At 47.4% G+C, this 144,179-nt stretch overlaps 1 protein-coding gene across 1 annotated transcript; it reads right to left on the bottom strand.

Annotated features, from left to right (window-relative positions):
- Positions 1–28,845: 28,845 nt before the first annotated feature.
- LOC144767420 (uncharacterized) lies at positions 28,846–105,537 on the bottom strand. Its single transcript, XM_078650863.1, has 3 exons — positions 105,266–105,537; positions 81,467–82,950; positions 28,846–31,359 (listed from the first exon to the last, which is right to left on the bottom strand). Exons 2-3 carry the CDS (start codon positions 82,917–82,919, stop codon positions 30,092–30,094), a joined length of 2,721 nt encoding a protein of 906 aa, XP_078506989.1. The 5' UTR covers positions 82,920–82,950; positions 105,266–105,537; the 3' UTR covers positions 28,846–30,091.
- Positions 105,538–144,179: the final 38,642 nt, after the last annotated feature.

A 144,179-nucleotide genomic window follows, 5' to 3' on the forward strand; every position in this document is an offset into this window, starting at 1 on the left:
CTTGCTGTCCACTGAACTTTCTTTGGCATCTTTTTGCTTGTCAGGTCATTAAGAGGGGTCACTATGGACCCATAATTTCTGACAAACTTCCTATAGTACCCAGTCAGGCCCAAGAAAGCTCGAACCTGAGTCTGGGTGATTGGAGGAGTCCAGTCCTTGATGGCCTGTATCTTACTCTCCAGGGGCTGAACCTGGCCTCCACCTACAAGGTGGCCCAGGTATACAACCTGTGTCTGCCCTATCTGGCACTTTGTGGCCTTGATAGTGAGGCCTGCCTTTTGCAGAGCCTCTAACACTTTCCTCAGGTGGACCAGGTGATCCTCCCAGGTGGAGCTAAAGACAGCAATATCGTCCAGATATGCTGCACAGAAGTCATCCAGCCCAGTGAGGACTTGATTCACCAACCTTTGGAAGGTGGCAGGTGCATTTTTCAGTCCAAAGGGCATTACCACAAATTGATAATGCCCTCCAGGGGTAGAAAATGCTGTCTTGGGTTTGGCTTCCTCAGCTAACCTGATTTGCCAATACCCAGCTGTCAAATCAAATGTGCTTAAGAAGTTGGCAGAAGCCAATCTATCTATAAGCTCATCTGCTCTTGGTATTGGGTGGGCATCAGTCTTAGTGACTGCATTGAGGCCTCTGTAGTCTACGCAAAACCTCATCTCTCTCTTACCACCCTGGGTGTGAGGCTTTGGCACTAGAACTACTGGGCTAGCCCAAGGGCTATCTGAGGGCTCAATGACTCCCAGCTCCAACATTTTCTGCACTTCAGTTTTGATGCAGTCTCTAACATGATCAGGCTGTCTGTAGATTTTACTCTTGACAGGCAGACTGTCTCCAGTGTCAACATCATGGGTACACCAATCAGTTTGGCTGGGTGTCAGAGAGAACATATGTCTGTAGGATTGCAGAACTTGCCTGCAATCCTGTTGCTGATGTTCAGTGAGGCTGCCACAAAAGACAACACCATCAACTGATCCATCATCAGGATTCTGAGTGAGCAGGTCTGGGAGAGGGTCACTCTCTTCCTCCTGTCCCTCATCTGTGGCCATGAGCAAGCTCATGTCCTTCCTGTCAACATATGCCTTGAGCCTGTTAACATGGAGCACTCTGAGAGGGCTCCTGGGAGTTCCAAGGTCCACCAAGTAGGTAACCTCTCCCTTTTGCTCAATGATGGTGTGGGGCCCAGACCATTTGTCTTTCAGAGCTGCTGGGGCCACTGGCTCCAGCACCCACACCTTCTGTCCTGGCTGGTACACAGTCAGAACAGCCTTTTGGTCATGCCAAGCTTTTTGAAGTTCTTGGCTTGTGGTAAATAAATAAATAATACCCTATTTTTGAATGAATAAATGAATAACAGATAGCTCAATAAATAAGAGTCAAGATTCGAGGTAGTAGGAGTTTTGCAGGTTTAATACAGCATAAGGACAGGAATAGGACCACCTGCACAGGAATAGGATGGCAGCGCTGCCGGGGACAGGATCGGGAATGACGGCGTAACTTTTAATAACAGTACATGAGCATATATACATAACGCAAACACATAGCATTACATTGCAATAGGCGTAGCGGTGGGTGGAGCAACAGGCGTGACGCGTAGCAGTCGCGAAAGATAAGGGTGAAAAGAGGTGTAACAGGGCGTATACATAGACATGTGATGCAAACGTAACAGAATATGTCATGAATGGGGCGGAAACCATGGAGGGGGCTACCTGAGGAGCCGGGACCTCTAACCTGATGGTGCGCGCAAACTGGCAATGACGTATCACTAGGAGAAGCTGGGGGCTTCGAACTCTGTGCTAGGAGCAGAGACTGAAGTCTGGAGAGTCAGGGCGACATGTACCTAAGCAGTATCTAGTATCTGATGTTTAGGGAACATGTTGATATAAACTAGAAGTCAGGAGGGGAAAGGCTAACAGACACTAAGACTGGACCATGCATTATTCTACATGTAGTGCGTGATGAAGAATATTAAATGACCATTAATACAGTATTTCTCTAACATGGGGCCGTAAAGGCTAGACAATGACGGAAACTATTGATGCAGTTCAGTAGCTTTAGGAATGCAGAGGAAGAGGACTGAACTGATAATCTGGAATCATAACATACTCTTGGCAGACTCAGAGGCAGGGCCAAGCTGAACCGGGCACTGCGAGGCAGGCAGTAGGTGAAGGGTCGAGGATACAGGTGGGGGTTGTATCACTCCTCCGCGGGGCTTCAGGAGACAGGAGACAGGAGCTGAATCTGGTGTCCGGGCCCTTTTGAGGCCTAGAAACGGGGACTTTACAATGGAATAACGTGCACACTGAGAAACGTGGCAACGTAGCTTTACATAGGCCTGATATTCGTAGTATTCACGAGAACTGGAAACTGCCATACTAGAGGTGGACACAACTGTAATTGCGTCTTTAATCAAACATGGGGAATAACATATGCATATTAATCATGCACATATAACATATGATGGAGGACGCGTAGGGACACAGAACATGGCAAAATTTACTTTTCCACATTCCCTCCTTGTCACTACGTTTCATCAGGAAACATCAATATTCATGATACCATCTATCATTTCATACAGTATCATTTGCTCGTCTCGAATTTTCTTGGAACGGGATTTAGAACGGGGCTTGGGACTAGGAATACAAGAGGTAGCACAAATGCCGCAAAGTGCAGGGCCACATTGTATACAGAGGCAGCAGCTAAATATGATCGCTACTGCAATACCTAGAAAGGACAAGACTTTCCATCCCCAGGCGGAAATTATATTCCAGAACCAACCGGACCATGTCCAGGTGCCTGGATCTTGGTGTAACAGATGGGCAATTTTATGGAGTCTGGTTATAGCTGAATAAACAGACGGCGCGTTATTTGGAATGAAAATGCAGCAACTAGATCCGATGACTCTACAGGCCCCGCCCCTATCGGCCAGTATGACGTCAAGGACGAGACGATTCTGCAAAACTACAAATCTCATAGCAGATTGCTCTTCGGTTAAGTTACCTAGAGCAGAGGCAGTCTCATTTACTACAGCTTCAAGGGTTCTGGTTAACCTGCGGATTAGTTTACTATTCTGGATAGGTCCTATAAAGAAAAAGAAACCTCTATTGAAATCTGTATACTGTTCTAGAGCAGTTTCAGTATAATCGACAATTGGGGACTCCCTTCTATGTCTAATGTGTACTAGATGTGTGTTTCTATGATAATCAGATGGGGCTAGGAAAACTGGTGGCAGTAGGAAGGCAATGTAACAGGTTCCCTCCCAATCGAGGGGCAGACGAACATATGCAGTTTGACCACAAATAAAATAAGAATGACGTGAAGCTTTGAAGATAGATTTCCCACTGTCACTATACTTGACAATAGTAGTACAATCACTATGTCCTACGTGTATGGAACCATTATTTCGGACACATAATTCGCCTTTGACTGGTAGTACTGAAATTGCAGGTAAATCTGGAGTGGAATCAGACTGAACATTCAGGACCATGAAATTCGAAGAATAATTACCTAAATTGTAAACTTCATTTTCTAGATCTAACCCGGTTCTGTGGGGAAGACCTTGCTTGTCTGGAAAACATGTACTGTTAAGAAAAGACATATCTGTTGAGGATGACGTTAACGTGGACCATGCTCCACACGAACCATTATGTGAAAAAGGATAAGGAAAGAGTGGCAGAACTCCCTTCGGTGTCTGGAAAGGGGGGAGTCGACCACACACCCAACAATTAGTGGCATTGCTGGTTTGGTGTGAATAATGTAACATGCGGATGAAAGAATTATTTCGCATAGCGAGGCGGTAAGAGAGTTCATGAGGAGGCAGATCACTAAACGTGTGTTCTACTGTAGCATTAGAAGACGTATTTACATGAGAAACTGGGAAACACAGGTAAAATGCATAACTGGTGCAGGAAATCATAATGCTGAGAAATAATATGAAACATAGAAAAATGATACATCGGATTGAGTTTTGACTAACTCTCTCACTATGGGGGTCTATTTTATACATGTCAGAAACAGTCTAACCGTTTCACCTAGGGGAGGACTTAGACAATCAAACTGGCTGACTTATTTTACTAGACCGGAGTTTCAACTTATACTCCTGCTGCGGAGTTTTCTCTAACAGGGGAGGGTTTGTAGCAATGTCTTTTGCGGGACAGTCCTTGAGAACAATATTTTGGCAATCCTTCAAATCCTGGGAAATGTTCTTTGAGACGGGTTTCAGTCCATAAAACTTCTTCACGTGCGAAAGGTGCACCCAGCCTTTGCGACCCTCCAACTTCACGGCCGTACGGGTGGCGAGGAGGACCTGTCGGGGCTCCTTCCAGCGTGGCTCCAGCGGACTTGAGCGGTCAAAATTCCGGACAAGGACCATGGATCCTGGAACGATTTCATGCGGTGCCACCTCGGTATTGTCTGGAAATGCGGCGGCAACCTGTGAACGACAAGAGTTGAGGGCAGACATCAAGGAAGCTAGGTAATCTGTCAGCATATTACTTGAAACATCGGTAATACTTTGGGGTCTAGGAGTACCCCACATGTTAGGGGGGCGGCCGAAAACGACCTCATACGGGGACAGACCTGATCTGGAATGTGCGACCATGCGCATATAGAACAAGGCAACTGGCAGAGCTACTAGCCAGTCCACACCTTTCTCTTTACAAATTTTTGCGATGCGAATTTTCAGGGTCTGGTTATGTCTCTCTACGAGACCGGCTGCTTCAGGATGGCGTACACAATGGAACTTCCACTGGTACCCTAACAATAGGGAAACGTGTTTCATTAACTCTGATGAGAATGGCTGGCCGTTATCAGAATATACGACCCTAGGGAGTCCATAACGGGGGAAGAACTCACGAACCAACTGCTTGGCAGTGGTCGCAGCTGTGTAATCTGGGACTGGATATGCTTCTGTCCACCTGGACAAAGCGCATACAACTACAAGGACATACTTGAAACCTCGACATCGCTCCATCTGAATATAATCCATCTGGAGGACTTCAAAAGGGTGGTCAGGAGGCTGGAATCCCCCTTGTTCCACCGGGACACTTTTACCTGGATTAAACTGACAACATATCATACAGGTACGGACTTTCTGCTTGGCTGCAGCTCGTAAATGCTTGTTGAACCAAATGTTCTGGATACTGTCTAACATAGCTTTTTCTCCTAAATGTGCTGGACTATGTGCGGTATTGATAATGACTTGAACCATAGAGTCGGGGAGAAACCATGTGGCTCTACCCTTCGTTAACCATCCTTGATCTGTCTGGACCCCTCCTTGTTCGGACCATTTCTTGATTTCTTCAGGAGTAGCATGTAACTGGATATCTATGACATCTTGTGTAGGGTCCTTAACTGTCATGCATGTAGTCGGATCTGGAGTGTGTGTCATGTTAACTGGAATGTCTGGAGTCTGTGCTGTAAGCTTGGCTGTGCGATCTGCTAGATCGTTACCCTGGGAAATAATGTCAGTAACTTTCGTATGTGCTTTGCACTTCATGATAGCAATGGATGTCGGTAAATGTATGGCATCTAACAGAGCTTGAATAAGGAGACCATGCTGAATCTTGGTTCCATGAGAAGTCATGAAACCTCTCTCCTGCCAGAGCACTCCAAAGTCGTGTACAACTCCGAATGCGTAGCGTGAATCTGTGTACACATTAACTTTCCGGTTCTTAGCGTGTATGCAGGCTTGTGTCAGAGCAACTAGCTCTGCTGCTTGAGCGGACAGGGTGTCAATACGGTGTGTTTCAATAACCTCGGTATCGGTAGTCACTGCATATGCGGCGACTAGTTCTCCTGTACTTGTTCTCATACATGAACCATCCACATAAAGTGTCAGGTCGGGATCTGGTAACGGAATATCTGTCAGATCTTGTCTTGGCTTTGTCGTAATGTTAACTACTTCCACACAGTCATGTGTGTCCGGACTTAAAGTAACTGATGGTAACAATGTAGCAGGATTTAAAACGTTGCAGCGTCTGATTTCTATGTGTGGCTGGAACAGTGTCAATTCATAACCTGTTAAACGTGCAATTGTCAAATGCTGAGTCTGTGTTCGGTTTAAAAGAACTTCCACGGAGTGTGGAACTTGTACTGTCAGGGAGTGTCCTAAGACTATGGAATCACTTTGTCTGATAGCTAGTGCTGTGGCTGCAACTGACTTGAGGCACGCAGGCAGAGCCTGGGCTACAGGATCTAATGTGCTCGAAAAATAAGCACATGGCTTGTATTGTCCTGCTTGATCTTGTGTGAGAACAGATAATGCTGTACCTTCACGTTCAGTGACGAAAAGTGTAAAAGGCTTACTGTAGTTTGGTGTAGCTAGAACTGGAGCTTGACATAGGGCTTTCTTTAACTCATTGAAACTGAGTGTATGTTCAGATGTCCAAGGGAGGACAGTCGATACGGCTGCCTCCTGTGTCGTTAACTGTATCAGTGGCTTGGCTAGGAATGCATACTGAGGAATCCATTGTCGGCAATAAGAAGTGAGGCCGATAAAAGCACGTACCTCCTTCTGGGTCTTGGGCTGAGGAAGACTCGCTATTAACTGGATACGGTCTGGTGTCAACTGCCTACCCCTCTTGGACAGTAAGTGTCCCAAGTAGACCACTTGCTGGACACAGAATTGAAGCTTAGAAGGGGACACCTTGTGCCCCATCTCGGCTAGGAAATACAAGACTGTAAGGGATGCTCGCTCGCAATCACGTTCAGAACGGGCTGTGATCAGTAGATCATCGACATACTGGAGCAGGGCAGTGTCAGTTGGCATGTGAATGTTGTCTAGTTGTCTCTTGAGTGCTTGACTGTAAATACTAGGACTTTCTGTGAAACCTTGAGGAGCTCGTGTGAACATATAGCTCCTTCCATTTAAACAAAATCCGAAAAGGAACTGGCTGTCTGGATGAATGGGGACACTGAAAAATGCATTCTTGAGGTCTATGACAGTGAAAAATGAAGCTTCGGAATCAATGGTTGTTAATAGGGAAGAGATATCTGGGACTACTGGATACTGGGGAATAATACATTTATTAAGTTCTCGTAGGTCAATCACTAATCGATATACTGGGGTTGCATTTGGATCAGTACGTTTCATGACTGGAATGATCGGAGAATTGCATACATTGGAGTCAGTTTCTACAACTACTCCTTGAGCGATGAGCTCGTCAATAATTTTGGATAAGGCTGCTACAGCCTCAGGTGGCAATCTGTACTGTCTGATTCGTGGTAACACTACACCTGGCTTGAGAGTCACACGATGGGGTGTGATTTGCATGTAACCTACATCAGTTGGACCTTGCGCCCATAAATGCTGCGGAACATTAGACAATCTGGGATCAAAATCTCGTAATACATAGTGACCCTTGAAGTCACGTAGGAACAGACGTATTCCCTCTGGGGAACAGCATATAACTGCACCTAATTCTTTCAGTGTTTTAATGCCTAATAGGTTTTCTGGACATGACTTAGTAAGTAACAGATCAGTAGTACGGGACAATGGACCTACTTCTAGAGTAACTGGCTTTGATATTTCATTTACGATAGGTTTTCCTGAAAATCCAAGGGAAACATTTCTTGAGCCTGAGAGCGGAGCCCCTGGAACTTCGGCGTGACTAATTGTGGTCCTACTTGCCCCTGTATCAATCAAAAACTTTCTATCTTTCCCTAGTACTTGACTGTGAACATAGGGACCTTCTTGATCTACAGGTATCTCGATGAGAGGCAAGCCTACCTCCCTCTCTAGGCTGTGTCATGAATACTGCTGGTACTCTGGATACTCAGACTGTGCATACTGGTACATCTGCTGTGTAACATGCTGTGTTGCAGCGATGGGCTGCGGTGCTGTAACTGTCTGTGGTGCATTCTGTGGCTGAGGAGTCTGTGAAACTTGTTCTTGTCTAGGCGGACGTGGTCTTTCTTTAGTCTTACCGGTAGCTATGTTATGTTTCAGAACTGCACACTCGTTTATAAAATGACCTGGCTGTTTACAATAATTGCAGTTCCCTTTAACGGGAGCTGCAGGATGACTGGCTTGATTTGGACCCCTCTTCTGACTGTCTTGAGGAACAGATTGTGCAACTAGTACTTTCATTTTCGTGTCTTTCATACGTTTCCTTTCGTGGTCTTGCTCTTCCCTGATTCTATTCTGGTGGTATTGGAGCATCTGTAACATCTGGGACGGGGTATTAGCTTGCCAGGTACTTTCGACTTTCAAAACTCGATTTTTAATTTGTGGACTTGAATTCTCGACTAATTTAGTAACAAAAAGATGAGGGTATGACTCACTACTTGTCTTGAGGCCACTGTTGATGCTAAAACATTTCTCAAATCTAGAATAAAAATCACTAATGTCTTCATCTTGTTTCTGTTTACAGGCTGAGATTGCATCCCAGTCTTCTTTTCTAGTTGTCAATAATCTGGGTAAGACTTGTATTAATAATTCTGGTAATTCTTTACATTTCGCTCCAAGACCGGTACCTGGTACTCGTGCCTTATCTTCAGCTTCTAGAACTGCCCAATCGATCTTTTTCTCTCCCACCTCCCATTCTTTTTCCTTGAGCTTTTCATACACCCCTGCGGGCAGCAGAACCTTTAACATTTTAATTATATCTGGATACGTGTATTCTCCCATACGGAGCATGTCTTTTAATTCTCGGTGGAACCCTGCTGGATCTTTATCATGACAGGGAATTAATTTCTTCATCTCTAGGAGTTCCATCTTTGTAATCGGAGTGTAAACAAACACTCGTTCTAGTTCGCCACCCGTTCCTCTAACTGGGTGGACTTCTCGTAACGGATTCTGTCTCTCCATGTAAAATGGTTTACTTTCTGGGGGTGAGACATGAACAAAATGCGGGTTCAAAAACGTTCTATATTTGTGACGTTGTTCTAGAACGACACTAATTAAATCGGTACCTAAACCTTTCCATCTATACTGGAGTAACTCGTTCAGGATATCATGTAACGGGCCTGGATCAGAGTGCTGACCCTCATACAATGTAATGAGGTGCTGAATCATATACATACCCGCCAGTCGTTGCTCGGCTGGGGGCAATTTCAGAAACATTTGTGCCACTATTTCGTCTGGAAAAGTGGTAGAATCAGTAATCCATCGGACTGCTGATCGGACTAGTTCTTGTTCATGCATGGTACTCAACTCACTGTAACCGATTCGTGATTTCAGAATGTGATCGGTAGCTTGGAATACTTGTTCTAGAGAACCTTGTTCTGGTGCTGGATGATGGAAAGTAGACTTGTGTTCTAGGCGTAAATGGCGATCTGGAAATCTAGATTTTCCTACATACGCTATTCTGTCGGGATTCTCGTCCTCTACCTCTTCAGTATCAGAGTTACTTTCTTTCTCGCTTACTTGTGCTGCTTTACGTTGATCGTGTAACCTTATTATTTCTTTACGAATTTTCTTGTACATACTGTCCATAGCACTCATGGTTCTGTGCTTACCCTCGGCTATATTATCACTCCACTTTGTCAGGGTTCTCATTTCGACTTGATCTTTGGACGGGTAATCTTGTTCTCTTATTAGACAATTGATCAGAAACTTTAATATCATGAGCTGGGTCTCAGCTTTCCTTTGAGACATGGCCTCGCCAATGCTTTCTGGATCATCCCCTGTACGGATGAAACGATATATTCTGTCTAGGTCTTCTTTCATATTCGGTAGGGTGACTAGATACTCGGCCACCCTTCTTACACGTAATGAATATAAAACCATATTATCCTCGCCTGGGACTGGATCATAGCCGCATTCATTAAGGGCTTTTCTTATTTCTCCTACAGACTGATGTCTGGGCGTACGCTGTGACGCTTGCATATGTAATTCGGCTGTTGTTAAACGCTTGTGTGGCGGCGGGGTCTGAGGAGGACCTCCTCCTGTGGCCCCTAAACTAGAGTCGTCTACTGATGCTCTTCGTCCTGGCAGAGTGGGAAATGGAAATGTAGGCTGAACTTGTATGGCGGGCTGGACCGGGGGTACCGTAACAGGTACTCCGGTGTCTGGAGGAGCGGGAAGTGCCTGATCTACAGGGACTGGCGGAGCGCGAACAGGATTTGCATATTCTGGGACTGTGTCGTCCAAATAGGACGAAATAAAAATATCAGCTGCGGTCGGTTTGTGACGTAGCTTGGTCGGAACTAATGGTGGCGGAAAGTTACTGGATGCCTCCGGGGTCGCTTTTGGCAAGCCCTCGGCAAGAAGAGGATACATACCCTTAATAAGAGCATTCCTCTGTCTCTCTGATTGTTCAGTTCTAATTCGTTCACCTATCTCGATTAACTCTTTTTCTTGTGCTCGTTCTGAGGATTCTCTACTTAATTCTGACTTTCTGATTTCTTTTTCGGTTCTTTTATGAGCTTCTTTGCGCCATAACTCGATGGCATCTTTCTGTGACTGTCTGGCTTTCTTTTTCCATAATGCTTCTTCTACTCGCATGATGCACTCGGCATCCCATGTGCCCGATACGGGCCATCTATACTTTTCTTCTAACTGTTTGGTATACTCTACCCATAAATCTAGATACAATATGGCGCTTATGCCATGCTTCTGATACATAAAATGACCTGGACTGTCCCTAGGCGGAACTGGAACTGCTGCTTCCAGCAGACCCTTTCTAGTTTTTAACTGACGTAACTTAGAAAACAAGGGCATGACTGGACTGTAATCTAGACACAATACAATACACAATGAACACGATACTTATTCCCCATTCATACCACGACATTAAAATACATGAAGAACATCATAACATAACAGTTCGAACAGAATATTACCTGGAATACTGAGAACAGAAACACAAGAATTTCTCGAGAACGGAACAGACTAGAGTTACTGGATGCACTGCTGAAACAGTACGGAACATACCGGTCCCATAAAGGGACGCATCAAGACCCGTATCCACCTAGGTGAACACTTCGTTTGTGGGTCTGTGTACCACCAACCCACGGACCAGAGTCAATTTAGATTGACCCTGTCTAGATACTACCCCAGCGACGGTACTCACCGGGCAGCAAGAACGGAAGGCCTCGGATCGGACTGGACTGCTACGACGACGGACGACGAACTTCGGACTTCAGTTACGGGTGGACCTCCGGATACCTCGGACCTTGGACTCTCGGCTTGGGCTCTGGTCGGGACTCGCCGCGTTCCTCCACCGTCTCGTCTGGATGCTGGACCGCCTCCTCCGTCTCCTCCGTGGGCCTGAGGGATACTTGAAGCAGAAATATCTGCCGGTGCGCAGAAGAGTTCCGTCACGACTGCAGAGGGTCAGGGGGTCGGCGTGGCTTCACCGACGCGTGGGGAAAGGGCAAGTCCCTATTCGGGCGCCATTATGTGGTAAATAAATAAATAATACCCTATTTTTGAATGAATAAATGAATAACAGATAGCTCAATAAATAGGAGTCAAGATTCGAGGTAGTAGGAGTTTTGCAGGTTTAATACAGCATAAGGACAGGAATAGGACCACCTGCACAGGAATAGGATGGCAGCGCTGCCGGGGACAGGATCGGGAATGACGGCGTAACTTTTAATAACAGTACATGAGCATATATACATAACGCAAACACATAGCATTACATTGCAATAGGCGTAGCGGTGGGTGGAGCAACAGGCGTGACGCGTAGCAGTCGCGAAAGATAAGGGTGAAAAGAGGTGTAACAGGGCGTATACATAGACATGTGATGCAAACGTAACAGAATATGTCATGAATGGGGCGGAAACCATGGAGGGGGCTACCTGAGGAGCCGGGACCTCTAACCTGATGGTGCACGCAAACTGGCAATGACGTATCACTAGGAGAAGCTGGGGGCTTCGAACTCTGTGCTAGGAGCAGAGACTGAAGTCTGGAGAGTCAGGGCGACATGTACCTAAGCAGTATCTAGTATCTGATGTTTAGGGAACATGTTGATATAAACTAGAAGTCAGGAGGGGAAAGGCTAACAGACACTAAGACTGGACCATGCATTATTCTACATGTAGTGCGTGATGAAGAATATTAAATGACCATTAATACAGTATTTCTCTAACATGGGGCCGTAAAGGCTAGACAATGACGGAAACTATTGATGCAGTTCAGTAGCTTTAGGAATGCAGAGGAAGAGGACTGAACTGATAATCTGGAATCATAACATACTCTTGGCAGACTCAGAGGCAGGGCCAAGCTGAACCGGGCACTGCGAGGCAGGCAGTAGGTGAAGGGTCGAGGATACAGGTGGGGGTTGTATCACTCCTCCGCGGGGCTTCAGGAGACAGGAGACAGGAGCTGAATCTGGTGTCCGGGCCCTTTTGAGGCCTAGAAACGGGGACTTTACAATGGAATAACGTGCACACTGAGAAACGTGGCAACGTAGCTTTACATAGGCCTGATATTCGTAGTATTCACGAGAACTGGAAACTGCCATACTAGAGGTGGACACAACTGTAATTGCGTCTTTAATCAAACATGGGGAATAACATATGCATATTAATCATGCACATATAACATATGATGGAGGACGCGTAGGGACACAGAACATGGCAAAATTTACTTTTCCACAGGCTGGCCTCAAGGTTTTTGGATGCCTTTTCCATGTACTCAGCCATCCTGGAGCGGAGACCAAGTACATAGTCCACTATGTTGGTTGCAGGCTTTTTGAGAGGTCTCTCCCATCCTTCCTTCACCAAACACAGGGGTCCTCTTACAGGATGCCCATACAGAAGCTCAAAAGGGCTGTAGCCAACCCCCTTCTGTGGGACCTCTCTGTAAGCAAACAAGAGGCAGGGGATCAGGACATCCCATCTTCTCCTAAGAGGTTCAGGTAGTCCATGAATCATCCCTTTCAGGGTCCTGTTGAATCTCTCAACAAGCCCATTGCATTGTGGATGATAGGGTGTGGTGAACTTGTAGTTCACACCACACTCTTTCCACATGGCAGTCAGATATCCTGACATGAAGTTTGTACCTCTGTCAGAAACGACCTCCTTAGGGAAACCCACTCTGGAGAATACTCCAACTAGGGCTCTTGCCACTACAGGGGCTGTAGTGGTCCTAAGGGGAATAGCTTCAGGATACCTGGTGGCATGGTCCACCACCACCAGTATAAACTTGTGCCCTGATGCTGTCTGGGGTTCCATTGGACCAACAATGTCAATCCCCACTCTTTCAAAGGGAACCCCCACCACAGGTAGTGGTATGAGGGTTCCTTTGTTGTGCCACCTGACTTACCACTGGCTTGGCAAGTGACACAGGAGCGACAAAACTCCTTGGTATTCTCATTCATATGGGGCCAGTGAAAGTGTGAGACAAGCCTGTCCCAAGTCTTTGTCTGACCTAAATGACCTGCAAGGGGAATTTCATGGGCCAAGGTGAGAAGGAAACCTCTCAGAGACAAGGGGATGACCAGCCTCCTGGTTGCACCAGGCTTGGGGTCTCTTGACTCAGAGTACAGGAGTCCATCTTCCCAGTATACCCTGTGGGCACCTGTGGCATTCCCTGCAGCCTCAGCAGCAGCCTGCTGTCTGAGGGGTTCAAGGGAAGGGCAGCTCAACTGTTCCTTCCCCAGGTCTGCTCTGGAGGGTCCCCCTGAGCCCAGAAACTCAACTTGATCAAGTTCAAGTTCTTTAGGCTCAGTTTCCCTCAGTTCTTCTAGATCAGCCTCCTCAGAGACTTGATCCTCAACCTGGGGCAAGGGGGAAGGCAAAGCCTTACCCTTACTGCTCTTCTTCTTGGAAGGTGTCTGGTCCATAATTTCAGGATCCAGCACCTGTTCAGTGGGGCATCTTCTGGCATGTGACCTAGTCACAGCAAGCACATGTGCTGGCAAGCCTAACATCTCCATGTGAGTCCTCTGCTCCACTTCTGACCATTGTGATGACTCCAAATCATTGCCCAACAAACAATCAACTGGGAGGTCTGAACTGACTACAACTTTCTTTTGTCCCTTCACTCCACCCCAGGAGAAAGCCACAATTGCCACACTATGACTAGTAGTGACATTGCTGGCATTGGTCACCAGGAAATCAGTACCTGGCATGATCTGTCCAGGGTCCACAAAGTTAGGTGTCACCATGGTGACACTGGCACAAGTGTCCCTATAGGCCTGAGCCATTTTGCCATTTATCAAAGGTGTCTGCCTGTATTTGCCCAAAGTATTGGGACTTATTTCAGGGGACATATCCATATCCCCTGTACAGACAAGGACAGCCTGAGTGAGTGTGCCAACTAAGTTGTCAGACCCCTCAGTACCCAAGGTTAACCCAACTAATGCCTTGGGAGGTACACTACCACTACTGACTGTACTAGGGGGTGCAGTTGCTTTAGGAGCTGTAGTGGCAGGAGTTTGTCCTCCTCTTTTGGTGCACTCACTAAACCAGTGAGATTTACTTTTGCAGTACTGGCACCACCTTTTTGACTGGCCTTCTTGAGTCTTCTTCTTCTGGGAAGCCTGACCCCCACCCTCTTTGGTTTGTTGGGGACCTGGTGAAGACTTCTGGTCATTTTGCTCATTCTTAACATTACCCTTCTGGTCTGCTTTCTTCTGACCACCCTGGTTCTGGTTCTGGTTCTGGTTCTGCTTGATCCTTGTCCTGACCCATTTGTCTGCCTTCTTTCCCAATTCTTGGGGAGAGGTCAGATCTGAATCAACAAGGTGCTGGTGCAGCAACTGGTTCTGACAATTGTTTAAAATTTGTTCTCTCATCATTAGATTATACAATCCTGTGTAATCTGTAACCTTGCTACCCAGCAACCAGCCCTCCAAAGCCTTAGTGGCACAATCCACAAAATCAGACCAGTCCTGAGACTGAGTTTTCTGGGTATCTCTGAACAGCAACCTGTACTGTTCAGTGGTTAAACCAAACCCATCAACCAGTGTATTCTTCAGGACCTGGTAATTGTTAGCATCCTCCACTCTTGTAGTGAGGAGCTTATCTCTACCTTTACCATCAAAGGAGAGCCACAGTATAGCTGCCCACTGACTCTGGGGAATGCACTGCACAGTGCAGGCCCTCTCCAGAGCAGCCATCCATTTCTGGATATCATCCCCTTGCTTAAAGGGGGGCACTATTTTAGTCAGGTGTTTAGTGTCTAAACCCTTCTCTCTATCTCTTGGGAGATTGCTGCCACCAGTGGGAGCTAGCCCACTCATCTGCTGCTCTCTAGCAAAGGCAAGCTTTTCTTTGGCCAGGGCAAGTTCTTCCCTTTCAATCCTCAGTTCAGCTTGTCTCATTCTAGCTTCATGCTCTTTTCTCTGAGGGGAAGTAAATCTCCTCTGTGGAGGATTCCTTCTCCCCTGAGAAGAGGCATTAGAGTGCAGAGATCTATTGGAGTCCCTAGAAAGAGATCTATCTCTCCTAACTCCAAGGTTAGGCCCACTTCGGGTTAGTACTGGGGGGCCCCCAGATCCTAGCCCAAGTAAGTCTAAGTTGGTCCTGGTTAGCCTTCTGACTACCTCAAGACCTTTGTCTACCTCATCCCCAGAGAGTTCCTCCTGATCCTCCTCCTCCTCAACTGCTGAATCAGTGTTGGGGAGGTCTGGATCCCCAGAGGTTCCCTCTAAGGCTGGCATGTTCTCATGTAACTGAGAAAGCTTTCTGGCATCATATGTCTCTAAGAGACCTATCAGAAAGGGAATGGTGGGGTTAGACCCCTGCTTCAGTTTCCTGGAGACACAGATTTGTCTCATCTCCTGAAAACTGAGAGCTGCATATCTTGAAGTGACCTGTGGAGGGTCAACACTGACCAGGGGAGTCTCAGTAGATTCTCCCTGGGTAGACATGCTTTTCTAGTGAGGTGTAAGTGGTGCACTTACCTACACTATATGTTTGCCTACTGATCCCTTGCTAGAGTTGTAGTTTAGGGTGTGCTAGGCCCTAGGAGCTACAACAGCTGGTTCAGTAGAACTCAGAGTATTCTAAGCTAAGTTATATGTACCTTTAGTACTTATGTGATCTTTCGCAAGATATTCTTAGGGCATGTGTGGTAAAACAACAGCAAGCTCAAATCCCAACCGCTGCTCACCAATGTGAGAAGTTGGCCTGATGTGCAGTGTTCACTATTCTAGTGATCACTATATATCAGTCCAAACAACCCTTATTGATGATTGGTTGTAAGTCAACCTTATAGACCAGCTATCCTAGTAGCATGGATACGAGCAGTCTAAGGCTAAGACTCTAGAGGGCGTGTTAAGCCAGCTGTTTTACCATCACATTACCCCTTGAACACCCAGTGAAAGGACACCACACAAGTGTTATGAAAATAAACAGTGTATTTATTAGAATCACAACAACCCTGTACTCTTTATGAGGACAGGGTGCTAGGCACACAACAAAACTCTTACGAAAATACTTAAGTTAGCACGTTATACACAAATGCCCGAGGGGCACGAAAAACCATATACTCTAAAAGTGGAATGCGAATTACTAGCAGGTAAGTAACAGTTCTAATAGGCTTTGGAATCGCTAGGACTGGACTAGGGAATCGTTAGATTACTACTAGGAGGCCCAGGGGACTCGGGTGCAGAGTGTGCACTCTCACGCGGGATGCGGGACAAAGTCTATGGAGGCTAGTAAAGGCAAAGTTAGTGTTCACGGGCGAACCCGACCTGGTAGGAAGAAAACGACAGTGGATCCTGACCCTAGGGTAGTGAGGCTATGCTGGGACACCGAAGTGCCGAAGTTACCTAGCCCAGGGGCTGCAGCTGCATAGGTCTGAAAAGACGTCGGGGATCTCGTTGCCGGACCAGGAGCCTGGAAGAAGGAAGTTGCTGGCAGGCGACCAGTGAAGGAAAGTTCGATGGATCCAAGCCTGGATCGAGGAAGAAGAAACCTGAAAGCAGAGGGGACCAAGTTCTTGAATCACTAGCCAGTGATTAAGTGGGCACCAGGATGGCACCGGGCGAAGTCACCGCAGTCAGGTGAGTGGGCGCTGCTGGGCTCTGCAGTCTCTCGGACCAGGAGGCGTTGTCGGCGACCAGGATGGAGGTGCGAGCTGTCCCACGAAGGTTCTTGCTGTCGACGTCGCTGGACCCAGGATTGGGCAACAAGTCTTGGCAAATGCAAGGCCCACGCGGTGGACCTAAAATGGCGTCTTGGGCGGACCAGGAGGGTCCAGGGTACTTCTCCGATGGAGGGAAGCAAGGGCCAGTCTGGAGCAACCAGACCAGCAGCAGAAATGTCGTCGGGAAGGCCACAAGCCAGCGGGCTAGTAGCCAAACAACGCGGTGAGCAGCAAAAAGCAGAAGGGCCCCACGCAGATCGTGGAGATGCTGGGAGGCTGCACTTCGGTGCTGGAGCTGCTCAGGGTCGGGGCTTCTCGGACCCCAAAGCACTCACCAGGAAATTACTCGGCGGGCTTGCTGGAAAGAAGTCGTGCAGTCTTGAAGATGGCCGGTCCCTCGAGGTCTCGTCACACCCACGAATCTCAGCGTGACTGATGATGCAGGTAGAGGTCAGAGGTGCCAGGGAAGCCGGTTCTCGTCGAGCTGGGCAGTCTTGATCCGGAGGAGAGACTTGCAGCAGACCGCAGTGTTCTTAAGATGGTGCCTGCGGATGCAGGGTGACTACTCCTTAGTCACAAGGGAGAAATCTTAGGAAGAAGTCTTGAGTTCCTTTCGTGGAAAGTAGTTTCAGGATTCAAAGATGATCTGATTTGGAAGGGGGCCAGTTCCTACCTTTATCCTGTAAAAAGGGGCTGGCACGCGACTAAGTCCTGCCCTAGGGGTGGGACTAGGAGGGGGGTGGTTACACCCACTTCCTTGGCGGGCTTTTCCCCAGCACAGGGTCTGGAGTGACCCTGGAACTGGTTCCAGCCAGCCTATGCACAGTGAGCACCGGGGTGCCACGTGCAGTCACCTTCCTCTAAAGCCCTGCCTACCTACAATACACAAAACCCTGTCTGGGACGGTGCTGGCACCGCCCCTGGCAGGAAACCCTTTGTCCTTATCTCCTGCTCTGGGAGGACTCCCAGCAGCAGGAGGGCAGACTTGTGTCTCGGTGGCAGCATCCATTTTGTGGATGCTAAGGCTCTGTCTGACTTTAACCGGGGTTAGGGGTTACATACATGTCGTGTCCCTCTAGAAGGGTGGAATGCTAACCCCGTCGCCAGAATTGGCGAGGGGTTAGTATTCCAATTCGTATGACACCTTACTCGACATGTTTTGATAAAGCGATACCAGAGTTGGCATATAACCGCGAGGATTATAATGCATTTAAGAGTATATGGTATGCGATATCATGGAAACGGCTAAGGGATAGATCCCGAAAGCCGCAGACAGGCTCAGCTCATGCCAGAGCACCATCTCACACGATTCCCAGCACTCTGCCTTCAGGATTGTTAAGGCCTGCCATAGGAGTGACTGATAGGAGATCTGTGTGTCCATTTTAGGGTTAGATATAGGTATACTACATCTAAAGCAAAGGGTGAGTACACCACCTTGCCCCAGCTGTCGTGCAGCCAGTTGTGTCAGTTTAGTTAGTCAGCCCAGGGGTGGCATAATACATGCTTCAGCCCCTGGGAGACTTCTGGGTGCACCTCAGCCCTGGGTACAGGGACTTGGAGAGGGCCCAGTGCCAATTCAGTACCTGAGTACAATTTGGATAGAGAGAACAGCTAGGCTGTGGGTCTGATTAGCAGGCCCACAGCCAGGGAAAGTCGTAAACCAGTGCAGCAAAAAGCAAAAATCTGGGTGATCATAGGATTGCAGACCCTACTCTCCTACAACTACTTTCTGTATCATGCAAGAACTATGTTGTGCAGTGGGACTACGAGGTGGTCAAATGTGCATGTGTGATCTTTAAAATGTTAATAAAAAAGAATTTTTAAAAAACCACCAGCGAGGGAGTTCAACAAGAAAAGAAAGGAAGGTCCTGAGAGTGTGAAAGATTTTTATTTCTGATATTTCAGGAACTGCCTTAAATAAATGGAAGCGCCAAACGACCTGCTTGTGGAACGTGGATGATGAGTGGAGCCTGCAACCTGCAACCTGCAACCAATCCTCAATTGGAATACTGTTCATTCTACTTTCCCAACATTAGTATGAACAGAGAGTTTGAATGCACGTGTATGTGTGGAGGAGCTGAAAAGATGTGTAAGCACTTTGATCTTGGCCCTTCGGTGAGGCTACAGACATCATGCGGTACCATTCTCAGCCGTGACAGTATTTCAACGGACTGAAATTGGTGCACAGCCAAATAAGCGTAGATAAGAATCCTTTAAAAAGGTGCAGCTGAAAACATGTGAACAAGAATCCTGTTCTTCACTGAGAACCCTGCCAGTATTTGGGCACCTCTGAGTTTTCTGTTACTACATCTGAACATAACAACAATAGACCAATGCCTAAACAAGCCAGACCTATTGGCTTTGTCAATGCTTGTAATCTGTATCAAATAGATGAGTAACAACGATTTTGCTCTGATAACAATAACTGAAAAGTTCTGCCATTCACACCACATTTCTCTGCTGTCTCTCACTCTGTTAGAGACACCTTGACCCCTCTTTTCCCACACTTCTTTTTGAAATCCTCCATATACTTATCGCAGAGCATCATCTCCTTCCTCCTCTTCAGCACCATCCTTTCATCTGATTTACAGCAACATTCCCCCAATTAAACACCAGCGGCTGCAGTAAGCACTGCATTTTGTTACCCTGTGGCACTGTTGTGTAACTCCTCCAAACACTTTCCCACAGGTACAATTTGCACACGTGTGACCATCACTCACTGTGGTGTGTGGAGAGGACAAAGAGTGGAGGTGCGTGCAGTCTGAACCCCAAAAGGAGCCACTGACGTGCACTGTGAGAAGCCGACACTGCACTCTAGCTTAAACCCAGAGCTGTCAATCACATCCCATCATAATCACACCCCCACAATTTCTACTCAATAACACACCTGGATGCAACACAGTTACAGTATACACTGCACAAGTGCCATGTGTTGCATACTAAACTACTACATAACATTTGGAAACACAAATCCTCTTAGATGAAGCAGGATGAAATAACGTGTCACGCATCCATTGTATTTAGTTTTTGGTGGACTGGTAATGGTGAGCCGCAGCACAGTGAACATGAAATGCAAAGTGCTAAAGAAAGAAAGTGCTTGTAGCTACAAAATAAAAAGGTTTAGGTGACCCTCTAAACCAAAACGTTTGTTGATTCTCAGTTGCAATTGGCACACATAAACCGTTGTTCCTGTGTCGTAGTAAGCATGTAAGGTAGCGCAGATGGTTAACGCACCCACTGTGGACATCTGCAGCACCCAGAGCACAGTCTTGAAGTCTTTTAAGATGCAATACATCCTCGACCATTCTTTTGTGAAGGCGTCGCCTCCCTATGAAGGGGATCGCTATACAACACATGGAGTGGAGTGTAATGCATATAAGGCGTGGATATTCTTAAAAAAGGTTGATGCGTGTGTGTCTGTTTTGTATTTCCAAAATGCTTGCAGGTATAATCCGATGTTCTGTTCATCCCACTAAAATCTAACTTTGCCATTGCATTTAGGAAGCAAAGCGCAAGTTACTTACCTCCGGAAAGTTTTCGTCAGCAGTACCCTTGCGCGTCGGTAGGCGTCGTCTGTGGCTCCACGTCCGTCGTCGGTGTTGTGATCGCCGGGATGACGTCGCTGGAGTACTCAGACGCCGCCCTTGTGCAGTGACGTCAGTTCTGTACATAGCTTTTCGCACCAGGAACGCAGAGCCATGCAAGAAACCGACACTGGTGACATGAAACTAGGGCCCTAAAATTCAATGACCTTAACCCTAGATATCGGTTCACAGAATGGGGAGGATGGGTGGGGCGGTAAGGAATCTAACACTAACTAATTTTCTGACAGATATATCTTTATCAAAGGTAAGTAACTTGTGCAGCTGAAAGAAACACGTTAGTGTTACATTCCTTACCTTAGAATAGATACCCCAGCAATACCAACCCCGGTGGTGGGTAGGCAAACCAAAATCACACCAGAAAGTCCTGGAGAACAGAACGGCCCAAGAAGTCGTCTCTCCGGACTTGGCTTTCCAGGCAGTAATGCTTGGTAAATGTGTGCAGCAAGGCCCACGTAGCTGCCTGACCCAGGGCAGTAGTAGCCGCCGTGGCCCGAGTGGAATGGGCGCGCAGCCCTACAGAAGGCTCCTTCCTAGCCAAGGGATAACAGACCTTGATGCACAAAACGACGCACCGAGAGATGGTCGGCTTGTGCACCACCCGTCCCTTCTTAGCACCCACGTAGCTTAAGAAGAGTTGGTCATCCACCCGGAACTGTAGTGTTCGGTTCAGGTAAAAGGATAGGATAGCGCACATTGTGGGTCCAGACGGTGGAGCCTCTCCTCCTCTTTCGAGGGATGCAGAGGCGGAAAGAAGGTGGGCAAGGTGATGGACTGGCCGATGTAAAAGGCAGTAACAACCTTGGGTAGAAAGGAAGAACGAGTCCTCAGAACAACTTTGTCCGGATGGACTGAGAGGAAAGGAGGCTTAGAGGAAAGGGCCTGGAGCTCACTCACTCTTCTGGCAGAGGTGATGGCTACTAGGAAAGCAGTTTTAAGAGTCAGAGGACGAAGAGGGCAATTATGAAGTGGCTCGAAAGGAGCGCACATCCGATAAGTTAGAACAAGATTCAAGTCCCACAGAGGCCTTTCAAGAATCTATTTACAAAAGGGGACTTGAAAACAGAAGGCTAATCAGGAAGCCTTAAGAAGGCTGAAATGGCAGAGAGATAGCCCTTGATAGTGCCCACAGCAGAGCCATGCTGGGCAAGAGAAAGAAGGAAGAGGAGAACCTCTAAAAGAGGGGCAGAAAGGGGATCCACAGCTTTGCTGTGCACCATGCCACAAATTTGTTCCACCTGCAGGCGTATACCGTTTTTGTGGAGGGACGCCTGGCTGCCAGAATTACATCACAGACTTCATGAGGCACGTCAAATGGCATCAACTGCCGCCGCTCAATCTCCACGCATGGAGGTGGAGGCTGGGCAGGTTCGGGTGGAGGACCGTCCCCTGCTGCCGTGACCGCAGGTTCTCCAGAAGAGGCAGTCGAATCGGGGGATCGATTGACATACTGAGTAGCTCGGGATACCACTATCTTCGTGCCCAGTCCGGAGCCACAAGGATGACTTGGGCCGGTCCCGCTTGATCTTCTTCAGCACTCTGAGCAGAAGTGGTATAGACAGAAAGGCGTACAACAGACCGCAACTACACTCGCAATGAAAAGCGTCGCCTAGCGAGTCCCGACTTGGAAATTCCAACGCGCAGAACTGATGACATTGCGCGTTCTCTTCGGTGGCGGATAGATCTAACCAAGGCTCTCCCCACTGTAGAAAGAGACCCTGCGCCACGTCCAAGTTCAGACGCTATTCATGATCCATCATGCACTGATGGCTGAGTCTCCTGACATAGGGTCCATGACCTGTTTGTTGCAATACCACAACACGGTGGTGTTGTCCGTGAACACCTGCACTATACTTCCCCGGACAGAGGGAAGGAATGCCTTCAGTGCAAGTCGGATCGCCCGCAGCTCCAGAAGGTTGATATAGAGCTGGGACTCCGCCAGAGACCAGAGGCCTCTGTTCTCCGCCTCTCCCATGTGAACCCTCCATCCCAGCAGGGACCCATCGTCACCACTGTGTGCTCCGGTTGGGGAAGGGAGAGGGATCTGCCATTGATCCAATCGCGATTCGTGAGCCACCACTGCAGCAGTAACGCAGTGCCCACCGAGATCAAGAAGTGGTCGGACAGGTTGCCCTGATGCTGTGCCCACTGGAACTTCAGGTTCCACTGCAAGATCCCGCATCCGCCACCTGGTGTGATGCACCAACAGGATGCAGGAGGCCATCTGCCCCAGGAGCCGTAGGGTCATCCTGACCAAAATTTGGGATAAAGGCTGAAAGATCGGATTGGAACCTGAATATCCCGAACCCGGTGCTCGGGAGGATAAACCCAAGACTGCGCCGAGTCCAGAACCGCTCAGATGAAGAGGAGCTTCTGAGAGGGAATCAGGTGTGACTTCGGCACGTTGATGGAGAACCCCAGCAAATGCAGGAGGTTGGCCGTAGTCTGGAGGTGGTTGACGACTGTCTGGGGCGAGCCCGCCTTCAACAACCAGTCGTCGAAATAGGGGAAGACTGGAACCCCTGATCTGCGCAGATGAGCTGCGACCACCACCATCACCCTCATGAACAGCCGAGGGGCGCTGGTAAGGGGAGCACGGTAAACTGAAAGTGCTTGTGGCCTACCGTGAACTGCAGGTAGCGCCGGTGGGCCGGCAGGACAGGGATGTGGAAATATACGTTCTGCAAGTCCAACGCTACCATCCAGTCTCCAGGGTCTATAGCAGCTAGGACCTGAGCCAAAGTCAGCATCTTGAACTTCTCCTTCCGGAGGAAGCCGTTGACGCTCCTGAGATCCAAGATGGGACGCAGGCCCCCTTTGTCCTTCTTGGGAACCAGAAAGTAGTGGGAATAACAACCACGTCCCACATCTGGTCCAGGAACGCGCTCAATGGCCCCCTTGGCCAAGAGGGCCGTAACTTCCTCCTGCAGAAGTTGCAAGTGATCCCCGGAAAGCGGTGGCATGGCTGGAGGGGTCGTCTCTAAGGGGAGGGTGTAGCCCCTTCGGACGATTTGCAGCACCCACCTGTCCGAAGTGATGGTACGCCAGTGGAGCAGGTGATGGCGAACCCTGCCTCCTACTGGCATCGAAAGGGTCTGAAACCTCGGATTAGGAAGGCTTTGAGGCGGATGCTGCGGGAGCGGATGTGGACTGACCTGGCCGTTCTCCCCCTGCACCGCCATGGCGGTTACCACGTCCGCAACCCCATTGAGGTTGGTTCTGCAGCCTGTGGCTGAACGAACGTATGGGGGCGCCCCTTCCCTGGCCACGAAAGGGGCGAAAAGCAGAAGTCTGCTGGCGCTGGCCCGACAGGCCCAAGGACTTGGCCGTAGCCCTGGAGTCCTTGAAATGCTCAAGCGCACTGTCTACTGTGTCGCCGAACAGGCGACGGCCATCAAAGGGCATGTCCATGAGTATGTTCTGGACATCCCCTGAAAAATTAACGGATCGCCACCACTGTGGAAATCGCTCTGCCTAGTGAGTCCATGGTATGGAGTCCACATCGGATGGAATATCGCGCTGCGTCCCGCCCCTCAGTAAGAGCCTGGGCGAGCCGTGTCTGGGCCTCCTCCGGACACTGGGGCAGGACGTCCACCACCGTATCCCACAAAGAGTGGGTGTAACGGCCCAAAAGGCATGCGGTGTTGATGGACCGCAATCCCAGGCTAACTGAGGAGAGCAGTTTCTTGCCAAACTGATCTAGCCTTTTGGATTCCCGATCCGGGGAGCGGTCGGCAATGAGGTCTGGGACGTGGAGGCCTGGATCACCAGACTCTTGGAGGTGGGGTGCACTGACAGAAAGCAGGGGTCGCCTGGAGCTGGGCAGTGGCATCGGGCCACATTCCGATCCATAGGGGGCACTGTGGAAGGCTTGAACTTGAACCAAGTGCCCATCAGAACGTCCGTGAGGGCCTCATTAAGCTCCGAAGAGCTTACTGGCGGTTGAAGCACCTCAGTGAGGAGATTAGTCTTCACGGCCGCAGCAGGGAGCTCAAGAGCCAAGGCCTTGACTGCCCCGCGCAACAACACACCATATGTAGTACCCTCCTCCGTAGCCACGGAGGGAGGAGAGATGAAACCAGTGTCAGGCGATGTGTCAAGACCACTGGCATCATCCAGCTCGTCTGGCCAGTCCTGGCTTAACTGGCACTGCTGTGCCAGAGGGTCCTCAGACCCCTCCCAGTTCTCCCCTTCATCCATGTTCTGATAAACAGGCATAAACGATGGAGCCGGGTCATAGGTAAAGTGCTCACCCATCGACACCAGAGACGGCGTCGAGCGGCGCCATACCGACGCCAGACCCGGACCATGGCTGAAACCAGGGACGGCGTCATCCGAGGACGGCACCGGGAGCGGAACCGAGGGGGTCGGCGCCAGGGGAGGAGTCGTGTGGTCAACTGGCATTGACCAGAATCCAGGCCTGGATCCCACGGGGTCCTGCGGCATCGGAACCGATGTCGACGACGGCGCCGAAGCCACTGGCACGCTAGGACCCCCAGTCGGGCCTGCGGGGTCCGAAGTCACGCCGGCAGGCTCAGACGACAGAAAGTGAGTGATCATGGCCACGAGGAAATCACGAATCTCGCCCGGCGTCGCATTAAGTCATGGGACCAGAGGGTATGGGACCGGATGCGGCGCCTGCGGTTCCGGCGGAGCCGCGCGGTTGGTGCCACCCGAACCCTCGGCCGAGTCGCGCGTAACCCTGGGCATAATGCTACGCTAACAGAGCATGCAAAGTTTGTACCAATTCACACTTCATAAATTGTACGTAGTACAGTACCAAAACTGTGCTTAATCACGTAGCTTAGCAGCTAAATCAACAACATTCTCAGATGCTTTGAAAAAGCAATCTTACATGCTTAAAAGCATATAGGTGAACTTTTACAATGAAAACATTAGGCAATAAGAGAGCTCATGATTTTGGGGTCCCTCCTAACCTAGGGGGAGGACCAAGCAGATGCCTTTAACAGAAGAAGCATAAACAAAAAGCACATTTTGTTGAACTTCAGTGGTGGTCCCATCCTCTTAGGACCACCCCAAGCACAGTTATTGGCTAACAAATAATCCCAACCAAAGGCCCTGCAAAGCATTATGGGTCGAGATTAGCAGTGGGCAGCGAATATTATAGTATCCAATATCAAAATAATTCTACTAAGAGCTGAAGTTCACCTAGTCGTTACTAGATGTCCCTCTCAAGTCAAATGCAAAGTATTGAAATTATTCTTACATCAAGCTGCAGTTCCACTAGTCGTTACTAGATGTCCCTCACTAGTCAAATGCAAAACCATTGAAACCCTTTCATCAAGCATTTGCATTTGACTCGTGAGGGACATCTAGTAACCACCAGTTGAACTGCAGCTCTTTGTAGAATTATTTTGATATTGGATACTATATAATATTCACTGCTCACTGCTAATCTCATCCCATAATGCTTTGCAGGGCCTTTGGTTGGGAATGTTTTTTTGTCAATAACTGTGCTTGGGGTGGTCCTAAGAGGATGGGACCACCACCAAATCGTTCAATAAGATGGGCTTTTTTGTTTTCAAGGCATCTGTTTGGTACTCCCCCGAGGTTAGGAAGGATCCCAAAATCATCACCTCTCTCACTGCTTGCTAATTTTTCTGTTTAGCTTTTGTGAAAGTACTATATGCACTTTAGCATATAAAGATAGAGATGCTTATTTTTATCATAACTGGCACTGTGCAAGATACCATTTGCAATTTTTTTTGCGATGTTTTCACAGTGCAGACAAGTACACAGTGTCATCAGCTACGCTACGCAGACTACATGTACTATGTGAAGTTCAAAGTATACTACAAGAAGCTACGTGTAGTGCTGCTATGCAAACTACGCCCAGGCCTAGTCGCGCGACCGGCAAGGGGAGTCAGAAGAGCGATGTCGCTTCTTTGACTCCTTCTTGGAGTGCCTCGACTTACCTGAGTGCAAGGACTTTGATCCCGAGGAGCGGTGATAGCTGTGGCTCCACGACCGGTCCCTCGACTTCCTCCTCGACCGGGACCTCGAGCGGCGCAGAGCCGAATGTCGGATCTCAAGAAGCTTGCGGGACCGCGCCCGTCTAGCTTTTGAAGTCAAGGCCCGACAGTCGGGCATGACTTGTCGTCGTGGTCTGCCCCTAGACAGTAGCGACACTGGCGGCGGTGGTCGGTAACCGTCATCAGTCAGTGACACGGCTTGAAACGGGTCATCCCTACCGGCACCAGGAGTCGAAGTCGACTAAAAAGTTAGTAAAAAGATGATTAAGGCTACTAGCTCTTCCAGGATCTTTGCTTGCTGGCGCGGAAAAAAGAACTGACGTCAGCACGCGAGGGCGGCGTCTCGTACTCCAGCGACGTCATCCCGGGGATCACGACGCCGACGACAGACGTGGAGCCGCAGACAACGCCTACTGACGCGCAGGGGTACTTCTGACGAAAACTTTCCGGATCCAGTCTGACACCTGGGGGTAATTCTAAGGTACGGAATCTAACACTAACGTGTTTCTTTTAGATCTCTATTGTAAATTAAACATACAGGAAACTTATTTTAGGTCGAAAGAAGTCCACCATGAACCAAGAAGAGGTAGACGAAGGGTTCGCTGCTGCTCAGGCGTCGGCACTGCAGTGACTCGTAATAATGATCATCTTATCTGAGCATGGTCCTGAGAAATCGATTCTACTTCCAAAAAGTACAGCCCCCCCATCAGTACTAGCAGGAACACCCAGCTCGGGCTTATGCATATTTTTGGAAAGACCTGGATGCCATGAGCTCAGGTGCAAGAAAAAAAAATCACCAATTTGACTGTTGTTGGGCTGCTAATATACAGTCATTTACAGGGTCAACGGGCCCCTCAAAGTCCTGGGCCCCAGTGCCACTGCACCTGCTGTACCAATGGTAAAGTGCACAGAAGCATGAAGAGTCAACAAGCACAAGCAGGAGTGTGTGATGAATGGCCCAAGAACAGCAGGGGCATCTGCCGTCCGCTGGGAAAACACAAACATGGACTTCAAACAAAATATTATCTCCAAACCCAAGGCTGAAAGAGATATCTTCAATCATGAGGAGCACAAATAAATGAATGCTTGCAGTGATTAATTTGTTTGTTTTAAAAATCCTAAGTGCCTGTGCTCATGCCACTGCTGTTGCTGCACACGTGGAAAGCTGGCACTGCACCATTAGTGTAGTGCCCTATTGGCTAGTTCTCCAGCTGGGGGAGTAAATCATTAGGGGCCACTTGTACAAAGCATTTTTGCAGTCGGAAACGCCCAACCACAAAAATGCTTTTACAAATGCACCAAATACAAATTGTGATTCAGTAACACGCTACATACTTGCAATTAGTGTTTGCGATTTGGTATTTAAAAGGGGCGTGTTTACGGCATTTCTTCCAATTACTGAATCTGAATGGGCTGTATGAAAGTTTTGCGACCAAATTAAGGTCAAATTTTACTGACTCCCTGAAGGAGGTGGTAACCCATTTGCAAATAGGTAGAGTGCCTTTGAAGAATGGAAAACAAATATTTTTAAGGGCAGGCGGCTGTCCCACGGACCCCACTGTCTACTCTTAAAAAATTAAAAGAAAATGCTTTTTTTTTTCTTTTTAAATGCATCCTATTATCCTTTAAGGAAAATGGGCTGCATTTAAAAAACAAAACAAAAAACAGACTGCTTTATTAAAAACCAATAATAGACATGGTGGTCTGCTGACCTCAGCAGGCTGCCATCTCTGTGATGGTTGTGATTCCTAATGGGTCTCAAATTGCGACCTACCTCACTTGCGACCTACCTCACTAATATGCATGAGGTAGGTCTATTTGTCACTCACTAGCAATCGCTAATGAAACTCAAAAGAGTTTCATACATTAGGAATTCCGATTTCCAAATTGCGACTCATAGAGAATCACAAATAGGAAATCGTTATTCCTGATGCTAGTACATCCTGCCCTAAGTCTTTTTATATTTTGCATTCTTCAAATGAGGAAAGCAAAAAAGGGCTGGGATGAAAAAAATAAATTAAAAAATCAGTCTGGAGACAATACTTACTCCTTAGAAGAGGTAAATCAAGTTATACCTGGCCGCACTCATAGATAAGGGGCTGCTCAGTGGGTTAGCTGCTTTCCAGTTAGTTGCGGCAGCACTCTTCAATACCGAAGTCTGAGCGCTGTAGAGCTTACAGAGTAACATAAAAATAAATGTGCGCCTTTGGAGAAGATCTTAAATGCACAGAATGCTGACTCGAACCCATTGCAATGCAAGATACAGCAGGATTTATTTAGGAAAAGAGGTCCATACATCTGCAATAAACACAGTTCAACAATTAACTCTTAAACATATGTGGTAAAAGGTATGATGGGAAGGTAAAAGAGCCCACGTTTCTTTCTGCAGCTCTAACGGTGATCACGCACCACAAAGAGAGAGCGGAACCTGGGCTGAAGAGGGAAGCAAGTCCGTTCCGAGAGGAGAGTACCTCTGTGCGCTGCAGAGGGGCAATAGGTTTCGGTTTGTTGGGACTTTGGCATCTGCAAATCGGGGGCTGTACTGAGAGCCCTAGCTGTGAGCTAAAAGTTGTTGTGACGTGTAAGTAGTAGTTTAGTGTGTGTTTTGTAAGACGGTGTGAGAGCGTTGAGGCTGTGCCCTCATGTAATGCGTTAGAGAGGTGGTAAATGAATCCTATATTCTGTTGGTACAAGAGAATCAACTAGTAGTGAGAAAGACCCAGCACATGTATAAAGAAAGTACACGAGGATGTGATTGGTTACCGATCATATCCCCTTACATTCTTGTATGGCTGCTTACAATCACGCTTCACAGGTGACCAGAGCTGCAATTACAGAGCCCAGGTCTAGGCGGGGAAAATGACTCATCTTAATGATGCTGCCTCACTGGGGGCACATATGACTAAGCATGCTTGCGGCAGGGTCAGAAATGACTTTTCTAAATAAGTTTACTACAGGCATACCATTATGCACTGAGCCCTTTGAACACTTTTAGCTGGGACTTAAACATCAGTATGCCGTACATCATGCCCTTAAATACCGAACAATGCTAATTAGACCATGGCCTTTTAAAATAAATTAATCTGCAAGGCACAGATCACGCCCAGAGAGCCACAGCTGCCTGTAAAGCCCTGCAGCCTCTCTCTCCGAAACATGGAGAAGCGTGGCTCAATGGTTAGAGCAGCAGACCCTGATGCAGAAGTCGGGCCCGGGACCAGGGTTCAATTTCCGCCTCGGCGGGTCTTGGGCTCAATTTCCTCGGACCTGATGAATCTCGCCTCGGTGCCTATTCTAATCATGAGTCCCACTCTGCAACTCTGGGCAATAGCTTGCTTAATCTCCACAACGGCCCCAACAACGCTAGAATGCCTGGCTTTACCATGGGGGTGCCCAGGAATGGGCACTTCACAGGGAAAGGCCAGGAAGGGTTCCTCAGCGGTATTCGTACAAGTGCCGAGAGGCCTTTGGGTAGTTGTGCGCTATACAGTGCAGTGAAAAGGCTTCTCTCATGTGTGTACGCTTTGATGCCGTACAAGGCCTCCATTCTGGGAAAAGCGCTTTGAGCACACAGTGCAGTGATAAGGTCTCTCTCCGGTGTGTATTAGTTGGTGCGTTCGTAGATTTGACTTTTGAATGAAGCTCTTCTCGCGCACAGTGCAGCAAAAAGGCTTTTCTCCTGTGTGTATGTGTTGATGCTCCTGAAGGATTTTCTTTCGAGTGAAACTCTTGGCACATACAGAGCAGTGATAAGGCCTCTCTTCACTGTGTGTTCTTTGATGATGTACAAGGCTTCCCTTATAAGCAAAGCGCTTTGAACACACAGTGCAGTGATACGGCTTCTCTCCTGTGTGTGTTCTTTGATGCAGCACAAGGGTCGCCTTACGAGAAAAGCGCTTTGAACACACAGTGCAGTGATAAGGTCTATCTCGGGTGTGTGTTCTTTGATGCAGTACAAGGTTTCCCTTCTGAGAAAAGCACTTTGAACACACAGTGCAGTGATATGGTCTCTCTCCGGTGTGTGTTCTTTGATGCAGTACAAGGGTCGCCTTCTGAGAAAAGCGCTTTGAACACACAGTGCAGTGATAAGGTGCCTCTCTGGTGTGTGTTCTTTGATGCCGAACAAGGTTTGCCTTCTGAGAAAAGCACTTTGAACACACATTGCAATGATAAGGTTTCTCCCCTGTGTGTTTTCTTTGGTGCCGAAGTAGATTTGCCTTTTGATTGAAGCTCTTCTCACACATGGTGCAGGAATAAGGCTTTTCTCCTGTGTGTATGCTTTGATGCTGAAGAAGAATTTTCTTTCGAGTGAAGCTCTTTGCACATACAGTACAGTGATAAGGCCTCTCTCCAGTGTGTACGCTTTGATGAGGCCTCTCTCTTGTGAGTACGCTTTGATGAGGCATCTCTTCTGTGTGTACACTTTGATGCCGTACAAGAACTTTCTTATAAGCAAAGCGCTTGGAACACACAGTGCAGTGATACGGCCTCTCTCCAGTGTGTGTTCTTTGATGCTGTAAAAAAGTTGCCTTTTGAGTGAAACACTTTTTACATGTTTCGCAGGGATAGGGCCCGAGGCTGGTGTGTCCTTTTTTGTGCCTCACAAGAAGTGTCTCATTGATAAATCCTTTGTCACACACATTACAAGAAAAGCGTCTCTCCCTCATGTGCATTCTGCGCCGTTTTTTTAAGTAGATATTTTGAGTAAAATTCATCTTTCCTCCGGAACCTTTATGGCTTTCTTTCCCATTCATACTTTCTAGATGTGATTGTTGTGCTGCAAAATAGAAAAAACATTGAAAATTACATGAAGAAAATATTTTTTGAAAAAGCTGCATTGATATAATATGGAGAAGTGAAGTTACAATTCAGGGAAAAACATGTATGTTCTAGGAAAAAGAGTCACACTTCCCTTTGAGACACAAATGGTGGCTAGTCCTCCATTATAAAGTGTGTTGACCTGGTCCTGCAGCAGGAGCATGCTGGGAAATCAAGTGATTCACAAGAACCACTGTTGGACATGGGGTTTCTGGTTGGCTAGGGTAGGCACCTAAGCCAGGCAGAATCCACCACTCTTTTCAGGGTAAGCCAGATACACACCCGAGATAACCTGCACTCACCCTCTGGTAGTTTGGCGCAGAGCAGTCAGGATAGTTTAAAGAGGCAATGTGCAGAGCATTTGTGTAACACACTAGCGCAGCACACAGTGAGTAAACCACAAAAGGGAATCCACGCAGGATTATGTAAAAATAGATTCTATATTGTACATCAAACAAGACCAAAAGGACTTAAATCACACCGTTCGTGCAAATAATGCAGGTTTGACAGAGAAAAACACAAATTAATATGAAAACATAGGTCACTGCGCACCTGCGCTCCGATTACACTTCATAAGGTAACTGTAGTGAACGTGTTTGAAGTGATTGCATTTAGAAGCCAAACGTACGGCGCAGGAGTACCTACTAAACGCTAAACAGTAATTGAGCTTGAGTCTTCCAGCAGTTCTCCTCTATGGACAGCCTTGCACCATTCTTGCGGTCATCTCCAGAGCAGAGACAATGCAGAACAAGAAATGCCCCTCACGCTCTTGCGAGTGTGGAGCCCGCCAGAGCCGCTTGAATCGCGTCTCTTTGCCCAAGGGAAACCAAGCAACCCGTGAAGGAGTGCAGGGCGGCTTTACCACTCTTTTGGACCCAACCCGCCTCACAGTACCTTTGTGGGTGCAGGGTCACTGTCCTCAGGGCATCTGTAACTTGCTAACAACGTTGTCATGTCTCGGGAGTGGGACCAGACGTTGAGAGCTTTGTGCAGTATATGCGTTAAAATCAGAGGGTGAGGCTGGCTGGAATGAGCCTCAGAATGCTGGCCCGCCACATGTTACAGAACAACATGTCGTCAAAAGGCCTGCCTTGAAGGCTTTGTGCAGCTCCTGTAGCTCTGCAGCCTTAGACGCTCCACTGTACTACCTCAGAGCAGTACAAGTCTTCAGGGGGCTGTTCCTCGAGTCTCACCGCCAGAGGGACCGCACTAGTTTGTTCTTGGTGGTATCTGGCGGTGGTGATATCTTGCCAGACTCCGGGGTGAGGTTCACAATCCAATGCAGCTGCAGTGAGCACGCTGGCTCAAGGACGTGTTTGTTTCACTGGTAACGCCTCCAGGTGAAACAACACTGTTCTCACTGCAGAAAAAACGCTCACCACGTGCTGGTTTGTAAAACATGGAGCACTTCCCTAGAATGCACAAAGGCACTCCCCTGGTCAGAGGCTGCACTGTAGGCCCATGGTGCACTGTCCTGTAATGCACAAAGTTTTACCTTGGTGCAAAAGGGAGCACTGGCGACATGCTAGCCCTTGTAAAATGGGCTCACCCAGCAGAAGTCTTGGAGAAAAGAGGCAACAAGGTCTTTGATGGCCCTGAGATCTCGAGAGAACAGGGGGCAAGCAAACAACCACTTGGAAAGCACTTAGGGGCACAAAAGGAGGTGGCAGGCAGCAGACAGCACATACAGTTAGGTTGCAAATTGGCAGTCCCTCCTGCAGCCCAGCAGCAGCAGGTCAACACAACAAGGCAGTTAGTCAAAATGGAGGTTGCTCCTGGCTGCACAGCAGTTCTCATGGCAATGAGCAGTTTGTAGAGCCAACAGTGTCTGGCCTCAAGTCCCAAGCAGCGTCTAAAAACATGGGATCAGAGCTCCAGTACATATACTCAAAAATGTCTTTCATGAACAGGTGACTTCAAAGGAACCCTCAGAAGTGTGCAACAGTCCCTTGCAGCCCATTCCTGGCTCCAGACGATCAGTAGGGGGGAAATCAGCCTTTTGAGTGCGGGCAGGACACAACCTATTCAAATGTAAGTGTGAATCACCTCTCTCCCAGCCCAAGAAGACTATCAGCGTGCAGGTGAATGCAGATGTATCCCCTGTCACACCCAGCCCCCCCCCATTGGGAAAGCTTGGTTGTCATAACTCTTCCAAACATGATAGTTGCAGGGGTTTCCTCTGTGGTTGAGTGAGGGGGTCAAACGCTAACCTCAAAGAATAGTGTTCAAAACACCTTCGAGGTCGAGCTTCCCCAATAGAGAATGCTGAACAGCTTTCTTTAGAGTACTCATGAGGCGTTCTACCAGACCGTTGGCCTGGGGTCAAAGGGGAGTGCTTTTTTGATGCTTTATATTGAGGTGATTTAGAACTTTGTGAATTCTCGACTATTAAGGTGGGTCGTTGTCAGATTTTAAGATTGCAGCTACAAGTCATTTCGCAAAGATGCCATCTAGGTTTTGAATAACCCTGCTCATGTGTAGTGGATGAAAGGTCTTCTACCAATGGAAAATGGGTGTATTGATCAACAATAACTAGAAGATGATGGCCATTATCCAGAGGGCCATAAAAAAATCAATAGCAATTCTCTCCCAAGCATGATGTGGCAATTCTGACATAATCAAAGGTTGCTGACTAACTTGAGATGAAAGACAGTTGAATATGTGACAAGTCTTCAAATCTTTTTTGACCCTTTTGTCAAGATACGGAAACCAGACTTGATCACGGACAGCTCTCTTAGTGGCAACTATTCCTCGATCTCCCTCTTGGGCAAATTCAACTACTTGATGTCAGAGACTTTGGTGAATAACAATCTGTGTACCTTGCAGAATGAGGCCTTCCTGCGTTACTGAAAGTTCATCTCACATTTCTGAACTTCATATACTCGCTGTCATTAGTGAGAGGTCTAGAATACTGGTTTCACAAGTTTTAATCTTGACATGCCACTACCTTGGCTTGTGGCAGTGGCAATTTGCTCTAAAGACATGGTAGTTGGTGTGCTCGATTTCACAATAAATTTGATGTAATCCTCCACTGTCTTAGATGGGGTACCAGGGCATAATCAGCAAGTTTCTGATCTTTCCCTGGACGATAAAGAATCGTTTCGTTGTAATTCTTGTGACCTCAAACCCCGGCGCTCAATTCTAGGAGGCATTTTTGCTGTGGGATTGCCAAATACCATCAACAATGCTTGGTGATCAGCCACTAATGTGAAGGGCTTTCCATACACAAACACATGGAAATTATTCACAAGCCCAAACCAGTGCCAAACTTTCTTTCTCAGGGTGCCAGTATGCACGTTCAGTTTGTTGCAGACTCTTATTGGCATGTACCACAATATGACTCGGGGAATTTCGAGGTCCCTTGTGCTGTGCAAGGATCGCGCCTAACCCGACAGGGCTAGCATCAACTACAACCTCTGTATGGAGTTTGAGATCAAAGTCCGGCATTTCAATGGCGCTCTCAATGGCTAGCTTGATTTTTTGGATGCTCTGTTGGCCTTCCGCAAGCTCCTGAAAACCCATCTCTTCAAGGGATCGCTCTAACATTGCTGTTCCTCTGCCGCTCGGTCCATAAGCGCTAGGAGGCCTCAGGGTAGCTACACGCTATATAAACTTAAATTCATCCATTCTTCTAACACTCATGTGACCGATGAAAGGACACATACTTTTTGGTTAGTTCTGGTGCAATGACCATAGCAAAGTCTTGCATGTACCTAGAACAGTAATTGACCGTTCCAAGAAATAATGGTAAGATAGAAAAGCCTTGTGGGGGATTGGCAGTAGACAATGCTTGTACTCTAGATGGATCAGGTTTCATACCCCCATCACAAAAGACATGGCTGAAAAATGTAAAGCTTTTCTGGTGGAATTCACATTTGTCAGCATTCAGAGTTAAGGCTGGATCATTCAGCAAATGACATACTTGCATGAGAGTTTTGTAATGCTCTTACTGTGCAAGCCCACAATACCAATATATCACTATGGTTAAATGCATTTACTACAGGCTATATGATAAGTCAAATGACGTCTTGGAAAAGTTCTGCAGCAGAGGATATACCACAACTCAATCGCTTTTAGCAAAACAAACCAATATGCGCAGAAAAGGTTGCAACGTATTTGGATTTTTCTTCAAGTTCCAATTGGTAAGATCCTTTATTTAGGTTGAGTCGAGAGAAGAACTCTGCGCCATTCAATGGAGTTATTATATCACCAATGTGCGGACTGTGAGGTTTCTCTCGCTCAGTTGCCTTGTTGGCCTGACGCATGTCAACACTTATGCGTACAGGTCCTTCCCTGTCTCTTTTAGGCACTGTTACAATGGGAGAAAGCCATGGTGTCGGACCACTGGAGAGTTCAATGATGCCACGTATCAGTAAAAAATGAAGTTCCTTTTCAACAGCTTCTTGCAAGAAACGCAACTCGTCTGTGTCTTTGATGAAAATTCTCATTTATGTGTAACCTTACTTTCATTGTTTGACTTTTCCCGACCCATTAAATAATGAAGGAAATTGACTTACAATTTCACGATGAGCATTCATAGTGTAGTTCACTAATTTCAGTCCCATATCAGCAGCACTATGGAAACTCAGCAAACACTAAGCTGTTCCTTGAATTACATGAATCGGCGCATTCACCACAGTTTTCTTATGTTTCATCGTGGCTACAAATTTTTTTTTGACTTTTGAAGGGCGTTGAGGCAGCCCATGAGTATACTTTAGTCTTTGAATTCGTAAGTTGTGGTACCGGAGATAATTTGAGATTAATCTCCAGCGGCATAATATTTATTGACGCACAGCTGTCTTCATGTTGAATTGTCTTCACTTTGGATTTTTTCTCACATTCGACTAGCCCCATATGTGCATGCCTTTTTGAAGTAAACATCAATATTGCACAATTGTCATTGTCCCTTTCATTGTAAACAGACATAGAGGAATTCTTTCTCAATGATTTAGACGATGATCAATTTCATTAGGCGTTGATTTGCTTCAATTGGTGTGACCGCTTAGCCTTAGTACGTCGAATGTCACTGATGTAGCGTTTGGTCGGCCATTTTATCTTCACGCTGCAACACACTTACTTTTCTCTTCGCGTTGCAAGTCGTCACAAAATGATTCGCATTACCACTGTCTATGCATATCTGTCCAATGGCGGGACATTTACCTTTGTGTGGAAATGACAGTCCATATCTGTAACACGTTTTCTTTTTCTGTGGAGACAGGACATTGTGTCCCTCGGCCTTGTTCCGTGGCTTACTTTTCGTGCTCATGACCGACGCACTTTGGGCGCCTACGGCTTACATGTCAGTCACTTGGCGATAGGCACGCTTGTCAGCGCAAGCAGCCTTGAGGACTTGATACAAGCTCAGTTTCCATCAGCATTCGTCGTTGAAATGCATACGACAGACATCCATTGATTACTCCTTGGAGGGTAGTCTCCTCATCATAAATTAATTCAATTTACAGTGCGTTACCAAACATCCAGTCTTTCAACAAACTCATCAATGGTCTTACCTGGTCTCTGGCAATCTTGGCTGAATATGTATCTTTTATAATTCACATTTGGCACTGGCTTAAACTTGACATAAAATGCCTTTTCGATTTGATCAAATGTCTTTTCACCTTCTTGTTAATTCTTTTTCATGGTTTCTTTCACTCCTTCACCGGCCATGTTTCTCAAGATACTTCATACTCTTTTTCATCTATTGCATCTATGAAATCTTCAAAAGTCTATATCCATCCATCTATCGCCAATATTCAGTTTTTTTGCAATATCAAACACAGTTGGTGGTTTTAAGAATGCAGCAGCCGTGTATACATTGGAGGACAGTAGTGCTCTCTCAGGCACTTCCTGTGGAACTTGATCAGAGAGAGCTTCTCTAGCGCCTCGTGATGTGCTGGCTTCGGGGTCAGCCTTAATGACTTTTGGAGCTTGGATCTCGTCCTGGCTCTCCATCGGAGCTCTGTATGGTATGGCTGTCTAAGGAGTTGTTCTGGGCCCCTTATGCAGCAGCTTTGGTGGTGGGCTGCTTTGTCTGGGGAAACTCAGCAAACCCAACCCAACCCGCTTTCTGGGACTGCTCTCCAGCATGTTGTGACAATGATTTGTTGATGGTTTAGAGAAGGAGATACATCTTTGTACACTACAAGTACATGAAAGCAGATAACACTGGTCGATTTTGTGCTTAAATGTTTCTTCACAAACACCTGGTTAATCTCTGCTTCATAGCATGTGAATTTCAGTGTAATGTAAACTGAACTATTTCTGCGTGCTTTCCTTGTCCACCTTTAGTTTTCTTACTCCACATAGCGTAAATGTATTAATTTGCGTAATATAGCCATATATTTTATTAGAAGCTGTTTCGTTCAGTTCATGTCCAGCGACATGTAGACTTTCAGTATCGCTGTCTTTATCTTTAAGCATTTTATGCAGGCTGGCACTGTGCTGAGACTCTACCAGTGCCAGCATCGATTCTGCACTTCAACTGAGGCACAAGTGGCACGCACGAGCAGTGTGCTTGACCACGGCAAACTCTGGAAGAGCGCTTTTAGTGTACGGGCTTCGTATCCCCTATCTTGTCACCAGTTATAGCTTCCTTCCAGCCCAGGTACTCACCAATAACCAAGCCACACATGGAGAGTAGTTGAACACATCTTGATTACACTGCGTGTACGTCAGAACTCAACGTTCTACACTGGCCTTTAACTCATCTCTCCAGCGCTTACGTCCTTACCGATGATATACCTTGGATGTCACTCATGAAGGATCGATGCTACTACTGCAAGAAAAAGCTTGTTAGTTGCACTGAAGAAAACAGCTATTGAATTTGTTAGACATTGCCCTCTCTACAGGGTCACCCCCAAACTGGTGCCTTCACCCTTCCTATTATTGCTGAATTTGTTTCTGTTGGCCTTAGGACACCCTCCTGTTCTACGCCACTGTGAACCCATGTGGTACCCTTTGTAAAAGCTCTCAGGACCAACTAGGCTACCCCACTGGTACTTCCTAGCTGTCCGTGCCAGGAGCAGGCCCTAGGCCACCCAGATGCCACTGGTCCTTGCCCATCCACAGAGTGGGGGTAGTTACCCATGGCATATAGTACCCATGCTCCACTCTTCCCCTCATAAGGGCAGTTCTAGACTGCCACTGATCCTCCAGACTAGGGTCCGCATCCTCAGGTTGACCAGAAGTCATGGGCGAGGCTCTCTTCCCCCATATCTCTCCTCCTAGGGTTCAGCACTCTCCTCCTTTGAGAGGCCCCTCCAGAACACAACTCTCCCACCAGTTCAGGACCTCTCTCCAGCAACTGGTCTCCCAACCTAGGGTCTAAACCCTCAGGTTGCACCACGGTCAGAGACGAGGGCTCCCTCCCTCTGCACCTCCTTCCAGAGTTCTGCATCCTCCCAACTGGAGCGGTACCCCTGAAAGCCAAACTGGTCAAGACACTGGTTACAGATGTCCCTCTCTCCAGGTCAGGCAGATCCTGAACCTGTCCTCCCAACCAAGAGACCAACCCCTGCCATTGAATACTTGCCTGGTACGCCAGGACTTCTGGGGGCGCACACAGCCTCAACCCATGAGGGTAACACATGACTCATGTGTCGTGTGAAAGTCTGCCTGGCGCAGATCTCCGACCCCTGTTCATCTGACAGCACGCAAAGATCCCCCAGGACAGAAGTGGTGTCACCATTGCCGTTCAATGGTGACTCAGTCCTTCTGGCTGGCCCCTGACCCACTGGTTCTTTCACTGGGGAACACATGCCCCTCTCACCCCTCAATCCGGACTGGAGCGGTACTACCAGACACCAGAACCACTGGTGCTCCATTTACAGATGCTCCAGGGTCTCCTAACACTAGGAGATCCCCCTCAAATGGCTTCCTAGTACAGCCTAGGCCCTCAAACTGGTGTTCCCTTAGGGAACCCTCCAGTCCCTGAGACTGGGTTTCGGGCACCTGGGGACACACAGTCCCACACTCACTCCTACTCCACTGAGACAGGACGTGAGCCCCTACTCCCCTCCCACTACACTGGGACCTAGCTGGGCTACACTGAACCTCTTCCCCCACACAGGACGGGAAGATACCCAAGCCGCTACTTTTGGAATCACTCTCCAATGCTTTGGCATAACTTCGGGCACTTACCCAGAAGGGTGCCTCCTGTGCAAGTTCCCAGGGATTAAAGGATTCACACTCCAACAGGTGTTGGCACAACCCCGACAAACAATGACTGAGCATGTGCTCTTGGATAACCATATTGATCAGTCCCTAAAAATCATGTTCCGGGTTAACCGTCACCCAATCAACCAGTGCATCATAACATTCATCCGCAAACTCCCCACAAGACTGGTGAGAAAGTTTCTTCCTGCCCCTGAACTTCAACCTGTACTCCTCTTCTTGGGAACAAGGTACCATACTTTGGGGACTGGGAATGGGACTTCCTGCACTGGACTCCATATTTCTGCCACCACTGGACCCCACCCTCACTGGTGAATCCAGACAACCACAACTGCACTTAGGGGATAATCTACCCTCCAGAGCTAATTTCTCCCTGGCAAAGGCCCTCTCAGCCTCCGCCATCTTCTCCTGCGCTAAGACCCTTTTGAGCTTCTCCACAGCCAGCTGATGCTCCCGTTCTTCCCTCTTATCTAGCCATTCCTCTGGGGATAGGGAAAGGGATGGGGCACTGCCCCTGACACTGGACCCAGCTAGAGACTCCCTATCTATGGGGTCCTCACTATCTACTTGCGTCCCGGTCCTGTCATTTTCTTCCTCCCCTTCAAACTCCACAGGGCCCCCCTCAGACCCACCATCCTCTTGGGTGCGGCCAGGGCCCTCATCTCTTCATTGTGCTCACGTTCCCATTCGTCCTTTTTCCATTGGATCAGGTTTTTCTGAAGTTTTGACGTGGTGTCTGACCCACTCACTGCTATGTCTCTCTCCTCACAGAACCCCACAAACTTCCACATACAGTATCTAAACAGACCATAGAAATTAAAGGCAGACTCCATTTTGGCAGGACGCTCAGAGACACGAGCAACACAGGAGACCTAGGTGCAAGAGCTGCAACAGGGGTACGTAATTCAAAAACGACACGTTTAGGAGAAAAAAATAAAATAAAACTCGGAAACAATAATTCCCAAACACGTGATTATGTAAATGCAGGGTTTGTAGTGCAACCAGTTGTCGCTGTGGTACTGTGCAAACACAAGTCCTATCCTCACCGCTGACCACCAATGTAAGAAATGGGATCTCTGGTTGGCTAAGGCTTGCGCCAAAGCCAGGCAGAGACCACCACTCTAGTCAGGGCAAGGGAGTTACACGCCAAAGATAACCCCTGTTCACCCCCTTGGTAGCTTGGCACGAGCAGTCAGGCTTATCCCGGAGGCAATCTGTAAAGCGTTTGCTCAACACACACATACACAGCAGCAACACCCTAGGCACACCACAAAAGGAACTCCAAACAAGGTTATATAAAAATAGCCTTTGTATTGTCATAAACACATTCGAAACATAATCACATAATATACACTGTGCCAACTGGCACTAGGCAATATTCACAGGGGATTATATACAGGACCAGGCCAATCGGGCCCTGGGGCCCTGGTCATAACCATCAGAACAGGTAAGTAAAACACAAGTAATGAAACAACCAATAACTACTGGTACCATAATGACCTCAGCATTGTCACCTGTAATAAACACATTATCTCTGCATCACTTTGGGCAAACACACTTTACACTATCTCCTTAGGCATAAACACATTAGGATAGACCTCATACTCATAAATCACCTTAGGGCCTGGCGCCCTACAAACCTATTAGTCCCCCTGGCCAACTGGCCTTCTCAGGGGCTCTAATGCCCTATGTTTCAAATGTCAGGTTGCTACCAATGCAGCGGAATTCGCAGTGTGCAATTGCGCTGGGCAGAGGAGTGCATCTCACTCCTGCCTTATTCAGAGATGCCCTCAAAGGAGTGCTGGCCTAAACCTGGCAGCTGCCCTCTACTTGCTGGGCAGCTGTGAAATCCAAAAAGATGGGCACTGGCACCCTCTGTCCCCCACTGGGACTCTAACAAAATAAATGGGCCCAAACATTGCAGCTGCCTGCGCTTCGCAGGGGAGCTGTGGGAATGCACCGGCAGTCCTGGCACTCACTGTGCCTCTGGCGCCCAAAACAATGCCCCACAAGCAATGAGGACGGGCACTGTGCACATGGTAGTCCCGCCCTCGGACTCTGAAAATAAACTCTGCCCCAAATGTTGCAGTTGACCACTGTCACGCGGGACAACTGTAACAAAATCTTGCCAACACGGGGAAGAGCACAGGAATCTCCTTGGAGATTAGACTGGAGAAGGGTCCAAAACGTTGCAGCTGACCGCTTCTGCAGTGCAGCGGAGAAAATGCCACTAGCACCGACGGCGGCAGCCTCATGCGGGGGGCCAGAACCGGCGGCGTGGGCTCCCGCTTCGTTTTAAAAAAAGTACTAATCCGTGGAAACAGCGGCAGTGCGAGGTGGGCACCCACTCTTTCAATAAAGATGATTGCGGGGTGGGCACCTGCCGGCAGCACACACAAATGCAAGGTGGGCTCCTGCTTCAATAAGGAGCTCAGGGGGAATCCCACACACCGGGATTCCCTAACAGCCTCACACAGCAGCAGAGCCTAGTCCTCTTCCCTTAGGCAATCAAAATACAGCACTCACGAGGCGCAAGGCCTCAAAAGTCCTCAAAAAGGCAGGAATAAGAGAGTCCTTGGTGCAGGGGAGACCCCAGCAAAGTGCAGCGAGGCAGGCCAGCACGCAGCGGCGGTTCCTCCTGGCAGAGTGTCCTCCCAGAACAAGCATAACACGTCATGGGGTCACAGCCCCTACATTTATTGGAAAATTTCCTTTGTGTTAAAAGCATTGGACATGGGAAACCAGATGCAATTGGTTTTGGAGCACTCTGTTTACCAGGCTCCTCTTCCCTATTGTTAGGTGGGGGTCCAGTGATCAGACGCACCACAGGAGGCGGAGCCAGCATTGTGGAGGGAAGGCACAGCCCTATTCAGGTCCCAGGTGCAACTCCTACCTCCCATCTGCATGCAGATCTCTCTATTCATTACTGGGCTGACTCACCCTGTCTCCTGGAGCCACTCGCACCATCCAGCGTATGCCACTCACAAGCCAGACATGCAATTCAAATCAGGCAGGCAGACACACAGCAATGCCAACTTCTAAAAGTGGCATTTCTCCACCACTCACCATAAATCTGTGCACACCATTGCGCAGCATTTATTCTCACAAGTTCATACCTAATAAACTCGACCCTGCACTCCTCTCATACCAGGAATTACCATGGACACACACATCCCCCACGCATTCCTGTGGGAGGGCAGGCCAATCTCACCACAGCAGTCAGAGAGCGCAGGCACTCTACACTGGGCCACAGTGCTAAAGTGCACAGAGGTCTAAAATCAATACCACCATGTCAGAGCTTAAGGCAAAAAGTTCGGGGGCGAACCTGCCAAAAGGGCCAAGTCCAACACAGATGAAAAGTGGGTGGAGTCTAGGAAAGAGCGAGTGCTGCACTCAGCTTTAAAGTTACAAAATAAACCTTAAGCAGCACGGCTGAAGCGGCGAAAGGAGAGGGGGTTGTTTGTAGTGTTGCTTCTGGTGTATGCAGCAGAAAGGGGGTAGGGTTGAAGAAGCAATGAGAAAAAAATGTGAGTAGACTGACAGAAACATACTGGTTACCTTGGACTTCTGTGTATTATATACTAGTATCTCCAAGTCTGGGGGTATTGCCGCCAAACAGCATTTTTTTTAAATCGGAGACGCCACTCTACTTGAGCATTCTGGAATGCTAATAGATTTGATTACTGTTGTTTTGGCTAACAATGACTTTATCCGGGGAGTAGTATGATTTTACAGCAAGTTGCAAAAACCAGCTCTTGGCTCTTCACAGGGTATCCTTCAGGATCACAACGGTGTTCTTCTTGTTCTATCTGGTGGTGGTGACTTAATAGCTGCATTTCTTATCCCTGAGTCATTGTTACAATTGTGTAAGATACTTTCCATATCCTCTTGCAGCCTTGAAAAAGTCTCTATGACAAAACACGTGACAGCTGCCTGTCTGTAATGGATTTTACGTCTCAGACGCAAGAAAGGTGAATAATTGTGGAAACAATAAATCACAACAAACATCTCTGATCCTGCAGTACTTCTTTACGGGCCACAAGGCATGGCCATTGGACTTCGCTGAGTGCTTCGGTATTCCTCTGGTCATTTAGAAGCGAGGTGTTGGCAGGATAGGCCTCTTTAAATTAACGAGGGGGACCAGCTGTCACTTATCACAATTGCACATTACAAAGGCTCTGCATGAGCACTCTCACAAAAGAGTTATCACTGGTCTTTTGTGACTCCAGACAAGCCGGACCCAGGGCAAGGAGGAATCAGATGCCTGGCTTGTCATGGCGGTGGAAGCCTCTAGAAACTCCTACTAGTGGGCGCCAGGTATAAATATTGGACTCCAGACCGCAAAAGAATAAAAAAGGTCTCAGTGCCACCCACTGTCCCTTCTAATACTTCATGCCAATAAAAACAACTCTCAACAAAGTCCCACAAAATTATAGTGTCTGAGCCAATTTACATCAATGACACCTATTGATCCCTCCCAACATATCTCACCATTAAAATGAACTCTCAACGGAGTTCTACAATGCTAAAGTGCAAGATGTTCTCTTGCGAGTATACTGTGTCTTTATATCGACACTGTTATTCTTAGCCTACATGGTCATTGTTTTGCCCATCTTATTCCAATATTATCTTGTGCATATACTGTTATCTCAAGTTGATGCTGCTTCCTATCCTACCATGTGCCTATAGCAGTGACCCATCCCTTGTGAGGTCTACGAGTCTATGCTGATATTGATATACTACCTATGATGTGGGTGTATAACTTGTATATTTGCCCTCGAATATAAAGGACGTTTCTGCAGACTGACCAATAAACTCCATCACAACCTCTAGCTCCAAGATACCATGACCACAAAGAACCCAGTGACATCAACAGGCCCACAGGTGCTTTTCGGCATTCAAGGCCCCCTTTTCCTCAAAGGGATCCTACCAGATCGCCTTGGTGACCTTTTTCACACGCCTCTGACACTCGCATCCCACTCTTCCAAAGAAGTGCCCACCAACCGTTTCTGGGGATTACCAAAGTCTAACTTTGGTAATCCCCAGAAACAACTTCTGAGTATCACTTCAACTTCGGGAGCGTGGAACGATACGCCCCCAACTCATTTCTGCAAAACCTCTCCAAACATGCTGCTAAAAAGTACAAACACAAAATGCTTAAAGAACACCCAGAGACACTAATAACAGACATCTTGTACAATCCAACACACGGAAGTCTTAAATTGGACTTCATCTTCTACACTACGAAACCCGCCAAAAGGAGAGAAAACATCATTCAACACCTTCATGTAACTAATGCTACCAATGTCCGTTATGGATCTAAATAAACTATATCCCTATCCCAGAACTTTAGCGGAGATCGGTTCATAACTATATACAGAAATGGGAACATCCTAATCCAAGCCACTGAACAAAATGATCTATTTACCACTTTCCAGCTCTCTGCGCCGCCATGCCATTTGCTCCCACCACCACCCCTCCACCCTCTCCCATTAACGCCCTCATCTACTAGCTGAACCTTCTACTCCCAAACCCCCTTGCACTGCCCCCACCTCTACCTCCCCTACAGCATCTCTGATCCCCAGAAGCCCTGAAGCTTCTGTTTCGATACCAAAACTACTTGCCCCCTCTGCATGGCACACCTCCACTGCCCAGCTTGACTTATCTATCCCACCGGAATTCTCTCAGTCCTCCAACCACAGCAGGGTGGATACTACATTAGCCCAGGAGTGGCCTGTGCAGGTAAGAGCAGTGGGGGGCAGGGGGAATGCGACAGACGACGACAAGGGAAAATTAAATAAATCATTTCCCCCTCCTTTTCGTCTATTGAATCCCCCCACCTGGCCCCACCGCTCCTGCATTAGCCTCCGCCCGAACTCAGCCGAGCTCCATCGCACTCCACTTCCTACCACTGACCCAAACGCCACTCAACTGATCCCTACAACAGCCCAGCTTGAACTCACAATCAACACTATTCTGAATGAAATCTCATAAGAACGCAAAGATTACCTACTTCCTGCCCCAGCTTCGCGCATCTATAGCGAACACTGATCCTTCCACAAACATACACTCTGATCCCCTATCCTTTACCCCTAGATAAACTCTCCCCTATATCCATCACCAACTCAAACATAGATGCACCACGACTGAAATCACGCTACGGGAAGCTGAAATGCTGAGCAACACGTATGACAATGCCCCGAGCAAGCCTTGTCGCCGCCAGATCCCGGTCATCCTTGGCACGAGTAGAACCCTGAACACCACTCGCCCTGCCAGGCGGCCTACCCAAATAACAACCATCCAACCCTGTCAGCCTGGTCCAAGATCACTACCTACGCGTTGCTGCATGTTACTAAACTGTCAGTCAGCAGTTAATCATGCCACTCAAATAGCCTAAACCATCCTAGGACACAAAATTGAATTCTGCTTTCCAACTGAAACCCGGCTGAATGACCACTCATCCTCTTTAATCAATTTCCTCAACCCACAGGGCTTCTCAATCATCCGTACGAACGCTAAGATCGTATTGGCGGTGGATTAACCATTATACACAAAAACTATCTGCGCTTAACTCCATTCCTCAACACGAAATACCCTACCTTTGAATATGTAGGAGTTCAACTCTCGTCCAAAGGCCCCAACTCTATCAAAATTCATGTCATCTATCACCCTCATGGTGAAAAATGGCAAATCTTTGAGGACTAAACAAACCTATTAACGCAAAACTACCTTAAAGGCAGCGCAGACGTTCTACTAGGAGACCTGAATCTGCACTTGAACAATGCCGATGATCCAACAGTACAAGCCCTATCCACCCTCCTGGAAGCGAACGATCTCACCCAACACTGCAATAAACAAACTCATACCAAGGGATCTATTCTTGTGTTGTATATGACTCTAGAACCCTACTGTAATTTTCCCGATTCATGCCCATATATAGGCATAAATTACCCTATCCTTATAAAAGGCATAGAAATCATAACCATATTTAGACTTAGCCTATGCAGCCCAAATACGGCATGGCTACGTCCACTAGTTCCGAGAATCCACAACGATTTCTTGGAAAAACCCGCCTTCAGCAGCTAGGGACTTCCCCTTGCTTAAATACTAATTTATCTAAGAAATCATGGAGTTTTCAAAGAACTGAGTCTTTGATGACTTTATTATGTCCAACTGTACGTCAAACTCGGCACCTTCAAGGTAAAGGGTAAACTGACAACCTGTTGACTGAACAGCCTGTGTTGAAACCTTTCAAGTATGAAACACAAGTATGAAAGGCATCAGCCTGTCAGGGACATTAGCTAACCCTACATCTGCAACGTGGTTCGACATATAGAGATAAAAATAGCACAGCCTCACACACACACACACACACACACAATCACATTAGAACCATTTACCCAAATAATGGTACTGCTAGGAAACAAAGGCTGGCATGGGCTGGGCTATGGACATTGACCCTAGAGCTCAATGAAAAATGTTGAACTCTTTTGGCGCACCTAAACACATGCGTAAAACACAATAAAATGCTTGCATAGGAAGGACCAAACACATTTTACTTTCATATTAAACAGCAAAAACATTATATCACTAAATAAAACGATTACCAAATCTAACCATACTCAACCAAAACAGCTCGATGGAAATGCCAAAACATACACAAAGGGCACCCAGACTAAGAAAGAACTATGAAACCAACGTAGTAATATTTTATGATAGATATTTTCAAAGTGATAAAACGCCACGATGATGTCTCCTTGCTGCGCCACGGTCACAGGAAGCCGGGGCCAGGGGTGAAATGTGGCCTGCTGTGGGATAACGGTTAGCCTAATGCCTGCTTTGGGATTACAGTCTTGCAAAATAATTGGAGCCTTCGACAGCACACACACAACTTGTTCCCTCGTAACCAGGCCGCATCCTGCTGCTTAGGAAAACATAATAACCAGCCATTTCCCATTTGCTCACAAGGAAAGTACGAGAGGAGTTGCGAAGGGGCAAGATGGCTGCCGACAGGCTGTGGTGAACAGTCGCTACTCAACCTCTCCCATCTGTATCTCCCAGGTTTTTTTTTTTGATGGCTCTTACCTGAGGTCGTGAATCCCCCATTGATGTTTAAGCACCTGGTTACAGAGAGCCTTCGCTGCTATGAGGTTCTGACGAAAGCCATCTTCAAGAGATTTAATTTTAGGCTTCTTTGTATAGGAGCTGAGAAGAGACTTGGATTCTCCCGTGTTCTTGCCATCGTCCGGAGGGCGAGGGTTCATAGCATGCCTCCGCGTCCTCAGCGATCAGAGAAGGACAAAGAGAAGACGAACCCCTCGCCGGATAGTAATGCCATCGACAACTTTGGCAACACCAGCAAGCAGCATCCAGAAGCCACAAGGAAGGAGGCTACACCAGCGGAAAGCTACTGCTCCGGTCCCTGTGATGAAAGGGAAAAAGGTAGAAGTCCGAGGCAAGGCGCCGGCAAAGAGCGAGCTGCCCGCGGACAAAGTACCGGCAGCGGCATCGCCCGCAGTAAAACAGAAGGCGGGGGGCAGCCGCGAGGCAAGGATGTAGCCGCCCTCGTCGCCCTCCGTCAGCCCACTCTTACCGAGGCATTCACACCGAAAAGCGGGCAGAGCCTCTCCCGCACGGAGGGCGCCCGCGAGGACGCTGTTGTGGAACCCGACGTGGACGCAAACACAGATCCGGACGTTGCTAGGCAACGCATGCACACGGCTCCAGAATTGCTTGGAGGCGAGGGAGGCAGCGGTGATGGCGGCTACGGCTGCGGCGCTGGAGGTGAAGAGCTCCCAGGCACACCATTGGGGTTAAGCAAGACTGTGCTGCTTCCTGAAACATCCAAGACTCTCAGAAACTCCGGTAAGACTCCTGGCTTATCCAGTGAAGGAGTACTCGTGAACAGCACAAGTGAGGATGTGGGGGCCAGCAAACCAGGGAACATGGACATGCTGGATGCCCTCATGCAGGTTGAAGCTGAGCTGAAGGCCGGGGGCTCATGGGGCAGCAAAACTAGTCTGAATAGCAAAGAGTCTTTGGTCCCCAGGTACGGAGAAGTGGAGGGGGGCGCAGAGGGTGGCGCAGAGGGAGGCTCAGTAGAGGGGGAGTGCTTCTACTCTGTAGAAGAGGACATGGATTTCACGGCCACAAGTGAGTCTGGGACAGAGGAGGAGGAGGTTGGCTCAATATCGGACTCTAGTCTTTCCGGTAAAGAAAGTACGCAGAAGAAAAGATGGACTAAAGGGAAACATCAGAACCCGGGCTTAGGATCTCCTACTACTGGGGGTAAAAAACTGGCTTGGGACTACTCGGCCACATCACAGACCTACGAGGAGTCTGTTCCATCTCAACTACAGGCCCCTCTGGATGCAATAACTAATACGCTAAAACAGATTCAGGGGGAGGCCAGGGCCGAAAGCCGAAGAGCCAGACATGCCACCAAAAAGATCCATAACACGCTGAAGAAAGTAAATAAAATGTATGAGGGTATGGCAAATAGGGTCACTGAAGTTGAAGAGAGAACAGGAAGGCTGGAGGATGATATGGGAGCATGGCAAGAGTTTAAAGTTAACCAGGAAAAAATGTCCGATGATATGCTTTGGAAGATGGAGGAGTTTGAAAACCGCCAGCGGCGGAATAACATTCGTCTCTTGGGAGTGGAAGAAGGGACAGAGGGCCAGAATACTTTAAAATTTGTCGTACATTTGCTCCGCGGGGCCTTCCCAGAATCAGATTGGCAATGTGAAAGGGAGATACAGCGGGCGCATAGGTTTCCCTTCAATCTTAGGAAAGGGCAGAGAGGAGGTGGTCAGACAGGCAAACCACCTCTTCCGAGAGCAATCCTAATATACGTTGGAAATTATCTTCTTAGAGAAGAGATTATGGAAAAGGCAAGGCCAGAGAACAGACGATCATTTGAGGGCACCACTTTTTTTGCCAGGCCAGACTTTTGTCATGCTACCGTGGAGAGGAGGTGGAGGCTCAGGCAGCTTATAAAGCCACTTCAAGAAATAGGATCTTGGGCTTACCTCTTATTCCCAGCAAGATTAAAAGTGGTGACAAGGGAAAATGTAGAAATGTTCTGGTCAGAAATTAAAGCTCAAAAGTTTCTGGAGCAACTCAAGTCACAGAAAGGAGGTTAAAAATGAAAAGCCTATCTGGCCATAGTGACTAAGGGCCAAGGGATAAGAAACAGGATGTCAGGATACGAGTATTAAGACCACAGGGAGAGCACAGGGATTTTAAGGTTCTTTAATTTTTGGGGGGGAGCAGAGGGGGATGTTAGCGACTTCCACACACTGTAGCAACCACACATAGGTCTACTTGACCTATTTGCCTGTAAGGGGGGGGAGGAGGGCGGGTCAGGAAGGGGGGGCAGAGGGGGACATGGGATGTTAGGGGGTCAAGGAGGGGAGAAACTGTTGACTGGAATTGGGTCATACTGGTTGGCTCAGCACAAGAAAGGTCAGAGTAGTCTACAAGTGGAGCAGCAAATACAGCATTGGGTCATGAGGACACAATATGCGCAATCAAGAGATGGCCACAAGTCGGGCAATAACATGTGGGGTTGGACATTATTTGAAATTGAAGGGAATGCAGCCCGGGGAGGAATGATTATAAAAACTTAATGTGTTGTAGGATTGCTACTATAAATATCTGCGGATTAAATGATGTAAATAAAAGGATTAGGGTGGCGGCACTGTTGAAAACTCTTCGTCTGGATTTAGTATGTTTGCAAGAGACCCATATTGAGGTATCTAAAAGTTATTTGTTGGGACAATTGGGATTTGTTCTTCTTGCAAACTCTAAGCAAGACTCTAGGAATAAGGGGGTGGCCATACTGGGGAGGACTGGAGATGTTGTGGTGACCAGGAAAAAGGAGGATGAAGGTGGTCGATGGGTGATTTTAGAGTTAACCTTTAAGGGGGAGAAATTTACCCTTGCTACGGTCTACGGATCTACGGAAGATGATCCAGAGATCCCTCAATACCTGGATTTAGAATTGGCACACTGGGTAGAGCCAATAGTTATATGTGGGGATTTCAACATACACAATACTAAAAGTACATTCACACAGGTGGGAGGACATTATACAGGAAGGAAAAGGAGAGTGCATAGAGCTTTATCCGATCTGGTTACCCATAACTCTCTGGTTGATCCCTGGGTTAAGATCCATCCAAACAGAGATGGTAGCACATTTTACTCTGCTCCCCACAGAGTATTGGTCAGACTAGACTACTTTTTGGTATCAGGGTCGTTGCTGAAAGGGGCAAAGATGGAAAAGCATCCCCGTGTGGTATCTGATCATAGTCCTTTAGTTCTAACTGTTGTAATAGGCCAAGCTCAGAGGAAGGAAAGACAATGGACTTTCGAGAGGGCTCTTCTTAAGGATGAGGGATATAGGGAGTATATGGAAGGCTGGATTAGGGATTTCCTGGATATTAACAGAGGATCAGCTACCCCCGGGGTGGTCTGGGATACATTCAAGGCCAGTAACCGAGGGGAAACGATGAGTTATGTATTCTCAGCACAAAAAAAAGAGAAGGCTAGGATAGAGGGAATAAACCAGAAACTGATGGAAGCTGAGGAGGAGTTGGGGATAGCTATTCGACAACGGCTGTCATTAGAAACACATCTACTCAGAATTGTCTCCCTTAAAGCGGCAGCTACAGAGCATATATCTAAGAAGGCAGCAGAGAACTTTTTAATTAAAAAGGAAGGGGTATATGAGCTCAGTGAAAAGGTTGGGCATTTGCTGGCGGTACGAACTAGGCAGAAGCTCGCAGCAGCAGATATCTCAGAGATCATGGATAACCATGGACATAGGGTGGTAGGGGTTGAGGGGGTAAGAGAAGTCTTTAGGCAGTTTTATGTATCCCTGTATCAGGCGGACAGGCGGGGAGGCCACACAGAGATCGAGGGATATTTAAGGGGTGTCACACCATCGCGTATTACTCCGGAATGTAAAGAGGAACTAGAAGCACCGTTTAAGGAGGAGAAATTTTTATGGGCCTTAAGCACCTTACCATCAGGTAAAGCCGCAGGTCCAGACCAACTGCCGGTGGAATTTTATAAAAACATTTCAGGGAGTAATAGGTGCAGATATGTTTAATATGATGAGGCAAGCACAACTTGGAGAGGCAATTCCTGACTCATGGGGGGGGGCAGATATAGTTGTGATTCTTAAAAAAGGGAAGCCACCAAATCAGCCTGGCTCTTGTAGACCAATCACCCTTATGAATGCCGATGTTAAAATTTACTCGAAAATACTAGCCAAGAGACTTGCAGGGGTAATTGAGGGGTTAGTAATCGGTTCACAACATGGGTTTATACCGGGTAAAGGGACAACACAGCACATCAGGCAGGTGATCACAATGTTTGATGCAGCCGGTATCCTGGGGGAACCTATGGCGGCACTATTTCTAGATGCCGAGAAGGCATTCAATAGGGTCTCCTGGGAGTATCTGTGGGGTAACCTGAGGTGGAGTGGAATAGGGGAAGGGTTTATTACAGCAACGCAAACCCTATATAAAAATCCATCGGCTAGAATAAGGGTTAACAGAGGGCATTCAGCAGTTGTTAAAATAGAAAGAGGAACCAGACAGGGCTGCCCATCATCTCCCCTATTATTTGTGCTATATCTAGATCCTTGTCTGCGTAAACTGGAAAGTAACCAAGGGATCCCCAGGTTATGTTTGAATGGATGTGAAGCAAAAACACTGGCTTACGCAGACGATGTGGCCATTTTAACATCTAGCCCGGAGGGTGCTATTAGGGAGGTGGAGATAGAGGCTCAGAATTTTGGCCAGGTTTCAGGCTACAGCTTGAACAAATCTAAGACCCAGATAATTTGTAACCAACATGTTCAAGGGAGAACGGATCCAAGAGTTGTGGTCTCAGCTGTGTATCTGGGAGTGGCAATATCGGCGGATGTTGAAGCCGTCGTGCAGAATAATATGGTCCCACTGATGGCTAGCGTAAAATTGGATTTGGAACGGTTAAATAACCTTCATCTCTCCCTAATGGGTTGTACGAACATAATCAAGATGCTTATATTACCTAAATTTTTGTATCATTTTAGGGCAATTCCACTTTTTTTTTAAGCGAAATGGTTTAATATGTTGGAAGGTATCCTTAATAGATTTATTTGGGCACAGGGTAAGACTCGTAGGGCTTATAGGTTCATGACATTACCGAGAGAAAGAGGTGGATGGGGGGCACCGGACTTCAGATTATATTACTGGGCTGCAGCAATTCAGTATATGCAAGGACTTATAGGGGGAGGTGGGGTTAATCAAAGGATAACAGATTGCTCCTCGAGAATTTATGCTGCCGTTCTGGGGGAGGAAGTGGAAAATTGTTTTCTAAAATGTATAGAGTATGGTTATTATAAAAGAACCAGGTTTAAGACAGTCGAGGCAGGAGTTAAGGTATGGAGCGCTTTTATGAAAAAAATGGGCATAGGGAGATTTAACCGGTATACAAAGTTGTTTAAAAATAGGTCTTTTCCGGTAGAGATATTTGGGGATAGGACAATGGAAAGATGGGCGGTGAAGGGAATTGCTCAGATTGGAGATGTTAGGAATTCGGAGGGATTTCTACTATTTTCAGATCTAAGGGACAAGTACGGATTGGATAGGCAGGATTTTTTTAAGTATTTACAGATAAGGAGCTATCTGGAAAATAAGCATGGGGGGCAGGTGGGCTTTAATACAATCGAGATCATTGAGAAAATAAGGCTAGGGGGGGATTGCTCGATTCGATGTTTTTATGCCAGTCTCACGGTTACAAAGCAGGATGATATTGAAAAACACAATGAGAAATGGGCAGAGAAGTTAGAGGGCGATTTAGGATGGTTTCAGGATTCGTTGGAGTTAGGAAGGACAATTTTATGTTCTGCATCACTGCAGTCGCAACACTATAAAACCCTCTACTCACTTTATTATACCCCGGCCAGGATAGCGAAATGGGGTGGAACTACAGGTATTACATGCCCGAGGTGTAACTCAGGTGAAGCGGATATAATCCATATGTTCGCACTATGTCCGCAGCTGCATACCCTTCTAAAAGATATAGAGATGTTCTTTGAGGCCGCTCTAAAATTTAAGATTAGTCTTAGACCTGTACATATTTTGTTAGGAATTGTTCCAGAAGATGGTATCCCACAGAGGGAATTTATCTTTATAGCCATGGCAGCGTACAGGCTTTGTATCGCCAGGGCTTGGCTAGATAAGAATCCTCCAGGGTTGCAAATATGGTTGTCTAATTTGTTAGCAGCATATAATTTAGAAAACATATCTATGCAAGGAAAGGCAGGAAAAAAAGACAGATGGGAATCCGAATTTGGGAACCACTTAGCAATTGGAGAGTAGGGTTGGGATAGCACTCTCGGGATGTGTAGGAATTTTTTGTATAAGTTAAAATATAAATTGAATATGTTGTTTTATTCTTTTTTGTTTATCTATGTATGTGCCCGATATGAACAATCTTCACGACTATGGTCATGTCTGAATTTATATTTGCTTGATTAATTTATGGTTTTGGAATGTAGAAGCTGTATATGTTTAAAATCTTGTGCTGTATGGAAAATAAATAAAAATATATTTAAAAAAAAAAAAAAAGGAAAGTACGAGAGGAAATAACAGTCAGTGCTTTATAAAAACTGGAGATGAAGATATATTTTAGTTTCTGTTCAGAAAATCGGGTTGCGGAATGTGTGTGTGTGTGTGTGTGTGCATTGCCCACGGTATGTCAAACGGGAAACAAGGCATTGCCGAATGATAAAGCGGAACACATTGTGATGACGGAAAGAAAAGTGCCAATCCTCAATCCACAGCTCAAACGAAGCACCGAGTCACAGACGTCGGGATTCTAGATTCCAGCCTCAGAAATGGGGGTGCAGCCTCAGCTGATGCCCGGCCCCATGGGACAGAGTCACCGACCCCTCCCGCCTCTGCACACAGCGCAGGTTTCTCTTTCCTGAGAAAGAAAATTCAAAACGCTGTAGTTTTGTTTTCAGAGCGGGGTCCTCCTGGTTAGTTGCGGTCACTATGCAAGCAGAAAAAAAAAATGCTCGTGAGTGGTGCGCACGCGCGCGCCACTGCGAGCATATGTCTTTAATTACCGGGGCCCTTACGGCCGCGATAATTAAAGATATATGGCCTCTTGTGCGCGTAACAGACACCAATAGGCCATGGGCGGAGCAACGCAACCGCCCATGGCCTATTGCGTGTTCTGTTTTAAAAACACACTCACGCGAAGACCGGTGAAAAGGGACCTAGGAAACAACGTGCATGAGCTGCTTGGAATTCCTAGGTCCATTTTCAAAACGCAGAGAAAAGGACTCTCGCTGCGCGACACTGCTGCGCAGTGTAGGCTAGGCCCGAGACCTAAAAACTCAACCTACAATGCAAAGGTAATATCCTGTTAAGCAGGAAGCTAAAAAACAGGTCAGGGTGATTCTAAATATACTGGAATATAAAGGGATGATTGAAACATACACCTCATCTATGAACAATCCTGTTTCCTGTCTCCAAACCAGACATTTTATATCGTCTAGTTTTGGACTACAGACACTTAAACTCTTGTTGCAAAACATTTGCAGTACAAAATACACACAGTACAGCACTGATGAATAACATCGTGCAGAAAAAAAAAAAACGACATTAGATATTTCGTATGGTTTCCTCTGTCAAAACATTGCACCTAAAAGCAGGCATTTGACCGCCTTCTCAATTATGGAGACACAGAGTCAATTTTGCCATCTCCCCCAGGGATTCAAGAATAGTCCAGGGTTATTTTCAGCCAGAGTAACAGAGTTACTACAAACGTACGATGATGAAGCATTATCGTATGTCGATGATATCTATCTTACAGACGATGACTTGGACGTACACTTGAAAAGAGTGAACACCATAATACTTGGGTTCGCTTCTGAAGGGAACAAATTCAATTTTATGAAATCACGAATTGCCCACCACAACGTCCTATTCTTAGGATATGAACTTTCAAGTGAAGGCAAAAGCCTGGCAGCAAACTTTCTAGAGAAATGTGCGCTGCTCCAACCTCTGAAAACACTGAAAAACTTACAGTCAATTCGAGGTTTCCTGAATTTTGGAAGAACTTATGTTCTAAATAACGCAGAAAGGGTTAAACCTCTCTACAAACTGATCAAACCTGATTTCAAACCAACTAATTGGACTCAAAAACACACAGAAATTTTGCGCTCAGTACAAACAGATATGTTAGCAAAAACACAATTACAGAGAAGCGAAAACGTGCGCAACCTTGTGATCCGGATCATCCCAGGGAGATACGGATTCACATACCTAACCTTTAAAGAAGGTGAAAAGGTACCAATAGCTTATAAATCACACTTGTACACACAAGCTGAAATGAAATTCACTTCTTCAGAAAAAATTCTGACAGCGTTCAAACTGCAGTAGCAAAGGAGAGAGCCCTAGTACAGGGTAAACGCATAATGATCGTTACACCTGTACCTGCTTTAGAAGCAGTGACGAAAGTGAGCATTCCAAATGCAAAAGCTTTACTTCCGAGATGGATACAATGGGTTAATTCTCTTGCTGCAACAGACGTTGAATACGTGTTTGACCCCTACTTGAAAACATAAGAATTCTTACAATACGAACACGAATGTCTTCTGCCAACTGAAATTCTGCCTCTAGAACATTACGATGTTTAATCTATACAGACGGTTCAGCACAACCCGTAATTGGGGGTAAACAAGCCTAAAGTGCTGCGTGCGCGATTGTTAAAGGTCGCTGGCGTGAAGGTAAATTTAGACCGATGGTAACTAAAACTCAATCACTCGGACACTGTACGGCTCAGCGAGCTGAACTACAGGCTTTCAAGATGGCGCTTGAAAATACCCATAGCGGATTCCCCACACTCATAGTGTGCGATTCGTATAACTGCGTCAGAAATTAGGATGAATATCTGCAGACCAGGGTTCAAAATGGTTTAAAAAATATAAAAGGTGGCACAATCAAGCCTAAAGAGCTTTGGGAACAAGTAGTTCTATTACAGAAAGAACTACAAAAGACTCACGTGATTCATACACTGAATCATCAGCGTGATGGCGTTCACGTTGCAGGGAATTCATTGGCTGATGAAGTCGCGAAGGCAGCTGTGCAAATGGCTTCCTTAGCTACAATCAATCGTTCTAAAACAACAATAGACGGCGAAACAATGCTAGCAGTTAATGCCCCAATGAAAGGCAACTATGTGGCATTACCACTAAATTATCCACTCGGACATACATACATAATTGATGCAAACTCCGTTCCTTTTGCTCGAATCCTTGGAGTGGGGGACAGAGTAATTCCAAACAGGAACAGGAACCGGAGAGCTGCTTTGGTTCACGAAGCACATATGGAAGAGGGTCTGACACATCATGGGATCTTAAAATCTCTAATAGAGTTAGAAGAGGTGTACTGGTGGACAGGAATGAGCGTTGAAGTGTATGAATTTGGAATTAATTGCGATGTCTGTTACAGAGATCATAGCATTGAAAAACACTAAGTACCTGACTACAGTGTAGCCAGCCCAGCACAGACACCACTGTTAGACAGCATTAGACTTTCTACACGCAGACGTCACCATGGACGAATGCGGTCCCACAACTATTAGGACAAGATTCATTTGGATGTGGCCTCAGAGCTCGGCTGACGCCCGAACTGTAATAAAATATTTGCGAGTCTTTATCGGCACATGCGCAATCGGCACGCTACATTCTGACCAGGGTCCTGCGTTTAGCTCTCTGGCTTACAAGGAGGTCATGGTCAGCTTGGGCGTTGCATTGCGGTACTCTAGTCCATTCCATCCTGAGGGAAATGCGGTAGTGGAAAGAAAAAAACGTGACATAAAGCAATCTATAACAGCTAGGGTATTAGGCTCGGGTGACGGGTGGGCCAAATATCTAATAAGTGTCCAACGTAGTCTTTTTTTTGTTTTTTAGAACCTTTATTGGCACTTCAAGTAAATACAAGTATGGGCCTACAACCATCCCGGCCGGCCGCTAGCAAGACGTAAGTACAGCAAGTCAATGTAGAAAAATACAGCAGTTCGAGAATCAGGGTCCAAGAAGTGTCCAGGATATAACTTGTATTCAAGCGTACTGTGCAAGATGCAGGATTTGAGAAGGTTCATTTTACAATAAAGAAAAACTCAGAATCAATGCCAGACGGTCACACATGTTCCTACAATAGCAAGCATGAAACAGGAAATCCGCAAATAGTGCAAATACGTTTGAAGTAGCAGGGGTAAGGCACACGAGTCAGGATAAACGCAAAGACAAAAACAGTACGTAGCAAAGCTGCACCCCACCCCTCAAGACGAAACATACTGTAGGAAACATGAAAAACGATGACACCAAAAAGGAAAAAAGACAAAGGGCCATAGAAACAAAAAAGGGACAAATTAACAAACCCCATCCCCCTACCCCCCACCCTGCACCCCTGCAGAAGGCTACGGCCTATCCCCTCCCCCAGCAGCGTGCCTGTCGCCATAAATAAGAGGCCCGAAATATAGAGAAAGAGAAAAAGAAGAAAAAGAGGAAAAATGTGGGGAAGGGCCATCGATCTGGCCACCCGGCCCCCCGCCCCACCACCGCGCTCAGTAAACATCCTAAAAGCGAGATCAGAATAGCCATGGAAAACATTAATCACCGATAGCACAATCAATAACATCCCCCCAGAGTGTCCCCCAAATCACAGTCAGCCAACAATAAAGTCCACTATGCCCTAAACGGTCTCACCCCTGGCCTTTCCTATCAATAGTACCAACATAAGTCCACTTAGCAAGCGGCATACAGAGCAGCATGGAGGGTCCGAGTGATCCGGGCAGTGTCGTTATTCCATGGGACTGCAGCCACAAAAACCCAGCCGAGTATGTATGGCGGAAATCCAGCTGTGTCAGTATCGACCCCGACAACATCCTCCAGTCCGAACACAGTCTCATCAGCCAGGGAAAGAGAGGCACATCATCCGGGAAGCGCCGAAACGCCGCCGAGGCAGCCCAGACCATAGATCGACGTTGTTTCCCCAGCCGCCGAATAGATAAGGGCCCCAACGAGTCACTCACATGTACAACAGATCTGTCCAAAGCGACCTCATGAACCGGGTCTTCCAGCGTCTCCACGAACATAGGCGTAGCTGGAGCACTCATCACTGACGCAGAGGCGGGCACATCGGCGCCTCCATGAGATCGAACCATGCCCGTGTGGAACGGCGGGTCAACAATGGCGGCCATCCTTCTTCCCAGATCCCGGGCGTCCCGGAGCAGGGTCGTATGCAGGGTTGTTAGCGCAGCCATGATATCTCTGGACGTGGGCTCCGTCTCGTGTCGCCAGACCCCAGGACTCTCCCGCACAGCGGCTTCTCTGCCTGGATGTGGTCTGCGTAAGAGGGCGCCGTCCGCCATCTTAGCTAATCCGGCCGCGTCCTTCTCCACCCCACCTCGGGACTGGGCCCCACACCGGGGCGCAACAGGAATCGCCACAAGGATCCCAAAAGTCAAGGCAGGCCTTCCAGCGAAGGGTCACCAAAAGGCTAAACAAAATCTCTGCCGCTCCCTGGGAGCCGCCCGCCGATTCCGGGAGAAGTCAGTAGGCATGCCCGGACACAACACTGGAAAAGGGGGCCAAGAATCGTGCACTCCCCTCGACCCTGCTTCACCGCACATCCCACAAGGCACTCCACTAAATGGACTGGGTCAGCACTGTCGCCATCGGCCCATCAGATCTCCGGCGCCCTCCGGCCGACTCTTCACCCCCACCAGAGACCGCTGTTGTCGCAGTCGCGGCTGGCCACTCTCCTCACTCGACACCCCGGTTCCAGCTCCGTGAAGGCCGCAAAACAGTCGGAGACATTTCCATGGGTCTGCTGCACGTAAAAGCCTCAGGAGCAAACGGTCAGTGAAAGTTGTCCTTCGCCTACTTAAATATGCCGTTATGGCTCAGGATAGTTGCCAGGATGTGTGCGCGGGGTGAGAAGGCTCACGGAGCCGAGCGTCTACGCAGCCATCTCGGTCGCCAGCTTGGCTCCTCCCCCCCAACGTAGTCTTAACAATCTGCCAAGAAATTCTCTGGGTGGAATCACTCCATATGAATTACTGTTTGGTACTAGAATGATAATCGAAGACCTCGATTGTCAAACTTCAGTGGTGGAACAAAAACCCTTTGATGTCAAAGATCGTTTGGGTGTTTTACAGGAGTTAAATGAAACAAAAAGAAGTCTGAGTAACACAACACAAAAGCTAACAACCACTGAAGAAAAACCACCTGTCCCAGCAAGGCCTGTCTGGATTCCAAAGATTGGGGATCTAGTTAGGGAAAAGATCGCGGTGAAGAAGGAATTTGGGCCTTCTTACAGAAAAGCAGTACCTGTCTTAGCAATCCACGGAACAAGATCAGTGTCACTACCGCCGATTGCTGGTAAAAGGGAGAAAAGAGTTGTATCAATTGACCAGGTCAAACCACATCATGTGGCCGATAATAAGTAGTAAGCCCAGTGGACTCCCAAGATGTAGCAGATGACCAAATCTTGCTACAATCCAAGAGGTTCAAACTGAAAGACTAATCACCTTTGATAAACCTGCAGTAAGAAAAGAAGGACTATGCAACAAGTCCATGGAACTTGTGCCTCTTGAGGCCCAAATAACAGTTCCTCAAGACACTCCTGTCTACAATGATGTAGCGTCTGACTATACAAATATGACAAAGGAAGAAGCAGCTCCAACGATTCAAAACTATCCTGATGCTATTCCAACAATTGACAGAACTGCCTCCGGCTATTTCATCAACTTTGATATCTTTTCTGAGGATCCCAGTGAACCTGAAACAACGGCAGCAAACAAATCTTTCAAAGAAAAAAATAACAGAACTCTTTCATCAACTGGAAAAAACATATCTGGTTTCACCATGGGTTGAATTTTGGATTGTATTAGGTGTACTTTTTCTCCTAGTTTGGCTCATTCTTGTTTTAATGCCTTAGATATGTTCAGTACTTATACATTTAGTTTTATTGAACTTAATACCGTGGAGTGGGTGTTGTATATGAATCTAGGACCCTAGTGTAATTTTCCCGATTCATGCCCATATATACGTATAAATTACTCTATCCTTATATAGGCATAGAAATCATACCATATTTAGACTTAGCCTATGCAGCCCAAATACGGCATGGCTACTTCCACTAGTTCAGAAATCCACAACGATTTCTTGGAAAAACCTGCCTTCAGCAGCTAGGGACTTCCCCTTGCTTGAATACTAATTTATCTAAGAAATCATGGATTTTCAAAGAACTGAGTCTTTGATGACGTTATTATGTCCAACCGTACGTCAAACACGCCACCTTCAAGGTATAAATATGCCCACATTTGCCCAGATAAACACACGGTGGTTTGGAGCAGTTCGACTATCTACTTGCCGACGCATCACACCGCAGCAAGTGACAAAGGAAGCCGACCCTCCAGCAGACGCACTGAGAGAAGCTGTCTTTTCTCTGGCCGAGAAATCCAGCTCCAGTGTTTCCAGGCTACCCTTGCGGGTTGCTGAGAAATCGAGTCCTGAGAGAGAGATACAAGACCTCCTTCATTCTAAACCAAGGTACGGAGCTGATTAGACCCTTAGAGAATTCTTTGAATAGATTCTTGGCAAAAAGAATACTGAAACTAAGCTACACCTCACTTACTTCTTCCCTTGTACTAGACCTAGGTTAGGTCCACCGGGGTAGGCGTATTTTAGAAGCACCAGTTGAGTACTTTTAGTCATTTTTTATTAATGTATGTATTTTATGTTATTTTATATGGCTTAGAAACCATACCAAGCTTTTACAGTACTACTTTATAATACTCTTCGTATTATATGCCGTTTACTTTATAACCAGTATCACGATTGTAGCAGTTCATTTCTTGTGCTTGAGAAAAAAGACTGTATAAGAAATACTTTTATTGAAAATGCCCGTCTCTCTATTTTCTCTGCACCTCTGGTGAAAAGAAGCATGCACGATTGACTGAGTGAAATAACTATCTATTGTTTCCGCGACTCTAGAGATTGATTTCTTATTCTTGCGAAACAAAGTTGTCATGTTTATGCGGTTGTCAGAAACTAATCCCTTCTTGCCTGGCAGAAAGACACTCAAACTATGGTCATCCGAGAGGGGGCTTATCAATTTTTATAACTCAAAAGTTAAATTGGGAAACAGAAGAAATAGACACAGCAGCAAACTGGATCCAAGTGATCAAGGTAACCCGTAAGGAACAAAGTACACAACTCCTCCTAATAAATGTTTATATCCATCCGGAGAGAAAGAAGCAGAATAGAAAATACGTAACTCTAATAAAATTATTAAATGCATTGCAGAAGAGCCATACAAATTCCCATATTGAGGAAAAGTCAGCCCATATCGCACCTGATGCCCAGGCTGCTGGCGCAGGACGCCTCTTAGTTCCCATCTTGAACAATTACCAAATAAAGAGACGGGCGCTGGAAGCAGGAAGACAAGAATAGAGTTTTATTTCTCATGAGGAGAGCCTGTCATTTCGGACACTCGCATAGTGTCTTCAGGAGGTGCTCTAACAAGTTCTCTGAGGCTTCGTCTTTTATACACATGTTTATGATGCACAAACATTCCTTATTACAATAAAGACGCTTTGAAGTAGGGAAAAGGCATGCTTGGAATCCCAGCTTCAGGCCTATTCCCATACCAGTCGCTCAGATGTCATCCTCCCCTCCTGAATGTAACAAGAGATTGTTACCTCTCAGCTGGACATTCCTACAGGGCACGAGGACAGGAGGGGATGATCAGGTCAAAGGTTGGTCAGGTGATAAGGTCGGACACTTCGGTTGGTGTATCACGGTTTTGTTATGCTGCGCAGGGAAAAGGGGGATGTACATCCACGAGGCTTGGTCTTAGGATTTGGGACCGGGTCGAGAGGCCAAGTGCCGCCGGGGGGGTTGTCAGCTGAGGGGAAGGGTGTTCCTGGGAGGAAATGGGGGGGTGTGGGTCAAGCAGGAGTGCTACTTCTAGAGCAGGGTCACGCAGAGGGAGAGGGTCTTGTGGCCGATGCATGAGCAGTGCGCGCGGGGAGGGGTGTCGGGGGTTTAGCAAACGGTCAGAGAGGCCATGGTGCCTAAAATAGCTGTCGTGTACATATGTGCATGGGTCTTATGCCGGCGGGATAACACAGTCAGTGTTTCGTAATTATTCGTTTTGCTTACAACAAGGGGTACAGTGAACACAAATGAACGTCGCTTATGTACACATACATTGCCATTTTCAACAGTCGCCGCTTTTTTTACATAAGCAAGTTCAATTCTATATAGTCCATACGATAGGCAGAATGCAATACATGTTAATTTACATGTGTTGGGTTCTTCATAGATCGATATTATACTTTTAGTCGGGGTTAATCAAAAAAACGTTCCGACACATTATAGAATCATGTTCTGACTTTCTCTCCGCTGACATCAAAATACAGTAGAAAGTGCTCTGATACCTTCGGGTCTTGTCAGTGCTATAAGAGACTTTTGGAAAACTAAATGCATGAGTGATCGATGAAACATTTTAGAAAGCAATACAAAATGGCTGAGGGAGGAGTTCAAGTTGATACAAGCAATTTGGTCAAGGGGGTGAGTAGAAAGTTCAGGAAGGGGGGTTTTCGTCACAATGTCTTTTTTTTAACAGAGTCCATCTTCTTTTGTTGGCGCTGTTGAGCACCGGCGGTGGAGCTATAGGTCCAGCTCGGATTCATCCTTACACGTTGCAGGGTGCGATCAGTCCTCTGCTGTTAGATCACAGTCCTGTTTCTTAACTGATTTTCTTAGGGGTGCCTCATGCTGGGCACCTGCGTGTCTTTCTTTTTCCGTGGCAAAACCTCATTCTATAGTCAAAAGTTATGCGAAAAGTGTGATGTTGTTGAATAATCAAGGGAAGAGAGGGCGGAGTGGAATCAGATCTTTGAGCACATCAAGGGACCAAAAGGAGCAAAAGATGACGAGCAGGCAGGCCCATCAGTCGGGCTCAAAAAGGGACGGGGACTTCAGGCACGAGTGGGTCAGCAAATCGAGGGCTTCAAGGCTGCCCTTTATTCCTTAATCTGCCGAGTTTGAGAGTGGTGCCTCGTCCCGCGTCTCGTTGCTCTGTGACTCCACCTTTGGTCACGGTCACACGTGCTTCATGATCTGTGGCCAGGCTGTGCGTCACGTCCAGCTCCTCTCCTCCGGTGATTGTATCTTTGAATGGGTACAAAATAAGTTTTAGAAAAACTGGCAGGAGACGACATTTATACATCTCAATTCCGTCCCCAATCCTATGTAGGTGGGGGATAAGTTCATCGGTTACAGTCAGAAGTCATTATTTATGGAGTATGTAGGAGGGCATTATCATTGAATTTATAAACCTGTTTGGCGTTCATTCGTGATGTATGTGGAGAGAAATTGGACCTTTATACACAGTGCATTATATCAAACTCAAAATCGAGTCCTTATGTAGAGACTCGCCCTTCTCTTTAACCCAAGTACTGACAATCTTACATTTCCCTTCGGGGTCGGAGAAAGCAAGCAGGGGCGTTATCGTCATGAAGAAGGGGGAGGGGGGCAGATGTTAAACATGCTTTTCTTGGGGAGCGACCATTAATCAAGGTCATCAATTACGCTTCGAGGGTAGCTGACATGAAGCTGGGGTTAATCGGGGGAAGCGGGGACGCTTTGGACAGGGAGCTGGGGTCGATCGGGAGAAGCGGGGTACTCTGGACATCCGCACTTAAGTGCAGAGGGGCGAGGTAATCTGTGCATTGGGAATTGCATTTTTAGCGAACCGAAAAACAGAAGGCCATTGACGTTATAGTCCCCCTATAAAAGGCCAGATTAGGGGACATCCGTCGTCTTACCTGTCCTTTCCTTCATTACCAACTCGGGTTCTATCGTTTTGCAGAAAGGAGAGGTAGTAATATGGCAAGTCACAATCGTTTTTAGTTCCTGTCAGTTTTGCCGAACACCTTTGTGTTCGAGGAGACCCAATTAAGTTTTGTGCCGGGGGGGCACAACGTCACCATACAAGGAAAGAGGGAACAGGGGGCTTTTGGAGAGAGAGAGAGAGAGAGAGAGAGAGAGAGAGAGAGAGTGAGAGAGAGAAAGAGAGAGAGAGAGAGAGAGAGAGAGAGAGAGAGAGGGAGAGAGAGGGAGAGAGAGAGAGAGAGAGAGAGAGAGAGAGAGAGATGGTCTAAATGGTCCATTCGGTACACGTATGACATGGAGAGAGAAAGAGAGAGAGAGGGAGAGAGAGAGAGACGTGTACAATAATGGGTCATTCAGTGCGTGCACAACACAGAACAACAGGGGTTAAGTAATACGGAAACACAGGCAGAGGGATGACGTAGCTCCATACATTACGTACACACATACTCAGGTGAGGGAGACAGTACATGTATTATATACAAAAATTCAAGACAAGACATATAACCGTTATTGGCCATAATGATCTCTTCCTGTATGCTGCGTATCCTTAGCATCCTAAGCTCTTTTGACCCTTTTCTTTCCTTTTATTGTCGGCTGCCTTTACTGGTCTTTGTTGTTTTACACACTTACGCCTTTGGCAACCGGTCAAGAACTAACCTGGTCGGGCTAAATGCGTTTCCAGGCGGAGGCAACAGTGGGTGTCAGTTGGGAGAACAATAGGGCAGCTCTGAGTTTCCGGTCCATGAGGGTGTGGAAAGGATGTAGTAATTTCTATACACTGACAACATTCCTAGTCCTTCGAACGGAGGGTACTAGAGTAAACCTCACCTCAGAATATTCTTTTAAACCTTCCCTATTTAGTTAAGTGTAGAATGCTTAATCATAAGTGCACGTCATTTTTGGTTGTATTATTCGGGGTGCCAAGCGAAGTCACATTTGGTATTTTTCGCTTCAGGCTGTCCTCTCAAGCGCTAAGTTCAGGGTATTGTTAGCTCATCGTGTGTAGGTACCATAATCGAACGCCTTTTTCCCGTCTCTTCGTCCGTTAGATCACCATTTTCTTTTTCGTATTTTTAATCGATGTTCCAAAGTGACCTGCAGAAAGAGGGAAAAAGAAGGGGGCGGGGGCAGCATTTAAAAACACATCAGCAGGCATAAACCCAAAAAGGCTTTTACTTACTACATACTCGGTCTATCTCCACGGAACGCAGTTCTTGCCAACTCGGCATTTAAGCCCAGATGAACCTTTTAGTGCGGGAGAGATGATTATCGGAAGCCGGTGGATAGCATAGGTCACCCAAGTGTGGTATTATGGACCGTATGTAGGGAGGCCAGGTGGCACTCCTTCGGGTCGACTTAGGGGCATTTTAGCACAATTTTCCTGATACAGGTAGCATATAAAGTATAGACTGAATTCCAGGGTCTTTTAGCGGTTGCTTTAGGCTGTACAAAAATGTGCAAAGTACATACAACAAAAACCTGGACCATTCATATTTGCAATATTTCTGCGTACTATACTTTTTAACCCTTAACTAATCGAGCTGAGCCATTTCACCTGTAATTCAGTTATATCGGAAACAGTGGTCATTTATTTGAAACGTACCAATTTACATGTGACAACTACGTACGTTTTTTCCAAAAATCTTTAATAAAAAATGTCGGTGCATAAATACGGGCCTACAACCCAGTGGGCCGGCCAGAACTGTACATGTGGGGATACTTATTAGTGGAAAACCTAATGGAGTCGGTGGTCGTTGATTTCATAAAAAGTGCGACAAGTGCAATAAAATCATATCGAAACTTCAGTGTGAGCGAGTATCATAAGTGTTGAAATTCGAACTTTCAATAATCATGATACGCCAAACTTAACAACAATTCATTGTCTGAATGTTCAACCAGCACCCATCTCACTTCAATTCATTGTCCGAACACATAATCAGTACCCATCCCATATCAATTCATTGTTTTTTTTAAAAACTGTATGCATATTTCATGACACCAAAGTTGAGCAATCGGGGTACAACAAGGAGTTGAAAGTTTCATTTGTACCAGCGCCATTTTGGGTGCAGCCAGGCAGATCCAGGCATAGTCAAAACCTCCACCAACTCGTGGTTGGCCCAGAACCTCTTTCGGCAGTCCAAAAAGTTCCGTTAAAGGGCAACAGAAAGGGATCGGCAGTATGAACCATCAGTCAAAGGGGGGAGGGGAAGCAACATTTTTCTACCGGGTCATACTGGGTTTTCACCGGAACCGATCCGAACTGTAGTCTGCAGGATTTTAGTCATTCAAATTGAGGCTGGCGTCAGCATGGGAGCGCCGACGTCCCGCGGCTACATTTTCATCGTTCCGCGGGCAGTTATGGCAGTCATTCCCCATCGGGGGTATCTGCGGGGATCGGGGGCTCCCGCGGCTCCCATTGAATCTTCAAGGTCGTGGAGAACTTTTATGATGGTGGAGTCAACAAGCAACCGGGCCATTCCTTCATGCTAGGCCCGCTCTTGCAGGGTCGACCGCCATTTTGAGAGTTCGGCAGCCACCGGCAATCGCGGGGTCAAATGAGCAGACGGGCTCCAACCTGCCGGGCGAGGCGTCGCAGCATCGCCACAGTGGACGAACCCTTTGCCGGGTGCGTGGAGCGTCGCTGCACCGTAAGAGTGGACGAACCCTTTGCCGGGTGCGAGGAGCGTTGGGGGTGCAGCTGGGGAGCCTTCACCTGGGGAGGTGGGAGAGGCTCGTTCGCGCCGCCTCTCCCTCCCGGTGCACCCCACGGCGTCTCGCTTGACATTTGTTATGGCTGGACCAGGCGATGAGGATGAGGGGGGGGGGATCGGAGGCATGTGCAAGACATCCCCCCCCAGTGTTGTCGCAGCCATTATGAAAGAAGTGGGGACGCCTGGCACGTTTCGGGCCGGGCCCACAGCCGATGGCGGCCGGACGCTTCTTCGCCCTGGCCCCAGGAACGGGTCCCTTGGTTCATCCGGGGGACAGGCCTTGGCGTGTGGCGCCGCCTTTGGGCTATTCGCGTAGTGGTCCTTCCTCCCCACCGCCCCTGACGGTTTTTGTAGACTTAAAAACGCCCAAAGACTACTAGAAAGTAGCCCAAAGTAGCCCAACATTGCTACTTTGGGGAAGGAAGGACTGGAACGGCGTCAGGCAGAAGGCGGAATGCATTGTGGGTTTCGTTTGTCGTTGCAGCCGTTTGTCATGTAAATAGTTGCTTAAATGTTTTTTTTCTTGTTTGTTAAAAAAATAAAACGTGTTCACATGTTACTTCGCTAGAGTGTTATATATTTTTCTATTATTCGCCTAAGTTTTGTCGTTAATTGGGCGGGGTGGGTGGTGGAGCCAAACTGTCTCGAAGTTATAGCGTTGAGTTCGGCTTTCCTCACCAGTTTCATATTTTCTGAGGGGTTGTTCCCTATGTTTCTATTTCAGCGAGGTTAAAAAAAGAGATCTCATCAGCGGCCTACTGATTTCACTCTATTCCTTTTCTTTTCCCTAACGATTTTTATATATTTTTTTTTTCTCTTTTATTTGCTAGCACGATACAGCGGCTAATCCGCATTTTTATATTTGTCCTTGTGTATTAGGGGTACCCTCCTGGCCGAGCCAGATGACCTACCTCCAATAAATGGTCCGGGTGGAACTGGTTTATCAATCAGTGGGGAGTAGATAGGCATGACAGATTACAACGGGGGACAAAGGTCCGCATTACCTACCCTTCCTTACTTGCAAAGACTAGACAGAACATTTCTATTCCACGTTATTTGCAAACAGAGAATGCCTCAAAAGAACTATTCCTTGAACAATAAATGTCCAGACAATCAATCAATCAGTGGGGAGAAAAAAACAGGCATGACGGATTACAACGGGGACAAAAGTCTGCATTACCTATCCTTCACTATCTGCAAAGGGAGGCAGAATATTCCTATTCTTCCCCGTTTGTAGACAGGGAATATCTCAAAGAGCAATAATCGATAAAAACCGATAACAAACAATCAATGGGGAGAAAAATAGGCATGACGGATTACAACGGGAACAAAAGTCTGCATTACCTATCCTTCACTATCTGCAAAGGGAGACAGAATATTCCTATTCTTCCCCGTTTGCAGACAGCGAATGTCTCAAAGAGCAACAGAGCAACCAATCAATCAGTGGGGAGAAAAATAGGCATGACGGATTACAACGGGGGACAAAAGTCCGCATTACCTATCCTTCACTATTTGCAAAGAGAGAGGAACGTTCCTATTCGTCGCTGTTTGCAAACAGAGAATGTCTCCAAGAGAACCAATACTTCAAGTAGCAACCGAGGCTAAATGAACCAATCAATGAACAATACCAGTATTTTAAATACTGATTCCAAAACAATCAATCAATCAATCAGATGGGTAAGCCATCCTACCAATCAGACGTAAAGACGTCCTACTTAACCTTACCCGGACCGGATCATGTGGGCAATTCTTCGCCTTCCTTTTTCCAGCGCCCCATCGTTCTCTTTCTCCATGTTTTTACCGCAGCATTCCTGTGGGATTCCAGTCAGGACAGTAGGTCACTTGAGAGAGGTCCGTTCAGAATCGGTGAAGTTCATTCAATCGGCAGCCGGACGAGGGCCCTCTCAAGGCAGGTATACTCCAATCGTTTAGATGTTCACCCCATTGTCTGGACCTCTCTTACCGGACCTTATGTCGCTGATGGACCCCGCGTTAGGGCGCCAATTGAGGAAAAGTCAGCCCATATCGCACCTGATGCCCAGGCTGCTGGCGCAGGACGCCTCTTAGTTCCCATCTTGAACAATTACCAAATAAAGAGACGGGCGCTGGAAGCAGGAAGACAAAAATAGAGTTTTATTTCTCATGAGGAGAGCCTGTCATTTCGGACACTCGCATAGTGTCTTCAGGAGGTGCTCTAACAAGTTCTCTGAGGCTTCGTCTTTTATACACATGTTTATGATGCACAAACATTCCTTATTACAATAAAGACGCTTTGAAGTAGGGAAAAGGCATGCTTGGAATCCCAGCTTCAGGCCTATTCCCATACCAGTCGCTCAGATGTCATCCTCCCCTCCTGAATGTAACAAGAGATTGTGACCTCTCAGCTGGACATTCCTACAGGGCACGAGGACAGGAGGGGATGATCAGGTCAAAGGTTGGTCAGGTGATAAGGTCGGACACTTCGGTTGGTGTATCACGGTTTTGTTATGCTGCGCAGGGAAAAGGGGGATGTACATCCACGAGGCTTGGTTTTAGGACTTGGGACCGGGTCGAGAGGCCAAGTGCCGCCGGGGGGGTTGTCAGCTGAGGGGAAGGGTGTTCCTGGGAGGAAATGGGGGGGTGTGGGTCAAGCAGGAGTGCTACTTCTAGAGCAGGGTCACGCAGAGGGAGAGGGTCTTGTGGCCGATGCATGAGCAGTGCGCGCGGGGAGGGGTGTCGGGGGTTTAGCAAATGGTCAGAGAGGCCATGGTGCCTAAAATAGCTGTCGTGTACATATGTGCATGGGTCTTATGCCGGCGGGATAACACAGTCAGTGTTTCGTAATTATTCGTTTTGCTTACAACAAGGGGTACAGTGAACACAAATGAACGTCGCTTATGTACACATACATTGCCATTTTCAACAGTATGGTGATCGCCGGCGACTTTAATACCAATCTTTTAGCGTCCAAATGGGCAAGAAACAGTAAAGCTCCACAGGGTGCGTCCGACTTTGTATGCAAATTAGCAGCACTTGACCTGATAATCATGAATGGCAAACCCCAGTGGGATTCGCCCCCTGCGGCCACATACTTGAGCGGAAAGGCCGCCTCGACAATAGACTTTATAATAACTATCAAAAATCTGTTCTCAGAGATAAACAGTTTCAGAATAATTCCACGAGCAGAAAGCGACCACCTGCCGCTGACTTTGAATCTGAAGAACAGTATAATAATTGCTCAAAAGCGCAGTGCCATCATGCAGCAGCCAGAAACGTTCAATTTGTGCAAAGTAAAATGGCGAGGAGTGACCCCACAGTTCATGGAGGAGAAAGTAAAGGCCTATAATGAGACCCAAGGCCCAGGTCAAGAACAGGCGCACGTAAACCATTGGGAGCAATTGGAAGAGTTTTTGCTTCAAACCTTCCCGGCTCCCAATCCACACAGGTCAATAAAAACACTCAGAAGGGAGCCTTGGTTCAATCGTGATCTCAAAATGCGCAAAAGAGAGATCGCGAGGGAAGTGCGACGCCTATCCCGTGAGGGAGAAAAGGGCCTAAAGCAAGAAAAAACAAAATTGCAAACACTAAGGAGTGCTTACAGAAAGAACTTGGGAAAAGCAAAATCAGCGTATAAAGAATCAATCTGGCAACAACTATTAATAGCCAGCAAAAAACCCAACAGTAGCGATTTCTGGGGGATCATTAACACATTAACAGCTGGTACAACACTTCAGCAGAGGCAGGAATCGGCGCAGAAATTTGGACAGATCACGTAAACACCCTGTTCAATAATCCCACGAGGAGTCCTGAACAATTACATCAGGAGCCACACCATGACCAAATGGATGCTCAAGACGGATCCAGTTACGCTACACCAAAAGATAACTTACTCCATCTGAACTCGTTTTTCAATTAACAAAGCCCCCTGACTAACGTGAAAGACCTAAGCAGACTCATAAATAAAATAAAGTCTGAGGGAGCAGCTGGGCCAAATGGAATACCAAATGCAATTTTCAGGAACAATCCAGAGATGTGGTCAGAAATCCTTACCCCAGTTTTCAATGAGATTTACACGTTTTCTAACATCCCAGTTTCCTGAAGGGGGACTATAATCCACCCCATATACAAAAAGGGAGATCACGGCAAACCGGGGAACTACAGACTAATCTCTTTGATTGACGTGGAGGCAAAATTATATGCTTCGTCCCGACTGATCCATTTACAAGCCTGGATGGAGGAAAAAAACATCATCCCCTAAATTCATAACAGGATTCAGGCAAGGCATGGGCACTCAATCGAACCTCACAACTTTAGCCCTCTTGACGGAACAGGCGCAAAGAAGGAAACTCCGCCTCTTTGCCTGTTTCGTGGACATCAAATCTGCATTTGATAGAGTGAGCCGGAGTCATTTATGGAACAAACTCAAAAGATGGGGCCTTCCGAACGCACTCCTCTCTGCTATCATAACCTTGTACTCTGATACTTGGACAAGAGTCAAGCTGGGAAACGGGCTGAGCACCACCGCAAGTATTCACACTCAAGGCGGGTTGAAACAAGGCTGCGTTTTGACCCCCAGCCTTTTTAACCTGTATTTATCAGATATTGCCACACATTTTGAAAACCCCGATTGCCACCCCGCGAAATTGGCCAATGAGCCACTCGCAATCCTCCAATACGAAGACGACATAGTCTTGCTGAGCCAAACCCCAGTGGGGTTACAGAGATCAATAAATAACCTGGCATTCTACTTGGACACGGAACAGCTGGAGATAAAAAAAGCTAAAACAAAAGTCGTCCGCCTAGTTGACAGTAGAAAACTAAACTTTAAATGGATGGTCAAGGGGGCTCATGTAGAAGAAAAAAGCTCATACAAATACTTGGATGTAACACTTGGGCAGGGTACAAGCCACAAAGAACACAAACTGGCTCTTAGAGCAAAGACTCAGTCTCTGATCTATGCTTACAGATTAATGCGGAGAAAACTGGATTGCCCAAATCATTCCCATCTGTTAAAAGTAATGGCTGCCCAAATCCAGCCCAGCTTGTCCTATGGCCTGGTTCCCTGGTGTGGCAAAGATTCGCATTTACAGAACGAGTTACAGTCAAAAATCTACAAATTGGTTTTAGATTTGCCAAAATGCGCCTCGCCTGCCCAGGTAAGACTGGAATTTGGGCTCCAGGATCAAAAATACAGGGGAATGAGCAACTTTATTAAATTCTGCCACACTCTCCGATCATCTGAAGTGGGCACATTGAACAGACTCTGCTGGGACGAAGTTAGGTCACAGAAGGAGCAAGAAATGCCAAACTCTTGGGGGAGCTTCCTGAGTACCTCCCTGGCCAGTTTGGAACTTCAACCAGCATGGGACAATATGATGGATAGAGTTTTTTTTAACAAAACAGTTAACGTCGCCACCAAAAAGAAATCTTTACTGGAAGATAAAATGGCGCTTGGACAGTTATAAACTCATATAGGACATCAAAGCCGCAAGCCTATTTGTCTGCCCATTTCAGTACTTATTTAAAGATATGCTTTTTAAAGTTCAGGATGGGTGTGCATGACTCCAAGGACTTATCTCCCTCATGGATGCCAGCTTTTAAAACAGAAGCTTGTCGATTATGTGGATTCAAAAAAGAAACCCTGATCCATTTGTTATGTGCTTGTCCAGCCATGCTAAGCCAAAGGAGACAGTACCTAAAGGCGATTTTCATTAAATTGAACATTCGATCTAGCAGACAAGCAGTGATAAGGTGGTTGGAGGGTTCAACATGCATCCTGGCCTAGAGGAGTCAAATATATGAAACTTGTCAATAGTTACCTATTGCAAGCATTTACTGACTAAATATAATCTCGTGAAATACCTCCCCACACATTAAATTGAGGGTACATACTCGTTATTTCTCTTATATAACTGGATTTTAAAACTGTTTATTGTACAATTGTTTTCTTTTTCGCTCGTATAATAACAATCTTAGCTGCATGTGCAGATGTATTTTATTCATCTTTTTGCTAGGGGGGGTTTTTGTAATGATTTTAAATAATCAAGCAATAAACTTAAACTGAAACGAATCCCTTCTTGTCTATTCGAGAACGTTTCTAGTGACCTCTGTGCTAGCTGGCACTCACAATTAAGTTTAATATATTCGTTAGAGACCTAGTCGACCTCAGTCCTACGTCTAAACTAGAGTATATGTTATTCCAATGCGCAGAGCCTATTGTGAATAGAGGAACTACACTACACTTGATGCAATCATCTCTAAGCAGAACACCTTATCCCTCCGCTCTATCCTACCCACTGACTGGACTCACCACCACCTAATTCTTTTCAATCTCAATGCCATCGAACCAAAGGCCCACCCCCAAAATACCCGGCACAAGCACTGGGCGAGGAACATACATTGAATCTCCCAGGCAGAGTTAGAAGCATCAGTCAGTTCCCAAATTACAAGGTGATGATCTCACTGCCCACTACAACAGAAAAATGGGAGAACTACGTGACATAGACGCCCCTTTGAAACTCAAGAAATCAAGAAGTATCCCTTCCACATCGTGGTTTAACAAAGACCTTAACAAAGAGGCAACAACTCCGGTTGGCTGAAAGAAACTGGAGACAACAACCCTTGTTAACACATCTTGCGATATCGGGAGCTAAACGCATAAAATACAAAACACACATCTTCAGAGAAAAATCCCCCTTCTTCTGAGCCCAACTTGACCCTTCTAGGAACCTAATGGCCTTCTCAACATCATCAAACAACAAACCTCCTCTTTCCCTCAACACTCAATAAATGACTCTACCATGCGCTGCGAAGAGTTTGCAACATTCTTCTCTGAAAAAATATCAAACATTGAAATCTCTCTTGACCCACCCATCTCTCCGTCCTACACCAAAGATGTCCCCCTAGCAAAGAGGGTCTACCCAAGGGCCTACCTCCAACTAATGGTCGTCTCACCAAACTCACCCTATGCCAGCTGGACTGAATTAGACGATGTCCTTTAAGAAGAAGTGCTCCAATTACTCGCTTGCATGAAACCAACATCGAACATTTCTGATCCCCTCCCTCCTGAGCGTGTCAATAATCACAGTCACATCATATCTCGCCTGCATGGACCAAAATCATCAACTCCTCCTTTTCGAGAAGCCCCATGCTAACCTCCCTCAAACTCGGCCAAGTCACCCCCTAATCAAACAACACAGACGCCGACTAGAACAACCTTAACAATTACAGACCTATATTTATTCTCATTTACCTTCAGAAGCATGTCTCATCAAAGCACAAGAGTGCCTGACAAACTTAGTAGTCCATACGCTGCTACTTTTCAGACTGGATTATTGGAACTCTTTCCTGTCTGGCCTTCCCTGAGAAAATTATCATCACTGAGAGAAATGCTTCATACAGTTATCCACTTTGTGACAGGTCACAAAGTTTTTAAATCACATTTCTTCTATACTACGCATCCCACAATGGCTTCCAATTGAAGCAACAGACCAATGTAACACTGAATGCATCACCCACAAAGCCCTCCACAACTCCACACCCTCCTACTTGGTAGAAAAACTCAAAATCTCTGGATCTGAACAAGGATCGCGAATTCGTAAAGTCCTTCTGTTGGAACAAGCGACATTCAGGCAAGAACGCTTTATAAAGCCCGCCTTCTCTGCCAGCGCTACAAGGATCTGGAACTCCCTCCCACAACCTCCTTGAACAACCACAAGTCTTGCCACAATTATAAACTCAAAATCCTCCTATTTGAGAGACACTCTAAATAATAAATCTGTGATCGCTTTTCTGTATCCACTTTTCTAATGTATTCAGATATTAACTGTTTGAACTTTCTCCCCTGACGTGATCTGTGGGATTAGTCTATTGCTTATCTGTTATTTTATGGCACATCTAATCTGCATTTTGGTCTTTCTTCTTTAGAAAAGTGCTTCAATGCCCTTCAGCTAAGATTGCACTATATAAAACCACAAAAATAAACACATTTGGTATAATAAAGTGGAACCAGAAAAAAACTCTTTTTGAAAAGTTTGCGCATATTTGTCAAAAGATTCCAAAATTATTAGCAAAGAAATAATTGCTTTGCAAAAGAAACTCTTATAACCACAAAGTACATGGGAGGGAAAGAAGGAAGAGCAGAAGAGAGAGAGAGAGTGAGAGAGAAAGAGAAATAGAAAGGAAGAAAGATAGAAAGAAAGAGAAAGAGAAACAGAGAAAGAGTGACAGAGAGAGAGAAGGAGAGAGAAAGAGAGAGACAAAGAAAGAGAGAAGGATAGAAAGAAAGGGAAACAGAGAAAGAGAGGGAGAGAGAGAGAGAGAGAGAGAGAGAGAGAGAGACACCATGGTTTAAGTGAGTTGCAAATAATTTTTAAAAATAAATTAAGATGTTAAAAGCAATCCCAATAATAACTTCAACGTGACCTTCGTGCTTTTGATCCAAGACTACCAGACAGCGCTAAAGACATCTTGGGGACATTCAGAAAGCATCAGTGGGAATACATTCCACAGATTCCTTACAATTGGATTTGTGGTTTGTAATTCACATCCGTCCCTCCTGCTGCCCAAACCTTGTTTACTGTATTCTTCCACAAACAAGCTTTCTGTAAAAAGGCCTTTAAATCTTGTTTTTATCTTGTCACATTTGCAGTGCATTCAAAGACAGAGGTCAAATGTCAATCTCTCTCTTTGAGAAAGTTTGATGTTTACTTTTCTTCCTATGACTTCAAAATGAGAGAATGTATGTGACAATTCTGCTGAGTATCCATACAAGAGGAGAAGGTGTAAGATTTTTTTCCTAGCACACAACAAAAAACAAGCACTGGCAAAGCCAATTGGTCTTGCCTTGCGAACCTACTGACTTTGCAAATGAGTTTTAGCAGTGTCCCACACCATCAGTCAAAAAAGAAATATCCTACTGCATTTTGCCGGGTTATAACGATTGACACGTAATTACTGAGGCCTACCCTTTGAATTTCAATCAAATGTGGTGGATATGATTAATGAAAATAGAATGCCGGGAATAGAGAGTTATTACTGTGCCATCAATAAGCTCCGTAGGTGCTGCACCTAAAAATGCTGATATTAAATTTTTTTCTGAATGCCGGGAAAGGGGACTATTAGTCTGATAAGAAGCTACAAATGGTTGCTCTCTGTTGCAGGCAATCCCAGTCCACAATCAGAGCCTGAGAAATCTCTCCCCAGTGTGAGTATGTTATTTTTGAAAAGTAGTTTGGCCTCGCCGCCGGTATTTAATTATTTTCCTCAAGATACCACTAGCAAAGTGCCCAATAATTTCCAAATCCGCCTACGGGCTTGCCGTCTTCCATGGTATTGGGTGTAAATGCCTGAGATGTCCTGGTGATTTTCTGCTTCAATATGGCCACCACGCAGGCAGCATCGAGGGCGCTGGCCTTGCAGGGCATGAAGGTAATTTTTCAGCCCTCACACACCTTCTTCACAGCAGGCACCAGGTGTGTGTGTGGAGGGGATCTCCCCGCACTCAGGTGTGTTATTTATTTATTAATTCAGTGTTTTATATAGCGCAAACATGACCCAACTGGGTATCAGAGTGCTTCACAATTCTATAGCATTGTACTTCTGACATTTGGTTTGATTAGTCCTTTAAACAAACTACCAAGTACATATATTCAATTTTAAGTGGAAAGCATTTCTACTTTACAAATAATACATGTCCTAAACATTACTAGAGATCAACTTGCATTACAATAGTATGTGTCCTAAATATTACAACAATTGACATTTTAGAAATACAAGTACTAAGAAGACCTCATATCATTTAGTACAGTGGATTGTACGTAGCAAACAGACTGGTTACAGAATTTATAGCTATTATCCTATACTGCTTTCGGCCCGGAAACGTTGTACAGATGGGGCAGGGTCGCGTCATGATGCTGCTGGTGGGAGCTGCCAGGAGATGCTTCAATGGCACGGCCCTATGTACATGCCAATGTCCCCTCCACCCCAAGCCGTCCTTCCAGTACCTTGGGTGCCAACTTTACAGTCGACAGTGAAGTTTCTGGTCGGCAGCAGTAGACATGTGCACTTTAGTTGAAACGGCTGCTACCATTATGCAAAGGGGAGGTGGCGAAGGCAAGAAAATGAAGTAATTTGCTTTTATAAATAACAAGCAATAAGAGAAGGAAAGCAGTGATGAGTAAGACGGTGAGGAACTGGCTCTCTTACTTTGAAGTCAGAGAAAGAACAGGCTGTTTAGGGGAAACATCATCTGACATTTGATCTCGGTCTGTGAATGAACAGAAAATGTGGCGAGATATGAACAAGAATTACAGCCGTTTACAAAAAAGCTTGGAGTGAGTGAAAAAAGTGCGCATATGAAGTGCTCTTAGACAAAGAAAAAAGAAAAAGTGCCTAAAGCAGTTGATAATATGGGACCTTTGCAAGGATACAAGTAACGGGACGGTGCTCCGTGGGAGGGAACAATCTACGAAAAGGAGGGACAAGTAGGAAAGATTAGCCATTTGGAAGCTAGGCTGTTTAAACGTGATTTAAAGAAACAAATAAAAAGCAATGGGTGGGCAGTAAGCCCACAACGTTAAGCGCTGTTGCGGCAAGACCTAAAAAAAAGAACTGTGCTGATGTTTCAGAATATATCAGAATTAGTACAAATGAAGCACATTTGTTTTGTATTACTGAAGTGTGGAGAAGAATATTTGAATAAGATTGAAACACATTAATACACTAGGGGATGACATTTGCAAACATTATCATTTATGTGCAGTAAAACCATATTTCGGTGTAAATGTAATGATCATTTCAATTGCAAATGTGTTGTCTGTAATGGCAGTGCGCAACCACACCAAGTATACTCCACACTACGCCACTCAACTCCACACCACTCCACTCCAATCAATGCCACTCACTCCATGAAACAACACTCCACACCCCTCTACTCCACACCACTTACCCCACTCCACCCCACTCCACTCCACTCCAATCCACCCCACTCCACTCCACTAAAAAGTACCCCAATCCATCCCACTCCAATTCACCCCATTCCAATCTATCCATTCCCAATTTAACCACCGCAATCTACCCCACTCTAACTCAATCTACCCCATTCCACTCCAATCTACCCTAATACACTCAATCTAACCCAATCTACCCGACTCCACCCCAATCTACAGCACTCCACTCAGATTTACCCCACTCTGCTCCAATATACCCCAGTCTACCCCACTCCACTTCAATCTACCTCAACTCTAATCTACTCCAATCTAACTGACTTCACCTCAATCTACCTCACTCTACTTCAGTCCAATTTACCCAACTCCATTTCAATTTATCAAACTGCAATCTATTCAACTAATTTACACTCCTACCACAATCTACCCAACTCTAATCTACCATAATCTACTGTACTCCACTGTAATCTACCCCACTCCACCCAATCTATCCCTCCCCACTTCATCCAATCTACCCCACTCAATCCAATCTACCCCACTCCATCCAAACCACCCTACTACAATCCACCCAATCTACCCCATTCCACTACACCCTAATCTACCCCATAACACTCCACTCCAATCTATCCAATTCCACTCCACCCCACTCTACCCAAACCTACCTCATTCCAGTTGAATCTAATCCACTCCACCCTACTCCAATCTACCCTACCCCACTCCATCTCAAACTTACTTATCCCAATCTAACCCATTCAATTTACCCTACTCGGATCTACTCCAATCAATTCCACCACACTCTACCCCACCCCAACCCAATCTACCCTACACCACTCTATATAACTCCACTCCATTCTACGCCAGTCCAATGTACCGCAATCCAAACTACCCCAATATACTGCACTCTAATCTACTCCACTCCAGTCTTCCCCACTCTACTCCAATCTACCTCATTCCACCCCACTCTTTCCCAATCTATCCCACTCCAATCCACCCCAATCCATCCTACTCCACCTCAATCTACTCCACTCCACCCAAATCTACCTCAATTCAATCTACCCCACTTGACTCCAATCTACCCCATTCCACTCTACCCCAATCTATCCCCCTTCTATCTACCCCACCCGACCTTGTGCCACTAACTTTTAGCCATGCCGAACAACAGTCACACTGGTGTACATAATGGCTAAAACTCGTTGCCAAAGCCAATAGCTTTCGGATAGGAGATACCTATTTGTTTTGCCAATGCTTGTTTTCAGTGGTTTTTTTTCTCACAATATACACACACAACAGTTCCCTGCAGCCAACTCCAAGCAGGCACAGGTGTTCAACGGTGCCTGGGCACAGCAGGGGATTCCCTAAAGGGCCTGGCTTATGTTTTTTTATTTTTTATTTTTAAGGGTTCCCGGACACTTTCTTGGGGTTCTCGGACCCTTGCAAACTTGTGTATCCTTATTGGACATCGATAGGGTTTCAGACCGAGCAGCAGGTCTCCGAACATCACAAATGTCTACCAGGATACAAGGCCAATTACTGTGCCTGCGCAGACACCTGCCTAAGGTTTGCGGACCTCAAGGGACATGATGTGGAATCCAACCTCTGTTCAAAATCAGCAATTTCTTTCTACATTTTAACATTAGGCAGCCCCTGTGCCCGGGAGAGACAGGATGGCACCACGGCTCTTTATGGCTTCTTTAGTATTTTTACAGGATGCGGGGAACAAGTCTCTTCATCATGTAATGGTTCATGATGTAGCCAGCCAATCAGGGAGCTTCAGGTCCGCAGACCCAACTGTGGGTTTACGTATCCGAAATGGATGGGCAAAAAAGCACCCTCATCCAATCGGATCCAATATATTTTTACATTTGGGTCCATGAGTCCAGATGCACGGACCATTCATGGGCTAAAGGTCCAGCTAGCTCGATCTTAAATGACTAGTGGCTTAATTTGAGGACCACAAAAAAACACTGCATGAAACTAGCCAGGCCAATCCCAAAAAGTTTTGTGCAGATTCATTAAACTGTGCCAAAGTTATTATATGTATATATATAATTATATTACATGGGATTCTGTAATCCCTGTATAAATGGAAGTCTCTAATTTCTTTATAATCAGGAATTTGTGATGCACAAAGTCAGTGATTATGAAGAAGAGACGTCAGAACTCGGCTTTTATAAGTTATTACAGTCGAGTTCTGAGGACACAATGCCTGCTGCCAGCGCCAGCAGCTGATGTGAAAAGAAGGTCAAGTCACGAAGCATAATTGAAGCAGCTGTTTAAAGCAACAAACAGAACTTTGCTTTTATTACTGCTGCTGTATGTTACTAGTTTACTATGAGAAGCAGAGGGAATATGTTTATTAGTTTCCTTAGATAAAGGAAGGGTGGAATCTTTCTGCATGTTTCTACACGTTTCGAGCTACTGCAGCTTTTTGTTTTAAATGGACTTTTATTGAACTGTTTCTAACATCTTTTTGCAACAAATATCTAACAGTTTTTATTTCTACTTTTGCACAAGAGGTTTAAAGTTCATTCTTCATGTTTGCAAACATGTTAGCTGCTGCATATGTAGGAGCTACGCAACAAGGTTTGTGGGAAAGGTGATGGTGTGGCCATGTATTATACGGGATAAAGTACCACCTGGTGCATATAATAAGATTATTGCAAGTCACCTCAGAGTTCCATAACCTTTGTGTATCTGTGTATCTGTCTATCATGAGGTGGTGTGCACTCCAGGAGAACCCTGGAGTGACAACAACATCCCTGGTGGGCCCTGCTGTTGAGGCCGGATACAGACTAGGATTTTTATATCAGGAACTGGAGACAACTGCGTCTTACCCAATGTAACTGTGCAACTAGAAACACAGTTGCCTCTCATGTCTGCTATTCTCAATGAACACCACATCACTTGCATCCGACTATTATGTGTGATTCTGGCCAGTAAATGCTCCCATGACGGGCACTATTTCCAGTTCCTCAGCCTGGAATGGGGACGAACAAGGAACGAGAAGAGCTACTGGCCTATTTGTCTCATGCAGGGTCCCATAACCAGGCCTGTTCCTGCACAGGAAGGATGCAGTCCTGTGTGGAACCAGAGAAGGAGAATGCCGGGAAACATCTGCACCCTGTGTACTCGTACTTTGGGGGTCAGTATCGCTCAGTGGGTTCCATCCAAACCATAATCCTCCCCTCAGAGACTTTCTAAAATCTGCCCATTCGCATTTTGAAGAGGTTACATGTGTTAGTATGCACTCCAAGAGTCCATTTATAGTGAAACACATACCTGGGGTAGCTTCGAACACCACTAAATGTGATTTTGTATTTCCTCTCTCCATTGAGTCTTCATCTGCAGTATTTGTATTCAGTCCTAGGAATGATGGAGGCACAGACTGACCCCGCTCATCAGGACAGAGCAGTTCTGCCTTGCAGTTCTGATGTTGATGCTGTGATTCAGGGTGCAGTGGTTCAAGTATGTAGTTCTGATCTGAACCCTCTGCATCAGTACAGGGAGGTTCTAGCTTGTACTTTTGATCTGAACCATGTGCATCTGCACAGGTCTGTTCTAGCTGGTCATTCTGCTCTGGTTCCTGTGCTTCAGGATGCATAGATTCTAGCTCATAGTTCACGTTTGGATCCTGCGCATAAGAATGTTCCTGCTCCAACCATAGGTGTTGCTGTAGGCACTGGGTTTGTTGTGACCCCAAATTATCAAAGGACAATAGCCCAGACTCTAAGTGTTCGTCTGATGACATCCCATCAGGTGACAGGGGTTGTAGGCTGCGATTCTCCTCGGGTTTTTGGAAATCAAAACACATCAATTCTTCCTCCAAGGGATCATCAGGTCCGTTCCCATCTGGTAGCGTGGTTTGTATACGGTGGTTTTGCTGTGGTTCGTGTCCTTCAGGAAATAGTGGGTGTGGGCAGAGGTCCTGTTGCTGGTCCCAGCTATTAGTAGACAATGGGGATGGTTCTTGCTTCAGGGGCTCATCTGGCTCCCACTCTTCTGGGAACGCCATCTGTACGCTCTGGTCTTGCTGTAGTGTCTGCCCATCAACAAATTCCGAGTGAAGACACAGCTTTGCCTCCTGTGATCTGCATGGAGGATCTGTCTGAGGGCACCGGGATAGAGGACAATCCTGCTGTACTCCATTTCTGTCTGGAAACCCAGGTTGCAAGCACTGGTCCTGCTGTGGGTTATGTTGATCAGGAAACATTGGCTGTAGACAAAGGTTTGGCTCCTCTGGACACCCTTGAACATCAGTTGGCGAGGAGAGCGTACAGTCCTGTTTTGGTGCATGCCCATCAGAGAACACCGGCAGACGACACAAGCTCGGTTCCTCTGACCTGTCCAGTTGAGGTGTCGCAGGAGACTGGCTAACAGCACAATCTCTAATGCTCGCCGAACAGACCATCTCCAAAGACACTGCACCATTATCTAGGTAACCTTGATCCTTTTCTATCCAGATTTTCTTAATCAGCCCAGCGACTCTAGAAGGTACGTCCTCCACAGTATTCATCAAGTTATCCAGTTTGGCTTCCAACTCCTCCAGCATGGATAGAAGGATAATGTGGGGCAGGTTCTCCGAAAGCGGTTCCAGGTCCTGGTCCCTCTGAGCATCATTTCGGGATCTTGAAGTTGAGACGTCATGGAGAGGTAAAGACGGGACTGTGGCTCTTACGGATTCACATGAACACTGTGCTGTCACTTTCTTTCCTGGAGCACGTCTTCTGCCCATTCTGGTAAATTGATGTTCAAGTCTCAAGTGTCTGCAGAGGAGAGGAAAGGAGAAAAGACAACACGTTATCACAGGGCAGTTAGGTCAAAATACTCCTGATCAGAGAAAATTGCGAATTTCTAAAATCTGAAAAAAATGGAATCATAAAAATTTCACAATACCCGCAACATAGTTCATATATTATGAAAGGCATGGATTTGAAATGTGTTTCCAACATTACGTCTGTTCCTTGGTCTGCTCAAATTGTACACTGTGCAACCAGAAAAAGGGAATACTGTAACAGCCTTGCAGCAATGAAAGGTTTATAATACCCTGGCAGACAAGACTGCGCTATCATCCTCACTTGCACTGTACACCTCTCTTTTGCAGTATTCAGGTCAGTGACTGAAGCACACGCCAACATACCAAACCTCTACAGGATCTACAAAACGCGTGTTATGTCATTGCATATATAGAGAGCATGTTCAACCTGGGGTTTCTTGGAACTGAATCAGAAATACATAAAAGAGGAGAAAACGAACCATAACGGGGAAGAATCTAGTCTGAATAGGCTTGTGGGCTGTCAGATTTCTGGATGAAAGGAACTTGTAACAAAGCTGCGTCCACCTGATCTGATCCTCTGTAAGTTTGCAATAGCAAGTAAATTCAAGTGAGGAGATCTCTGCTTTTGCACGGGTGTATGCATTTCCACCTGGTTTGCAATGAAATGAGGGGCTAGACCTCTCACCCCTTTAGGGCTGAGGCAGAGGGTCTCGGAGTGGATTTGTTGTTTCAATATAGGTGTGGCGCGTGCCCACCTCTGAAGATGATGTAGTACACAAGCTGCGTCGCTGTGAATTATTTGCAGTCTATGAATGGTTATACTGGGTATTCTTACATATACTCTGTTGGCTCTAGATAGGACTGCGGCCACCGCTATTGATTTTCTTGTCTAAAGGGGGAGGAGTGGGGTTAGTTTCTAAAGTAGTTTCAGCACAAATCTGCATTTAGATCCTACTGCTCCAGCAGCTGGTTCTTGCTAAGATTACTATTGATTATCACTCAGAGGCTTTTAGCTGTGGGTTTAGGCTCCGGTAACAATCTCATTTTTGTTGGAGGGTAAAGTTGGCTCCAAACGTTGGTCTTATTCTTTCAAATTACAATCTCAGTTTGGTCAATATTCAGTTTTAGCTGATTCAACCTCATCAAGTAATCATCAAATTGAATCATATTTTGAGACTGGAGAGGTGAGGCTGACATTCCATTGATAATAATTATCTGAGAGCTGGTGTATTTATAAAGCCTGGAACCTCTTGAAGACAGTTCTCTGGCCAATAGTTTTTGCAGGTTAAGGGAGCAGAGATATTGCCCTATAATTCTTTGTTTTATCCGGGACTTCTCCCTGGTTTTTCAGTATCGTGAGCTCTACAACATTATGAAACGCGCTTGGAGCGACAGCTTGACCTGCGAATTGATGAAAACGCTCTGCAGGGGACTGCTCAAGGCCTCGCTTTTCGACGGAGACGCAGCTCCCTCAGCGCCCAGATATCCTTGGGGTACACTTTATAAATGCTGATTGATTGATTGATGAGGTCAGAGATTCTATGACTGCTGGAGGGCAAGGGTCAGTTGGTGACCCGAATTTGACCTTGATCATAAATACATGAAGCCTGTTTATTTCTTCAAACAAGGATAAGGAGAGTAGAGTTATTTTCAGACTCAACTTCAGAATTATTGCTTCTGTATTTGTTTATACTATCTTTAAAGAATGTTTTTGTTAAGTATTTAGATTGTCACAGAATGCCTCAATAGGAGTCCGGGAAGTTCCCATTTCATCCGGGGGCAACTAATCATTCAGGATATCAAAAAACAATTTTCATTTGCTGCTAAGATTTTTTTTGCCTATTAAGAGGACTTTGCATGGAACGGGTTTGCCTTTCTATTCCTCAAGCTCAATTTAAAATGTGATTTTGCTCTCTTCATCATCCCTTTCCCGCCAGTGTTGACGCAATGCAGGTTTTGCCTCCTTTAACTCTGGCGCGGTTTATAACACGCTGTTGGATTTGAGGGGTGTGAGTCACTAGCATGTCTGAGCCACAGAGTGGATTATTGACTTTGGAGAGAATGTCTTCAATTGATGGGAAGAGGGGGGAGGGGTTTGAAAGTGTTGTTAACACTGGCTCTGTGTTAATGTATCGCCATGTGTGTATGGTTTCACTTCCTGCTTGTGGATAAAGTTTAAAAAATCTACCGGAATACAACGCTGATCAAATACTGATTGGACCGTATGCAAGGAAGGATGATTATATTCAGTCAATTCGAATTACACGCCCAGATCAGATCTAAGGGATTTCATTTTTTGTGATGTGTTGGTGTAAATTCAACATCATTAATTCAGCATATTCATTAACTTTAGGGACCTAGTTGTCGTCATCAATTCGAAACTTGAAAAAGGAAAGCAGATCTACCCCCTCAGTTTGAGTAATTTGTAAAAGAGAAGTGTGAATCCACTGGTGAATAATTGCTGCTATCTCACCTCTTTCTCTGAGCTCGTTCTCTTTTGGTTATCTTCAGGTATGGCTTCTGAAGATCTGGAGTAGATTCCTCTGACAACCAGGTTTCAGTTAAGAACAGGATATCTGGTTCAGAAGATTCTAATAATTTGAGTATTTCCACTGTATCTTTGACTAGGGAGGGTGGGTTTAGTAAAGCCGCTTTTAACGACTCCTCAATCTGAGGATGTAGAAGAGTTTTATTGTTTGTTGGCCCGCAGTGAGTGATGTTGAGTGCCAGATTACCCTATATGTGTGGCTAGCATACATGTCATTTGCTTCTAAAGTTGAGACAAGCATGGGGGGCATACTAAAATGTGTACCTGAAAGACTTTAGATCTTATGAAGAATATGAGAAATATTGAGTATACTACCTGACTTCTGGTCCCAGCGGTGGCGGCCAGGTGTGCCTGGCAGCAGACAGGCTTGTCTTTGGCAAAATGCTTGCAGCATACACGCAAAATGTTCTGTAACAAACATGCACACAAAATAAATTGCTCTTTAAAAAGTCCATTCAATTGTCTACTCATAGATGTGACACAAACTCCAACTCTCCCTCGTACAGCCTCACACCTCATTTATAAATGGATTAATGTAACAAACCAGATATCTCTTAACCACATCTTCAATGCTGCACAATTACACTGGCATTGTGCTCTGCTGTGCACACACACACATTTGAAACACAATTGATCTCCAGGCACAAAGACCTACACACTGGAAAGAAGTAATCAGATGGATCAGTCGCTTACACGCTCATATATAATGTATCCACCCAAGATGACCAATCACAAACAAACACATACACACTGTCTCGTGCACACAAATCACTTCCATACATTTTGTAGTGAAAGGTTAGACTTCGTCCAAGCCATTCACGGGCATCACCTACTCCCAGAGACCTACACACAGGGCGGGAACAGATCTGCACAATCACATGTAACACCTCAAATAATCACGGCTCACTCTCGACCACAAAGTCCTTGCAGTCTCTTCAACAGCGCTGTGACATCCCAGAGTCTCTGAGGCAACACCCAATGTGGAATGCTGCTGAGGGAGTTGGAAGGTGTCAGTATCTGAGGAGGAAGCAGATCTGTGGGTGGAGCATTCTGTAAGAAATAAACTCCTCCTTTCTATCACCACCATGGACACGCGATACTTCATATATTAGCGACGCGTGTAAATATGGAAACATTTACAAGGCTTCAATATCGCATTGTGAGAGCACTGAGGGTCTGTGAATTTTATGTTAAAAAAAACCTTGAATAAGGTGATAACACAGAGAAACTTTGTCCCTTCTTCAAACACTCCATACATTCAATCAATCAATCAATCAATCAATCAATCAGAGCATTTGTATAGCGCACTACTCACCCGGAGGGTCTCAAGGCGCTGGGGGGGGGGGGGTCCGCTACTGCTCGAATAGCCAGGTCTTGAGCTGCTTCCTGAAGGCGAGGTGGTCCTGGGTCAGGCAGAGGTGGGCCGGAAGGGAGTTCCAAGTCTTGGCGGCCAGGTAGGAGAAGGACCTTCCTCCTGTGGTGGCTCTTCGGATGCGGGGGACGGCGGCGAGGGCGTGGCTGGTCGATCGAAGCTGGCGTGTGGGAGCGTAGAAGTTGAGGCGGCTGTTGAGGTATCCTGGTCCTTGGTTGTGTAAGGCTTTGTGTGCATGGGTGAGGAGCCGGAAGGTGATTCTCTTGTTGACCGGGAGCCAGTGCAGGTCTCTCAGGTGTCCGGAGATGTGGCTGCGGCGGGGGATGTCCAGGATGAGTCGTGCTGAGGTGTTCTGGATCCGCTGGAGTCTCTTCCGGAGTTTGGCGGTGGTTCCGGCGTAGAGGGAGTTGCCGTAGTCCAGACGGCTGGTGACGAGGGCCTGGGTGACCGTCTTCCTGGTCTCGGTGGGGATCCATCGGAAGATCTTGCGTAGCATTCGCAGGATGTGGAAGCACGACGAGGAGACGGCGTTGACTTGTCTGGTCATGGAGAGGGAGGAGTCCAGGATGAAGCCCAGGTTGCGTGCGTGGTCAGTTGGTTTGGGTGCGCTGCCCAGGGCGGGGGGCCACCAGGAGTCATCCCAGGCGGAGGGCGAGGAGCCCAGGATGAGGACTTCCGTCTTGTCTGAGTTCAGTTTCAGGCGGCTGTTCGACATCCATTTGGCTACTTCTGTCATCCCTTCGTGCAGGTTGGCTCTGGCGGTGGCGGGGTCGTTGGTGAGGGAGAGGATCAGCTGGGTGTCGTCGGCATAGGAGATGATGTTCAGGTTGTGCTGGCGTGCGATGGCTGCGAGGGGGCTCATGTAGACGTTGAAGAGTGTTGGGCTGAGCGAGGAGCCTTGAGGGACGCCGCAGATGACTTCGGTGGCCTCCGATCTGAACGGGGGGAGGCGGACTCTCTGTGTCCTTCCGGTGAGGAAGGAGGTGATCCACTCCAGTGCCTTCTCCTGGATTCCGACGTTGCTGAGGCGCTGTACTAGGGTGCGGTGGCAGACAGTGTCGAAGGCCGCGGAGAGGTCCAGGAGGATGAGGGCCGCTGTCGAGCAGGGCTCGGATGTCGTCTGTGGCTGCGATCAGGGCGGTCTCGGTGCTGTGGTTGGCCCGGAAGCCAGACTGCGAGAGGTCGAGGGAGCCGTTCGTCTCGAGGAAGGCGGCCAGTTGCTTGTTGACGGTCTTCTCGATGACTTTGACCGGAAACGGGAGCAGCGAGATGGGGCGGTAATTCTTGAGGTGCATGTGCGCTGCACTTTACAGCACAAACACGACCGGCCCTGCACTTCAGAGCACTAACACAACCTGCCCTGCACTTTACAGCACAAACACAACCTGCCATGCACTTCACAGCACAAACACAACCTGCCCTGCACTTTACAGCACAAACCCAACCTGCCCTGCACTTTATAGCACAAACACAACCTGTGCAGCACTTTACAGCACAAACACAACCTGCCCTGCACTTTACAACACAAACACAACCTGTGCTGCACTTTACAGCACAAGCACAACCTGTGCAACACTTAACAGCACAAACACAAACTCTGGAGTGTTTAAGGATTACTCTATGTATAGGATTTTATACTGTAATGGTGTGTTTCCAGTACGAATCCTATGCTAGACAGCACACACGCCTATGGTGTAAAGGTTTTGTGTGGCCCTAGGTAGATTGTGTACTAGTGCCGGGGCAGTGAGCAGCAGCGTGCTGTATTTCATAAATTTGGCTCAGCGTGGCTCTCTCCCCCTCGTACATCACAGTGCTGCACCTAACTGCTGAACTATGTTGCACTAAAAAATAATAAATCTGCTCCGTAGTGTCCAGGCGTGGTCTGCCCAGCCTCAACCCTCACATTCTCTTGTGCATGCGTGGTCTGCCCAGCCTCAACCCTCACATTATCTTGTGCACGCGCTGGTGTGCCCAGATTTAACCCTCACATTCTCTTGTGCATGTGTGGTCTGCCCAACCTCAACCCTCACATTCTCTTGTACATGCTTGGTGTGCCCAGCCTCAACCCTCACATTCTCGTGTGCATGCTTGGTCTGCCCATCCTTAACCCTCATATTCTCCTGTGCATGCTTGCTCTGCTCAGCCTCAACCCTCACATTCAACTGTGTATGCTTGGTCTACCCAGCCTCACCTCAGAGTTGAGTTCTGTGTGATTACAAGATAAACCACGTCATCTGTAATTCTACGCGCTTGGTCACCAGCACTAATGATTGAATGTGTTTTACACCAAGCGTGTAGAATTACAGATCACGTGGTTTATCTTATAATCACAGTGAACTTTCGCCAGCACTTATTTAGTTGGAAATGACAAGGTGCCGCACATGACGATGCAGAATTAATGCTTTTTGCAATAGCACGTAAAAAAATCAAGAAAAAGTTTAGGTTAACAACAATGACCTAATGTTTAATTTACATATTGCATGATGATTTTAATGCAATGTCTCACGATGTATCTGCCAACATTGACTAAACAAGTCTGTTTTCCCAGCTTCGAGGACGTTCAAACACCTTGAATCTGTTGTCACTGTCTATTACCTAGAGGTGTGTCACGTGATATTGTATAAACACTGTGATTTGCATTGCACTCGTACTCGTGAACAAGGAGGTTGCCTCCCAAACGCACTGAGTGACTTGGCTTAAAATAAAAACACGCTTGTTGGACTGGACCCTTCTGGCAGGTCCACCCCTGAAGTTTTTGCTTGTTATATGTGACCTGGGGATGGTGATTCCCACTCTGAGTGCGTGTAGAGGGGAGAGGCCTGCCCTCCCATAGGGATGCATGGGGAATGTGTGAGTCCCTGATAGTTCCTGATGCGTGGGGGGTACAGGCTCGAGTCTGGTATGTGTGGACTCGTGTGATTGAATGCTGCAAGATGATGTATGCGGCGTGTGTGTGTCTAGAAGGGAAGTGCCACTTCTGGACAGGGGTGTGTGTGTGCAGTAGGTGTGCTGGCGCGTGATTGGCTGAAGTCAGCTGGGGAGCCTGGCTCCAGGAGTCTGTGTGGGTCGGCCCCGGTGGTGAATGGAGAGATTAACATGCTGATGTGAGGGAGGGGCTGTGCCTGTATCCTGTATGAGGCTGGGCTTTCCCCCACAATGCTGGCTCCTCTCCCCTGGGGTGCGTCTGATGACCTGGCCTGCCTGATGAATGGAAGGGGTGGCTGGGGAAAACAAGATACTCCCAAAACCAGCTGCGACTGGTTTCTCCCCCACCCAGCACCTTTAGACAAAGGAATTTCATGTATAAAAAGATTGTTCTGACTTGAATCCTGCCAGGGGCGTGCTGCTGCTTGGGCTCAGGGGAAGGCTTGCCTCCCTGAGCCCTGCCCAGCCCCTGGATTCCTGATGACTGCCTGGAGGACTTCTGGGGGACTTTGCTTAGGACTTTGCTGCAACCACCCGAAGGACTTGGCTGCTCGCTATTACCCTAGCGCCTGAGCGCGCTTTTCATGGACCCTTGGCGCTTGAGAGCACAATCTAGGTGCCTAGCGCTTGTGAGCGCTGTCCTGACCGAGCCGGTGTCCACCCGGCATTTGCCCCGTGCTTAGGAAGGTCCCTGAGCCTCAGCGAGTGCCTACCTCGCTTTATTTCCTTCCTTTATTGCATTACGAGGGAGCCTACTCCTCGTCGATTTACCCTACCGCCGCCGGCCCGGACCCCTCGTGATGCCTGCCCGGGCCGCGCTGGGATTGCCCTCATGACGTTGCCCCAGGCCGCGCCGTGATTGGCTGCCGGCCCGGGATTCCCCTCATGACGTTGCCCCAGGCCGCGCCGTGATTGGCTGCCGGCCCGAGGACTCTGAAGTCCGGCCCCGTCAAACAGAAAGAAGCAGGTAGCGGCGGGAGCCCACTCTGCGCTCCTGCGTTGCCCGAGATGCCGCCGACCCCCCCCCCGGGGCCCCCGAGAGTGAGGGAGACCCCCAGAGAGCGAGAGGAGGCCGGCGAAGCAGAAGAGACAGGCGCATCGACCCGGTGAGTGCAGAGAATGAAAGGGGGCGTCGGGGCACATTGCCGGTGCCCGCCCCTCCCCTACAATACTCCGTCGTGGTGCTGCAGAGGCCCGTGGGGCCCCCTGTAATCTCGAGCCCCCTGAGAGGGACTCCGCCTACCTTTGCCCTGACGAGCCTGCGAGGCTCGGTCACCACCTCTTCGTGGCTGGGCCCTGAGGGCGCCACCTGTGCCCATTGTTCGGAGCCGGCGAGGCTCAGTCCTGTACCGTAATCTCTCGAGCCCTGAGAGGCTCCTCCTTAGCCCATTGTTCTCGTGAGCCTGCGAGGCTCAACCCCTGCACCGTGTTCTCGAGCCAGAGAGGCTCCATCATTACGTATTTGTTCCGAGCCTGCGAGGCTCCACCCAGCATCCTTGTTCTCGAGCCCTAGAGGCCCCATCATGGCGCCTCTATTCCTCCGTGCCAGCGAGGCTCCCACAATGCCCCTCAGCTGCCCAGCACTTCGAGGGCAGCTGCCACGTGTAGGTTTATGACGGGCTACCTGCAGCCTGTCCTGACATTGAGACATTAGGGGGTCCTAGCCCCAGAAAGGCCAGCTGGCCTGTGGGATGTTATTGGCTAATGTTTATGTGATCCCTGAGAGTATTCTGTGTTGCACCTCTAGAAGTGCTCCTGTTACGTGATGTGCTGTGTCGTTCCTTCCCTCCTGAATATCCGATGTCCCATGTATGTTGTTCCTGGTTAGAGTGAGTTCTACTGCTAGTTCCCTGAAGCTCCTGGTTGTTATGGGTTCTAGTGCTAGTTCTAGTAAGCTCCCAGTTGTTATGTGTTCTCATGCCAGTTCCATCATGTGCATCTTCCTGGCAGTGGTCCCCTGGCCCTGTCCTGTATATAGTCCCTTGTAAACCCTGCCCGTGCCCCTGGCACCTTGTAAATTGTGTATTTATCCCTAAGTATGTTTTTCAATACAAAGTCTATTTTTCATATATATCTTGTGTGGAGTTCCTTTTGTGGGGGGGCCCGGGAGGTTGTTGCTGGGGGTGTGTGCGCAAATGCTTTACACATGACCTCCGAGATAGGCCTGACTGCTCGTGCCAAGCTACCAAGGGGGTGAGCAGGGGTTGTCTTGGCGGGTGACTTCCCTACCCTAACTAGAAATGGTGATTTCTGCCTGGCCTTGGCGCAAGCCTTGGCCAACCAGGGATCCCATTTCTAACATTGTTGGCTAGCGGTGGGATTTGGACTTGTGTTTGCGCAGTACCACAGCGATAACTGGCCTCACTACAAAACTCTGCAGTTTACATGGTCGCAAAGAAAAGAAACTATTGTTTGAGTTGCTAAAAATATCTGTTTTTGTGGAAAATGTGGTTCTGGTGCACTGTGAGTTGGGTGTCCCTAGCTCGAGAGGGTAGATCATCCCCCTAAGTGCAATGTGGATTCTGGATTCACCAGAAGGGTGGGATCCAGTGGTGGCAGCGAAATTGTGTCCAATGTGTATGGTCCTTGTCCCTTCCCTAGAGTAATGGTACCTGTGCCACGTGGGTCAGGTTGAGGAATCAGGGGCGGTGGAAACTGTCTTACCAGTCCGGGGGAGGGTGTGTGGATGAATGTTGAGGTGTGCTGATTAATGGAGTGTAAGTTCTCTGAGAGAGGGAGTTTGCTGAATGCTTGGGTGTAAGTTCTCTGAAAGGGAGAGCTTGCTGAATAATGGAGTGTAAGTTCTCTGAGAGGGGGAGCTTGCTGAATGAGTGTTAAGTTGTATCCCGGACAAGGAAGACCTGCTGGCTCGGCCGCGGCTTGCCTTGGGGAGAGCTGAACACTGAGACCTGCTGGCGCTGCCGCGGTTCATCTTGCTGAATGTATGTTAAGTTGTATCCCGGACAAGGAAGACCTGCTGGCTCGGCCGCGGCTTGCCTTGGGGAGAGCTGAACACTGAGACCTGCTGGCGCTGCCGCGGCTCATCCTAGTACAAGAAGGAACTCCTGCTGAGGGGGGAGAGAAAGTCTTAGATTTTATTTTCATCTTGTAGAAGTCCTGGTGCGCCAGGCATCTGGCCGTAGGGTACTGCCCGCGGTTGGGGAGCCAGTAGTCGGTGTTTCCGGATCTGGACGTCAGGGCGACTGTAGCCAGTGTCCTGGCCGGTGTGTCTTCTAGGCGTACTCCTGTGGACGCAGGTGGGGCTCATCCCCAAGGGAAGAGACTCTGTGTTTCCCAGAAGGGGTGGTACGGGCCTAGCAGGGATCCTTAGGGTTCTTGGCTGAGTGTCGCAGTACTGCCCTGAGAGCAGGTGGGGCCCACCTTAAGTGGAAGGACCCTGTTCTACATGGGATGGTGCGGAACTGGAAGGGGGTCAGAGGGAGTCTGACCCCTGGGCATCCGGTGAACTTAGTTCCCAGGTGGTAGACCAGTGGAGGGAGGAAGTTCCGAAACTGGTAGGAGAGCGTGTTCTGAGGGTGCTTCTCCTGGGAGAGCGCGGAACCTCAGAAGTAGAGGTAGGGTGGGGCATTCTTGCCCGTGACCTCTGGCAAGCCTGAGGGTGCGGACCCTACGTGGAAGAGAACTACTTGTGGGACACCCCCGCGCCGCACGGCCACCAGCTGCTGCGTGTGCCCCATTGCCTTGTCCTCTGCCTCGCTGCCTGCCTCGCTGCCGGCTGACTCCGCTGCTGTTTGTTTTTGTTTTGTTTTGACCTTCATTTGTGCCTGTTTATTCTTACTTTTGTGCCTGTGTTAGCGTTCTGACCTTCATTTGTGCCTTGTATTGTTATTGGTATTTGTTGCCCGTGTTAGCGTTTTCCTTCCTGTTTTCCCGCCTATCTCGCCGCCCTCCGTCTTCCCTCCCCGCTCCCCGCTTCCCGCCACCACCGCTGACCCCGCCCCTTTTTTCCTTCTGTTCCCTCCCCGCTCCCGCCTCCCAGCTGCTCCGCCCACCCGCGCACTTGGCCTTATATGGCGACCGTGCGAACGCGCAGCGGGCGCGCCGATTGTGCGCCGAAGGTGCGCCAAAGGTAAGCCCGTCTGCGCCCGTCCGCGACCGGATCGCGACCAGCGCCAGGACCCCTGGCCCACGAAGACCCCGTCCGACCCGCCTGACGTACTCCGCCGCCACCCTCATCGCACTCAACACCGGCCGACTGCCAGAATGCCACCAAGCCACCCCACGACGCACCCACGGACCGTTCAGCTGCCACGCCTGCAAGTTCACCTGCATCCGGACCTGCCTCGCACCAGCTCCCGCCAAGTCGAACACCAGCAGCACCCACCTCAAGTGCATCCTGCTCAACACCCGCTCCGTCCACAGACACGCCATCGAACTCTGGAACCTCCTAGACACCACAGCCCCTGACGTTGCCTTCCTCACGGAGACCTGGATGAACGCCTCTTCAGCCCCCGACATCGCCATCGCCATCCCAGAGGGCTACAAGATCGTCCGGAGGGACCGCAACGCCAACCAGATGGGAGGAGGCATCGCCATCATCCACAGGAACACCATCCGTCTCACGACCAGCACCGACAACACTCTGACCAGCGCCGAACACCTGCATTTCCAGATCCACACCAACCCGAACACCACCCTTAGAGGCACCCTGATCTACCGACCTCCGGGACCACGCACACAATTCAGCGAGGACATCACCGACTTCGTCAGCCCGCATGCCCTCCCCTCCGATGACTACATCCTCCTGGGGGACCTCAACTTCCATCTGGAGAACAACAACGACCGCAACACCAGCACCCTGCTCGACAACCTCGCCAATCTTGGACTCAAGCAGCTGGTGTCCACCCCCACCCACCTCGCCGGACACACACTCGACGCCGTCTTCTCATCCAGCAAAGACGTCGCCTTCAGCCACGCCACAGAACTCCACTGGACGGACCACAGCTGCGTCCACTTCGCCTTCAAGAGAACGACGACCCACCACCACCAGCAACAGGCCGCCCGCAGAAGCTGGAACAAGATCACAGCAGACCAGCTCGCCACCTCCCTGAGCCAGCACCCTCCTGCCAGCTCAGCGAACCCCAGCCAGGCCGCCGACAACCTCACGAAGTGGATCAGCATCTGCGCGGACGAGCTCGCCCCGCTGAGGACCCCGCCCAGCAGACCCGGCAGCAAGAAAGCCCCATGGTTCACCGACGAACTCAAGAGCTCCAAGAAGAACTGCCGAGCCCTCGAGAAAGTCTGGAGAAGGGAACCTACACCGGACAACAGGACCACCCTCAAACTGGCCACTCGGAAGCACCACCAGCTGATCCGCGCCGCCAAGAAAACTGCATTCAAGGACCGGCTGGACAACAACGCACACAACAGCAAGGAACTCTTCAACATCGTGAAAGAGCTATCCAACCCCAGCGCAAGAAACAACGACATCACCCCATCGCAAGACCTCTGCGACTCCCTCGCTTCTTACTTCCACAACAAGATCGCGGACATACACAACAGCTTCAACAAACAACCAACGCACACCATGACCAAACAACCACCCCCCACCACCACCCTCCACGCCTGGACCCCGATCAGCACCGAAGACACCATCCGCACGATGAACTCCATCCACTCCGGATCACCGACCGACCCCTGCCCTCACCACGTCTTCAACAAGGCCGACGCTGTCATCGCACCCCACCTGCGAGACATCATCAACACATCCTTCGACACCGCCACCTTCCCTGAGAGCTGGAAGCACGCCGAACTCAGCGCTCTACTCAAGAAACCAACAGCGGACCCCACCGAACTCAAGAACTACCGCCCCATCTCGCTCCTCCCGTTTCCAGCCAAAGTCATCGAGAAGACCGTCAACAAGCAGATGGCCGCCTTCCTCGAGACGAATGGATCCCTCGACCCCTCACAGTCCGGCTTCCGAGCCAATCACAGCACCGAGACCGCCCTCATCGCCGCCACCGATGACATCCGAGCCCTGATGGACAACGGAGAAACAGCGGCCCTCATCCTCCTAGACCTCTCCGCGGCATTCGACACTGTCTGCCACCGCACCCTAGTACAGCGCCTCAGCAACGTCGGAATCCAGGACAAGGCGCTGGAATGGATCATCTCCTTCCTCGACGGAAGAACACAGAGAGTCCGCCTACCACCGTACAAGTCAGAGGCCTCCGAAGTCATCTGCGGCGTCCCTCAAGGATCCTCTCTGAGCCCCACCCTCTTCAACGTCTACATGAGCCCCCTCGCGGCCATCGCAAGCCAACACAACCTCAGCATAATCTCCTACGCCGACGACACCCAGCTGATCCTCTCCCTGACCAACGACCCCGCCACCGCCAGAGCCAGCCTACACGAAGGGATGAAAGAGGTAGCCGAGTGGATGACGACCAGCCGCCTGAAACTGAACTCGGACAAGACGGAGGTCCTCATCCTGGGCTCCTCACCCTCCGCCTGGGACGACTCCTGGTGGCCTCCCGCCCTGGGCACCGCACCCAAACCGACAGACCATGCACGCAACCTGGGCTTCATCCTGGACTCCTCCCTCTCCATAACCAGGCAAGTCAACAACGTCTCCTCGGCGTGCTTCAACATCCTACGCATGCTACGGAAGATCTTCTGGTGGATCCCCACCGAGACCAGGAAGACCGTCACCCAGGCCCTCGTCACTAGCCGACTGGACTACGGCAACGCCCTCTACGCCGGTACCACCGCCAAGCTCCAGAAGAGAATCCAGCGGATCCAGAACGCCTCAGCCAGACTCATCCTCGACATCCCACGACACAGCCACATCTCCGGACATCTGAGAGACCTTCACTGGCTCCCCGTCAACAAAAGAATCACCTTCCGCCTCCTCACCCACGCACACAAAGCCCTACACGACCAAGGCCCGAGCTACCTCAACAGCCGGATCAACTTCTACGCTCCCAAACGCCACCTCCGTTCAGCCAACCACGCCCTCGCCGCCGTCCCCCGCATCCGAAGAGCAACTACAGGAGGAAGGTCCTTCTCCTACCTGGCCGCCAAGACCTGGAACTCCCTCCCGACCGACCTGCGCCTGACCCAAGACCACCTCTCCTTCAGGAAGAAGCTGAAGACCTGGCTGTTCGAGCAGTAGCGGCACCCCCCCCCCCCTCCCCCAAGCGCCTTGAGACCCTACGGGTATGTAGCGCGCTCTATAAGTGTCATTGATTGATTGATTGAAAGTGGAACTACATGAAGAAAGGGAGTGGAGAATGGCTGTCGTGGGCCAGGGGTTACCACCCCCCACTCCGGGTTGGCATGGACCAGTGGTTTCTGGGTGGCCTAGGGCCTGGTCCTAGCCGTGGTCAACTAAGGAGTACCAGTGGGGTAGCCTGGTTGGGCCTATGTTTTTTTTTAAGTCTGTGTGTGACTATAAGATCAACGTGGCGTAGAACTGGAGGGTGTCCCTGCAGTGCGGGCCCGCATCTATGTTTTATCGCCCAAAGCAGGGAAGTCCATCACGGTGGTGATTGGCCTACCCGGCGTTTTGGCTGGAAGGGGGCTGTGTTGGACTGGGCCCTTATGGCAGGTCCACCCCTGAAGTTTTTGCTTGTTATATGTGACCTGGGGATGGTGATTCCCACTCTGAGTGCGTGTAGAGGGGAGAGGCCTGCCCTCCCATAGGAATGCATAGGGAATGTGTGAGTCCCTGATAGTTCCTGATGCGTGGGGGGTACAGGCTCGAGTCTGGTATGTGTGGGCTCGTGTGATTGAATGCTGCAAGATGATGTATGCGGCGTGTGTGTCTAGAAGGGAAGTGCCACTTCTAGACAGGGGTGTGTGTGTGCAGTAGGTGTGCTGGCGCGTGATTGGCTGAAGTCGGCTGGGGAGCCTGGCTCCAGGAGTCTGTGTGTGTCTGCCCCGGTGGTGAATGGAGAGATTAACATGCTGATGTGAGGGAGGGGCTGTGCCTGTATCCTGTATGGGGCTGGGCTTTCCCCCACAATGCTGGTCCTCCCCCCTGGGGTGCGTCTGATCACCTGGCCCGCCTGATGAATGGAAGGGGTGGCTGGGGAAAACAAGATACTCCCAAAACCAGCTGCGACTGATTTCTCCCCCACCCAGCACCTTTAGACAAAGGAATTTCATGTATAAAAAGAGGCTGGGACCTCTTATAAGATGTTCTTGTTCTGACTTGAATCCTGCCAGGGGTGTGCTGCTGCTTGGGCTCAGGGGAAGGCTTGCCTCCCTGAGCCCTGCCCAGCCCCTGGATAACTGATGACTGCCTGGAGGACTTCTGGGAGACTTTGCTTGGGACTTTGCTGCAACCCCCGAAGGACTTGGCTGCTCACTATTACCCTAGCGCCTGAGAGCGCTTTTCATGGACCCTTGGCGCTTGAGAGCACGATCTAGGTGCCTAGCGCTTGTGAGCGCTGTCCTGACCGAGCCGGTGCCCACCCGGCATTTGCCCCGTGCTTAGCAAGGTCCCTGAGCCTCAGCGAGTGCCTTCCTCGCTTTATTTCCTTCCTTTATTGCATTACGAGGGAGCCTACTCCTCGTCGATTTCCCCTACCGCCGCTGGCCCGGACCCCTCGTGATGCCTGCCCGGGCCGCGCTGGGATTGGTTTCCGGCCCGGGATTCCCCTCATGACGTTGCCCCAGGCCGCGCCGTGATTGGCTGCCGGCCCGGGATTCCCCTCATGACGTTGCCCCAGGCCGCGCCGTCATTGGCTGCCGGCCCGAGGACTCTGAAGTCCGGCCCCGTCAAACAGAAAGAAGCAGGTAGCGGCGGGAGCCCACTCTGCGCTCCTGCGTTGCCCGAGATGCCGCCGACCCCCCCCCCCCCCCAGGGCCCCCGAGAGTGAGGGAGAGCTCCAGAGAGCGAGAGGAGGCCGGCGAAGCAGAAGAGACAGGCGCATCGACCCGGTGAGTGCCGAGAATGGAAGGGGGCGTTGGGGCACATTGCCGGTGCCCGCCCCTCCCCTCCAATACTCCGTCGTGGTGCTGCAGAGGCCCGTGGGGCCCCCTGTAATCTCGAGCCCCCTGAGAGGGACTCCGCCTACCTTTGCCCTGACGAGCCTGCGAGGCTCGGTCCCTGCCTCTTCGTGGTTGGGCCCTGAGGGCTCCACCTGTGCCCATTGTTCGGAGTCGGCGAGGCTCAGTCCTGTACCGTAATCTCTCGAGCCCTGAGAGGCTCCTCCTTAGCCCATTGTTCTCGTGAGCCTGCGAGGCTCAACCCCTGCACCGTGTTCTCGAGCCAGAGAGGCTCCATCATTGCATATTTGTTCCGAGCCTGCGAGGCTCCACCCAGCATCCTTAGCATCCTTAGCCCTAGAGGCTCCATCATGGCGCCTTTATTCCCCCGAGCCTGTGAGGCTCCCACAATGCCCCTTAGCTGCCCAGCACTTTGTGGGCAGCTGCCACGTGTAGGTTTACGACGGGCTACCTGCAGCCTGCCCTGACATTGAGACATTGGGGGGTCCTAGCCCCAGAAAGGCCAGCTGGCCTGTGGAATGTTATTGGCTAATGTTTATGTGATCCCTGAGAGTATTCTGTGTTGCACCTCTAGAAGTGCTCCTGTTACGTGATGTGCTGTGTCATTCCTTCCCTCCTGAATATCCGATGTCCCATGTATGTTGTTCCTACTGCTAGTTCCCTGAAGCTCCTGGTTGTTATGGGTTCTAGTGCTAGTTCTAGGAAGCTCCCAGTTGTTATCTGTTCTCATGCCAGTTCCATCATGCGCATCTTCCTGGCAGTGGTCCCCTGGCCCTGTCCTGTATATAGTCCCTTGTAAACCCTGCCCGTGCCCCTGGCACCTTGTAAATTGTGTATTTATCCCTAAGTATGTTTTTCAATACAAAGTCTATTTTTCATACATATCTTGTGTGGAGTTCCTTTTGTGGGGGGCCTGGGAGGTTGTTGCTGGGGGTGCGTGCGCAAATGCTTTACACATGACCTCCAAGATAGGCCTGACTGCTCGTGCCAAGCTACCAAGGGGGTGAGCAGGGGTTGTCTTGGCGGGTGACTTCCCTACCCTAACTAGAAATGGTAATTTCTGCCTGGCCTTGGCGCAAGCCTTGGCCAACCAGGGATCCCATTTCTAACAACGCTGAAAAGGAATACTTGTGGCCCTGGCGTCGTTTGTGGGAAACCGGCAAAAAGATTGTTGTTGAGATTTGGGGTTCGCGACAGCGCCAAGGCCCGCCACACGGTTTCTGCACGAACATTTAGCTGTAGGTTTACACATATACAGAAGTTGAGATGTACAAGGCAGGGGAAGAGAAATAAGGAGAAAGTTATTCGATTTTCACAAATGCGATAGCGAAAATCCTGAGATCCACTCGATACTGCACCGCGCTAGCCAGAACAACCTCCAGCAACAACTACCTCAAATGCATCCTGCTCAACACCTGCTCCGTCCAAAAACACGCCGTCAAACTCTTCGACCTCCTGGACAAAACAGCACCGGACGTCGCCTTCCTCACGGAAACCTAGATGAACGCCACCATCCGCATCACGACCAACAACAACGACACCCTCACCGCCGCAGAGCACCTTCACTTCCAGATACACACCGACCCCAAGACCACCCTCTGAGGGACCCTGATCTACAGACCCCCGGGACCACGCCCACATTTCAGCGAAGCCATCGCAGACTTCATCAGCCCGCTCGCCCTTGCCTCCCCCGACTACATCCTCCTAGGAGACCTCAACTTCCACCTGGAGAACGACAAGGACAACAACACCACCACCTTACTAGACAACCTCGCCAACCTCGGACTCAAGCAACTGGTGAACACTCCCACCCACTACGCCGGCCACACACTCGACCCGGTCTTCTCCTCCAGCAACCACATCTCCTTCAGCCACACCACGAGCTCCACTAGACCGATCACAGCTGCGTACATTTCAACTTCAGAAAAACAATGACCCACCACCGCCCGCAACAAACCCCCCGAAGATACTGGAGCAAGATCACCACCGACCAACTCCTTGAACCAAAACCCGCCCTCCAACACCACGGACCCCAACGAAGCAGCCCGCAACCTCACACAATGGATCACCGACTGCGCGGATGCCCTTGCTCCACTGAAGAACCCTCCGAGCAATCCCGACAGCAAGAAAGTTGCATGGTTCACCAACGATCTCAAAGACTCCAAGAAATCCTGCCGTGCCCTCGAGAAAGCCTGGCGCCACAACCAGTCATCGGAAAACATGAAAACCCTCAAGATCGCCACCCGCAAACACCACCAGCTGATCCGCACCACCAAAAGGACAGCATTCAGAGAGACTGGACAACAACACCCACAACAGCAAGGAACTCTTCAACATCGTGAACGAGCTCTCCAACCCCAATGCCAGCAACGACATCACGTCATCGCAAGACCTCTGCAACTCTCTCGACACGTTTTTCCACAATAAGATCATCGACATACACGACAGCTTCGGCGCCCAGAACCCTCACCCTGCCACTGAACCTACGCCCCCCCACCACTACCCTTTGCGCCTGGACCCAGGTCAGCACGGAAGACACCACCCACACGATGAACTCCATCCACTCGGGCTCCCCTACCGACCCCTGCCCACACCACATCTTCAACAAGGCCAACTCCATCATCGCACCCAAACTCCGGGACATCATCAACAACTCCTTCGCATCCGCCACCTTCCTGGAGAGCTGGAAGCATGCAGTGATCAGCGCCCTCCTGAAGAAACCCACCTCAGACCCCACAGACCTCAAGAACTTTCGCCACATCTCGCTTCTCCCCTTCCCCGCTAAAGTCATTGAGAAAACCGTCAACACACAGCTGACAGCCTTCCTCGAGACGACCAGCTCCCTCGACCCTTCGGAACCCGGATTCCGAGCGAACCACAGCACCGAGACCGCCCTCATCGCAGCCACCGACGACATCAGGACCCTGCTTGACAACGGAGAAACTGTCGCCCTCATCCTCCTCGACCTCTCGGTTGCTTTCGACACGGTCTGCCACCGCACCCTAGCAACCCACCTCCACCACGCCGGGATCCAAGGAAAGGCCCTGGAATGGATCACCTCCTTCCTCGCCGACAGAACCCAAAGAGTCCGTCTCCCGCCCTACCTCACAGAAGCCACCAAGATCATCTGCGGCGTACCGCAAGGCTCCTCGCTCAGTCCCACCCTCTTCAATGTCTACATGAGCCCCCTTGCAGCCATCGCACGCAGGCACAACCTCAACATCATCTCCTACGCCGATGATACCCAGCTGATCCTCTCCCTCACCAACGACCCTGCCTCCGCCAAAGCCAGCTTTCAGGATGGCATGAAAGACATCGTGGACTGGATGAAGCTCAACCGTCTGAAACTGTACTCAGACAAGACGGAAGTCCTCATCCTCGGCCCGTCCACCTCCACCTGGGACGACTCCTGGGGGCCCCCTGGGCTGGGCTCCCCACCCTAGCCCACGAACCACGCACGCAACCTCGGCTTCATCCTTGACTCCTCCCTCACGATGGCCAGACAAGTCAACGCTGTTACCTCCTCCTGCTTCAACACCCTCCGCATGCTCCGTAAGATCTTCCGCTGGATCCCCACTGGAACCAGGAAAACTGTCACCCAGGCCCTCGTCACCAGCCATCTGGACTACGGGAACGCCCTCTACGCGGGAACCACGGCCAAACTTCAGAAAAGACTCCAGCGCATCCAGAACGCTTCAGCTCGACTCGTCCTGGACATCCCCCGACACAGCCACATCTCTGCCCACCTGAGGGACCGGCACTGGCTCCGAGTCTGCAAGAGGATCACGTTCAGACTCCTCACCCACGCACACAAGGCTCTCCGTGACTTAGGCCCCGAGTACCTCAACAAACGCCTCACGTTCAACACGCCAACACGCCAGCTCCGCACCGCCAGCCTCGCACTCGCCACCGTCCCACGGATCCGCAGAGCCACCACCGGAGGAAGATCCTTCTCCTACCTGGCGGCAAAGACTTGGAATACCCTCCCCACCCACCTGCGACTCACCCAGGACCATCTCTCCTTCAGGAAGCTCCTCAAGACCTGGCTTTTCGAGCAGTAGCCCCCCACCCCCCCTCCCCTTCTCAGCGCCTTGAGACCCTAGCGGGTGAGTAGCGCGCTTTATAAATGTGATTGATTGATTGATTGATTGATTGAGATCAGTGCTTGGAATTTCGCTTCTGCAGCAGGAATACCCATGGTGAAAGGGGATTTATTTGTAATAACAAATATTCAGCAACTAAAGTTACACTTTAAAGTGGTTTATGTAGAAGTCTATTTATTGTAATATTATGCACTAGTCCACTAAACTTAGAACACATAACCCATAACAGGATTTCCTGCAATGGGAGTAACAAGCTGACTGGACAGCCACATAAAACCTTTTGCAAGAAAAAATATAGACTCAAACGCAAAAAGAAATATCTTTATCAATGTCTGTTCAAGCTTCTTTTGATAAGACTTGGCTGGTGGACTATAGCCAGCTTGGGCTTTTAGATGCTTTTGACGGCCCCGGGTTCTGAAGGCTTAACACGACTAAATATTTTTGGGGTATCACACAGACTTCAATGACCCTAAAAGCTGTAATAAATTCAAATGTATTCCAAATAGGGAGCCCCAAATATGTGTTGCCCGGGCCCCACAAATTATTAGTATATCAATGAACTAGAAGGCAGCTTCATATGCTAGTTATGAATAAAACAACCACCTTACTTTATGGAACAAAGTCCGGATATCAAAGGGTTCAATGTACAGAACTGTGGACAAAGGTGCTTAATAAAGACATGCATTCTGAGAGGAGAAACTAATACTGTTCTGTAAAAATATGCTTTTGTTTCCTCCTAGCATACCTCTTAATCCATTGCAGAGACAACCTCCCACTGAATACAAACATTAAAAAACAAGGTCTGAGCATGTATTCATGAAAATGAGTAACAACTCCACACGGACCCATTCTGGACAAATGTATGACTTTACAATGAATACATTTACAACGCATGCACTTACAACGCAGTTTTTACATCACAACATCCACTACAACGCAGTCCATTATATCGCATGAAACTACATCGCATTTTAAAAAACTACCTTTACAATACATTCCATTACATCGCATACTACCTTTACAACGCAAACCATTACAACGCATACCATTACATTGCATTTAAGGTAAGTATTGGATAGTATGGGGATACAAATTACTATTCTAACTCCAGGGGGTGCAACAATAGGGTAAGTCTTGGATAGCGTAGGGGTAAAAATTACTATTCTAACTCCAGGGGGTGCAACAGGAGAGTAAGTGTTGGATAGTGTAGTGGTAAAAAATATTATTCTAACTCCAATGGCATGCGTTGCAATGGTATGCGTTGTAATGCCTGCGTAGTAGTGAATTGCGATGTAGTATCATGCGTTGTAATGCCTGCGTAGTAGTGAATTGCGATGTAGTATCATGCGTTGTAATGCCTGCGTTGTAAGTGTAGTGCAATGTAATGGTTGCGTTGTAAAGGTTGTTTCCCATTGTGGATATAAAGGAGTTAAGACCACACACTGAGGCCACACTAAATCTTTGATGTATTATAACAAGGTCACAAAGTGACCCCCTTGTACAGTACACCTCAAGTCCTGAATTTCAGCAAGGATACATAGCATTCTGGAACATGTAGCTTGGATCTAAACACTGTTAATATGGGTGTTTAAATATCATAATACAATGTTCTTTAAAGAGCCATGGCTAATTGAAGGGATTCATATATAACAGTGGGTCACGTCGTCTCACAATTAAACATTACACATACACCTGCAGGCTGCATCCCCTGATGATGGTGTGAGGTCAGTACACCGACTCCCTGTGCCCCCTTGATGATAGTGTGAGGTCAGTACACCTGCCCCCTGCACCCCCTGATGATGGTGTGAGGTCAGTACACCTTCCCCCTGCACCCCTCCCCCTGATGATGGTGTGAGGTCAGTACAACTGCCCCCTCCCCCTTGATGATGGTGTGAGGCCAGTACAACTGCCCCCTGCGCCCCCCGATGATGGTGTGAGGTCAGTACACCTTCCCCCTGCACCCCTGATGATGGTGTGAGGTCAGTACACCTTCCCCCTGCACCCCCCAATGATGGTGTGAGGTCAGTACACCTGCCCCCTGCACCCCCTGGTGATGGTGTGAGGTCAGTACACCTGCCCCCTGCACTCCTGATGATGGTGTGAGGTCAGTACACCTGCCCCCTGCACTCCCTGATGATGGTGTGAGGTCAGAACACCTGCCCCCCCCCCTCCTCTGATGATGGTGTGAGGTCAGTACACCTTCCCCCTGCACCCCCAATGATGGTGTGAGGTCAGTACACCTTCCCCCTGCACCCCCTAATGATGGCGTGAGGTCAGTACACCTGCCCCCTTCACCCCCTGATGATGGTGTGAGGTCAGTACACCCCCAGGCCGTATTCACACCTCTTAGGTTGCCGATGGTTGTGAGAGGCTCACTTACCCCTGCTGTGTCTATGATTGAAACTGAAGGTAACTGCAGCCAGGCTCCTCCTCTCCACTGGACAGACAGACAGACCCTCAGGGCTCCTCCTTCCCCTGGATAGACAGACAGACAGACGCTCAGGGCTCCTCCTTCCCCTGGACAGACAGACAGACCCCCAGGGCTCCTCCTTCCCCTGGACAGACAGACAGACCCTCAGGGCTCCTCCTTCCCCTGGACAGACAGAAAGACCCTCAGGGCTCCTCCTTCCCCTGGACAGACAGACAGACAGACCCTAAGGGCTCCTCCGTCCCCTAGACAGACAGACCCTCAGGGCTCTTCCTTCCTCTGGACAGACAGACAGACCCTCAGGGCTCCTCTCCTCTGCAGGAGGCTGGGGCTCGCTGCTGAAGCTGACTCTGCCCCCCGTGACCCGGACACTATCACACTCACAGGCCTGAGGAGAGCTAGGCAACATCCGGTACTGACGCTACCTCTAACCCGGAAGCAGACATTACTGAGAGGGAGGGGGCGGGGCTTATGGTATCCTGAGAGGAGGCTTCATTCCGCCACCGCTGCTGGTGCTGACGCTGCCCTGGTGACCCGGACACTGTTCACCTCTAAGGCCTGAGGAGAACTCTATCGGCTCCGCTGCTTCTGCCCCGGGTGACCCGGAAGAGAAACTGATCATGAGTTTCCCACAGTGAAGGAGATGAAAAGCAAGGTAAATTCAACTGACAATACGGCAAAACATATTTAGAATTATCGTTGTTTTACCTATTTGTTTAAAAAATGCATTATTTTCGAAAAAAATAAATATTTACAAGCATTTATTTCAAGGTAATATCTTTTAGTCCTAATGCTTTGGGTATGCAATTTTACTTTGGCTCCTTACAACTGCACTCTGTTTCCACTGTAGTGGTACCTCTGCAGATGTATAAGAAAGGCCAGGCTCTCTTTTCTGTCATAACAAATACATACTACCCAAACCCTCCTAATGAGGTGACATTTGCATACATGCCAACCCTCCCGATTCAGGCGTGAGACTACCGATTTGAAGGCTAGTCTCCCGCCTCCCGATTCCTGCAAGCAAAAACCCGATTCCTCGGGGTTTGTTGACAGGGCGTTTGTGTGAAGTGCTAATTTTTCCAGCAATAGTCAAAGTGGCCATGCAGGGGCTCTCGATGGGGTGAAAAAACAACAAAGGGTCATTAACAAGGCAATAGTCTTTTGAAGACCTGTGAAGTAGGGGGGGGGCGTGTGTGTGCACAGGAAGCTGTTTTCGGCTGGGGTGTCACACAGGGGCGGGGGGGGGGAGGGGGGGACAACACTTGCATCACCCTCTCAGCCTGCCATTGCGCTCCATGCTTGTAAAAGGTAAGAAAAAAAACGTACATTTGTGTTTCAAATGTCCAATCCTGCAGCAGCACACTTCCAAAGCCCATACACGCCAGTAACCCGATTTGAAGCCCCATTCTCCCGATTTTAAAAAAAAAATCTCCCTCTTTGCTCTTCTGAAATGTTGGCATGTATGCATTTGTGTCAGAAGATGGCTTTCTTTGAGTTTCACTTGGTACAGGAGGTGAATACACTGTTTGAGTTGTTTCGTGCTGGGGCTTCTCAGCACAGTTTGATCAGTTCATACAAAGGTGTAACTTCCGGTATATATATGTTTCCCTTGTCTTCATTGCTCGATTTTGCTTGTGAGAAAGTGTCACTCATAGCCATTGAAATGTCACTCGTAATTACACTGAAATTATCAAAATGTCACACATAGCAATCTGAAACCTTGACAGCTATGGGTTTGTGGGAAAGGTGATGGTGTGACCATGTATTATACGGGATAAAGTACCACCTGGTGCATATAATAAGATTATTGCAAGTCACCTCAGAGTTCCCTAACCTTATAAAGGAACTCTGCCTTCCTCGTTCCTCTACATGGTTATGGAACACCTTGTTGACTTGCAATATCCTTAGAAGGTGCAGCTGGGGGTACTTTATCCCTAATATATTTCCACTGAATATGGTTAAAGTGAAGTTATAGTTGGCTCTGTTAAAACACCTGAATGGGTCTTTAAAAAAAATCAGAAATTCACTTAAAAACAAAGGTAAAATGTATATATGGTTAAGACTTAAAGCCGAGCAAAGTCCTGAAATTTGCAAGTTATGGTTAGAACCACAATCCGTCAGTCACACTACGGGTGTGCAAACCCCAACTCAGTATGTTACGTGTGATGATGCGATGACATTTTACACAGTTAGTTTATATTTTATTTATTTATTTTATTTAATGCATTTTTATAAAGCGTGGACTTTAGCCGAAGGTGCTGCTGTAGGGAGATCATGGCTACTTTTGTCTGCCCATAATAAAATTAACTCTCTTTACTGAGCTAGAGGTTGGGAGGGTGAACTCACAAGTGACACATAACAAATCAATCACTTTGTGTATCTGTCTACCATGAGGTGGTGTGCACTCCTGGAGAACCCTGCAGTGGCAACAACATCCCTGGTCGGCCCTACTATTGAGGCTGAATTCAGAATAGGATTTTTCTATCAGGAACTGGAGATGACTGCATCTTACCCAATGTAACTGTGCAACTGGAAACACAGTTCCCTCTCTGGACTGCGCATGTCTTCTGTTCTCAATGAACACCACATCACTTGCATCTGACTATTAAGTGAGATTCCAGCCAGTAATTCCTACCATAAATAGCGCTATTTCCAGTTCCTCAGCCTGGAATGGCGACGAACAAGGAAGGACGGGAGCTACTGGCCTACTTGTCTCATGTAGAGTCCCATAACCAGGCCTGTTCCTGCACAGGAAGGATGCAATCCTGTGTGGAAACAGAGAAGAGTGCAGGGATACATCTAAAAACTATTTTTATTATTTGCCTATTAAAAGAGCTTTTCATGTGCAGTTTTGCCTTTATATTCTGCAAGTTCAGTAACCCTGCCCCCTGCACCCTCTGATGATGGTGTGAGGTCAGTACACCTGCACCCCCTGATGATGGTGTGAGGTCAGTACACCTGCACCTCCTGATGATGGTGTGAGGTCAGTACACCTTCCCCCTGCACCCCCTGATGATGGTGTGAGGTCAGTACACCCCAGGCTGCATTCACACTCCTTAGGTTGCAGATGGTTGTGAGAGGCTCACTTACCTCGGCTGAAAGTGAAGGTGCCTGCAGCCAGGGCTCACAGGAAGAGAGGGGGCGAGGCTGGGCTCTGCTGCTGGTGATGACGCTGCCCCCGCTGACCAGGACACTGTTCTACCTGCAGGCCTGAGGAGCTCAGCAGGATCCGGTACTAGAGGAGACTCTGCCACCGCTGACCCGGAAGCAGACATTGTGAGAAAGAGGGAGGGGTAATGTTGTCCTGAGGCGAATGCTCCCTCCGGCTTCTGCTGCTGGTGCTGACTCTGCCGCGATTGACCCGGAAGAAAGACTGTGTCGGTGTAATGTTAGTTTCAGAAAACAAAGAGGCTTTAAACATCCTCCGCGCGTAGCTGCCTCCGGTCACCCGGAAGTGAATCTATTCAAGAGTTACAGATAGTGTTGCCAGATTGGGCGACATTTTTTCCAATTGTGCGGGGAAAACCCATGCCTGGCGGGGGGCACCTTTTTGGGCTGCTCTTAAGCTTGTGTGCTCTTTTTTCTGGCTTGGACGTGCGCCGACCACGATGAGGACGTGGCGTGTGCCTATCACAGTGGCCAGACAGTCCGGTGACAAATGAGCGCGCTGACATCAGAGCAGCACAATGCTAATCATTGGCGGAGGACCCAAGACCACACCCACACTCGCGTGAATTGTGAAGTGATGTACAGCCAAGACACACCTTGTCTAGTATCAATGTGAGTCCCCAGGGTCACAGTTAAAAGTTCAGTTATGGTTCTGGCTCCAATGCGTTAAACCCATCAGGGGTAACAAGTGCTATATGAATGCAAACCTTTCTTCCCCTCACTCCAAATAACTGACTAATATCCACCACTCAGATTACTTTCACATTTCACCATATTAATTCACCACTAGTCCTTTATGGGCTTCCGGAGTAGCGTGCTTCAACACCCCATCAGGGGTAACAAGCGCTATATAAACACAAACCTTTTTTCCTCCTCTATCCTTCTACTAACCTTCCGAATCCAAATAACTGACTAACATATCCACCACTTAAAAAATGTACTTGCATGTTTAACTATAGATGGGACATGAGTCCAGGGGTGTAGAGGGGAGGTGAGTCCAGGGGGGGAGGTGAGTCCAAGTGAGTGAGGCTGAGTGTCTAGCACTTATTGCAGTACTATACCTCAAATTATACTCTGTTTTCTCTTACAACTGCACACTTGTCACTTTTCCTCTTGTGCACTTTTGACCTCATGTATTTTTGGTTGCTCACAATTTTTACTACCTCAAGTATTTTGTTTGCTCACAATTGTCACTATTACCTTTACTACTGCATGTATTTTTGGTTGCTCACAATTTTTACTACCTCATGTATTTTGTTTGCTCACAATTGTCACTATTACCTTATGTAAGTAACGTATGTTTTTGTAATCTGTTCTTTTGTGATGTTTCTCATTATGTTTCATTTCTGTTCCTAATGTGAAGCGCTCTGACGCCTTCGGGTAAAGTCCGCGCTATATAAAAATGCATAAATAAATAAATAAAAGTGTGTAGAGAGGAGGTGAGTCCAGGGGTGTAGAGAGGAGGCGAGTCCAGTGGTGTAGAGAGAAGGCGAGCCCAGGGGTGTAGAGGGGAGGTGAGTCCAGGGGTGTAGAGGGGAGGTGAGTCCAGGGGGAGAGGGGAGGTGAGTCCAGGGATGTAGAGAGGAGGTGAGTCCAGGGGTGTAGAGAGGAGGTGAGTCCGGGGGTGTAGAGGGGAGGTGAGTCCAGGGTTGTAGAGAAGAGGTCAGTCCAGGGTTGTAGAGAAGAGGTGAGTCCAGGAGTGTAGAGGGGAGGTGAGTCCAGGGGTGTAGAGAGCAGGTGAGTCCAGGAGTGTGGAGAGGAGGTGAGTCCAGGGGTTTAGAGAGGAGGTGAGTCCAGGGGTGTAGAGAGGAGGTGAGTCCGGGAGTGTAGAGTGGAGGTGAGTCCAGGGTTGTAGAGAAGAGATGAGTCCAGGGGTGTAGATGGGAGGTGAGTCCAGGGGTGTAGAGAGGAGGTGAGTCCAGGGGTGAAGAGAGGAGGTGAGTCCAGGGGTGTAGAGGGGAGGTGAGTCCAGGGGTGTAGAGGGGAGGTGAGTCCAGGGGGGGAGGGGAGGTGAGTCCAGGGGTGAAGAGGGGAGGTGAGTCCAGGGGTGAAGAGGGGAGGTGAGTCCAGGAGTGTAGAGGGGAGGTGAGACCAGGGGGGAGGGGAGGGGGTGAGTACAGGTGGGGGGGAGGTGAGTCCAGGGGTGTGGAGAAGAGGTGAGTCCAGGGGTGTAGAGGGGAGGTGAGTCCAGGGGGGAGAGAGGAGGTGAGTCCAGGGGTGTAGAGGGGAGGTGAGTCCAGGGGTGCAGAGGGGAGGTTAGTCCAGGGGTGTAGAGGAGAGGTGAGTCCAGGGGTATAGAGAGGTGGTGAGTCCAGGGGGGAGGAGGGAGGTGAGTCCAGGGGTGTAGAGAGGAGGTGAGTCCAGGTGGTGGAAAGGGGAGGTGAGTTCAGGGGTGTAGAGAGGAGGTGAGTCCAGGGGGGGAGGGTAGGTGAGAAGCAGCTGTCTTCAAACGTTCATAGTGTCATAGCCTCGTCATTCCCAAGCCTTTTCATCTCTGGTCGAGGATTGTATTCAACATTTCTCTAACATGTTTACTTTTCTTCCCCTGCTTTGCGCATATATACTCCTCGATCCTGATGTTATTCCTTCAGGACCTCTTCTCTAAGTCCTCCTCCTTTACTGAAATATTATATTTATTTTCCCCAACTAAGTTATTTGGCGGGGTTATTGCTCTTGCTCAGAGAATCTGTTTGTTTTTCGCCTCCTACAATGACATCATCTAGTTTTCCAACTCATCTGTGTCCCTTTGTATGTCGGCTTCACAGAAACTTTCAATTTATAATTCACTCTCACACTGTTGCACCAACTGTGCGACACAACAAAATTAAAACCTTAATGGGGAGATTGATTCACGTACCTTTCCCTGGTAGAGACCACTTCAGCACCTAGTATTATTTGACACAGGGAGTTCTCCACTTTATACCCTGAGACTTCTGCAACTTCCTTTTGAGGTGGCTAGATCTGGTTAGCTGAACAACGCTGAAAAGCGCGCTGATTTAATTCATGTTTCTCCCCTGAGGCGGAAGCCGGGGGATTAGCCTTCACATATTGTGATTTTTAAAACTGTTTATTTCCTGATTTGCGCCGCGAATTACTGCTTTTAATTTAATACCTGCACTCTGTGACCTGCCTCCTGTCACACTCGAACCCCGATCCTCGGCGCACACGACTAGGTGTTGACGCCCCCGGAGATAGGGTAACAGCCGCCATCTTGAGCGGAGGAAAGGGTTGCGGTCCAGCTGTTGGACGCCTCCCGCCCTCCCAGGATACAAAAACAGCCGGAAAGCGCAGCGCGCTGATTTCATTCATGTTTCTCCCCTGAGGCGGAAGCCAGGGGATTAGCCTGCTCATATTGTGATTTTTAAAACTGTTTATTTCCTAATTTGCGCCGTAAATTACTGCTTTTAATTTAATACCTGCACTCTGTGACCTGCCTCCTGTCACGCTTGAACCCCGATCCTCTGCGCACACGACTAGGTGTTCACGCCCCCGGAGATAGGGTAACAGCCGCCATCTTGAGCGGAGGAAAGGGTTACGGTCCAGCTGTTGGACGCCTCCCACCCTCCTCACGACCGGATATAAGAACAATGCCATCCCGTCCGCGCCGGGCCTAGGGCCATGACCCCTGGAGGATCTCAGGTCCGTTTCCCCCTCTCTAAGGTAGAGTTATTGCAACTAAGACCCCCCTCAAGTAGTCACTGTTTAATGCACGACCCAGATTCTATCCCTTCATTGCCTGATATCATCTGCCCTCATTGTAAATCTATCCTTCCTTTTATTACAAACAATGTTTTGCTCAACAAAAAGAGTGCCAAAAGAAACATCGATATCCCGATGGCACTCATTAATGCCCGATCACTAGTAAGACACCGACAGGAAATAGCAGACCTTATTAAGGATAGGAACCTAGACATATTGTTTGTCACAGAGACCTGGATGGATAGCGCCTCAGATCCTGACTTAGTGGTTGCAATTCCTACAGGATACAAGGTCTATCGACAGGACAGACAGAGAAAGAAAGGTGGTGGTCTGGCAATAATTGTCCACAACAACTTTACAGTGACAATGTCTCCCATTTTGTCACCAACCTGTGAATCAATTCTTTTCACCATTTTACTGACTCCTTCGCATAATTTTAAAGGAGTGCTTTTGTACAGACCACCTGGAACACGCACTGACTTTCTCGCTGACCTGAATACAATGCTTGAATCGTTGGCAATTGAGGATTCCTATACAGTTTTAGGTGACTTTAACTTTCACCTAGATAAACATGACAATAATGAAACTTTTGCATTATTGTCAGATATGGAAACACTAGGACTTTCCCAGTTAGTTGCTTCTCCCACTCATGAGGCTGGTCATTAAGCATGGGCGGATTTTGCGGATTGGCAATCCGCGAACTTGCGTATTTACGGATTCGCAATCCGCGAAGATCCGCGAACTCTAGCGGACTTGCGGATTTTTCCGTTTTTTGTGTTGGCGCGTGTTCGCGCCGATTTTGGGACAAGTTCGCAATTGCGAACTTACTTTTCGGCTTGCAACGGCCGCGACTATGTTGTTTCTACGTCTGGTTTATCATCACAGGTTCACAGCACCCTCTGTTTCACCACTGCCACCCTCTGGGACACCCATGCCACCCTCTAGTACATCCTCACAGGCACCTATTAGGTTTATTTATTACTGTAGATTATGGTGGTTGAAAAAAGCTAGCACCCCTGCCCTTCTTCAACTGCCATCAATTAATTTGTGTTTCATTAATGTGTCAGTAATTTTGAAAGTTCCAGTCTGGCTGGCACCTGCTTCCTTCCTTATCTGTAATTTGCTTTTTGTTGCAGTGAAATTTTTTTTTTACAGGACCTTTATGGTGCTATTCTATGAGCCTGCTGTTTGGGTCATAGCAGGGTCATAGAATTGTTGCAAACTCTGGAGGGGCCCATCAGGAAGCACTACCTTGAATGTTACTTATGTTAAGTTTGAACTTTTGCACCTGCTCATTGCTTTCATTTTAGCTAAAATCGTTTTTTTTGCAATTTCGCGCGTTATTTGGGGCGCGAATCCGTGCGAGATCGATTTCGGAAGCCGCGAATACGTGCGAATACAAAATTGTTTTTGTTGCGACGTGTATGTTCGCGTGATCTTGCGCGTGTTCGCGAGGCGCTTCTAGCTATTCGTTTGCCAAGTTACCCTATCGGTCGTACACGGGCGCGGCCATCTTGTTGGCGTGACGTAATTCCGTTTCCGCCCGCTATGTGTAATCTCGCAAAGTGTGCTGCTCGCGAGTACAAGTTCGCGCGTACTCGCAAGGAAAATCTCGCGCGAACTTACCCACGCGGTCGTGAACGGGCGCGGCCATCTTGTTTCTCATTCATTGCTATGGTTCTGGGCATGCTTTCTCTATCCTCTCTCAATCTCTGCCATCCTTTGCTTGTTTGAAGTTTTTTTGATCTAATTTTACTTATTATCTAACCCTCTATTTTTCTAGCTCTATATTTTTGTGTTTTCTGCAGCTTTTAGTTACTTTTAAACTACTTTTTTAAACTCTTTTATTTTCTTCTTCACTATTCTATTTCTTCTTTATCATTTAAGTTTATTTCTGCCCAGACCATGGTAAAGGGAGCCGGGAAGCACCCTGAGAAGGGGAAGGGTCCCGCACCCCGTGCCCGGCTCCCGTGCGGGCGTTTAAGGGGGGAGCAAGTGGTCCCGAGGGAGATCTTTAGCGCGGAGGAAGTGGCGGCACTGATCTTCCATGTCCAGCGCCGCCTCCCCAAGACGATCCTGGGAGGCGGCAAGATCGCGACCGGCTATGGCATCCGGGAGCGCCGCCAGCGGTGGGAGAAGGTGTGCCGGGCCATGTACAAGATCTCTGGGGTCCGGCGCACATATAACCAGGCCACCCACCGCTGGACCGATGTCATGGACCGGGAGCGGGACTTGCTGGACGCGCTCGGCGTAGAGGTCCCCGGGCTTGGTGAGTAGTAGTAGTAGTACATTTACTACTCTGTTTTATCCTGCTCTGTTATTTGCAAATCTTTGTTCTTTACCAAGAGCAATAATGCTGCCGATTACATTGAGGTAAATTATATTTCAAAATCTTCTATGCATTTCATTTTCAGGTGCACTGCTCTCCTTCTCAGTAGCCTTGCTTGCTACTATGCTTCTTTGTTTTGTATGTTGTGTTCAGAAGCATTTCATTGGCCTGAGAAATTATGTATCAGTGTACTGTAAAGAAAAGAACTGCGTAATGCTAGACAGTAAGGGTCATATTTTCAATTACCGGCGCATCCCTGCAAAGTAGCAGGGATGCGGCAGTAATTGTGTGCCATGCCACCACCACCCATTGGCCCAAAACGTCACAGAAGCCTTACGCATCTGTGCCGTAAAGGCAGCGCATTGCTGGAGTTGCGTGCCAACGATGGCGCAGCTCCAGCAATGCTCTGGGGTACCCTATCTCCCCAATGCTGCATCAAGCCGTACGTCGGCTTCAAGCGCGCAGGGTTTGAGTCATGCATCATTGTCATAAAAATGACTGATTGACATCTTGTAGATTTCCCTCAGCCACTTTTAGGATTCGTTCCTGCGCAGGTACGCCCTCCCTTGCGCCGGAACGCCCCCTGATGGCGCAGGGCTTTACAACGTGATGCATCGCCCATATGCCCATATGTGTTTTTTTTTTTAATATATACGCCGCACCAACACCATGGCGAGTCTTTTGTTCTGCCGCTGCGTCAGAAAAGGCACGCAACAATGGAGGAAAATCAGCCGCAACTTCCGCAAGGGACTTATAAATCAGCCCCAACAGACTGAAGTCCAGTGTCCTTCCTTTAGACAGTCACATGGCTATCAGAAGAAATAGTGGCGGTGGTGGCGGGTGGATTGATAGTTTGAGTATTCACTGATCTGCAAGCAGGATGGACTTTGTCTGTCACGTGTTGTGCACTACTGCCTGCAGTGCCAGGCCTAGGCAAACCTCTTTAGTAGTCTGTTTATTGAGTTACATAGGAACTTTCTAAGTCAACGTTCCGCAAATCAGGCAATACGAATAACGTAGTATACCACATGAGATAGATCCCGTGGAATAGTTGTCTATCTATTTGCTATTTTTCCAAAATATGTTGTTATTGTTCTTTTGAAATGTTTGATTTGGTTGAAAAATCTCATCCATGTTTTATGGTTTTTCTTTCTTTCATGTTGTACATCAGCTCCCCCCAAGGGCAAGAGGACACAGGAGGAGGGTGCTGAGGATGCAGGCCAGGATCGGGCAGGCGAGGGCTCCTTTGCTGGCCCCAGTAAGTTTACATTTTACTAAACAGTACCTATTTTTTCCTAGCGTTCCTCATTCGATTTTTTCTAAATCGTCTTTGATCTTCTTGTAGACTGGATATAAATTCTTATCCTGCCTCGAATATGATGACTCCCTGTGGTATTACTAGACTATTCTTATTAGTCTGTCTGTGTAGCTAACTAAGATTGGACATTTGGCAATTCCATTGGACTCCCATTATATTCAGCAATACCTCTATGCACTGTCTCCTTACTGACTAGATAGTGTGGCAGAGTCATTCAGCTCCCGAAGTCACCGATTATAGATCCCCAATGATCTCTAGATTATCGTACGCAGGACAAGAGAGTAGTACGGAGTCACAGCACAGTCAAGAAGTGTCAGAGGCACTCATGCTTGCAAAAATTCCAAAACCTTTAGCTCATCCACTCTAGTCTAGAGGAACAAAAACCACAGAGTCTATTTAAGTGTAAAAGCTTTATTAAAAGTAAACACATTTATTGAAATCTACTTTGTCATAAAACTATTTAACTGTAAACGGAAAAGTGGTTAGTGCTGACGATTAATTGGACACATTTCTTGTGGTCGAGCCGAACTCTCACCTACTTTGAACTTGATCCTGGTCGTGTTCTTAGGACTCAGGAGTCAAGCTTCTGTCTGTTAGGAGAAAAAGTGGTGCGTGTTAAAAATCAAAAGCAAGCATTCATCAGTTGTGCATAAAAGTGCAGCAAGACAACAGCCTTCCCTGGAAAATGGGACATTTTTACTATGGAGTAGACAGTCACAAATTATTACATTGTATTCTGTTTTTTTAACATTTCTCCTAGACCAAATATTATATAGTAGTGAGTGGTGTATTCTAACTTTCTTAAATGTACTTTGTAGGTGTAACATCTGGTGACGGGGCCAGCGCGGAGGTGGCTGATGTGTTGGACTTGGACTCGGAGGCCTCTGGGGAGGATGCGGCGGTAGAAGAGCTGGTGGCCGTTCCTGTGGGGGATCAAACGGTGGTGGCGGAAACAGGTAAGCTATATATTCCTTACTTATTGAGATTGAAGACTGCATAGTGTGCTTTCTGCACGGGTGTATTACAATTACAAATCAACCAGGTAGTAGCCTCCTCGAAATGTACTTCGACTTAGCTGTGAAGTTTTTGGTGAGAAGAATCCCAATAAGTTCTTAGACGAACGTGATGGATGGGATGAACGAAAAGCGAAAGAAGGGTGTAAGTAAGTGGGACGCGAACTTGTATGATGGCTGGCAAAGAAGAACGATATGTGTTTGCTTGGACCCAGAGGTGGCTGGGAAGGAAAGAATATGGTATGGTGCATGGCTGGGTCAATGATGAAGCAAGGATGGGTGGAAGGACAGCAGCCTGGGTGGGTGAAACAGAAACTGTATGTGTGCGTATACTTTGAATGAATGGATGCCTGGAGCATGGTATTCTCTGACTCTTACATAGCAAATGTGTATCTAGAGAGAGTAGATGGTCGCCAGGTGAAGTAAGTGTTACCTTGAAGAGCATGTACCACCGCACCCGCACGTCCGTCCCAGTGCAGGGAAGGCAAGGAAAAGAAATTGTAAATGTGTCCAATACTACCATGAATAGTAGCAGTACTTTGTATTGCGTTTGCATTCACAGCATATATCTGGTTATTACGGTGGACACTCCGTACCTCTCTTAATAACTTTAGTTTACTTGTAGTACGTCATTCATGTGTGGGTGTATCACTGTGTTCACTCAATATTAAGCAAAGCACCTAAAGTCATCTCATCTGTCATTAAATACGTCCCATGTGAAGTGATAGATAATCAAATTAGTTAGCTTCTTCAGTTTCCTTTTCTAGTACTCATTTGCACTGTAGGGTGAAAGTTAAATTAATTAAGCAGTAGCCCTTGTAACAGAGTATTCTCAGTGCCACCCGTAATAGAAAAGTAATAGCTTCACCACCTGCATGTACTGGACCGGTACAGTAACGCAAGTCTGTCTCCATCATCATGGTGTGCAACTTTTTTTCTCGGGTGCAACTTCACTGTGCTGTGTCCATGTCATTCTGCCGGCTTGCATAAGATAACGTACCCATTTCCCTAAACAAGAGAGAAGAAGAAGAATAAGACTGGTGTACTGTCATAGTCGACTGTAATGGAAGTCCATAGTGGTCGTAGAATTAGTTCATTAAACTACCACTACTGTTAGAGCAAGGATGCAGAAGTGGGAGGGTTACATAGATACTGTCCTCAATAGTTATGTACTGTGCTTTCAATTTGCTACTTGTACTCTGTGACCCAACTTTCGGCTCAATCACTTTGTGTTATTAATAAGGAGCATTGGTTACAGACTATGTCTTTCTTTCTTCATATAGTTGCTCCTTCTTCCAAATCAACAACAAGGAGGGAGCAGGCTAGATTGGCCCGGCAACGGAGGCTGGAGGCCACAGTCGCCGAGTATCGGCGGCTGGTGGCCCTGGAGGAGGAGGAGGACACGCAGTCGAGCGGGGCAACATCTTCGACTGCATCCTCCTCCGTGACTAAACCAGCGGGACCGAGCCGGGCTAAGAAAGCCGACCGCCACCGCCAAGCACCCGAAACACCAGCTGCCCCCCACAGGAGCTGCAAGGAACGCCAACACCGCCTACGAGTCCGCATGTCCAACCTGGAGCAGGAGGTCCTGAGGTATAAGACCTTGGTTAAGGGCCTCCGCTCCGAGCTTGCCACCCTCCGCAAGGAGTATGATGCCCATGCCGCATCATGCACCAGCACCAGCACCCTCCAGTAGTGGAGTGTCCCTTGCCCTTTTTTTATAGACTTTTGGGGGGTGGGATTTGGGAGTTGGGATCGTTTTGGGACGTTTCAGAGACAATCGTTGGGGTTAGGGTGGGTGAGGGAGATTATTTTGTTAGGGATAAATAAATATATTTTTCAACTACTTTATCTGACCATACCTGTTTTTTACTGCTTTTCAGTCTGGTGGGTGGGGGGCGGGGGTGTAACAGTAACTTTGTTTTCCTGAACAGTCGTAGGACTTTAGTAGTACAACCGTCAAACTCTTGTCTACTCCGAAATAATACTCCATTATACTGCCTCCCACCAAACGCTTATCTTACCTGTAATTTGTGTTAGAAATTAGGGCTAGGCCCAGGGCTGGCTCCAGGTGAAATGGGGATTAACGTTGTCATTCCTGGGCGGGTGACATTTCCTCATTGCGGTGTTACTAGTGGTGTGACACAGTGGCAGTTGCATGCCTATGGAAAAAAAGAAAACGAAACCTTGTTTGTACTCCTTACTGTAGCATTACAACGGTTACGGTACGATCGAGAAAATAGCAGGTGACAGTACACTAGAACAGTGCCATAATGTAGCCTAACAAATGGTAAAGTATTGCAAGTATAACTAGTACTTGCGTTGAATTTATTTGACATTGGCTACTACTACTAGAAGATATAGTACTGAAGCTGAGTAAGTCTAGAAGATATCCTCGTATTCCTTCACCAGCCTGTTGCTGCTATCACCTTATCCTCCCCAGCAAGTGTGTGGAATTATTGATGTCATTTTAGTCAGACATCAAGCAAAACAACACAGCCCGGGGGAAGAGGGTTAGGGTTTGTAAAATGGATGGGAATGGGGGTTTCTTTTTGGGTAGGTTTTGTTGAGAGAAGAAAAAAAAAGCAGAGCATGGACAAACAATAATTGAAGATACAGAGTTTACAGACAATCTTTGGTTACAAAGTAAAGGTAAGCACATGCAGTCACACTCATAGAATAAAAGACAACAATGGATACTGTATCTGTATTGCGTATGTTGTTGGAGTTGTCCTGTTGAAATTGGTAAGTAAGTTGCATGCAGCAAACAATTCCTCTTATTGGCGGCACTCCTCCATTCCAGCTGACGCTTCGTCCATCAATGTGGTGGTGACCACTGACAGAAGAGACACCCTGTCCACTGCCTGCCTGGCGGATGTTGACTGAAACCCGGCCTGTAATTATTGAACGGAAAACAGGAAGTGCTATTACAATACCACTGATAAATAAATAAAAGGTATGTACGCTGTGTGGTTCAAAAAGTCACACTTTGATGATGCCTAGCAGAAAAATGGTTACAAAACGTACTTTGAAAGTAACAGTAGACCCAAATACAGACCGTGGATTGTATTCAAACCACTTGCCTGCAAGCAAAAGTATCCATAGCCAGCATCGCTCCAACAGTGCTCTACAACAACAGAACCGCGTTGCAATAGAACCCCCCTAAACACATGCAATCCTGCTGCTAGGGCTAACCCTAACGAACCCTAACTTACAAAGTGCCAAAACTGGTGTTTCCTTATGGATTTTGTCCAACTAACTTCTAGCCGGTATTAGACCTTCCCAGGAATGCCCCAGGCAAGACCCGCCAACCCACCCGCAAAAAAACACCCGACACAACACCACCAAACAGCGAAAAAGCTAAATCTCATACTTACAATGTCTCTCGGCCTTCGGTCCAAACGCGGCGCTGTGCAGCTAGGTCGTCATCATCATCATCAATCATCATAACTCCTGTTTTCCACCACGGATTTCCTGAAAAGCAAATGCAATCAAGATTAGACTGTCGCAGCAGTGCTTCGACAGAGACCCCGGCCGCAACCCACCCACGAACAGCAGGAAGCCCCCCAAAACGCTACATTGAGCAAGATGTCTGAAGAAATGGCAAAAAAAAGGCTGTTCCTTATGGATTTTGTCCAAAACACTTGTATCCGGTATTAGACCTTCACAGGAATGCCCCAGGCAAGACCCGCCGGCGCCAACCCACCCGCAAAAAAACACGCGACACAACACCACCAAACAGCGAAAAAGCTAAATCTCATACTTACAATGTCTCTCGGCCTTCGGTCCAAACGCGGCGCTGTGCAGCTAGGTCGTCATCATCATCAATCATCATAACTCCTGTTTTCCACCACGGATTTCCTGAAAAGCAAATGCAATCAAGATTAGACTGTCGCAGCAGTGCTTCGACAGAGACCCCGGCCGCAACCCACCCACGAACAGCAGGAAGCCCCCCAAAACGCTACATTGAGCAAGATGTCTGAAGAAATGGCAAAAAAAAGGCTGTTCCTTATGGATTTTGTCCAAAACACTTGTATCCGGTATTAGACCTTCCCAGGAATGCCCCAGGCAAGACCCGCCGGCGCCAACCCACCCGCAAAAAAACACCCGACAACACCCCCAAACAGCGAAAAAGCTAAATCTCATACTTACAATATCTCTCGGCCTTCGGTCCAAAGTAACGCGCTGTGCAGCTAGGTCATCATCAATCATCATAACTCCTGTTTTCCACCACGGATTTCCTGAAAAGCAAATGCAATCAAGATTAGACTGTCGCAGCAGTGCTTCGACAGACACCAAAAATTACACACAAACCCCCGGAACCCCGCCAAAGAGCACCTCAAAGGCAAGCAAGTCAGCAAAAACGGCAAGAAATTTCCACCTCATATTTGGTCCAAAACACTTTTGTCCATTATTAGAGCTTCACAGCAATGGGCCCAAAACCGTCAACTCACCCGCAAAGAAGTACAACACCCCCACAAGTGCTGAGTCTTTCTTCATTGTGCGTAATCCAGCACTCTGCTTGGAGGGAAATCGCAGTCTGGAGGAGGAGGATAGAGGAGCATGTTCTTCAGAACTTGTGAACCTGAGGAATGTAGACTGCGGCACCTTCAAATCAATAAGCAAACAAGTGAAGACAGTTCTGATGATGGTCTTCTTTTTGGGATTAGGTGATTAAAGTTTGAATTAAATTAACTGTGCAAAACAAAGAAAGAGAGACACAAAGCACACAGGAATAAAAGTGAATAAGGACGAAAAAGAAAGTTCTTGATTGATTGTCTCATTTTCAGGGCTCGGTGTCAGGGAATAAGAACAAGATTTCGTCATCATACTCTGCGAATTCAGGCTGGATGAGGTCAGTGGCACCGAACAGAGAAAAAATCCCCTCATCTACGTTGCTGTCCTCATCGTCTTCATGTGGCGTGCTTTCTCGCACTTTGTAATCTGGTGGTATGAGGTGCTGATTCATCTTGATCATTGTCAGCCGCTCCACATTTTTGGGCGATAGGCGGCTCCGTTTGGCAGTTACAATGCCACCAGCAGCACTGAAAACACGTTCAGAAGACACACTTGCGAGTGGGCAAGACAAATAGTTTATAGCCAGGTTGTAGAGCTGTGGCCACAATTGTTTTTTGCCATGCCAATACTGCAATGGCTCCTCATTAAGAAAGACCACTGTTGAGTCATTCAGATAGTCCTGCACCATCGACTCAAGGTCATCAACTGTTCCTCCACTTTGCTTACTTTTTGCTGTGCCTGTGACATTTTTTAGAGAACCATACCCCATCAAACTTAGCCAATCCTCCTCCCCAGCCACTGTTAGTGTTGTCATTGTGTGTGGTGCAGATGATCCAGTTGCCGGTGTCTTTAACGGCTGAGAGGTCACTTGTGCCCCAGCCACAGGTGCAGAAGTGGATTCTTGTGACTGCGGATGGCCTGCTGATGCTGATGCTGATGTACTGGCTTCTCCTTCAATAACCTGCCATTCTTTTTCAAACCTCTTGGCTGACCAGGCTAACCAATGTTTGTACTTTTGAACATCTGCATCAGCGAAAGGAAAGAATGCGTTGTCTGCCAGCGCCTTTTTGTAGCGTGGATCCAGAATAGTAGCACAAATGTAATGCTGATCTGAGTTGATGTTTTTAAGACGTTCATCACCACGTAGGCGATGTAATAATTTCTCAGACAAAATGAAATGGTTTTTTTTTTTTCATCTTTTTCAAACTCAGAAGAAACCGCCATCAGTTGGTGCTCCAGTATGCACAACAATGGGATAGCTTTTCCCAAATTACAGTCCTCCTGGCTGACTGCACGCGTGAAGAACTCAAAAGGACGAAGCATGTCTGTCAGGCTTTTAACTATGGCCCATTGCGCCTTACTCATCCGCAGGTCCTCCTTCTGAGATGTAGCCTCTGTCAAGAAATAGTGATCGAGTACCGTATACTGCTCATGCAGACGCTCAAGCATGTAGAAGGTTGAGTTCCAACGTGTTGCCACCTCCTGGATGAGTGCTTTCACTGGCATTCCACGTTGAAGTAGCAGTCTCCGCAGATGCTTCCGGGCCTTAAAAGAATGGCTGAAATGGTTGCACATTTTGCGGCAGGTGGCCATTACCTCGAACGCTGGACTCTCTTTATCACTCAAGAATTTTTGAACTACCAGGTTGATACAGTGCGCCAAACACGGCACTCTAACATGGTGACCCTGTGACATGGCCTTAACTACATTGGCGCCATTATCCGTGGAAACATAACCAATCTTGCGTTTTAGGGGGGATAGCATTGACAGCACCTTTTTGTCAAACTCTTCCAAAAGGTTTTCTGCTGTGTGACTTTTCTCCAAGGCAAACATGGCTAGTGTTGCATGTTTCCGAGCAGCTTTGAAAACTTGGTCCGGGTCAACACCTGCGTTTAGCTTTGCTATAACACCTGAAAAAGAGACCCAGTGTGCAGTGATGCACATGTAATCATCGCCTGGGCCACTGGTCCACATGTCTGTTGTCAGATGTATTGTGTGAACAGCACTCTTCTGCAAAGCTGCCCCAATCGCCTGCAGCACATCTTCATGTAGTGCTGGAACCGCAACTCTGGCAAAATAGAACCGGCTCGGAACCTTCCATTTAGGGCAGAGCGTTGCAACTAATTCAAGAAAACCTACCGCTTCTACAAAAGAAAAAGGTAGAAGGTCCACAGCTAGCATTTTAGCCAGCTTAGTGTTATACAGACGCGTCAGTGGGTGGTTGCGTTCATATGGCACGTCTGAAGTAAGCATTGTTCTAATGTTGGCCTGGACCAAGCATTTACGGGCTGATAATGACTTCGTTGACCCAATTTTGCTCGCTGGTGAACTTTTGTGCGTTGGTGTCTCACTCGCTCCAACACTCTTAGTGTGCCTCACATTGGGTGTGCTGCTGAGAGGGGTACTGGGTGTAAGGGAAGTGTTTGACACGTCTTCTTCCTGCTCGTCAACATCAGATGAAACATCAACGTTTCCTTGATTTTGGCCTTTCTTGATCGCAGCTAGGTGCGCAAACCATTGGACACCGTGCTTTCTGTCAAGATGACCACTCTGGCCGCCGGTACCATAGTTGCTACCTGGCTTACCACGACTAACTGCAAGCTTACAAAGGGTACAAATGGCAAACCTTGGATTTTTGGGACAAACAGTAAAGAAGTCCCAAACTGGGGACTTGAAGTGTCTGTGGGACCTGGAGGAGGCGGCGATACTGGTGGTGGTGGTGGTCATGAAGCTAATGCCAGATGAAGTGGAGGATCTGGATTGGCCAACTTTTGTACGTTTTCCACTTTCACCGCCACTAATTAAGGTCGAGGTTGACGCAGGTCTCTTCTTGCCAGAAAGAAATATGGAAGCGGGACGAGTTGGTGTACTACTTAACTCCAATGATTGTGGTGTTTCCACTGCCTCCTCATCGACAACATCATCATCATCATCATCACGCGCAGCAGCTCTTCGGGCTAGGGTCAAAATGTCTGTTTGCTGCATGCCCGCTGGGGCTGCAGTGACCTTTATGATGACTGGGTCGTCGTTGGCAGAGTCTTCATCAGCAGCAGTATCCGCCACTTCTTGTTGAGCCTCATCACACTCCATAAGTCTGAGACTTTGGACGAGCTTCCTTTTACGCTTAAGTACCTTTGTTGGATCATGGTGTGCCTCACTCTCAGACGGCTGTGGTGCTGGTTCCCAAGTTTGATCCGTATCATCAGAAGGAGGTGTGCTTGAAGAGGATGTAGACACCACCCTTGATCTCTTCCTTGCTAGGGTTGTGGAAGACAATGAAGGATCATCAGGAGGAGTGGCTTCCTCAAATGATACCTCGCCTTGATTGTCGATTTCCTGATGTGCCCCTACTTCGGGAGGAACAACTATTGTGGGCACTTGTTGTGACCCTCCATGCACCTCTGCATGCGCATCTCCTTGCGCTGCCTCTCCTTCCACATGTACTTGGGCTTGTACTTGCACATGTGATTGTTGTTGCCGCTGTGGTTGTTCAACACTCGTCAGATGAGCTACAACAACCTGTGTTGATTGAGGGACATTGCTGCTGCTTTCTTGCGATGAGCCAACATCACTGGTCGATGGTGATTGAAGAAGTATACTGGCTGCCTCTGCAGCACTCAAGGGCTTGGACTTAAGTTGGCGTGGTGGTGGTGGTGGCACTGAGCCCAATGGAGCGGGGGTGCTGCTGCCAGCTTGGTCCCCAGCAGATCCCGCTGCAGCTGCTGCAGGCATACTTTTTTTTTTACTCACAAAAAAAGGGGCGGGCGGCACACCAGTGTCCTTGGTAACTTGCTTCTTCTGCTCCTTACTGGCACCTTTCTTGCTAGAGGAGCTACGGGTTACTTTTTTTGGGGCCATCTTCTTCAGAGCAGGTCAGCAGGCAGCAGTTGCACGAGTTGCAGAGGGTTCTGTGTCCAGACGTGACGTCGCATGACGTTATGCTGCACACACCGCTGCAGGACTTCTTCCTGGCACTGGTGGTTCTATTGAGTCTTCTTGTGCACCTAAAAGCAATGGAAGACAGAGGAACATCAGTTCAGTTATACACCCCAAAAAATCGACAAAACACAGAAAAATGAGCACAATCCCATGCCATCCATGATGTTTACATTGAAGACACCCCACAGAAAGACTAGGGACATGCAAGTATGCAACACTCACTACCCCTGGGCATAAGGGATGAAAAGTAGGCAAAATAAGTGCAGGCCTCAGACACTGCCTCTCCTCAAAATGGCCCCCTTACACCCCAAGCACATGTTGCTGCCTGTACCAGCCAGCACTCAAGATGGCCACCACCACCACCCACATGGCCAGTCCACATCAACAGTACACCCCCAAAAAACAGAAAAACAGCCAGAAATCACCACAATCCAATGCCATCCATGATGTTTACATCAAAGAGAGTGAGACAACACCACAGGCACACTCAGTCCATGCACCACCACCACCCCTGGGCAAGCAAAAGGCCACACCAGCAGCCCCCCAAAAACGACAAAAAACAATAAAATAAGCACAATCCCAGCCCATCCATGGCCTCAATTATGTTTAAATTCAAGAAGACACCCCACAGAAAGACTAGGCCCATGCAACACTCACCACCCCTGGGCAAAGGGCCACACCAGCAGGCCCAAAAAAACGACAAAAAACAATAAAATCTGCACAATCCCAGCCCATCCATGGCCTCAATGGTGTTTAAATTCAAGAAGACACCCCACAGAAAGACTAGGCCCATGCAACACTCACCACCCCTGGGCAAAGGGCCACACCAGCAGGCCCAAAAAAACGACAAAAAACAATAAAATCTGCACAATCCCAGCCCATCCATGGCCTCAATGGTGTTTAAATTCAAGAAGACACCCCACAGAAAGACTAGGCCCATGCAACACTCACCACCCCTGGGCAAAGGGCCACACCAGCAGGCCCAAAAAAACGACAAAAACCAATAAAATCTGCACATTCCCAGTCCATCCATGACCTCAATGGTGTTTAAATTCAAGAAGACACCCCTCAGAAACACTAGGCCCATGCAACACTCACTACCCCTGGGCATAAGGGATGAAAAGTAGGCAAAATAAGTGCAGGCCTCAGACACTGCCTCTCCTCAAAATGGCCCCCTTACACCCCAAGCACATGTTGCCTGTACCAGCCAGCACTCAAGATGGCCACCACCACCACCCACATGGCCAGTCCACATCAACAGTACACCCCCAAAAAACAGAAAAACTGCCAGAAATCACCACAATCCAATGCCATCCATGATGTTTACATCAAAAAGAGTGAGACAACACCACAGGCACACTCAGTCCATGCACCACCACCACCCCTGGGCAAGCAAAAGGCCACACCAGCAGCCCCCCAAAAACGACAAAAAACAATAAAATAAGCACAATTCCAGCCCATCCATGGCCTCAATTATGTTTAAATTCAAGAAGACACCCCACAGAAAGACTAGGCCCATGCAACACTCACCACCCCTGGGCAAAGGGCCACACCAGCAGGCCCAAAAAAACGACAAAAAACAATAAAATCTGCACAATCCCAGCCCATCCATGGCCTCAATGGTGTTTAAATTCAAGAAGACACCCCACAGAAAGACTAGGCCCATGCAACACTCACCACCCCTGGGCAAAGGGCCACACCAGCAGGCCCAAAAAAACGACAAAAAACAATAAAATCTGCACAATCCCAGCCCATCCATGGCCTCAATGGTGTTTAAATTCAAGAAGACACCCCTCAGAAACACTAGGCCCATGCAACACTCACTACCCCTGGGCATAAGGGATGAAAAGTAGGCAAAATAAGTGCAGGCCTCAGACACTGCCTCTCCTCAAAATGGCCCCCTTACACCCCAAGCACATGTTGCCTGTACCAGCCAGCACTCAAGATGGCCACCACCACCACCCACATGGCCAGACCACATCAACAGTACACCCCCAAAAAACAGAAAAACAGCCAGAAATCACCACAATCCAATGCCATCCATGATGTTTACATCAAAGAGAGTGAGACAACACCACAGGCACACTCAGTCCATGCACCACCACCACCCCTGGGCAAGCAAAAGGCCACACCAGCAGCCCCCCAAAAACGACAAAAAACAATAAAATAAGCACAATCCCAGCCCATCCATGGCCTCAATTATGTTTAAATTCAAGAAGACACCCCACAGAAAGACTAGGCCCATGCAACACTCACCACCCCTGGGCAAAGGGCCACACCAGCAGGCCCAAAAAAACGACAAAAAACAATAAAATCTGCACAATCCCAGCCCATCCATGGCCTCAATGGTGTTTAAATTCAACAAAACAGTTGTATCATGCACCCATAACCAACCCTGGTCCTACTGGATACTGTGGCTACCCACAATATAATTTATTTAATTTTCTGAAAAAGTTCCAAAATTGTACTTGCAGCAACTGTAATGCCCCAAACAAACTTACTTGTGAAAGTTGATTTCTAATCCAAAAGTGATCCAAAGACAGTCAAAAAGGCCTCAAATCCAAATATCCAGCAGCACCCACAAAAAGTAATCCTTCCAGCTCCAGATCCAAATGAAAGTGACCAGGAGATGGACAAAGCACTGGGAGGAGCCTGCTGGACAGGAACAGGAAGTTGGAGACTGTGGGGCACTTCCTTCCTCCCCCCCCCCCCCAAAATGGACTCCTTGCAAAAAAAAAAGGCCATGCAAATGTCAACCTGAGGAGTGATTCTGATAAAAATCATAATTTTCTGAAGGTTTATCCTGTTTGCTGGTGATTTTCTTGTGCGAAATTGCAAAATCTCTATTTCGCAAGTGCGAGATTGTTCCTTTCCGCCGCAACTACATGTTCGCAATTGCGAACTCTCGCGAGGTGTGCTGTGCAAGGTGGCAAGCCGCGAGTACGTATTCGCGGGCGACAAACTCCCGCGGGAACACGCAGCAAGATCTAAAATGGCGCGTCACTCGCAAAGAAAAACAACTCGGCAAACGCTAAAATGACGGAAAGTGAACGCCGTGCACCACGCCGCGCGCCGCAACCAAGCAAAAAATCCGCCGCGAGCGGATTCACGGATTTTCGACAAATTCGTGAGCGTTCGCGGATTGCGGATTTGCCGAAAATCCGAAAAATCCGCGAGCGGAGCGGATTTTACGCCCATGCTTACTGGTCATACTCTGGACGGCATCTTCTCCAACTATAATGGGATATCTGTACAAGACGTCCTCCCGCTTCCCTGGTCTGATCATTATGCCATTCTTTGCTCTATCCCCATTAATGTTGCTCCATCAGACAGACCACTTGCTTCTTGTCGCACACCTTTTAAAGCGTGGAAGGACCTCGACACTGTAGACTTTAGAGCATTACTTAACAGTACATGCCCGGTGATTTCATCAGACCCAATTATAGCCATGAATCAATACGCAGAATGGTTGGGTGAGGCTGTTAATGCTCTGGTACCCCATAAAATTATATCCAGGAATAGGATAGCCCCCTCTGTGCCTTGGTTCTCGGAAGAACTCAGGAAACAAAAACAGACCTGTAGGAATGCCAAGAGACTTTGGCGAAAAAATTATGACCAAGAAAGTAAACTCCGTTATAAGGAAACGCTTGCTAACTATAAAAAAATGATTATTACTGCAAAAAAGCAGTTCTTTAGTGATCAGATAGAAAAGGCCAAGAATTCCAGCAAACAACTTTACGAAGTAGTGAAGGAATTAGTAGGGAAAACTCCAGATCTGGCTCCCCCTCTCTCGCAATCTTTCAGTGACGCACTGCCAACTTTTTCTACACAAAGGTCAATGATATCTATCTGGCCTTTTCTTCCTGGCACAGAGCTATTTCCCATCCCACCTGTACGACATCTACTGTATGCTCCCTAACTCACTTTAAAGAAATGACAGAGCAACAAATTTTGGACATCATCAACACCATAAAATCAGGATCTGCTTTAGATCCATGTCCTCCAAAAGATTTTCCACCAGTTTTGGACCTATTAACTCATGTTGTCATGCAAATATGTAATGTAATTTTTAAATCAGCTATCTTTTGCAACACCTTGAAAAACACGCTCTTAAAACCTCTCCTAAAAAAACCACATCTTGCGAAAGATGATTAAAAAAATTATCGACCTATAGCCAGCCTACCATTTTTGGCTAAGGTGGTAGAGAAAGCCATGAATTAACAGCTGTCGGAGTATATTGAAGAACACACCCTGCTAGATAATACCCAGTTTGGGTTCCGCAAATATCACGGCACAGAAACGGCTCTAATCAAAGCAGCTGATGACATCAGAACCATCAAAGATCAGGGAGGAACGGCAGTGCTTGTACTGCTGGACCTATCCGCCGCTTTTGAATTGGTCGATCATTCCATCCTGATCGACCGTGTCGGAAAGATGGGAATCCAACAGGGAGCAAAGAACCTTCTTACTTCTTTTCTATCTGAAAGGACCCAGACAGTTACCCTAGGTCCTTTTAAATCAAGTGAGCTTTCTCTACCTTGTGGGGTGCCTCAAGGCTGATCCCTAAGTCCGACACTTTTTAATATCTATGTGTTGGACCTAGCTAAAGTCATCAAGCAATACGGGATGGGCCTTACTTCCTACGCAGATGACACCCAGCTAGTTCTTGCCATCAACAATGACGGAGAAGATGTGGCGGAACGTTTTCAGGAGGCTATGCTGGCGATTGGGGATTGGATGTCCGCCAGTTCCGTTATACTAAATTCTCAAAAGACTGAGGTTGTCATTTTTGGGAAACATTCTCCCTGCTGGTCTCCTGCCTGGTGGCCTTCAGCCTTTGGAACTTTGCCAACCCCCGTCCCAAGGGTTAGGAATTTAGGAGTAGTATTTGACGAAATTCTTAACTTTTAACCAAATTGCGGCCACAACTTTTCATAAGTTAAAACTCATTAAAATAATCACTCCGTTTCTACCTGACACCGCAGGTAAAACCCTGGTAAGTACACTTGTACTATCGTCACTTGATTATTGCAATGGCCTGTTCGCCAATGCACAAACCAGGGTTGTTAAAAAAATGCAATCAGTACAGAATGCGGCGGCAAGATTGCTAGAATTCCTAAATTCAAACCAATTGCCCAAACTATTCGGAATCTTCATTGGTTGACAATTAAAAAACGAATAAAATTTAAGGCACTGTGCCTTGTTTTTAAAGCACTATATAATTTAGGCCCGCAATTTCTCAGGAACCAGATAACCCCGTACCGTCCGTTAAGACAACTGAGATCAGTTACTCTGCACTATCTAAATGTCCCTCGTACCAGAACAGTTTCCTGGGGAGACAGACGGTTTACAGTTGCCGCACCAGGCTCTGGAACTCTCTTCCTCTGTCAATCAGGATGAGTCATACTCTTTTGTCCTTCAGGAAAAGTCTAATGACCTGGTTGTTTAACCAATAATTATTCCAGGACCCAATATCAGGAGAGTCATGAATCGCATTTTTGGCGCCAAGACGCCCTCGGGCATTTGTTCGCGCTCTATAAATCTCATAAATAAATAAATCCTGTTACAAATTTCAAACATCTGAACCTCTAAGTTGGTCCAGTACCTCTGCCGTTACTCCCCACTTAGTTGTTAATGGTATGGTTCCTGCCCCTCTTAAAGACACCACAGCGAATCCCTTGTTCTGGAAGCTAGGAGCAGATTCCTTGGTTTAAAGAAAGTTATTACCAATATCGTTACTTTCTTTTGCTCTTAGCTGGCGTAAAGGTTTGTAGCAAAACCACTTTCTCAGTGAACTAGGGAATGATTTCGGCCATCACACAATACAGAGACAGTGCTTCTCCCTATTATGGATGAGCTTGTGGTAAATAAAATATTACCCTGGCTGAATTTCTAGGCATTAACAATTAGCATGCATCAAGTGAGAAGCAGAGTCCGTGGTATCTGAGTTAAAATGGGCTTTATTCCAATAACTCGAGTCAAAGGGAGAATTAGTTCCATCACCACAGAGGTTCAGGAAGAGTCTTCTAACATTTAATAACAAAACATTATATTATATACTTTTCACTCCTTGTACATAGGAGCAGGCGCAAGACAGAAAATGAGATAAGAACATGTGGGTGTACACTTGATGAGTCATAGGTGTGTGATAGGTAGGTGTCATAGGTGGGTGGGTACTTAGAGGAGGAGTTGGCATGACCAGCTCGAACGGTGCCCTAATTGTGCAACTTTGAGCATGACGTGCAATTGACGTGTAACTGGGTGGAGGCTGACTTTCAACCTAGCAGAGAGATCTCTTATGTCAAGGCGACCAGCACATCTAGTACAACTGATATCTAGAGTCAGCAAGCAAAAGAAGCAAAGGTTGTTCGTCACTAAAAGACAGAGAGGGCATATTTATTCGTTGCATGAGCTTTCTATGGGTGCAAGCACTGTGATTAACTTAAATGGAGACAGAATGGCTAGGCCTATCTCCCTCGGACGGGTTCTGTGTACTTTTCCTCAGATAACTGTTATTCATAAATATTACTGTCTTGGCAGGCCTCTTGCGAGGTCGGAGGGACGTAACTGCAGCCTCAGTGTGTCAGGAGTCATGTAACACCCTTATTTCAGAAAAATGGCTCGGGCTGCGCCACAAAATGGGTTCATTAGAATATTTATTTAACAGTGCACAATGCAATGCAAATACATGGGCCTTATGCTAACTTAATGTTTCTTAATGTTTGGGAGACTTTGATGACTGGCATTTCTAATGCAGGACATGATTGCAGGGGCCTAGTGATTCAGGCCACTACGGGAAATATGCATGGGTGACATGCACACACATGTAACATAGGGTATATGTAGTGGACATATTTGGTCATATTTGGTCAGGCAAAATATCATTTTCCTCATTCCCTCCTTGTCACCTACATAACCCTTCAGGATACATCTATATTCATGAGACCATATAGTTGATCATACAGCATCATTTCTTCATCTTTTATCCTTTGTTTACGTGGATGTGGAATACAGGCAGTAGCACACAGGCCGCAAATCGTCGGACCACACTGCAGACAGAGACAGCAACCAAATACCATAAGTAGGGCCATTCCTAGGAAGGACATAACTTTCCATCCCCATGCAGATATTACACCCCAGAACCAACTGGACCAAGTCCATGTGCCTGGATCTTGATGTATGGCATTAGCAATCTTGTGGAGTCTTGTTATTGCTTCGTACACAGATGGTGCATTATCTGGGATGAAAATGCAACAACTAGATCGGATCACTCTACAAGCTCCGCCCCTATCCGCCAAGATGACGTCTAGAACGAGGCGGTTTTGAAGAACGACAAGTCTAATAGCAGACTGTTCCTGGGTTAAGTTCGCCAGGGCAGATGCAGTTACATTTACAACTGTTTCAAGAGTCCTTGTTAACCTGCGTATCAGTTTACTGTTTTGGATGGGACCTATGAAGAAAAAGAATCCTCTGTTGAAATCTGTATATTGCTCCCATGCTGTTTCAGTCTGATCGATACCTGCAGAATCTGTCTCTCTCTTTTGTCTAACATGTTCTAGTCGCGAATCTCTATGATAATTTGATGGGGCTAGAAAAACGGGTGGCAATAAGAATGCTATATAACAAGTCCCACCCCAGTCTAAGGGCAGATGTACGTAGGCTGTCTGACCGCAAATGAAATAGGTATGGCGTGATGTTTTGAAAGAAGATAGTCCGTTATCATCAAACTCTACTACAGTGTTACACTTGCTGTGTCCCATATGTACTGAGCCTTTCTTACTAACACATAAATCACCTTTTGCTGGCAGGACTGATATAAACGGTGGACCCGTGTTTTGCTTAGGCTGAATATTTAACATTATAAAATTAACAGATGCATTTCCCTGTTCGTACTCTTCATTCTCTAAATCTGTTCCTTTCCATATATCCATATATCCAGCCACCTGAATAAGCTATGTACTTTCTATCTATTGAGGTCATTAGAGCAAACCATGCTCCACACGAACCATTGTGTGAGAACGGTAAAGGGTAGAAGGGCAATACTCCCTTCGTCTCTTGATAAGGGGGCAGTTGGCCACATACCCAGCAATTAGTTGCATTGCTGGTCTGGTGAGAATGGTGTAACATTCGAATAAAGGTATTGTTACGTAGTGCAAGTCGATATGACAATTCATGGGGTGGCAGGTCACTAAATGTGTGCTCTGCGGTGCTGTTACTGGAAGAGTGTATATGTGAGGAAATGGGAAAGAAAACATGTAGCAATAAACTGACACCAATTATAACAATGCACAGAATAAAAAGAACAATTAAGGTAACTATACATCTACTGCGTAATCTCTTGCAGTATTCTTCCTTCTTATCTCTCTTCCTACTATTCTCGTTTTTACTATTCTTGTTTGTGATCTTATACATGTCAGAAAACTTAGTCTAACCGATTCACCACCGGGTGGGCTTAAACAATTAAACTACGTCTGACTTACTAGTTTACTGTTTTGGATGGGACCTATGAAGAAAAAGAATCCTCTGTTGAAATCTGTATATTGCTCCCATGCTGTTTCAGTCTGATCGATACCTGCAGAATCTGTCTCTCTCTTTTGTCTAACATGTTCTAGTCGCGAATCTCTATGATAATTTGATGGGGCTAGAAAAACGGGTGGCAATAAGAATGCTATATAACAAGTCCCACCCCAGTCTAAGGGCAGATGTACGTAGGCTGTCTGACCGCAAATGAAATAGGTATGGCGTGATGTTTTGAAAGAAGATAGTCCGTCACTAAATGTGTGCTCTGCGGTGCTGTTACTGGAAGAGTGTATATGTGAGGAAATGGGAAAGAAAACATGTAGCAATAAACTGACACCAATTATAACAATGCACAGAATAAAAAGAACAATTAAGGTAACTATACATCTACTGCGTAATCTCTTGCAGTATTCTTCCTTCTTATCTCTCTTCCTACTATTCTCGTTTTTACTATTCTTGTTTGTGATCTTATACATGTCAGAAAACTTAGTCTAACCGATTCACCACCGGGTGGGCTTAAACAATTAAACTACGTCTGACTTACTAGATCTTACTCTAGACCTATACTCTTGCTGAGGGGTATTGTCTAGCAAAGGTCAGTGTTCTTTTTTTTTTTAAGTTTCAAAGTGTCTTTTGTAGTGATGAAGGTTAGTTCGGCCTTTACGTCCTTCCACCAACTTCGGCGTCTTCCAACGTGGCTCAAGGGGACTTGAACGATCAAAGATCCTGAGGAGTCCAAATTCTCCTGGTGCTATGGCATGTTCCTCGACCTGGGTGTTTGTCAGGGAAGGCGGCAGCAACCTGTGAACAACAAGAGAGTAGTGCAGAAATCAAGGAAGCCAGGTAATCTGTCAGCATGTTACTGTCAACATCAGTTAGTTTTTCATTTTAGGCATAGGCGTACGCCACATATATAGTCCATAAGGCGATAGGCCTGTTCTGGAATGAGCTACCATACGCATGTAAAAGAGTGCAACCGGCAAGGCCACCATCCAATCCACGCCTTTTTTCTGTACAGATCTCAGCAACTTTTGTCTTAATTGTCTTTCTACAAGGCCTGCTGCTTCTGGGTGTCTGACACAATGGAACTTCTTTCCTAACAGAAGTGACACTTGTTTCATTAATTCAGAGGAGAATGGCTGATCGTTATCTGAATAGATCACATGAGGTAGATCACATGAGGTGATTCATAGCTGGGGAAGTACTGCGCACTAATTGTCTGGCTGTTGTAACAGCAGTATAATCTGGAACTGGATATGCTTCTGTCCATCTAGACAGTGCACAACTACTAAGACGTACTTGTAACCTCTACATCTGTCCATTTGGATATAATCCATCTGGAGAACCTCAAAAGGGTGGCCAGGAGGATGAAATCCGCCTTGTTCCACCGGAATGCCTTTACCTGGATTGAACTGACAACAGATCGTACATGTTCGTACTTTCTGCTTCACTGCTGCACATAGGTGCTTGTTAAACCAAATATACTGTAAACAGTCTAGCATTGCCTTCTCTCCTAAGTGTGCGGGACTATGTGTTGGGCATATGATTACTTGTACCATAGAACCTGAAAGAAACCATGTGCTTTTTCCCTTAGTCATCTAACCTTGGTTAGTCTGGATCCCTCCTTGTAAAGTCCATTTCTTTATCTCATCTGTGGTGGCATGTGTCTGTATGTCGAGTACATCTTGAGTGGGATCCCTGACTGTCATACATGTTGTCAGTAATGGTACCTCTGTCCTTGTCGTGTCTGGTGGTGTCTGTGCTGTCTGAGCTGTTCGGTCTGCCAGGTCATTACCCTGGGAAATGGTGTCTGTAACTTTGGTATGAGCTTTATATTTCAGGATAGAAATGACTGTAGGTAAATGTATGGCCTCTAACAGGGCTTGAATAAGCTGGCTGTGCTGAATCTTGGTCCCATGGGAGGTCAAGACTACGCCAAAGGCATATTGTGAATCCGTATAAATGTTTACTTTCAAGTGCTTTGCTCTTATGCAGGCTTGTGTCAGAGCAATAAGCTCTGCTGCTTGAGCAGACAGTGTGTCTATTTTCTGTGTCTCTATGGCTTCAGTGGTCACGGCATACGCTGCTACTAAGTTTCCTGTACTTGTTCTCATGCATGATCCATCTACATAGAGTGTCAGGTCTGGGTTTTAGAAGTGCAATATCTGTCAGGTCTTGTCTTGGTTTTGTCACTATATACATAACTCATGTGGCGGTGCATTTACTGTACTTGAGGGCAAAAGTGTTGCAGGATTCAGAATGTTACAACGTCTGATCTCTATGTATGGTTGAAACAATGTCAGTTCATATCCTGTCAGTCTCGCTACAGTCAAATGTAAAAATAAATAAAAATAAAAAAGCATAAAATGTTTACTGTGACATGGAGTCGCTTAAAACTGGTGCTTGACATAATGCTCTTTTTAATTCCTCAAATGCCAAGGTGTGTTCTTGTGTCCTAGGGAGAACAGTCAAAATGGCTGCCTCCTGTGTAGTTAACTGTATGAGTAGTTTGCTAGATATGCATACTGGGGAATCCATTGCCTACAGTAAGAAGTAAGGCCAGTAAAGGCACGTACTTCCTTTTGTGTCCTGGGCTGTGAAAGGTTAGTAATGAGCTGTATGATTCTTGTGTTAGCTGTCCACCTGGTGTACCCTCCTTGGAAAGCAAGTGTTGTACACCACTTGCTTTACACAGAAAGTGCAAGACTGTCAGAGATGCAATGTCACAGTCTGGTTCTGATCTTGCTGTATCTGTACTGATCTGATATGTACTGTATCAGTGCCGTGTTGGTAGGCATGTGAATACTGTCTAGCTGTCTTTTCAGTGTCTGACTGTAAATGCTAGGGCCCACTGTCATCAATCTAGCAGAAATAATTACATAAAAATAAATAAATAAACAAAAATGAATCCTCAATTCAAAAGCACTATTTTATATTGGGGAACCTCTATCCAAAAATCCTACTCTAAATCCTGGTAATAGTATGACCATACTACCTACAATATGTTCTCTAAATGTATCTGAATAAAATCCACATTATTCTTGTCATAAACAGAAGGCCTAGTGCCTCGATACTCCTTTGAGAAACAGCCCCTCCCTCTAGAATTATGTTCGCGCTCGGAGCTTTGAATCAACTCCAAGCCGGGCTACACTGTGATCTAAAATTGAATGACTGCCAGATGCTGAACACATTGCAAGAGCAAGACTCCTGCCAATTATTCTGTTTACACTACTGAGGGAATAACTATCCATTTGCAAGCGTGACTTTATCTGAAGTCAATGAAGCTGGCTGCAAGGAAGAGCCTGACTCAGCTGGAGGACAGCCAATAATTGTCCGCGGAAAAGAATTGGAGGATGGCCAACAAGACAGGCACTGCTCGCTCCAAGAGGGAGTAGCCATCCCTTTACATAAACATTCACTGGGAACCAGGCCATCTCGGTCTCGGACGGACTGTCTCAAGGTCAAACACATTCCTTGTACTTCATAACATATCTCTTCCCAGGCCAGAGCTTTTCTAACTTTAACTGAAGCAAACTTTAAAACGTGTTAAAAAGTAAATTAATAAAGACATATATTTTTCTGTAACTGAGTGACATGCTAGCATTTTAAAATAATCCTGTACTGCTACTAGCTGCAAGGGAAAAAATAAACAGAACAAAACAATCATGGCATGGAAACACACCATATTTTACTTTTTTGAAAATAACATGTCGAACTTCTTAATTCTGCATTGCATAACCAATATTTTCATAAGTAAGTGTGCAAGCTTTTCTATTTTACCCATTAAAAGGGCCAGATTCATACTTTTTCAAAAGGCCATGTTTTCTAATTTTAGTGGGGACTGTTCTCTGCACATATCAATTGAAGCAGCCTGTCAAAGTACATAGGTCTGTCTTGAAACTAAATGCAAATTAAACTAATGTAGGGGACACATAGCAATGCATTAAGATGGTAGTGTATTATAGCTATCAAAAAGGGCCATGTTCATTAATTTCACAAATAGCCACTTACCTAATTGAGTGGGCTAACATTCACACGCTATTCTAAAGGGCAGCTTGCATTGGGAAAAATAATAATTCATATTTTGTAGAAACATCCCTATTTAAACAAAAAACACTGTTGCATTACACTAATTTAAAGCACATTCTAAGATGGGTCTGTTTCATATTTTCTTTCCAACCGTGAAAACATTGAAGCACTCTTCGTGGTGCAAACCCTTATCTCAATTCGACTGGTCTATTTACAACTATACCGACCTCTGAGCCAAACACATTAAATCAAGTGTTCCAAAGCATTTACCGTTCAATCTGCAAACTGAATACGCCCATTGGATAACATGGCAAATCGCACCTCCACACAAAACATGCTTTTTCCACCACTTCCACAGCTCAGATCCTTTTCAAATTTTGCATCACAGTGGACCAAATCCCTCCACTGGAACGGGTACGAATTTCCGCTCAAAAACACGCCCCCCCGCAAACACAAAAAAAAAAAAAAACGCCAGAATCCCTCAACACCTTGTTAAAACAAATACTGCCTTCTCAATAAAAGATATTAACTCTTTGGCAGCCGAAGCACAATCATTCCCCAATGACTGCAGTACATGGGAAAGTCATGAACTCATCTCTCCACGTTATCACATAACACATACGCACATCTTCAAAACATTTTCTCTAAGCACTTGAAAGAGATCGAGCTCTCTCCTGCCTAACGTAATGGCTAGGGACCTGATGATAACATGCTCTGCACAAGCCATAACTACATGGCGCTATTTACAAGCCATATTTACAAGAAACTCAACAAGTCACAAAAATGACACGCTATTCACAAGGCATTTTTACAAGGAGCTATACTTAAGAAAATTCAACAAACTACTCACAAGTCTTAATCACAAGTCGCTATTTACAAGGAACTACAAGCCACTCACAAAGCGTTACACACATGGATGTAACAAACTATTCACAAGTCTTAAGCACAAAGCGCAATTCACAAATAAACCAACTAGTTACTCACAAGGCACTTTCGCAGTCCAGAAGGGACTCGTCTAGATACAAGGAAATGAACTCTTCAGATGTTGTTGGCTTTAATTCTACATACTCTAAAGGGTACAGGTGGTGGCGTTCTCTACCTACTGGGTCTTTCTGAGGTGGTCACTTTAGCTAGTTTTTCTGACAGAACGGGATAAATACCAGTTAACAGCGGCATTTCTTGGCTTGTTTAGTTCTCTCTGCTTTATTGAATTCATTCTTTGTTCTCCTATGTCACTCTTTGCGCCATAACTCAATGGCGTCTTTCTGAGAGGGTCTTGACTTCTTTTTCCAAATGGCGTTTAGCCCATGCCTATTATACATAAAATGACCAGGTGTGTCTCTAGGCCGTATTTTAACTGTCTATTCTAGTAAACCTCTTCTGGTCCCTATCTGACGTAATCTTGATCTTGAAAACAGAAACCAATACAATGGAAACACAATACACAAAAATAGACTGAAACAATCAACAATCATTCACACTAAACAATTTAAACACTGAAACAGATACAGATACAACCTAAACTGATACAGAGAGTTAAACATGTACTTGAAAAACAGTTTGTGCACTGAAAATACAGTACAACCATACCGGTCCCAAAAAATTGAGACACGTCTTTACCGGGCCCACGTTTAACTTAACCGTGGACACGTCTTTACCGTTCTCATTTAAAATGAGCCCGTCTTGAAACTAGATGCAATCCCCATAGTGGTACTCACCGGGAAAGCAGAACTTGAAACTTGAAGGCCTCGGAAACTTGACTTGACTACGCTTGCGCCTTGGAACAGGTGGACCTCTGGAGACCTCGGACCTTGCTCTCTCACGGGCTGGGCCTCTGGTTGAGACGACCCGCTTTCCTCACCGCCTCACATGGATGCCTGGTCGCAGTCCGTCCTCCTCCGTGGGCCTGAGGGAGTGGCAGGAAGACCTGCTGGTGTGCTTTGAAGTCCGTCACGGCTGTAGAAGGGGGCAAAGACTAGACCCACAACTCCGGCGAGTGGGGAAAGGGATATGTTCCTGTTCGGGCGCCAAATTATGTGGTAAATAAAATATTACCCTGGCTGAATTTCTAGGCATTAACAATTAGCATGCATCAAGTGAGAAGCAGAGTCCGTGATATCTGAGTTAAAATGGGCTTTATTCCAATAACTCGATTCAAAGGGAGAATTAGTTCCATCACCACAGAGGTTCAGGAAGAGTCTTCTAACATTTAATAACAAAACATTATATTATATACTTTTCACTCCTTGTACATAGGAGCAGGCGCAAGACAGAAAATGAGATAAGAACATGTGGGTGTACACTTGATGAGTCATAGGTGTGTGATAGGTAGGTGTCATAGGTGGGTGGGTGGTGGGTGGGTACTTAGAGGAGGAGTTGGCATGACCAGCTCGAACTGTGCCCTAATTGTGCAACTTTGAGCATGACGTGCAATTGACGTGTAACTGGGTGGAGGCTGACTTTCAACCTAGCAGAGAGATCTCTTATGTCAAGGCGACCAGCACATCTAGTACAACTGATATCTAGAGTCAGCAAGCAAAAGAAGCAAAGGTTGTTCGTCACTAAAAGACAGAGAGGGCATATTTATTCGTTGCATGAGCTTTCTATGGGTGCAAGCACTGTGATTAACTTAAATGGAGACAGAATGGCTAGGCCTATCTCCCTCGGACGGGTTCTGTGTACTTTTCCTCAGATAACTGTTATTCATAAATATTACTGTCTTGGCAGGCCTCTTGCGAGGTCGGAGGGACGTAACTGCAGCCTCAGTGTGTCAGGAGTCATGTAACACCCTTATTTCAGAAAAATGGCTCGGGCTGCGCCACAAAATGGGTTCATTAGAATATTTATTTAACAGTGCACAATGCAATGCAAATACATGGGCCTTATGCTAACTTAATGTTTGGGAGACTTTGATGACTGGCATTTCTAATGCAGGACATGATTGCAGGGGCCTAGTGATTCAGGCCACTACGGGAAATATGCATGGGTGACATGCACACACATGTAACATAGGGTATATGTAGTGGACATATTTGGTCATATTTGGTCAGGCAAAATATCATTTTCCTCAAGCTGAAATGGGAGCCGGAGCCGCCGCTTTGTTCTCATTAGATCTCGCTGCTGTCGTCCCACAGTTGAGTACTCCATCTTGGTGAACCATGTTGAGGCTTTGGGCATCGGGTGCTAGGCGCTAAAGAGGCTCATATCATTCTTTACAGGCTGAACATGTATCGCCAGATTGGGCAACTTTTCATCCAACACATTGCATGCAATTCCAGAGTGACTCGTGGCTCCTCAATCTCGCCCCATTTGTTCACCAGCCATGTAATCCCGCTTGCTGAAGCTTTACTTGAGAAAGGTGTTAGAGCATTTATGTGTTCTGACGACACCCAGATCTTGCTGTGTATAGACAGTTAACTCTCCCCTCACCTCACATTCCAAGAAACAATGCCTGTCTATAGCAGAGGCTGGGTTGCAATAAACTAAAGTGAAACGCTGAGAAGACAGAAGTTCTGCTTATTAATTGTCATAATGACTAATGGCTTGATGCCTACTAGCCTTCGGAGATGGGTACTCTTCCACTCTTTGCTCAAAATGTGTAGAGCTTGAAAGTAAAGATCAACAGTTCTTTCTCGGTCTGGCAAGGTCTGTGAGTCGTGTCATTGTGCATGTATCATATTAAACGCAAAAAAGAGATTGCCCCTTATTTGACACTAGAAAGCAGGAACCTTGTAGCAGCTGCATAGATTGGGTCCAGTTTGGACTAGTAGAACATCCTCTACTTACAGTTTTCTACACTCCACAAGAATGTTTATTTTGAGAGCCCAAAACATGGACAATGCCTCCTTCTCAGTAGTGGAATGTCTATATTCAGCCTCCGGCAAAGCCCTAGATGCAAAGGCAATAATGACTTGCTTTCCGATCATGCAGCTGTTTCAGTTCCACTCCTGGGTCCTTGTCTCTGGCGTCCATAACAACGCAATGGGGCAAAACTATGCAGACTGTGAGCATTCACAAGACTCTCCTTAACATCTGCAAATTCTTCTCGTATTCCCTACTCCACACGTAGTCTGCACCCTTCCTCAGCAGGTTTCACAAGGCAGAAGAAAATTAGGTACAAACTGAGAATAGAATGTTTCTCACCAAAAACGTGTGTGTCTCTTCTTTCTTTATGGGTCTAGGTATTTCCTGTGTGGCATTCATTGATTCATCTTTGAGGCAGACCCCATCAGCAGAGATTACGTGACCTAGGTAGCTCAATTCCTTACCAGCAAATTTGATTTTTTTCTGTTTATTAAAATCTATTATTCCCCAATGCTCAACTTCATAGGAAATATCAATTATGGTAATACTTACCGAATTTTCATTTAAGAATTACAAAAACGTAATAAGTCCGTTAAATTATAGGGTTAGGTTTGATGAGGTCATACTGATACATTTTGAAGCTTAACAGATCAGCTCTGGATAAGGAGTCCTCTCTGGCAGTGCAGAGCGGACCTGCATGAAATCTCACCATATCACGTAAGGGCAGCACTGAGCGGGGTTTAGATGTGTAGCAGGGTAACTCCTGATGTCCTCGGGGACAGCCTGACCTTGAGCAGGGTAGATCCTCTCCAGCTTTTGAGACAATTTAGTTCTTTCGAGCCATTAGCTGGACTGAATAATTTCTATTTAAAGCTTAAACAACGTGTGGTGAGAAAGGAAGGAGTATTTTGACCTAATTGTCCTGTGATAATGTGTTGTCTTTTCGATTTTCTTCCCTTTCACAGACACCTGAGGCCTTGAACATCAGAATTTCAGAATGGAGAAAAGGCAGGTTCCAAGACAAAAAGGAGAAGTGCAGTGTTCACCTGAACCTGTAAGATCCACGCTCCCATCTTCTCCTATCCATAATGGGCCTTCTTCAAGAACCCAAACTGATGCTCACAGGGACTGTGAGATGGAAGCGCTATCAGGGAACCTGCCTAACATGATCCTTTTATCTATGTTGGAGCAGTTGGAAGCCAAACTGGATAACTTGCAGAATACCCTAGAGGACGTGCCGTCAAGAGTCGCTGGGCTCATGGAGCAAATCTGGATAGCAAAGGGTCTGGATCACCTTGAAAATGGGGCAGTGTTTTTAGAGAGGGTCAGTCCGGTGGTGGTTAGAGATTGTCCTCTCAGCAGGTCCCCTCGATCAATCTTTCACTCAGGGCCAAGGAGGTGAACCAATGCCTTCAATCGACATCTCCACCTGGTCCTGATCCACAGCCGAATCAGTGTCTTCAACCTACGTCTCCTCATGGGCATGAACCAAAGCAGAGCCAGTGCCTCCAACCTCTGTCTCCGCATGGGCATGAACCAAAGCAGAGCCAGTGCCCCCAACCTCTGTCTCCTCATGGGCATGAACCACAGCAGAGCCAGTGCCTCCAACCTCTGTCTCCTCATGGGCATGAACCACAGCAGAGCCAGTGCCTCCAACCTCTGTCTCTGGATGGCCCTGAACCACGGCAGGACGGTACTGTCTCCAGGTGCCCTCCTCCGGAGGTTAAAGTCATCCCAGGTGAGCCAAGCCTTCACCTTCCACTAGTGTTTGATGATGGGCAGGAACCGCAGCAAGACCAGAGCATACAACTAGAACCAGAGGAACACGAACAAGAGAAGCACATGAAGAAAGAACCACTGTATGCAGATAGTTGGGACCCACAACAGAACGTCTGCCTGCAGCCACTGTTTCACGAGGGACATGAGCCACAGCGAAACCACTGCAGCCAACCAGTGCTCCCAGATGGGAAGGGACCAAGTGAACACCTGAAGCAAGAGTTGTTGTGGTTTGAGGGTGAGGGTCAACAGCACAACGTCTGCAGACAACCAGCATTTCAAGAGGACCAGAGTCTGCAGCTCAACACATGCCTGCAGGTGCTCTCTGATGCACATGAACCACATCAGAACTGCAAGACCGAACCAATGCACCTTGAGGCACTCAGTCCAGATCGCGACTATAAGCTAGAACCACCGAGTCCTAAGGACTACGATCAGAACTACAAGCAAGAACCAATGCACCCTGAGAACCGAGATGAGAACTCTGACCTACAACCAACATGTACTGATGCGCAGGGCCCATCTGGAGTCTCATCATTCCTGGCACAGAATGCTCCTGATACTGATGGAGCTATCGCTAGAGACCCACTGGAGAGAGGAAATACAGAAGCAGATGGATTGCTGCTCAAAGCCATCCCAGGTATTTGTTTCGTACTGAATGAACATACAGAATGTTGTGTAACTTGTACAGTTTTCAAGAATGTAACATAAAATATCTCCAAAGTGGATCTTTCCAGATTTTTAGTAAGACCT

This window comes from Lissotriton helveticus, chromosome 1_1, assembly GCF_964261635.1.
Source record: "Lissotriton helveticus chromosome 1_1, aLisHel1.1, whole genome shotgun sequence".
Lineage (NCBI taxonomy): Eukaryota > Metazoa > Chordata > Amphibia > Caudata > Salamandridae > Lissotriton > Lissotriton helveticus.

Bases quoted from the DNA above. Each gene is read 5' to 3' on its own strand.
- LOC144767420 (XM_078650863.1), bottom strand. From the start codon at position 82,919: ATGGGCAGAAGACGTGCTCCAGGAAAGAAAGTGACAGCACAGTGTTCA. The intron at 31,360-81,466 runs GTATGTGTTTCA...TCTATTTTGCAG, and splicing joins GGTGTTCGAAGCTACCCCAG to CACAACAATCACATCTAGAA.